The sequence below is a fragment of the Boleophthalmus pectinirostris genome, unplaced genomic scaffold (genome assembly GCF_026225935.1).
Source record: "Boleophthalmus pectinirostris isolate CB_2022bp ecotype Guang Dong unplaced genomic scaffold, ASM2622593v1 HiC_scaffold_18, whole genome shotgun sequence".
NCBI classification, from domain to species: domain Eukaryota; kingdom Metazoa; phylum Chordata; class Actinopteri; order Gobiiformes; family Gobiidae; genus Boleophthalmus; species Boleophthalmus pectinirostris.
The window spans coordinates 30714825-30859003 of record NW_026571133.1 but is presented as its reverse complement, the minus strand read 5'-3'; the positions used below and the strand labels follow the sequence as shown (position 1 = coordinate 30859003).

The following is a 144179-nucleotide window of genomic DNA, read 5'->3' as shown; positions in this document are numbered from 1 at the left end:
CTCAACATTTCATAAGCATACACTGCCATTCCCAATGTGCTACCTGTCCTCCAAGATATTTTTCAGTCAGACAAAAAGTGGAATTGTATCTTTGAAATGCAGGGAGTTTTATTGCACACAAAATGAAGCCCCTGGTGTTGGCCTGGGGTGCTGCAGGCCTTTGGAATAGTTACGACTACTGAGCAGGACCCTCATACTGTTGGACTATGAAGACAAAACAAGAATCCCACTCATGACTGTGGCGGGACTTCACTTTGGAATTTGGTAAACTTGCCTGCTGCATTTGCCGAAAAGTCATGACACCCTAACATTTGTATCAATGCTGCTTGTATGTTTGATTTTTTGTTTTGTTTTGTTTTAATGTTATATTTTAAGCCTACTGCTCAAAATGGCCAACAGTTTTATAAAGGCTTCACGGTTGCACAGGTTCACCTCAAGAGAAGTGTGTGGTTTGTTTTGTGAATGCGTTCCAGTGTGTGACTGAATGTGTGAGTGTGGTGAAGCCCTGAGCAGCTGTGGCTCTAGCAGTCATCCTGACTGACTTTTGAAAAACCTGGAGAGGTAACAAGTGAAGTGAGATCCACAACAAGGTCGAGATTGGTATCAAGCAACAAACATGAAATATGCATCACTTGTCTTAAACTTGATGTTTTTTCTTTTTGTTTGAATATTGCACTGATGACTGTTGTTGAAAAGTTGGCTTTTATGTGTCAACATTTTTATTTTTTCTGAATAGAAAAAACAAACACAACAAGATACTATTGTATGAATATATGCTCCAGGTGATGTTGTCCTAATGTCTGTGTTACTTTGTGGAAAAACATGGTGTTTTTTTAACAAAGAAGTGTGTATTGGGTGTATGTATATATACATATGGATATATATATCGCTGATGATGATATCTTTGGGCACTTTCTTTTTTGAAGTGCTGTCTTCCTATTATTGTTGAAAGGGGAATAATACATTTGATGGTAAGATCATTGATTAAAAATTGCACGGTTGTGTGGTTGTTTGGCTTTTCAGGGTCATAACATTTATGACGTATGAAAAAGCCTACCACCGGATTGGTGTACATGAGTGAGATGACTTTTTTCAAATTTTATTTTTATTTTTGAATGAGAAAAAGTGTGGAGTTTTATTCTTCTGGGACCAAATTGTGTTTCTGGTCTTGCTTCATTTGAAGTGAGAGGAGATCACAACTTGAGCCTTATTTTCTTTTATTTGTTTTTTTATGCTTTTATTTTTGAACGTTTGTAACACTGTGATGATGACGTCATGTCATGTGGAGATGAGTGCTGTATTATTTTTGTACGTTTGTGTACAAGCCAGTAAAGAAATCATTAAACCCATTCTTCAGTCTATGCATGTATTTTTTCACTGACTGTATTTGATTGAATGTACTCATCATTCAGAACCTGGGTATACTTGTTATTCATCTACCGCACTGTTAAGTGATTGGGTCTCTAAGCTGACAGGTGAATCTTTTCAGAAATAGTCTACGTGTCTGTTTCTAAACTAACAAAATAGTCCTTAGCTAAGTTTTTTTTTCCTGGTGGTGCAACTGCCCTCACCCCTCCCCCTCCCTCCTGGTGCATTTTTTCATAGAATAGACTGGTTTGGGAAACACCCCCCTCTTACCCCCCTCTTTGCCTGTCTTCTTCCAAACCAGAGCCCAACCCAGATCCCCATTCTCTCCCTTTGTCATTCATCTGGCCTCATCCTTTCACTGCCGGGATAAAAGAGCGCAGTGCATTCTGGGTAGGCTTGGTTTAAAGAAGCCTCCCTCCCCTCCCCTGTGTGTGTTGCTGGTTTTATGTTACCCCCACAAAAAACGTTCCAACACTCTGCTCTTGTTCTCTCTTCGGAATGATGAAGGCCTAGTCTTTGAACAACTCAGCTCTCCAAAAGCGTCTTTAGATCTAGCACATTTCAATGCTAGAATGGTTTTATTGGACACTTGCACTTGTACCACCACACTGCTTGCTCTATATTTGAGATATTTGCTATTGGTCAGTAACTGCTTTATAGGTTAAAAATACATTGCATTGAAAGTACTTTAAATCCTGCTGCATTTTTTACTGCTACCACTACTTTAAATTATATGCTGTTATTTTTACTGTTCTTGTATTGTCACTTTGCAACAACAACAATTATTACATTTACTACTAATACTGCAATAATAAAAGTACACCTACTCTACAACTATATCACCATAATATGCCTTCAATACTGCCACTTATATGCATTTAGACTTGCTTCAGCTGACAATACTTTGCTGTATTATATACACATTTTCCTTGCAATTAGCAATTCAAAACAAAATATGCTTTTGAACTGAATTAGAGTCCTCCTAATATTGCCTATAAACATAAATCTAAAAGCCATGAATACTGCTACTAATACAACTATTTCTGTCATAACTCTGCTAATTGTAAAACTACTTGAATGAATTGTTTTTCTTAGCCAATAGTTCTAAGGGTTCTTTATTTGGCAATGAGTTGTGTGACCCAACTTGTGAGATGTTTTTCTGCTCTCTTAAGGCCTTTTTGCTGACTAGAAGCCCCCGAGTCTTGGCTCTGCTCCCCTTAATTCCCAGCACCTGTTTTGCGAAAGCTGCCTATGTCCCTGTTTCCTGGAAGTACTGTGTTGCTACTGATATTGCATGAGTGTGGGAGGGTCGTGGGAACGCTGACACAACAATGCATCTTTCTACATGTCCGACCTGTTCATGTTGCAACAGTGGCTGGGTGTAGTACAAGTGTTACACAGTTTAGGTGGAGGTGCCACCTCGACAGTTCTATAAATATCAACTATCAAGACTGTTATGCCACTACTATTTTTACTAGAACTACAATAATCATTACTGCTCCTGCTATTTCTTTTGTGTTGCATTTGCTGTATACTGTGTCATAGTATGAAATATGCATTAAAAATAAGTTGCTTTAAGTAAGTAGCATGAACACTTAAGTAGATTAGTAGATGTGATTGGTGACAGCACCTCACTTACTCAAGTTATCAACATCAACATTATATACTTGTGCACCTGGGCAAGACACTTTACCAGATCAGCTTATGTGAATGCATAATGCATAATAATTATTGATGTTTTAAAAATACTATTTGGGCAACTGTGTACTATTTATTTTTTGTTAAAGGTGGATTTAACTCTTATAGTCTGCTTGTCTCCATAGAGATGTTATTGTACAAGAATGTGCCACAGTATGGCATTAAATATACATATCTGCATGGAAACAAAGTCACAGATCAGATCTGTGGCAAAGCAAGTCCACTCGTTCACAGTGAGAATGTATGTTTTCATGGTACTTTTGAGCAAAGAAAAAAAAAACTTTAAATAAATAAATTCAAGGTAGATAAGTTTAATTCCATATACTGTGAAATATTTCTGGCAAATCAATAGAATAGATCTCTGTGGAGACACATACACATTTTATGTGTTGTTTTGTCAGAGTTGAACTATCACTTATAAATGAATACATGTAATATTTTATTAAATATAAAAAAAAAAAAAACACAAATGTTATCTCTCTACCCTCTCTCTTTTTCTTCTCTCCCCCAGCTCTCTCCCTCCCTCCCTGCCTCTCTCCCTCAGTCTCTCACTTGTGGAGGATGTTTTTGTTGAGTTGTGTTCCCATTGTTCACACACTCAGTTGGCTGGCCTCCCAGGGCTGCTGCTGCTGCCTGCTTGGCCCCTAATAGGTTCTTCATGTGCCTTGGCTTTCCTCGCTCATCTCGCTCTGGAGCTGTGCACCCAGCAACATCAGGCATTTCACGAAGGAATTCTGCTGAGAAGTCACACAGAGACAATCCATTGTAGTATCTGAGAACAGGGTTTTTACCTTCACAAAGACAAGATTATTATAAAATATTCAAAGGCTTCCAATGTTTATTTTCTGTATATATTATGAATTTATATTAAATGTGCACTATAAAATATTTCTGGTGGAGAATCTGCTACCTGCTCAACTTCTTGGAAATGTTATTGCCCTGCCAGGAATGTTCCACATTCAAGATGTTTTTGTTGTTAAAATGTTTATTAATCCTTTCAAGAGCCTGTAACTTCATGATGTGACCTGCTTGTCTCCATGGAGATCGATATGTTTAATGCTGTACTGTGGAGCATTACAGAACCTCTTCTAGTAAAGTTAAGTTGTGCACCTTTAACACTGCAGTAAACTACTACTACTATAAGTGTTGGCGTGTAGTGTAGATCCTGGTATGCTTTGTGAGAAAATGTACTTATGAATTGCATTACTCGTTTTGATTGTCAGTTACTCTAACTTGTTTCTAAAAATAAATGGCTTCACCCAACTGAAAATACCAACAGTATCCGGAGCATGGAAAGTGACAGTTGTTATGCAAAGAGGAACCTTTTCACACTGTGTCAATCTGTTGTATAGTTCAAATAGTCAAGTACATAAACTGTAATATTACTTCATGCATCAGTTCTCGCGTGTTCTGAAAGTGTGTACTCTTGCATTTTATTAACTAAATTTAAATCACTTAAATTTGTGTATATAGCTGTCATGTCCAGGTTTAAAAGATGCATTATGTAGCTTTTCTCAAAGGAGGGTCTGCCACCTGCTTTTCAAATTTGGCATCTAGAAAAGACAAGACCATAACCACGACTAAGAAAAAGTTTGGAGTCAGTAGAGGCTACTCTACTCACCGAGATAAAGCGCCTGTTATTTTGGGGGGTAGACATCTGTATTGAAAAAAAATATCAGAAGGATAACCTTAATGCAAGACAAAGAATGAATATCTCCTTGGAAACAAGCAGGTGTACTATTTGCCAGAAATGTTACCTAGTGCCCTTCAATATTGTGAGTGCAATGATATTGCCTTAAAGGACCTATGTTATTTTCCTATCTACTGTATTTTATAATGTTTCCTCATCAAAAATTTTAAGCTATTATTTATTATCTGTGTTACCTTTTCCTGCTGTTCTGAAATTGTGCGTTGCAACACTGGAATTTCCCCACTGTGGGACTAATAAAGGCATATCTTATCTTATCTTAAAACATACCGGCAGTTGTGTTTTGTTTCATTCACACATGTTTAACATACAAACCCTACATATTTAGGCTGTATTCTTCTCTTAAACTGATAAGACGCTATTCCATCTTGTGATCTCATGTGGTAATACAGGAAGTGCTCCACTGTGTTTTTAAACTCCATTCACCTTCCCTAGAATCAGTTGGAAATTTCAGGGCTGAAGTTATCCCATCTCTACTAAACTAAAGGTAAAAGGTACTTTTAAAATTGAAAACTGCCTATAAATGACATCACAAGGTGGAACAGAGCATTTAAATCCTTGGAGATATAGACAGATTAATAATAATGTGTTACTCAAATGTGTGAATGAAACAAAACACAACTCCATGTATGTTTTTGATGAACAAACAACATTCTAACATGACTGAAAGCTCACAACAGTCAATTTGGAATAATTTAGGACCTTTAAAAGTGGCCTCCATGAGTTGTCTAAGAAAGACAACAATTTAGCATTAATTTATGAACACAATAGCTTATTTTATAATATTTTTTATAACAACAATAATAAAAACAACACTCCAGTTGAGTCTTTACCTTTGCCTGGTGACAGTGAGCTTTAAATCTTGCTGATATTGCACTTTGGGTTTGTCAGCCTCTGAAAACAAAAACATGTCTGTGATTGTCCCCCGCCCCCTGTGGACCCCCGCCTTACCCGTGTATATGTGTGTGTGTGTGTGTGTGTGTGTGTGTATGTGTATGCAGAGGAGTAAAAGTGAGAGACAGGTGGTTGGGCCGGTCCTCTCCTTGCCCTATGCTCCTTTTTGAACTTTTTTTTCTTTCATTCTCCCAGTTCATTCGTTGCTGCTTTTCCATAGCACTAGTGACAAGGCTCTCCATTCACTGGCTCATTCTTCCAGCGGCCCCCTCCCTCACCGCTCTTCCTTTTGTCTCACTCGCAGGGCCTGCTTTTGCTATTCACCAGCCAGACGGACCGCCATTGACTGGATCCCCCCACCAGCAACACCACCCTTAACCCCCCCTCTACCCCATCGCACACATATGCACCAAGCAACCTGGCCAGTCTCCACCCTACACCGCTCTGTATCAGGCAGCTGCTATGCTAATGAGGAGGAAGGCATGGATGGAGCAGGCAGCCTATAGTTGCAGAGTGACCCCATGTCCATGCCAGAGTAGCAGCAGACCTCCTGTTACACAAAGGGATGGCCCCTCCCCCCTGTACTCCTCTGCTAGGGCCTTCTCCTTTCTTATTCAAATCCATTTTATACCCCAGTGGTAAAGGGAGCGCTAAGTGCAGTATGTAAAGTAAGCCTGCTACTGCCCCACGGGCGTAGCCATTCACAGGCCCACAGACAGACACAGCCCTGTGTCCATGGCTTTGGGATCCATGCCTTTACACACGTGACACCTGTGCCAGAGAGTGCTGAGGATATGGCTAAACGATATGCTTTTGGTGTGTGCTTACGCATCACTAAACTTCTATAGGATGGGATTCTATAGGATGATCAAGATCCAAACAAAACATTCATACACCTACATTTAAGTGTTTAGGAATCTCATATTCCTTGATTTTATTGTCCCCCCATTCATTTAAATTCAACTTATAACTCATTGCACTTATAATAAGTTGTGTTTGTTCCTTCTATATTTGTTTGTAATATGTTCTATTTGTTCACAGTATGATACAGTTTGGTTTATATCTATACATCACAGGAATATTGGATCAATGAAGACTTTGCAGGAAACATTCAGGTTTGCATACTGCTGACAAAATCTGATATTTGTGTGATTATTTGTGAATGCACAGTAACACAGCTATGGGAAAGACACATTTTGAAAACTGTTGTTGCAAATCCTGTTAAATATCATCACTCTTTTCTTGTTTCTATACATCTCCACACAGGGCACAAGTGGGATCTCTGGTAATGTTGTCTGCGACAGTGATCATAGGTTCAACCTTCTATCATCTTTTACATACGTAACATAATTTCTGAAATAATCTGCAATTGCTGATGTTTTCATATCAATGAAGCCTACCTGGACAGACTGTTTAGAGGAGCCATTAGTCTTATTATGCCAACAATTGCAGATGTCCTGTATGGTTGAGGAGTGTCTTGTGTTGCCATGTGTTGGTATGTTTGTGTTATGGAGAATGCATCCATGTGTCTCCATGTGTTTTGGGGGAGGTGTTGTTGGCAGGAAGCTCTGTTCTGTTATTTAGCTGTGCTCTGCAGTGTGACCCTGTGCCCCATCAGGGAGGCACGTCCTATTTGACATCTGCCTGTTTGCAGGGGGAGAGGCTTGAGGATACAAGGGGTGGGCTGCCCATATGGACATCCAGCCCCCTGCTTTCATCAGCCCCACCCTGACTCACTGTAGAGCCCCTGCTGCCCACAGTTTTTGTTTCACTCTCTGCCATTCCAGTGCACTATATGGACAGGGATACTTTTCAAAAGTACCAGGGATGATATCAGACTCTTGCTAACATAGCCAGAGGAGACAGGCAAACAGGTTTTATTTTATTCTAAAAGTCAATGAAGTGGGAAAAAAAAATAATTGAAATTGAAATTGAAATTGAATTCATCATTCAAATTACAAATGTACAAATCTGACAAATAGATGATCAACAAGTGAGTAGCCATCAACCATTGTGCATCATAAAATAAATAATGCACATCCCTCGCAGTGCAGACAAGACACAGGTTTGAAAATCTGCCTTGAGCTGAGCAGGGGAATAAGCTGTTTTAAGCAAACCACATCTCATGTATTTCTACAACTTTTTCTTTCTTGTTAATAATGCTGATTTTTTTTAAAAACTGTACTGGGTTAGATAAATGTACTAACTACGTTTAATCATTTTAACTACTGAAATGCCATATGGCTTGTGTGTGAATGGATATATCAAGGATGGTCCATCTGTACTCATAGGCCATGTTGTGGATTAGGCTGTGCTGGTACAATGCTCCAGTGTGCACAGCATATATAGGCTAACGAGGTGAAGCTCTTAGTGAGTAACAGTGAGCACACTGTGGCTGAAACTGCTGTCTGCTCCTCTCTTCTCCATAATGCCACTGTTTAAGGCTTACTGTGAATTAGGTTGTTAACACATATTGTGACACAGCTGTGCAGCTATTTTGTTCGGCTTCAGACCTGAAATTAGGTTTATATGGGATTGTAAATTAATTGTATAAAGTGACAGATTTTCAGTTGAGGTATTTGGACAGCATAACTATATAGGGCATTATTGTATTCAGCTATGACTTGCTGAATGCATTAATTACACTTTTGAAGCAAGCTAAAGCCATCGTTAAAACAATGGTGGACAAACTGATGGCAAAACAATGGCAATGAAATGGTGTCATAATCAGATTTATATGTTGCATCACGTCATATAGCCTGTAAATGACCAGGTCAGCTTATCGGAGTATGTCCTACTGTATATGAGTGTGTATGTACAGACGTGTGTGCATGTATGTCAGGGAGTAATTATGAAGAATAAAGGCCTGGTTGTACACAGTGAAACTATGGGTTTTGAAGTGAGATGGAAGATGCTTTTCTGTTTGGCTGAGCACGCTCAATGGTCCCATTGAGGCAGCCCCTCAGCAGCCATTGTCCCACAGCACTAGCCCTGCGCACACAGCTGTAGGAGTGCATAGAGCCCCGAGCACACTGGGCCTGAATGAGAATCTGAGCTGTGGGGGTGAAGTGAGGAAGAGGAGGTGATCAGTGAAAGAAAACAACCTCAGACTTACCACCAATGTTCTCCATGGCCAAGAGATTTTAAACAGAACTGCCCACCTCATAATAGTCTGAGCAATGAGAAGGCTTTATTCAGATTCTGAGCTGAAGTTATATAGATTGAACATACATTTAAAAATTTTATCTATTTGTAACTACAATGCAACTACAACTTTCAGATCTCTGAAGAGGTATGATACTCATATCAATCATATCGGTTTGATTGATTGATACTCATATGAAGATCAGCAGAGTGGCATGGCTTGTGTTACAGTAGGCTTGTATGTGGGATGATTGCTTTGCTCTTTATAGAAGCATGATCGGTTACAATGGTCCACTTTACTCCTTTCTCCGGTCAGGAAACACATGTTGTGAGCATCTCTAAGTTGCCCTCAGTTAGACCTCTGGTCCAGCGGTTAAACAGCTCCCTGGGAGACAGCACTCTGCTTTGGAGGACACAAAGGCTTGTGTGCTACAAGGAGCTGACACTTGCTGGGGGTCAATGATGGCTGGTCACTGGTGTGAGCCCATTAGGCCATTGATCTGACCCTGGCTTCTGCCACCTGGGGAAAGGAATGTGCCCTCTCCTTTCAGAGGGCCTGTCTGCAAGTGTCACAGAGTACTCGTATGTGCACTGTGTGTCATCCAGAGGTCAATGTGAGCTGTACGCCTGCCACACACTCTGCAGAGCTGCATAATGCCATCATTTAGACATGAGACTCATGTGTGAGCAATCAAGAGAAACAAACTAAAGGCTTTTATTTCATCTAACATCATACACATGTTTGAGTAACGTATGCACATCAACACAATGTTTACATTATTAAGTTGTAGATGACAACATAAACTGAGCCACACAGACAGAGGGAGACTCAGGGTACTGCAGAGCTCAGCACCTTTGGTGACTACGTGAGGTGCATACATAGACTGCACTCACAAAGGGAAGAATGGAGCTACATTCAGCACTTTCCCTTCTTTTCCAGCAGCAATATAGATTCCATGTTAAATTGTTTTTGTTTGTTTTTTAAACTTAATTAAACATAATACATTTGTGACAGAATTGTATGTATGTTACATTTTTGTTTCATTAAGAATAAGTTTGGTATTATCATAATGTTGCTCATACATCTGTTGTATTTCAGAGTCAATGAAAACACTCAGATGACACAGCTGGGCGTAAAGGAAGGGGGGGTGATGGTGGGAGCTGCCAGTTGGTCGGCCATGTAATCAGAGTTGAACTTGGAGAAGGAAAGAAAGTGATGTCCAATACAACATAAGAGAGGGGGTGGGAGACTTTGGGTGGGGGACACTGGGTGCATGCAGGGGGTAGAGAGTGGGGGAGTGGTGGGACAATAGACAGTGGCAGAAGCAGCAGCAGCTGACCAGAGAATCCCTTCTTCTTTTGTCATCTTATACAATGATGTTCCAACCACACACTCTGTTTCCTTTCCTCGAGCACCCTTTAATCCTTATCCCTAAAAATCCAAACCTTTGTATACCTTGTCTTGAATTAAAGGATTCAAAATAGTTTCAACAAATTGTTGAAGGACTAATAAAATAGTTTTTGTGTTAACAATGCGGTTCATTGAAATCACTTTCAGCTTTGGCCTCTAGGCTTGGCTGTTTCTTGCTCAGGAGTTGATTTATGACATTTCATCTATTTCAGGACATAGTCTGTTTTTAGTGAACCACAAAGCATAGTCTCACAAATTCCAATGAGCCCAATACATGTAGCCTTATTTCATCTGAAAATCTTGTTTTGGTCTTTGTTGTTTATTGAGAACAAGTGTAGGAACCACTGTTTTATTGCTGATTCAGTTTGGAACAGTTAGATGGAGTATGCTTTTATCTGATAGGGGGAGCCATGTTGAGCTGTGTTTACCTCGACCTGTCTTCTGAAAAGGTATTGGAAAATTTTGTGCTTTAGCCGCTCAGTTATGGCTTCCTCTGTGTCTTCATGGGAACATGCTCCCAGCTCTCTCTCCCTCCCTCTGTCTGAGGCCGGACCCAGCAGCACCAGGTGATATGGCCCGGTGCGGAAGGTCACCGCTGTGATGTCACTTCTCCTTCCTCTCCGGATATTCCCAGCATTCTCCTGCCAGCCGCCGGGAACTCTGGGAACTAAAAGCAGGAAGCCTGGCTCCTTAGCAAACCAGAGAACATGCATGTCTATTTACTGATTTTTACACTGCTATGTGAGTCATGTTTTTTATGCCCAGAAACAATTGTTTGTGGAAAAGAGAGACAACTAAACTAACTTGCTTTTAAGAACCTATCTTTAAATGCAATTCCCATGTTTGCTTCAACTTCATGGCAGGTAATCCTAGTAATTCTGAGCAACAATGCCCCCTTTTGGCTCTATGTGTGCCTTATACCAGACACTGTTAGTGTAGAAAAATTAGAGTCAACAGTCATATGCAGCTGTGAGGGATCATGATAAACATTATTGTTGATGTTATCTAACAGTGCAACAGAAGAGAACATTTAAAGGGGGCATTTTACACACAATTGACATGTGCTTTTTCCTTGTAGTTGTATTATGACTGATTCCTGTATGTTAGAGTAATCCTGTATTGTCCTGCATACCAGGGATGAGTGAACAATCTCTGTTTTCACCTACCCCATATTTCTTCCCACTGCTCTCGATTATGAAAATAAATTCACGTCCTACATATAGGGTTGAAAAATGTCTTATTTAATTAAAAGCAACTACATGAAAATCTGATGGTTGCCATGGTGAAATATCAGTGTGAAGAATTTGGGCCTATCACTGATGACCCCATTTCTTTTATTAAGCAGTTTTAGATCAACATTGATGTTTATAAGCAACAAAATGTAAAAAAAAAAAAAAGTGCTATGTGTACTATGTATTGTGTATTACAGTGTGGTAATACTTGGAGAAAAAAAACTGCCTTCTTTAAGGTCATTGTTTCTGTAACCAATGTACTAATATTTGAAGCATGTTCTCATGAATACCTACATGTTCGTGCATTGTTGTTCTTATCAGTACCATCTTTCAATAAAAATATCAAGTCATGATGAATGATACCATGTATGTTTAAATTACTGTAACTCTAACCAAATTCACACACATCACTTTCATTTTAGGCAGTGTGAATGAAGTGTCTTGCCTAAGAGCACAATGGCAGTTTTTGGCACTGGCACCCCACTGTGGTACTTATATTCCCAGTGGTCCCCCATTCAAATACTAAGCCCTTTTTACCCTCTGAGATCTGATGAGATAGTATAATTCAGCCAAAGCTAGCTAAAATTGTTGCTATGGGTAAAATGAAAAGATGTTTAAATCTAAATTTCCTTTTACTGTATAACTTTTATTTTATTTATTTTATTTTATTTTATTTTTTTACTGCGAAAGATGGTTATCAGGATTGTTAATCATGCAAATTACTATGCACCAACAAATCCTCTTTTTGTTAAGCTAAAAGTACTTCTGTTTTTTGATCCTGTCCTGAGTACAGCCATAGTGATGTACAAGGCCTATAATCATCTGCTCCCTCCTTGTGTACAAGAGTTATTTGAGCAGAGACAGGGTCAGTATAACCTCAGAAGAACAGGCATCTTTTTAAAAAATGAAGAACTAAGAAAAAAAGTGATTGTATTTCTGTTAGAGGGGATAGTATATGGAACAACATAAGTGAACACTGTAGAAGCCTTTAAAAAAGTATATAAACATTCTGTTTCGAAAAGCTATAAAGCTCTGGAATAAATTAATTATGCATTAAATTTTCTCTTAGGGTCTCTTATATATACCATAAGTTGCAAGTGAAATTGTAAATGCAAACTTGCTGTTCATATGCTGCTTTTCTTTCTTGGAATACTGTCATTGTTTAATAGGGTTAGGCATTATGAGTACTTTTGACTTAAGCCTAAACCCTTAAGGTCATGATCCATAGGGTTGTAGTCTATTTGTTTTGTTTTGTATTGTAGTGTTACAAAATAACCAAATAAACAACTATTACTACTAGATCAAGCTTTGACAAGGTTTGGACATGTTTAAAATGCATTCACAAAGGGACAAAAATCATACAGGCAAGATTTTTCACCCTCTAACCCGAAAGTTGTTGGTTCAATACACATTATCACTATGTCCTTGGACATATATAGGACTGGCAAAATTATGTAAAAAATTTAAATTATCCCCCTACTGATCTATGAATCAGGAGAGATCTTTTAATGGCAATTTGGTGCTTTTTGGTTTGATGAAGTCCCATCCTCAAACTTACAAATATGCATGTCTACTTTTAACAATCCACTACCGGTCAGCCTCTGTCATGCTCTGAGTGACAGGTGGATCTGAGGCAATACAATACAAAGCTTAAGGAAAACTGTGAAATGGGCTTTAAAAATGAAATATGAAATGTTTGTCATTTTGGCTACATCTAGATGACTCATCTTATCTCCAGTGTCGAAACGAAATAACATTATGAAAGTGTTTGTTAATTACACAGATATACCGGGAAAAACACAGTAAACCCACCAGGTCATATTTGCATAACCTAGTGTTTTAAATATTTATTTGACTCTGAAGTTCAGTGTCATGTGCCCACTCTCATTGCTAGGTGTGAGACACAGATATAAAAGTGTGAGAGGAGACTGGGATGGATCAAAGTGTGAGTGGAGACTGTGATGGTAAGCTGCACAATGAAGAAAAGTGTGATCCTACTGAATGTGCTGGTCCTGCTCTGCTCCTGGACTCCACAGGGATTGTCCATTACGGGGGACCAGGTATAAAGAGCTACTAAACTAGCAAAAAAAAAAAAGATTGGATATTCCCAGTTCAATATGTTTTACTTTGACTGAGTGGAGTAAAACTTGAATGAACAAAATCAAAACATCAGAATATGTAGCAAGAGCTTTTATTGTTCAGCAGATGACTTCACTGTAAGATCAAATCCTTTCTGTAAACAGAAAGAGGCTACGACCCATCAACACCATCTTGTATAACTGTTTAGATGTTTTGAGTAGCATTCTTTCCTCCGGCAATTCAGTGAGTGACTTGGTGGGTGTAATTTTCCTGAGTCTACACATATCTATTTGTATTGTTGTTTGTTGTTCAGCTATTCTAGATGTGACCAACACTAACTCAAGATCTGTGGCTGCTCACTGCTCCATGTTGCACTGAAGAAGAAAGTGTCAAATTAAAACAAAAATGTCTCTTCTTCTGTTTGTAAAGACTCCAGACTTCTGTAAGATCATACCAGACTCGGGACCTGGTCCTTTTTGTCTTGCCTACATGCCTCAGTTCTTCTATAACTCCACGTCACAGGAGTGTGAAGAGTTCATTTATGGAGGCTGCGGAGGCAACCAGAACAGGTTTGGTTCAAAAATAAAATGTTTGGAGACTTGCCGGCCCCATTTTCAGAAGGTTAGTGTTATATTGTGCACGTAAATTATTGTCTTCTTATTGTATTTATACATCATATGTCTGTGTCTATGCAAGCTTTTACTGCAGCCGGATCACCTCGCTGAAACCTGTGCATTTAGTCTTGATCCTCCTCACAATCGTTGGGGTAAGATGTTTATTTTCCCTTTTTATGTCGCAGTATGGATGTGTTTTAGTTCACTCCACCCGCCAGTGGGGGGGGTTACTCACTTGACATAAAAGTCTTGTGAGGTTGTTGTCCTTTCGTTGCCTGACCAGTCCCTTCAACATTCTGTTCCAGTCCAGAAGGATCTGGAATCGGACCACAGTGCGTGAAAAAACTAATTCTAAATTGGGACGGTCCAACCACAGCCACAACTCTGTAGCAAATGAGGGAGATATCTCCTCTTGAAAATTTTCTTATCATTCAACAACATATGTTAAATAATAGTTTAGTGCTGTGATTGTTCATTCTGTAGAAGTCCACACTGTTCTTAGCTCTCTGCTGTTGTTTCCCCTTTTCAATGTAAGCAGTCATGTTTTTTTTTTTTCTTTCTTTCTTTTTATTTATTTATTTATTTATTATTTGTCCACACTGACAATGCATCTCTGATTGGTTTTACACTGGTCAATCATTCCCTCTAAAATCAAAGAGAAAGAAAGTATATAGTTCCAGACACACTTGTCTTTACAAAAGTTTGATAAAGCGTGTTGTTCTGGTCAGGTAAGGTCTTTCTCTAGCCTCAGGTCTTACAGATGGTCACATTTTTATATAGTGCTTTTTCTTCTTCAAGGCACTCAACAACTCTAGAGTGTGCAAAGCTTTGTGTGGGTACTATGTGAAAACAGTGCTGTGGGTTATTAAATATTGCAATATTTTTGGAACCACTGCTTCAGTGTCAATGTTCTTACCTGCATGTCGTGTGTGTGGGGACAACATTCACTCAGTGACGTTTAGATCAAGAGAATTAGCTTGGGTTGGTCAAACAACTGAATTAGTAACTCACACTGAACTTTCTTTTGCTTTGCAGGTGCCTGTAACCTACCTCCAGAGACTGGACCCTGCATGGCCTACCTCCCAAGTTATTTCTACAACGCCACCTCTGGGAAATGTGAGATATTCATATATGGAGGCTGTAAAGGCAACCTCAACAGATTTAAATCTTTAACATCTTGCGAGATGTATTGTCGTGCTGTTCATGCACACAATTCAACTGGTGGGTTGTTATTTTTTTACTGTAATACCAGTGAAAATGTGTAGGCATTCACCAGTCTCCTCCTCTGTTCACTTGCAGAGGTGTGTAACCTGCCTCCAGACACAGGAATATGTAAGGCCAGTATGCACAAACTATTCTATAACCCACATTCTCAGAGGTGTGAACCCTTTATTTATGGAGGCTGTGGAGGCAACACTAACCGCTTTGACTCAGCTGAAGACTGTCAACGTGTTTGCCATCCTGGGGGCAGTGATGTGGTAAGACACAAATGAATTGGATATGAGTGTTCTGATCTAAAGCCTATGTTACCTGATTTACCTGTTTTTCTAAATGCAGATAACACCACTTGTAGCCCAAGAAGAGGCAAGAGTCCTATCACTTGATGGTAGGACTTTTATTTTGATACAAGTTTTACTTTTAGGGAGTATATTATATACAAACCCATTTGTTCATCATGACAAGGCAGGCAGACAGAAGATCTGAGGTTGGGGTTGAGAGGACAGGTGATTGACACCTGAGGTCTTTGTCAATAGCTCACCAGGGGATGGAAATATTCACTTTTCAACCACCAGACCATCAGATTACAGCATGCACCAGTGGCTCAGTGGTTAAGCACTTGTCCACCAATTCAAAGATCAGTGGTTAATGCATACTGTTGTTGTGTCCTTGGGGAAGACACCCACCTAGTCTCCTATAAACCTGATAGCAGTCCCTATTGTCTGCAGTAGTAATACTTTTCCTTATCTTTTTGTATTAGTTTGTTCCCTAGCACCAGAGACTGGTCCTTGTCGCATGGCTATACCGCGCTACTTCTACAACTCCACATCCAGGAAATGTGAATTATTCACTTATGGAGGCTGTGAGGGCAATGGGAACAGATTTATTTCACAGAGAGAGTGTCACTTACACTGTCCTAATCGAGGCCATCAGGTAATGACATAATGACTATTATGTTAGCTTTGACATAAGACTGTTGTATTTATCCCCAACAACATACGTTACAAAATGGTCATGAGCCTCTGACAGTGTGTAACTACATACTGCTTGTATTTGTATTTTTATTTTTTTCAGTTATGGCAGGCAGGAGCACCGCGATCTGTAGAAGATGGTAATTGTATTGAATTTCCCAGTGTTTTACATACAATTGACATTCTTTAAAATAATGATTGAATTATTTTTGGAGATTGTAAACTTGTGCTTGCAATGAATGTGTTTTGACCTACTTTGTGAACAAACTTTTGTCTGTCCTTTTGTAGTCTGTCACCTACCATCAGAGAGTGGGCCATGTGAGGCCTACATACCACGCTATTACTACAACCACAAAACACAGAAATGTGAAGAATTTGTTTATGGGGGCTGTCTAGGCAACCAGAATAATTTTATAAATGAAGAGGATTGCATGAAAAAATGCAAAAAGATTTAGAAATAGCAACATTCTATACAATCAAATCTCAATTGACAAATAAAATATGTTCAGTTGCTGTTTGGATTCTGTGTTGTGATGTGTGAAAACAAACTAAAATGCCATGTGAGTTGTTATCCTTAGAGGTATATTACACAAAAGATTTTTTGAGAGCTTCAAGTCATGTTAGAATGTTGTCACCGCCTCAAAAATATACCTGGTGTTGTATTTTATTCACCCATGTTTGCATATCTCCACAGCTCAAAAGTCTCTTTTCCACCTTATCATGTCATTTAGTGGTAGTTTCCAAGTTAATAGCTACCGTTTACCATTAGTTCACTAGAGATTGGCAATTCCAGGGCTGAAATCATCTAAATAATTCTAGTGAGGGTGTATGGAGTTTAAAAACAAAGTGGAGCACTTCCTGTATTACCACATGACATCACAAGGTGGGAGAGAGTCTTTTCTGTTTGAGAAAAGACTACATATGTAGGGTTTGTGTGTTACAACAAATGGCAAGGATTTGATGATGTTGTTATAACCAAATAGATAAATAATTCAACAATTAAACAAGCAAATAGTCCCTGGGCATAAAGATACCATTTACTGACTGTAGGCCTACTATTTGCCAATGGCCTGTCCATTGGTAGATGATCAACAAATGACTCTCTTACTGTACAAAATACTCTTATTAATTCACTTTTCAGTCATATTTGATGGGCAATTGTTTTTTTCCCCGAGACCCATATTTGAATCCAGGCTGTGCCGGAGGACTGGCATGAAGCGATCATTTGTGTAACAAATACTCATGCAAATTTCTTCCACCTGCAGTGTATCATCTGAAGTCCCAGCCTCCAGCCACTGTTCTTATGGCTTTCTTGTTCAGGATTACTACTGTCAAGATTATGTTTAAAAATACAGTGAACTTCAACACTGTCTAGCCTCTTTAGTCTTGACAAACTGAAAATGAGGACTTGTTCACTCCAAGAATTACAGTTTGATTTATTACTTGTTTTCCACAATATATCCATGCTGGCTGCCTATTGTGTAAGTGTTGTATATTCTTTCCTGTGTAACACAAGTCAGTTTGAAGCCCACCTTAGCTTCTCTTTTCAGTTAGCTTTCAGAAGGTCTCCATCTACAAAAAAAATTAAAAATGTTACCAAAGAAAACTGTAATTACATGTCAGTAAATCTAAGGGGTGGGCCTCTCACCATCTCTCACCACCCCGCAGTACTCCTCGCACTCGGCTTTACTGTAGAACTTGTTACCATTGGTTTGACAGAAACCTGTTTTGTATGGGACACACAACCCAACACTGGAGTCAAAGGCCCAGGTGGATGAATGTGCAGTGCAGGGCTCAGCCACCAGGGGCAGACGGCACACAGCTGGATGGAAGCAACAGTGATTAAATAATGTAAATTATGTAAAATTGAATAAAGTCATAAAGGTGTTGACTCATCACTTGCTTACCCAGAGTTGTATTTTAATAATCCTGTATTGCCCTGCACTGGAGTACTCAGAAAATGTCTGTTTTCACCTACCCCCTATCTCCACCTACCTCTTGTACTGACTTGTGAATATTCAAAGGATTCAGACTCTGGGGGCATACATGGAAGGTTTACATGCATAGCACTGTTCCCAAAAATAAAAAATACTTACCTGAAAACCCTCTGCTTACTGTGGTGAAATATTAATATGAAAACTTTCTGTTCTGTGAAGCTGCTTTACTTCAATATAGATGTTTACAACAAACACAATGTAAAATAATGATGACATTCACAATACTCACACAGTAGTCACACGTCTCAAATGGCCTAAATTGTCCAAAAGAATAATCAAAGAAGATCATAATCTTACATAGCTTAATGAAAGTATTAGCCAATTCAAAATAGTGATTCAACTTCTATGGCGTCTGTGTGTGGCTCCTTACATTTAATTAGTACATTTATGCCCTCTAGTGGTGATGTAGTAGCATTTACAGAGATGTGTGTGTGTGTCCTACCCTCAGTGCGACACCTCTGCAGGCAGTCTCTCTCGTTCTCAAAGTTGTTTTGATTGCCCATACAGCCTCCGTACGTGAAGGTCTGACAGGTCATTGACGTGGCGTTGTAGTAGAACCGTGGTTTTATTCCAAAACAGGGCCCAGTGTCTGGAGCTGCCTTACAGGCCTCTGCAGGGCAATTCGCAGTTACACATACATAGTTTATGAGTAGATGTATGAGAAATAAGGGCAGGTTGAGATAGAAAAAGAGTTGTTGACCAAAATGTGGTGGGATATGGAGAGATGGAATAAAGTCAAAGCTTATAACTGCAGAAATACCATATACCACAGATTTTCAGTCATTTTTCAGAGTGCAAAGCATATCATCATGTTTCCTATGTAAATTTCACTGTTTTTTTTTTTTTTTTGTTAAAATTAGAGCTGAATAGGTTAAGGTCAAAGTTTAGGTAGGCAAGTAATGACTATGATTGAGACTTTGGTTAGGATCTCTCTCCGGGAATTGAATGTATCTCAATGTAATGTTCCCTAAAAGCATGAAAATTCTATAAAAATGCGAATGACTATGTACCAGTGTCATTGAAGAGAGCAGTATCATCACCAGAACCTTCTACTTCGGGAAACACAGCTCTCCGCACTCTCTGTGAGTGAAATATGCAGTTAATACAGGTCAAGACAATACTACTAATAAAGTGTCAACAAAAACCGAATTCATAATGAACAAATTAATTCATCTTAACCCTGCTCCTAACCTTACCCCCCTTAAGTAAGTAGTTACAAAGACTGAATCATTCTTAATAAACTATTTGTTCATTATGAATTATGTCTTTGTTGACTGTTTATGAGTCCTGCTAGTTTGTGTCTGCCTTATTAAGACAAATTAAGATATAGTTATTATAAAGTGGTATGAGTGATCTCCTGCTCGTCAGTATGTAAATGAGATGACAGTACCGGAGGCTCTGGCTGAGTGGATGGTGCTATCACCTGCTCCCCAGGAACACAGTCCCCTGCAGAGGACTCAAACTGATAAGATAAAGTCAAAGTAACTCAGAACTTACAAAGACAGAACTGTACTTACCTTTGTTCTGTTTCATAATGATAAACTCATCGCTTATTCCCTGTTCTCTGGCCAGCGTCTTGAAGTCTTCTACAATAGTAGGTCTAATGTCTTTAGAACGACCTGTCATTGAGATGCAATATAACAGTAAAAAAAAGTAAAAAAAATTTAAAATGTTACACAGATTTTGACAGTGTACTTACTGTAAAGTTTAACCGAAACACTACTTCCTGTTGGTTTCTTCTTGTTCATGATTAAAATAGCGTACTCATTGTAGTTTGTGTGGACAACATATGCATCTACATCTGCGTTCCATTCTATAGAAACAAAAAACAACAAATTTTTTTTAACAAGAACCCGTTAAAGTTTGATATTAATAATAACATACTTGCAACATGGTAGAGAAATCTGCCTGCTGTTGAAGTCATCTCATATTCTCCAGTTATCTCCACACAAGTGGTTTGCCTTCACAAAATCATGGACTCACATAAGTTTGTATATACTTCTGTAAACATTTTGCAGGTTATGGGCCTTTTTCAAATAAGACAACTAAGACTATTTTTTTTTTCCATTCAAAAGATATAATTTTTAAAAATAAATTTATTAAACAATTTGTCGCCATGGCAACAGTCCTAAATTTTCATCATTCTGAAACCCAAGGATAATTCCCTAAGGGTTTAGTCATATCTCTTCAAAGGTTATGTATCAGGTACTATGGAATTGACTGTTTTGAAGTACTGACTTGAGCTTGGTGCGTGTCATCTTGAGCTTTTGTCCCGTCCCCCTCTGCAGCACCAGTTTGCCAATAGCAGCGTCTCCTCTGTGGTGCTGCATGTGGGTGCACTTTGTGGCCACAGCCAGATCATACCAGGTCCCCAAAAACTGAGGAGACATATCACAACAATTAAAAAGGATTTTATTTTTTACTTTTACTTTAATGAGCTTTTTAACTTAAGGTTGAGGGTTGAGTGTTTAGAAAATGTGTGTTGTCACCTACCCCCTATCTCCGCCCACTGCTCTATATGATTATACGATTATTCAAAACAATTGGTAAAAAATGTCTTATAACCATTATTCAACAATAAAAATAGATAAATAAAAATATGCCACCTAATATGGTGAAATACTGATTTTGTTTAAGGAACATGTATGTGACCATCAGACCAGGAAGTGACTCTGTTGTCACAAGGAAATGTGCATGCAACTGACCAACCAAAATCACACAACAATACATGTGATAAACCAGGGCCCATATTACACTATTTTAGTTTTGTGTTATACGATGTTGTTTCCTCATCACAAACATACCTGGAGTTGTGTTTTGTTTCATTCATACATGTGTAACACACAAAAAATTGTTATTTAGGCTGAGTTCTCTCAAACTAAAAACATCTTGTGATGTCATGTGGTAATACAGGAAGTGCTCCACTGCGTTTTTAAACTCCATACACATTCACTAGAATCATTTGGATAATGTCAGTCCTGGAATTGCCAATCTAAACAAAAAGTAGCTGTTAACTTGACAAATGCAGCTTCATGACATCACAATGAACAGAGCATTTTGATCTTTAGAGATGTAAACAGACCAATAACTAAGGATTACTCAAGCATGTGAGAATGAAACAAAACACGACTCTAGGTATTTTAAATTCTTAGGTTCTTTTTAAAGACAATGCAGTAAAGTGTATTTACCTTGTTGATGACTCTAGGTATGTTCTGGATGAGATAACAACATTCTAACAAGGCTTAACCCTAACCCTAACCCTCACAAGGGACAATTCTGTGTAATGTATAACAATTAAGCAAATGGAGAAAAAAAAGGCAATTGCATAAATTACAGTGCAATATCCCTCATAAAAATCTATTGACTGGTCTATTGATTCTGTTGTTTACATGATTGTCTAAAAAAAATCTAACTTTTGGTGACTTCATATTTACTCTGCTGTGTAAATGTTGCTGTATAAACATTGTGTCATCTTTTTCATCTTTTATATCTATTTTTCTCAGTATCTCTATTCTCAGTACTTTTTACCAGAATCTATAGAAGTGATGAACAAAACACAAATATTAGGTAAACAGAGGTGTTTACAGTTACATTTAACTTAGCAACTTTTGAAAGAAATTGTATTTCTTGAGTGCGTAAGATACAAAGTTGGCAATATTGCATTTTTTTTGCCCCGCACATTCAGATGTGATTTGTTTATTGCTATTTTTTCTAACTTTGGTGCATCTTTTAAACCACCAGGTGTTTGTATGATTTAAGGTTTTGTCATTTCAAATAAAATAAAGGTGCATTGTGCAACTTTTTGGGTAGAGGGTCCACCACTTGCTTATCCCCATGGAGGTGGTATTACGTCCAAAATGTTTCACAGTGTGGCATTAAACTTATCCATCTTTCATTCATTCAATATTCAGTATCTTGGTCTGGTGGCATCTCCTGCTTGTTTCCATGGAGATAATTAAGTTTAATACCATACTGTGACACATTCCAAGCAAGTAATTACACTGTCATAGGAGACAGACCCTCCACCAGAAAAGCTGCATCGTGCACCTTTAATGAGTAGTGGTTTCCCCAAATATTTTTAAATCCTACTTTAATTTTTGGAGTACTACTTTTTATTATTTTGAGCATTATTTTTACTTCATTAAGTTTTTGCCTGTACACAAATCAGATAATTACTGACCCGGCTGAGATCAAAGTTCTCCTGTGTTGGGTAGAGTGATTCTGTAGCCACTGGGACAGCGTGGAGTCTCCATGTCAACCCCAAAAGCAGCCCACTCAGTAGAATCCTGCTGTACATGATGCCTGCTCCTTTCTCGGACCTGGTGTCTGATACAGATGGGACTCTCGCCTGAGCCAGATACCTTTATCATGTGTGATTTTGCCCCCTCCTGCAGGGGAAAACAAACAGCACGGAGCAAAAGTCCACTCATCTTTTTAGTGGATGTGTGCGTGGTATGCTACCTCAAAATCAATGAAAGTCATCATGAGATTACACAAGGTTGTTTTTTAAATACACTACCAGGCAAAAGTTTAGACTCACCCCTACTTTTTCTGTGTTTGGTTCATATTGACAACATTATGAACAAAATTTTATTTTTAATCACTGTAAAACTATAGATAACAACACTGAAAACAAAACTGAAGTGTCTGACAAAATAATATTGTTAATGAATCGTCTAAATCTGCGACTCATCAAAATAGCCTCCTTTAGCTTTAATAACTGCTTGACAAATTCGAGGCATTCGGTCAATCAGGGACATGAGATAGTCACTTGAAATTTTCCGCCATTCCTCCACCAGCATCTCATAAAGGTTTGCAGCACTTGTGGGTTGCTTGTTCTTGACATTTCTGTCCAGTTCATCCCATGCAAGTTCGATGGAGTTAAGGTCAGGGGATTGAGCTGGCCAAGTCATTACCCTTAGCTTCCCCTCATCTTCTTTCTTGGCCAGATACCTCTGACACAGTTTAGAGGTGTGTTTTGGATCATTGTCTTGTTGTAGTGTAAATGGCTGGCCCACTAAACGCAGCCCAGAGGGAATGGCATGCCTCTGTAAGATACTGTGGTATCCATGCTGATTTAGAATTCCTGTTACTTTGTGCAGATCACCAGTCTGACCCCCTGCAAAACAGCCCCAGACCATGACGCTACCTCCACCATGCTTTACTGTGGGGACAACACATGCAGGATTCAAACGCTCTCCAACCCTACGTCGAACAAACTTGCGCCGCTTTGATCAAAAAATTTCGAACTTTGATTCGTCTGTAAACAGAACTGTTTTCCATTCTTCTACAGTCCAATCCTTATGTTCTCTTGCCCACTGAAGTCTCTTTTTTATGTTCTGCTTTCTTAGGAGTGGTTTTCTGGCTGCTACCCTGCCGTTCAGACCAGATTCTCGCAGTCTACGCCGCACAGTATCCACTGACACATTATTGCTCCTAGTAGAGTTTAGCTGAGCTCTTATCTCTGGGGCTGTCTTTTGTCTATTTCGAAGGCTGGTAACTCTGATGAACTTATCTTCAGCTTTAGATGTGACTCTGCTTCTACCAGAACGAAATCGGTCTTCATGTGAACCTGTTTCTTCATATCTCTTTAATGTTTTTGCAACTCCACTTTGTGAGACTTTAACTTTCTGGGCAATTTGTCTTGTAGAATAGCCTTCTTTTTTCAAAACCTGAATTTCAATCCTTTTTTCTTTACTTATCTGAGGTTTTCTGGCCATTTTCGTACTACTTCAGATTCAGATAATTTTCAAATTAGCTAAACATATGCTTCTTTCTAGAAATTATCAGTCTTTCATATAAACTCAAAAAAGCCACACACAATATTTGTGAGACATGAAACCCTTTAGAAAGATATTTTGAGTGTTTTAACCAAACAAAAGTTAGGGTAATGTTGCTAGCTAAACTTTCCAGAAATGCGTTCATGCATAAATGCTTAGAAATATCCCTACCTGAACATTATACTTGCTTAAATTGTGTTATTAGTATACTTATGAATGTTCTAGCAATAAATGTACATGTAAATAACTAAAGTTAACTCTTAATTGGGCTGTTCTGACACAAATACAGGAAAATTAGGAGCGAGTCCAAACTTTTGCTTGGTAGTGTAGGTTTTAGGTGAAATAGTTAATATTTTGTAAGATACATTATAAAGCAAAAAAATTTTTAAAAAATTTAAAAATGACCATATTCATGTGAAAAGGTAATTCACTGATGGCGCTTGGTGACAAATGTTAAATTTTGACCAATTAGAGTATCCTGTGATTTTGATACAGTATATTGAATTATACGACTAGCCACTAGGGCTAAACAAAAACAAAGCTTGAATTTTGTGGAAAAAAATAGTTTTATTTGTATTTTTTTTAAAGCATATTTTTATTTCCAAATAATACATTTTTCAGAATGACTTGCACTTATTTATTTTAGTTGTGAAAGTGAGTGAACTGTCAAATTCAAGGGTTTACTGCTTATATACTTAAATCTCTATGACATATACAGAAATTTTATGAACACAACTCACTAATAGTAGTAAGCTTTGACAAAAACGGTATATATTTGGTGGTATGACACTTTAATTTTAAATAATATTAAAGAAGGCCTATTGTGCTTATGTCTGCTATATAGCTAGAATCTATAACACCCGTGGATCATTATGGTGACTATGTTGGTTGATTTCTGCATTAAAAAACTGCGGTGTTCAACGGCAGCTGATGTTAACGTAAACATCATAACAAAGAGTCAACACCTCTGATGGATAACTGCAGGTCATACTAATGAGCAGCTAACTTTTTTCCTCCATTTGTACCAAAATGATTATGCAACACTGAGGAATCCTGTGCTCATCACTAATTGAAAAAAAAAAAGTAAATAAATAAAAATTGCAGAATTAAATAAGTAGACAGCAGTGGGCGTATGCTGGTGACAAAGAAAATGGGGATTTACTGGTAATATGGGCTGATTAATGATTGCTCAAACATGAACAAATAATTCCAAATAGAACATACAGTCAGGAAACTGTGACGGTAAACAACTATGACATGGTTAAAACTCTAAAAAGTTGATTTTGCATAGGCCTGCCAGACATATACAGTGACCACACAGTACAAAGCACATGTTCATGAGTTCAAAAATCAAAGGCCATCAAGTGAAAGTAGTAGAAGCAAGTGGTCTCCATCATGTTTTAGCACTGGCCTGACAAGAAAAAAAAAAAAAGTTATGTTAAAATAAATCTGATACTGCGTTTATATTTGATAAGCTGTAATCAATCATGTATTCACCTCTGTCTTGACTCATAATGATTGTTTTATCATTGATCCCCTGTTGTCTCACCAACGTTTTAAAGTTCTCCATCATGGCCTCACTAACCTCTTTACTCCGACCTTACAGCAATACAGTTTTACACAGACTGGTGTTTCTTTTTTGTAAATGATAATGATAAGATAAGGGTTACTTACTATAAAGTTTAAGTATCAGTGATATGTTTCCCTCAGGCTTTTCTGTGCTAAGAAGGACCATCAGTGCATACTCCACATAGTTTGTATCAACCACATACACATCAACATCTGCACTGAACTCTGAGAACAAGATACAACTGTAATACAAAGATACATGTGACTTATTATTAAAGATAATAGTGAACTTTGTATTGTACTGACTGGGAACATGGTAGAAGAACTTCCCTGGAGTGTCAGTCAAACTGTAGTTGGTGAAAGTTGATTTACAAGATTCATTTCTAAAAGACAGACAAAGAGATATGTTTTAAGAATGATAACAAAAAATGGGAGCACTAAAAGTACTAAACAAAAAGATTATTCATTATTATGTCAAGTAAAATTTATACAACGTTCTACTAATTTCACTTTCAATTGTAACATAGACAAATACAAATTTCTACTGCAACCACCTGTACAAATGTTGACTATTGTCAAAATGTATCAAATGAAAGTAAAAATAAAATCAAGTTTAAGCTGAATCCTGAAAATGCTTGTAAATGTGTATAGTTTTCCTCCAGGTCATACCAAAGTTGACTAACCTGAACGTAGTGGCCTCCACTGTGACGTTGCCCTGCGCGTTGTTAAGGTCTAGTTGAACAATAGCAGGGCTTCTCATCTTACGCTGCATGAAGTGTGGACATGTTGAAACGACTGCCACCTCCAACCATCGTCCCAAAAACTGCAGGAAAGTGACAGTTCACATGAAAAGTTATGCAAATGCTGTATTTATTCAAAATCCACACACACTCACGTGATCCAGATTGAAATGGCCCTGTGTGATGAGAGGAGTGTCTTTAAAAGAATCTACATGAGTTAAGCAAGCTCCAAAAACAAGAGAGAAACTAACAAAACTCTTAAGCATTTTGTCATTCAGAAGTAGCTAGTCAGTATTTAGAGAATGTATGCCAAAAGGCCGTGTTTTCCCTTTACTGGACTTTGGTATTCAAGGCTAAATAAACAATCAATGCACTGAATAAACCTTTTACGCTGTCTTTCCTCATTCTGCCACTAAGTGGAGCCAAATTCCGTGTGCAGGCTGACAATGACTGGTCGTCTTCCTCCGTTTGTCCTCTGTTTATGGATATGAATATTAAATATGAATATGAATTACATAATTATTTCACAGTAATGGACCTTGTGAGATGGAATCTGACAGATTTAGTTATCTTAAATAATAACAGACTCACATTTTATTAGTGTATGTTTATTTATTTGACCTGTTTGACAAAAGGTTAATTAAGAACTGGAAAATTTGAGAAATGAACTACTACACAGAAGGCAAAACATAGTTTTATGCATCCAACTTATAGTTAAAGAGACCCAGTTAGTGTCCATTAACTGGACAGTTCTCTGTGGACAAAAGGATAAATAAATAAACATTTAGTTAAAAGGAAAAAAGCTCACATACAATTCCAATAAACTTGAGTTGCAACGTACCAGCTGGAGGAGGAGTCATGATCGAGTCTCTGGGGAGGTGGCGCGACAGGGCAAAGGCTTTGTACTTCTGATACACTTCATTTTTCACTTTCAAACTACGAGCTGAAATAAAGACCAGAATATTACACCTGGTAGGCCTATAACACATGTTCATATTATAGTAAATAAGCATCCTGTTCCGCCTTATTAAATCAAACAAACAAAAACATAACATACATTAAGGCAACCTAAATAAAGTGACATTTTGTACAGCATCACTTTGGTCAGCACACCTGAAATAAAATGCTATTTGATTTTTTGTTTTAAATGATGGTATCCAAAATGTTATTCAATGCTTAACACAAACAACCTGTTTCAACATTTCTAGATTTTCATTTTGTACATTCCTCATAGTGTACAATGTATAGGCCTACATTAACAATGACCATCTCTTCTTCATCTGAGAAAGCCCTGCAAATATACAACCATGCTCTCACCATACAGGGCCACTTGGGTGTACTCCCGATTAAACACTTTATTCTTCAGGACTATGGCATATTCAGTGTAATTAGTGTCCACTACTGTTATATCCTTCACTATATTGTGACCTGGAGAAAAACAAACAAAACACAAACTCATTTTATAAAGGTTGTATATTACGCAAAATTGACACTTGTGAGCTTTCAGCCATGTTGTAATGTTGCTACTGCCTCACAAACATACTTGGAGTTGTGTTTTGTTGCATTCGTGCATTTGAGTAACCCCTTTTTTTTAGTCTGTTTACATATCTGAAACTAAAAATGCTGTGTTCCACCTTGTGATGTCATGTAGTGATAGTTTTTTAGTTGACAGCTTCCTTTTACCTTACCTGGGTAATTTGGTATTGGCAACTCCAGAGCTGTAATTATCCAAATGATTCTATGGAAGGAACACAGTGGAGCACTTCCTGTATTACCACATGACATCACAAGGTGGAACAGAGTGTTTTTTGTTTGAGAGAAGAACCTAAATATGCAGAATTAAAAATGGATGAATTAAACAAAACACAACTCCAAGTATGTTTGTAACGAGGAAACAGCATTATAACAGATCTGAAAATAACCAGAACTTACGTAAGCTGAAGTAACTGAACTGCCCTGGCACGCTGCCCGCTTCATAATGATACATCTTGGTCAAACAGCCAACAGGACTAAAACAGGCAATTATAAAAATGTGATGTTTTTTCCTTGTATTATATATTTGGTTGCTGTTCAAGCACCAACATCCACTCACGTTTGCTCCCACATGGTGAGGTTGACGCTGCCATTGGGCAGTGGGGTGACAATGCCCATAGAAGCGGTCAGCAGAGGTCTGAGAGGGAGGAATGATGGAGAGTCGTAGGCCAGGCCCACTCGGTACCACCTGCCTCCAAACTGCACACAAATAATATTATGTTATGATGGAGGATTGGCCTACGGTGTGCAGTATTATAGATATTCATTTCTTCTCCAGTATCCAGTATACCAAACTATTAAAGACAATTTAATAGAAATCTATGAATGGAAATGGTTAAAAAAAAAAAAGTAAGATCTCTGGAACTGTTCAAATGTTTTTCAATATATGTACTATTCCCTACGTCTCATAACCCTCTTTAGCACCTTTCTTAGTTTTAGGACAGAAAAATAAAACAGGGACGACCACCCTTGGAGAGCCAATCACCTCTCCCAGTGTGTCATACAGTGATGCACAGGGTTCATGGCTTGTTTGCAATAAATAAAATGTTTTATATTTAGATGAAGACCTAGAAAGATTGCAGAAAAACTAGAGGTTACATAATGCAACTTTAACTAAACAGCATCAATTCACATTCCTCATCATTATACTCCAGCAAGTACCAAAATAAAAAGTTGTCACACCTAAGATTGCATGCATGCCTGTTCAAGTTTGCACATGAAGACCTGCTAATGATATCAACTCAAACTTGTCTTATGGAGTGAGCTTTCAAACAGGGAAAATACTGTACATGTGCTGTTTGAGAACATTTTACCCTCTGTGTATTTATAGCACCCACAAACAAGCAAGCGGTGTTATAACCCCATCAGTGGCCTCCACCAGGGTAAGTGTATGTCAAAAACAGAACTCATAACAAACCCGTACACATTATGATGTTTGAAATGAGCTCATTTAATCATTACAAATTAAGATCTTGGGGACATTTTGCTTTATTTTGCATCATGTGTCACATTAATTTGTGCTTTCTTTTCAAAACACAAGGATTTTGTAAAGGCAAATACTGCAAAGTTACTTTAGTATCAACTTTAAAAAGTCATCATTCTTGTGATGAGGAGGATGGATATAATGTAAACTATTAGTAAGTTTGACACTGCAATATTGTTGAGGTACTTACTTGGTCAAATAAAAAGGTAACACTTAAACAAATATGAACTTCACTGGTAAATGTTAAAGATCTAAGATGAGATTCATAAACTGAACAGGAACTGGCACAGTACTAAACCAGGACAGATAAAGGATTTGAATCAAAGCCTTAAAGGCATAAAAAACAGCACCAGATTAAATAAAGAAAGAATGACTTAATTCATAATAAACAAATAGCTTGGAATAGCCTAACTAACACTAACACCTAGTTTTTAAGGGTGAATGATACTTAACAAACAATGTGTTTATAAAGAACTAAGTCTTTATTCGTGCTGTATTAAGGCTTATGAAAGTGTGGTTAGTATAAAGTTGTACCATAACAAATTACAAATATTTACTCAGTATCTTTTACACAGCTTGTAAAGCTTGTTTTTGACTCTGACTCTGTTTACTTTGTACCCAAATTACACACACAAGCTAACACAATGTTCAGAAACTTACCAGGTTGTTCACAAGCGATATTTAGTTACATATATTTTCAGAGACACAAAAAAATACATTACTCTTTGCAAGTTGAAGTCCTTCTGTGGCTTGATGTCCGCATGCACTATCATCATCACCGTCACCATGACAACAGCAACCCCAGTGGACCCCATGTTGAAGCAAAGATGTGAGTGGATTTCAAAAGTGTGCGTGAATCTCGTGACCTGATTCTAAGGCAGAAAGTGTCCACGGTAGGAACTGAGTGGCAAAGCAGTGGCACTGTTTATTTAATCACGACCCACCCCTCAGGAAATTGACCAATCACAGCACAGGAAACCTAGAAGCCAAGCTATGAGCCAAGATGACTTTTGGGGCTAGGTAAATCTAAAATGGCTTGTTTTGTTGGTGTAGACAGAGGTTTGTGGTTGTAGGGATCAACTGATGGATGACGATCATGCAAGTGGTTTCACAAGACTAAGCCACAATGCATGAAGAGGAATATGTTGATAAATCTAAAGAGCCTCAAGTTGTGATGGCTTTATATCATCAGTGCAACAGATGTTTTGAGTGAACATGACTATAATCCTTTGAAAGTGCACTAACTTTTCTGTTGTGGGGTCAGCCAGCCTCCTGCTTGTCTCCATGGAGATGTTGCAGCTTCGCCTGGAAGATTTCATATGTGACATAAAAAAGTTATTTACAAGTGTTTTTATTTCTCTTAAATATATCTTAAAATATTATCAACTTTAGCAGAATAAAAACAACGAGCACTGCCCACGTACTCAACATCAAACCGGTTTATCTATTATATACTATTACGACTATTACAAGTTAGGACAAGACACAGGAATTTAAGTAAATTCACATGTGCCAACACGGTTAAACAGTAGTACTGATTGAAGATTCCTCATTAAACCGCATAAAATGGATAATATTAGAGTTATAATAATGTCTTTTTTCTGTATCCAATGGATACATGTCACAAGTGAAGCTACATGATTTTATGTATGTGTCCAGTTTAAACATTAAATCAGTAAACATAAACCATTAGGCAATAACTATGGAAAAATGGCAATATGATAAAATAATTAGTGCACATTCTTGATATTGTTTACTCACGTTATAGAGCATTCCTTACAACTCAACAGAGGCTAGTTTGATAGTTGAGTTGGAATGAATGTTGAATCCTAAGGTATCCGATAAATCGGTGGATTTGTCATCCTTTACAGAATGGGATATGAGCGCTTTGTCTGGATGTCTTTTTTTTTTTTTTCTTTCTTTAAAAACAAAACAAACATGCATATAATTTCAAATATTGTGCAAAACAGAATAATACTTTGATGGTTCTTTCAAAATGTAAGATTAAGTTTGGCATTAAAAGTTTGCCGACCATTGAAAAGATGAATGTTTTGAATATATTTTGCCAGTACTACTGTTGTGTCCTTGGGCAAGGCACTTTACTCCAGTCTCAACCAAATGATAATATTGTAAGTCAATATCTAACTCTAATTACTAACCTACAGATAAAATGGTTCCTTTATTCCTCAGCCTGACTGACTGCTGACCTGAAGTGATCCCTTTTCATGGGGAAAAGATCGAGGTCAGTGATCAGGATGAAAAAGAAAATGTCAACATTGAGTCAGAGGAAACAATTTAAATAGTTTTATTATTAATCATTTCATTCGCAGCAGTGTTTTTTTATCTTTTTTTTTCAGATGCAGGTTTGTACAGCAACAGCCTTCAGTGGACATCAAGAGGACACCTCACTCTGCACTGGGACTCACTGCAACACAACTTCTCCAAAATAAGATAAAAGAGTTCCACACCACACACGCACATACGCACACACACACACACAGAAATGGTTCTCCTCAAGCACTGTATGATGTTCCTGAGTACCACAATAGGGAAAAGACAAACAAAAAGTGCAAAAATCTTATTTTAAAAAAATATGGAAACTATAAACCAGAATTTGGACAATGTTGAATATATTAATTCCAATAAACGTACACACATTTTAGTAATTTTTAGTGATGATTTGAAGATAATTTTCGGCCTAATGCCTGCTGGCCAGTTGTTTTTCAAAAGCTTTTGACGTTTACTTCAGTTTCAAATGCTGTAGTTGATTGTCATTGACTCAAACATAACTCCCTCATTAACCCAAAATAATAATAATATTAAAAACAAATAGCAATACGAATTTCACACATAAAAATCAAACAGATAAAGCATTAAAACATTCAAAGCATCGACATTTTAAAAAATAATTTAAACTTATTACAAACATGGAAACATCTTTTTTCAGAGTGCTGCAGTGAAGCTGTTTAGTCATGCGCCCCCTGGTGGTCCCAGTTCACTAGTGCAAATCCGGGTCAGAAGCATCATAACAGCTGCGGTATTCCCTTAAATACACACTGTACAACATCGTTAACATTGGTCACTCGTATTCTGTGTGGACATTCATGAGAACATTTCACACTCATCATTAAAAGAATCAAGACAAAAGATCAAATTGCCATCCACTGTGGCACAGGAGGAGGCAAGAATCAAGTCATTTCTGCTAAAACCACTTTAAGGTCCTATTTTGTCTAGGTTTTCCCCAAAGAGGGAAAGGAAGTGACAAGCAACAATGGCCATCACTGTCAACAGCTTGCATCATCAAGATCAACTGTCAGTCAGTGCAAACTCTGAACAAAAAACACAGATTCAGTCAGCATACAAAATATCCTAACTTTGCCCTAATATAGTTCTTTCAGTCTATGATACACAGAGACAGATAGAGATGTTGTATAGATAGTCATAGAAGTAGGAGAATGGAAGGGGGTTGGGGGTAATCACTGAGTCAATGCAATGCAGACAAAGCAGACAGCCAAACCGCTAAAGTATATCAGGCAGACGACAATGTGTAATTCTTTAAAGAGACATGTAGCATGGTTTAGCTGCACCCAAAGTACAACTACCACTTACTCAATTTGAAATTCAAAGAAATTGAGTGTTTAAATATTTTATAATTGCCAAAAAATGTAAACTTTAGGCTCTAGACTACTCATCTCTAGTAGTAAACCAGGCTTGTGCAATACCAGATGACATACAAGTGTCATGCTGCTAAACTTTCAACTGGTTCCAAGCTTCAGCCTCAGGCTCATATTTGTTGCCTAGAAAGCACCTTCAGTCACTAATGTAGATAGGTGCAATTTTAGTTCAATTATACTGAGAAAGAGACAATGGGACAATGCCCAGCTCTCAAATGTACTCTCAAATTTTGTTTACATGATGATGTGCAATGACCCCTTGATGATATCCAAGTTGGTGATTGAGATACAATGAAAATATGTCTAAGTGGCTGTCATTAAGGGAGGATAATGCATTAAAGTACAGTACTATATTTTTACAGTAAGCATGGAGCTGAGCCCGTGGTTCTGGAGCTGAGCTCACAGTAAGGCACAGAGCTCTGTGGCTAATGACGCTCACTCATACTGCTACAGTGTGGGACAAAACTACTCCAAACACCTTACGAAGATCTAGGACTAAAACATCTCTCCTCTCAAAGGTCAAACTGATCAAACTCCAGACTTTCAATCTTTGGATCAAAGGGCTCTCATCAGTTACATTGAACACATCAGGCAAATTGGTGTGGAGGTGCAGTTCACCATTAGGACAAAACCTGCACAACACAAAAACATTTTCAAATTCCCCATCAATTCTTATATAAAGATGAAACTGTGTCTTCATAAACATGAACTTACAACTTAAATATATTTGGTGTTTTAACACACAGTTATATTGTAGATGAGCACAAGCATGGTAAAGCAGTTATTACACTGCACATTAAAGCCCTATTGCACTTGTGATGAACTGCTTTGCAGAAGTCCTTTGTAACCAGAAGTTAAATAGTTGAGATTAACTGTCTTATTAAGTGAAAGAGACAGGAAAAGTGTCCAACCTTTGACAATTCATTTGTAAATTGTGCAGGTTTGGCCAATGGTATTTTAATAAAACACCTTGTTGACTTATTCATGAACATCATGACTAAATCTGTGAGAAAATCTCATTCAAGTTGTCTGAAGTTTCTGAAGCTTGTGTTTTCCAAATGCCCGGTAAGTCCAAACCTTGTTCCCATAAGAGTACGGCTGTCCAATTGTAATGTGGAGCTTGTATGAGGATTCCCTTGGAGGTGCTTTTGTTCGGAGATTGTTGAAAAAATGCTGGGGTCCTGTTTGTTAGGTTTCTACCCCGCTTGGTACAGCTAAGGTATCCAGAGAAATCATATTTGAAAATATGAGGCTGGGCAGGCAAAGCAGCGCCCTGTGTAGTTAAGTTTAATCAAAACTGCAATCACATGTTTGTGTTTGTATGGCTATTTCAGACAGATGCAGAGGATTCTTCATTCCATATCTGTTTTGCTGAACCAAATTGTCAAATTTTTACTTTTTTTCAACAAGTTTCAGTGTGTGCACAGTAGGGCTGTAGTGTAGTCCTTTTTCATCACAATTTTACTTTTCCTGCAATAATGGAGCAGTGCAGCTCTTCATTCAAGGGCACATAGCGCCCTCTACTGGAATCCAGGAAAAAGAGCCTGTCAGATACTGTGCTGGGATCAAAGCCCTCCCGGCGTAGCTCTGTCTTCTGAAACTTGAATGTTCCTGAAGAAATAAATACATTTCATATTCAGTGTCGCAATTTTTCATACAATGTAATAAGATTTATAGTATCATAGTCATATTTACCTGTCTTGTTGACCTCTGGCAAAAAGCGGAGGAAGACAGGGCGTGCATACGGAGGCAGAGCTTTCTCCATGTCCTTCACCAACTGTTCCAGGTCACTGGACTGAGAAGGATCAGCTATAGCTGCCATTCCAGCCTTTCCTTCTGAGCCTGTTGTCAAAGTTAGAGAAAAGGATCATAGATGAAAGCAGTCACAGAATGTTCTAATACAGTAAAACCATTTCTGTGTGGGCAGGGTTGCTAAATGATAAGTCTATGTAGCATGTTGGCTGTTTCAGGTTGCTATTTGGAGGGGACAAAGTGAAGTGCTTTACCTGGCACTTCTACTCCATAAACAACAACATCTTTCATGTCTAGCAGCCGGCTAAGAGTTCCCTCCACTTCTGTGGTAGAGACATTCTCCCCTTTCCAGCGGAACGTGTCTCCTGTCCTGTCCTTGAAATACATGTGGCCATACTTGTCCATGATGAGCACATCACCTACAAAAGAAACAGAATAGTTCAAATACTCCATATTATTTTGACATACTATAGGATAGATGATAATTACCAGAAAGATAGGCACTGTCTCCTTTCTTAAAAACACTATGAGCAACCTTCTTGCTGGTTGCTGATTGGTTGACATAGCCATCAAACCTCCTTAGTGGGTCGTTCTGGATAATTTTTCCAACTAGTTGCCCGGGTTCACCTGTCGAGAGAAAATTTTTTTTTTCACTGTATGCAAGTAGTAATAATAGACCCATTGATATGTGTTCATGGTCAAAGCTGGTACCTTTTTTGTTTGTTTGTGTGTAGTAGCTGGTAGACAATGAGCTCCAGTGTTATTTTGTTGCAATTATATAGGTCAGATTTAGATTTTTCTACAAATATGTTTAGAAATGTCCAATTACTCTCTATACAAGGCACTGCTCTGCTTATGAAAATATGACAGATGTATATTTTCTATTTTTAGATACATGGCCCTGTATCACTGCAAAGCTAAAGGCTGAGTACTCATATTTTGTACAATGATCTAATTTGATGATAATAATGAAAATAATGCAGTACTTGTATTTTATGAGTTAAGGGTTCAGCTCAAGTAAAACATTGGCCTATGTTTCAGCTGTGAAGCCAATAGATGCACAAAAGTGCATCGGTCAACTGATTAGTCTATCTACTGAATGTATATGACAGCAATAAACCTACCCGGTTTACAGGGGATACAGACACCATCAGGCCCTCGAATCAGCTCCATGGTTTCCTCGTCCACCCTCACCAGTCTGATTGGGTAAATGAAAGGTAATATCTGGCTGTTGAAGCCACATGCTCCAACCTACATCAACACAGTGAAACATATAAAGAATAAGCACTAGAGCACATGTTTTGTAATACAACAAGGCTGAAACTGAAAATATCTGAAACTTCTAGTATGATGTAACACATTACGTCACTTTATTACCTTATTATCAAAATTGCCCAGACTACAGTTGCACTCTGTAGCTCCATAAAACTCTGCGATTTGTGGGATGTTGAAGCGGTTCATGAATTCCTCCCAGATGGACTGGCGCAGGCCATTACCTAAAGCCATGCGCACTTTGTGCTGTCGCTCAGTGTCCCGCACTGGCTGGTTCAACAGGTATCTGCAGATCTCACCAATATACTGAACAATCTGCACAGAACACACATAGACTTGAGTCGGTCATCAAGAAGCATGGAGATTCCATTGTAGTATAGATTATTTCAATTTACAAACAAAAGGAACAAAATTATTACTATGAGACTCAGAATACATATATAGATAGTGTGTATAAGAAATGTCTATGCAGCAGTCTGCACTGTACTTACTGTGCAGTTGTATTTGATGCAGTCATCCCAGAAACGTGAGGCAGAAAACTTCTTTCTGATAACCACAGTCATTCCATGTATAATACATTGGCCAACTCCCACAATGTTCCCTATGAATACACAAGGTTCACATAAGGGGTTGCTTGAACAAAGGACACCCTTATGGCACAGACAAATGCTGTCTATTTTTTGTATTACTGCTTCTGACTTTTCATACACACTTACCCGCTGAGTGGTAGAGTGGAAGACAGTCATACAGAACGTCATCTGGTGACATCCTGAAGCCATAATACACCAGTGCAGCCATCCGATAGTACCTTCAGTCAGAACAAGAGTCACTCAAAACCTCCATATGTTACCCCTCTCTATCACAGTTATGACATTCAATGCCAAAGTTCCACAGATCAACAAAAAGAACAGCTGCAGATCCTATGTGTCAGATAGCCACATGACTCCGTCGTACCTGCTGTGCACAACAATAGCAGCTTTAGGCATTCCAGTGGTTCCTGAAGTGTAGATGTAAAACAGGCGATCTGAAGCAGACAATGAAACAACAGTGAGTCTATGCAGCCATAAGCCACACGGTGTAGATTTTATTTATCAGTAATATTGTCTGCTTTATTATTTGATATTTTTATCTGTATTATAGACAGTACTTTTAATCTAGCCTAAAACAATGTGTGCCAACAAAGTCTAGACCATTTCCAACAGTGTTTGATAACATGATACCTAAAACTTACATTTGAAAATATGTTTAAATTTAGATGTATTAATTAAAAATGATGTTACTATGGGACAATACAGATTAATGAACATACAATGTAAATATGCCAGAATTAGCCCAATGGGCTAATTTTTCCATCTGTAGTCCCTGGCAGGCCTGGACAAGAGACATGTTTAATTGTAATATTCTATTCAATTTTATTTGATGAAATAAAAATAATAAATAAATAATGCATATGTTTTGGGGTTTATATTATGCTAATTCCAAGATCTTCTCACCAATAAAGCAGCGCTGGGGCTGTTTGGGCAGGTGGGAGGGGGCACTTTCCAGCAGGGTCTCCAGGCACTCAGTTCCCTCTGGGACTCGTTTGGGGTCCCATTCTCCAGAGCACAGCATCTGTACAGTTTTTCTCATTGAACTGTGGACCTCGGACACAGCTAGAAGAGCAAAGGAGAAATTCATTAGATGCACACACAAACACACACACACACAGAGGTTTTGTTTCCATACTTTGTGGGGACAGTACATGGACATGAACTTACTGGGTTTAACATTTTAACAACAATGACTTAAAGCCCTATCCTAAATGAACCACTATCTTAACTTTAAACCCTATATTGTTGCTGAACCTCACGAGGACCTGACTTAAAAATATAAGCCCCCATATAGTGACCATGAAGAGACTAGTGTACAAGTCCCCAGAATGTTGTTACATCTCTGCCACACACATATATACAATACTGGCAGTAGGATAATTATCACAAAGACTTACATTATACACTGACTGGTACTTGTGCCTTCTTGTACTCTAAGCCTGGCCTGTCATGCTGGCACTGAAGTAACACTGCAGGGTTGTTTTTGCTCTGCTCTGTAGCAAGAGGCTGCAGTTGTAATTACTTAAAGGCATAATGCACATGCTGATCCTAGAGACTATTTGTTACAGCTGGCTTATTCCCTCTTGAGAGTTGTGAAGATTAGCACTTTTATCATAACAGAATACTGTGGAATATTGTCCACATTGTAAACATGACAAATATTTCACAGTTTATCATGTGGGGATGTCATGGTGTGTTGACAAGATAAGTGGTGCATTGTGTAGTTGGACAAATGGTTTGAGCATAGCTACTATTAATAATATAAGATTTCTTCAAGAAGGTTAAAAATGTGAAAATAATACAATAATACAATAAACAATATAATACATAAATCAAATAGTACTTGCTAATCTTCAATCAGATTAAATCTGCTGAAATGTCTGTTTTTGTTATCTAGCTTTATCATTAACTTTGACCTCATATAGTGATAGGGAAAAGATAAAAGATCTTCCACAGATCTTCCAATGATGATAAATTAGGGCTATTACCATTAATTTAACAACTGAAAACTAAATATTGTGTACAAAATATCTTTTGAACAGGAAAGTCTTCAAAGTGCATAATAACATGAAAAGAAGCTAAATTCCATTCCATTCTGCTTCAAATTCAAATTGCTATTTAACACAGAATGACATTTTTGTACAAAATTAAGCCTTAAATTTTAGTCTAAAACATTTATCTGTCTGTCTGGTTTATATTCTCTACATTTCACATGAAACAAAACAGATAAGAAACTGTGTTTTAAGTGCTATCTTGAGAACTTTAAGATTTCAATTGCCAACTGATCCTGCTCCTATTTTTTATTACTCTGAAACTCATGGCTACACAGAGAGGTGTAAAAGAACAATATTCTTAAAAAACGAACCTTGAACTTTGAGCCCTCAATAATACTTGTTGTAATATTGACCATCAGCACTTTGGCCAACTGTAAAGTTTCTTAAAGTGCTTTATAAATAAAGTTGGTATGGTATGGTATTGCCTTGTCGTCATCTTACCCTCAGTCAGTTCAGACCCAAATACAACAGCCTTGGCGTTGGAGATAGTGACACAATGAACCAGCGCCTCTAGTCTTAAGTTGAAATTGATGAGCGCAGCCTCCACTCCAATCTTAGCCATTCCAAGCCACAAGCCCACGTACTGTGACCTGTTCTCCATGAACAGAGCCACCACGTCCCCCTCCTACAAAACACATCATTTATCACATTGTGTTCATTACTAGTGATGATGTGTAACCTCATTTTGAACATACCTTGAAACCTCGTTGTAGTAGTAGGTTTGCAACTCGATTGGAATATACATCAAGTTGTCTAAAGGTCCATCTTTCTCCAGTGCCTTCAAAGATGAGAGCTGTTTTGTCGCCATAACGCTGGACGGTTTCTGCAAAGATCTTAGGGATGGTGTTCTTCTCCCGCAAGTGACGTTTCACATTCAGCTTCACCCGTAATAACACATAGGCTGCACTAAAGATAAATGAAAATAAAATATTTGAATTAGACAAACAAAAAAATGTATATATGTATATGGATATTATATTGTAATATGTATTGAAAACTGAATTGCAAATTAAAAGCACAATTTGCACTGTGAACTGAATCTTGATTTGAGATATAAACATATAAATTGCAAATCTAATATTCACTTGATCTATTTCTAAAAAACATGCGGCCCTAAAAGAAAGTTTTGATAAATTCTCAATATACAGTCCAAAACATGGTCTTATGCATCTCCTTTGTCCCATTTAAAGGGACAAAGGTAATAAAAGGTGCATTTTGTTACATGCAGTTTTCCAGGTACAAAGTGCAAAGTTTGTCCTAACAAGGGAACAATTGAGATGTTTTTGCAAGATTGATGGTGCAATGGTTCTGAGTGGAATAAATAAAAGAATCCGATTACTTATATGACTATAATTACCTTAAGTCATACACTCAAATGGATTAGATACACACAAGACTTTAATTGATGTTGAGAGCTGCATTATGATAACCTCTTTGTGATGCAGGTTTAAGGCTAATATAACAAATGGATCCACTAATGCAAAGATATTAGTTCATACTCACTATAATGTACTTTTTGTTTTATTTAATTATTTTAGCAATATTTCACACCTTGCATAATTGTAGGGATTTATGTTGCAGTATATGCATATCAGATGTTTTTTGAGTAAATCTTAAATCAAAAAGGTTGACTATTATATCAGTTACCATGGTAACCAACAGTAAATATTAACTTAAGGTAGTAGTGGGACAATGCAATACCCTCCCCCGTCTCATTCTTTGTCCTCAAGTAGCCTATGTCAAGAACCCTGCTCAACCACAGAATTTCGAAACAGGACTTTAAAGAAAAGGCATGTTAGAGGTTTACATTCTCACAGTGACATCCTGTTGGGTGCTAGTAGACTGGTGAAGTTGAATAAGTCAGCTTCCTAATGTGGTGTCTATTCACCATACCTGAGTTAGGCATACTGTAACTGACTTTACATTAATTTGTTTAAATTCATTTGAATTAAGATACTGAAATTCACAAGGTAGAAAAAAATAAATCACTATTTGATTGGACGTTATTAAGAATAGTTCTTAAAGGAACTCAATTTTAGATTTCATAAACTGGACCTAATATTGGTCAGATTATAATTTGGTGTTTTGGTTCTCAAGACAACCAATGAGCCTTACATATCTGATGAGTCTCTCATTTGGGTTACTAGTATCACTGCTGAAATTCAATTGGTTTCAACTAAAAGAACTCCTAAACCTAAATCCCAGCACCTACAGGCAATAATTAATTGCTAGTGCAGCCTCTGCAGCCCTGAGTGAATTCTGGAGATTCTGAGCTTTTGAAAAAATTGTGTGTCCTCTATATGCAGATTTAGGAACTGGCAATCAGTTGTAATTGGAGTACAATAAACACTAAGATTACACACAGTTCCTTTAAAATGCATAAATTACATTTTGTTATCTATACACTTTTCTGTTCACTTTCGCTCAAATACTGCTTTATAACCAGCAATCACTCATACAGTATGCATTATTCATTGAATACAACAAGTGACTTGTAACTTGTTACTCAATTATAATTTTTCATGACAGCTACTCAATTCATGGTGTACATAAAACATACTTACTGTAGGTCTCTGCTAACAGTTTTGGCAAATATTTGTAGAAAGCTCCATCCTCCACTGCCCAAGTAGAAGATGAGAATGGCCGGGACAACCTGGTACCAGGGCAGGCCCACCAACAGCCTCAGCACAAACAGCAGTGCTGTGCAACATGCCAAACGCATCATCCTGAAAGTATGAACATAGATGTAAAGAAGTGAGAGAAGGTTGAGTCTATGACAACAACAAATGCACCGAAACAGGCCAAACAACCTGTCACAGCCACAATGGTGAAACCAAAATGAATAGGCCAAGGGGAAGACATTTCTTTGTGGTCCACACTCAAAAATGTCTTGACATTCCACGTTTTAGTGGGTGTCCATGTATATAGGATAATATAGGAGGCATTATAAACAATAAATATGGCAATAATTGCTGAAACTGCAAGTTCTGACCAGATAACCGACATGGGTCAGTGATTGATGTCATTCATGCAATATTCTGTTCACTAACCAACACAACATCATGTGAACTCTGTATTAGTCAAGTAATTTTATTTATATAGCACATTTAAAACAATCATAACACGTTGCACCAAAGTGCTTTATGGCAAGAGGCACAACATTGGAAAACCATAACACAAATATAAAATATATAAACTATTACATAAAACATTGGTTTAATACACATAGATAATAGCCTGAAGTAGATCTCATGGGCTGATGAATGCCATCTTGGAAAAATGTGTTTATAGAAGGGATTTAAAGCGAGTTAGGGAGAAGCAAGATCTCAGATGAAGAAGGAGGGCATTCCAAAGCTTAGTGGCCACAACAAAAAAAGCTCAGCATCCCCTGGTTTTGAGGAAGGATGGTGGGATGGACAGTAGATTGAGATAGTTTGATCTGAGAGACCAAGGGGCAGTGTGTGGGGTTAAAAGATCAGTGTTGTACTGTGGCGTGAGTTAGTTGAGTGATTTAAAAACAAATAATAACATTTTAAAATAAATTCTGTATTTAACAGTTGACCAGTGGAGTTGGGCTAAGATGGGTGCAATATGGTCTCTCTTTTTGGACCCGATGAGCAGTCTGGCAGCAAAAAATTGGACTAACTGTAACCTATTGAAGAACGATTGTGGGCGGCCTGAATATGCAGTAGTTCAGTCTATTTGATACAAAAGCGTATATGATTGTTTCAAAGTTATTGCATGTTTGGATTGGTTCTAATTTGGCAATTTGTCTTAGTTGACAAGAGAGTCCATAAAAACACTAAGGTTCTTTGCAGAACTGTGGGAATTTGTAGCAAGAGGCCTAAGATCAAATGTGAGGGTTTCAGTGTAGGGTCCAAATAGAATAACTTCAGTCGTATTTTCATTTAGCCATTTGGAGAAAATTAAAGGATATCCCTTTTTTTCCCCCGCAAATCAGACATGGAGAGTGGCAAAGGATGAGCTATTTTTGGGGAGAAGGGAAGATAAAGCTGGGTGTCATCAGCATGGAGTGGTACTTGACCTGATGTTTCTCTAGAATTAAATCCAGGGGGAGCATGTATAAAGAAAAACACATAAGTTAAATTGTTTAGAGTGAATAAAGTTGGAGACTAGGGTACCTTGGGGACACACTGACTTAAAGCCAGGAGTCCATAGTGACAGCCCAGAGAAGCATGTGTTGACACTGTCAGTGGTGTTCATTGCTACCTGATAGCTAGAAGGATGCTGCCAAAGAAGCAACGATAGGTTTACATACCACTTATTACCTATTTATTAGTTTGGTTAGGCCTAGTGGCGTTTAGGCAACGACACTTGCATTGTTGATGTGTAATAGCACCGATACCCATTTACAGAAGGGTTGAAATGCTGACAAGGCCAACCTGCAATGTGCTTTTAAGGAGATCTTTTGCATTCAGTTAGTGGCCTATGATTAAAAAAGGCCTAATGGATGACTCTATGAGCATACAGTAGTAGCAAATGAATACGAGCGGATTTGACAGGACAGTGCAGTAGCACAGAAAGCAGCTTCATCATCTGCTCCTGCTATACCCGGAAATATCAGAAGCGCGTAACGGCTACATCATATTGCGGTAGCAAAACGAGGCTCAACCCACAGTTGCCAACAACACTCTGTAGTCTTGCCATGTGCTTTTATAGCATGTTTTATAATAGTAGAATTCGGGGAAGCGGTAGGCTGATGTAAGGTATTGTGCGCGCAACGCGCCTGGGAATCTGAATACGCTTCAGCTTGAAGCAGGGCTGACAGTTGTGGGAGGCTTTGATGGAGGAGCTGACATTTTAAATACGTATTTTAGAGCATAGTACTAAGACTAAGAGTAAAGAATGAAGAAAAAGGTAGCCCTTCATTGCGAATGGTTCGAAAGGTTTGTGCGCGCACAAGGTTGGTAGAGGACAAGAGATCCACCGCCCGGCTCCTTGTCTTCCCCTGAAGCACAACCCCCATTCACTCATAAACTAGTAATGAAAAACGCGCTACATACCTTTCAACTATATCCCTCAGCTACAACATGAAGGTTCACAGAGAAATCCTATGTGAAGCTCGCAGTGTGCGCTTCCACCTTGATCGGCTTAAAGGCCAGCCTGGTCGCCCCCTCCGTTCCTCGCGGCTCGCCTGGCTTGTCACAGAGGCTCACTGAAATGCGCAGACACACGCACCGGGATACCCTCTCTCGCTAGTAATAACACCAGGGGAAGATGCGCTTCGTGTCAGCCGCGAGCCGAGGCCACAGTGTAACTCATCTGACTGCACGCGTCGACTTTGACCCTGCATTCATCGTTCGCTCTCTGTGGCAGCCATTCATATAATTTCTTCAGTTCATTGTAGCCGAAACGCTCGCTAGCCAGCGTAATTCAAATGACCTTATAATTTCCTTAGCTGTGCCCGCCCACCACCGTCAGCATCCCATCAGCGCATCAGGAATAAGAATTGACGGACGGGCGCCTCAACCAGTCAGCGCTTCAGATTTCGTTTACATACACCCCATCAGACAGGGGCGGGGTCTGCGGCATGGCCGAGGAGTGTGAAATGCAGTAGGCCGGGGCGCATACGCACTGTACACATACCCGGCAGGCGGCAGCAGGCCCTAGTGCGCACGGCAGCGTGGCGGACGTGGGTCCGGCTTGTTACTTCCATTCATCACTGAGCATGAACTGCGCAGGGTTTGGAGGGCGTATGTCGATCAGGGGCCACCGAAAGGACTATAAAATGAGTAACCAGCAGATAATTCCAGAAGGTCAACAGCTCATAGTCAAGTCAAAAGCAAACTGATCATAATATAGTCTACTACTTAAAGAGTTAATAGTAGGCTATGTTATAAGGTTGTTTCCTCAACAACAACAACAAAAAAGTTGTGTTTGTTTCATTCACCCATGTTTAACACACAAACCTGCATATTTAAACTAAGGTGTTCTCTCAAACAGAAAACCACCAAATCTGTTCCACCTTGTGATGTCATGTGGTAATACAGGAAATGTTCAACTGTGATTTTAAACTCTGTACACTTTCACTAGAATCATTTAGATAATTTCAGTCCTGAAATTGCCCATCTCCAACTAAAGGTAAAAGGTACTGTTCCAGAGCATTTTGACCTTTGTAGATGTAGACAGACCCATAATAAGGGGTTAGTGAAATGTGTGAATGAAACAAAACACAACTCCAGATATGTTTTAAGCAGGTAACAACATTATAACAAGGCTTAAAGCCTAATTCTGTGTAATATAGGACCTTTATTGCAAAAATGTGCTATTTTCCTGGAGTCCAGTCAATATCCAACTGACCCCATCAACTTGCAGAAACACCAGGATGGGAGAAATTAAGCTACTACATGTACTGTACTACATGGGTCCAATCACTCCAATGTTTACCAAAAGCTGTTTATTAATTATAAAGATTTTAAAGATGATAAAAATGTGTGTGTGTATGTGTGTATATATATATATATATATATATATATATATATATATATATATATATATATATATATATATATATATATATATATATATATATAATACTGCATATATATTGATTTATATATTATATTATAATATAAATTATAATATAATGATAAAATGTAAAGTGCAATCGAAATAAAGTCTATTATTATTATTTTAAATGTAATTTTGAAATAGTGACAGTGCTGAATAAGACAGGAGTCACAGATTCCTCAAAATAAATTATCCAATAAGTTCACTGTCCAAAAGTAGTGTCCTCATATTCTTTGTATGCTCTGACACATTATAGAACATATTTCTTAATCAACTGAAATTACAACATAGCGATGAGTTACAAAGGGTTACTTCCACCACATAATGAAGTCACAAGAACAGAATTATTTTCTTTCTAACACGAGATGATTTGTCAACACTATGCAAATGGTTAGATCAGCACTTGACATGCATACATGGTCTTATTAATGCTCCATTGACCTCCATTTATGTGATGTCTAAAAGATAAGTTAGAAATGATGGATAATGTAAAGATAAACAGAGCAGGATGAGCTTTAACCTGCAAACTGCACATCTTTCAGAACATGCTTTTTCTTATTTTTACATTCTCCAGATAGACGCCGTCTCAAAAGAACCAACAGATAGTGTCAGGGCTGTAAAGTGCCTTATCTTGGACAGATAAGGGCACACCCAAAAATACTATGGCTTAGGCGCTGCTGGTTTCTTGTGTTAAAGTCACTGGTAAACTAAAGACAGGAAGTACGCAACCAACAATGAAATCAACAATGAAATTCAAAAACATTCAGATGGAAAACAACAACAAAACCCTTTTACAGTTGTTTTACATACTTTTAATGATTCACTTGTTTTGGCGACACAAACTGACCTGACCCTTTGCTATACTGACATAATAAATAGACATAGATATATAATCCATAACAATTAGAGAACAGGACATTTAATAAAACAAACATTTGTAAACATTGAACTATTGAGTCAACATGAACATGATATGTAGTGTAAAATTCCACATTAGCTGGTGTTGGCTCGATAACACTGTTAGGTCAAACTAAACATTTTCAATAACAAAACATGTAAAATGTATAAGACATACAGTACATATAATACATTCATGGTCTCAATCCATAGAATGACAAAAGTGAATCCACTTTTGTCAGTCATCTAAATCCAGGCCAAAGTGAGTGTAGAGGTCCCGAGTGGTAGTTCCCCTCAAAGCAGCTACAAACAAAAGGAAAGCAATGGAAAGGTTACAATAGTTTGTAGTTTATGGAGCAGTGTTAGTAACATACAAAATGGAGGAAAGAGGAATATCACATATTATATGGAGGAACATTGATGGGAAGTTTACAATAATTTTAAACTAAATTCAGCAATAGAAGGAGTTACTAAAATTAATAACTTTAACTTGAATTCACTTTTAACTTAAACTATATTTGACTTTTTAAAATACAAATAAAATGGCATTTAATACAAATTTCCTGAACAAAATGCAAAAACTGTTAATTTCTTAAAAGCATGAACTCTGCTCCAAGCTACAAGCTTTACTGACAGAAATGGCTGTGGACCTCTTGATTAAAAAGGCACAAGCATGTCAATGACAACAAGAAATGACTGCATCTCACTCTTGATTAAAAAAATAGTTGAATTGCCCCAAATGTAATACACACTATGTATGATCAAATATAGCATAAAAGATTATTTAAAAATGGATTTGTTGAGGTCTCTAACCCTGGAAGTGACAGACAAAGCTACTCACTTCTGGGGGGAACTAAGGGGCCTGTCTTCTGCTGAGAGCAATGGCCTGCCCACAATCTCTCAGACTAACATAGAGTTTAAGCGTCATAAAAGTGTGTCTGTGTTTGAGAGGGCAAGGAAGGGGAAATAAGAGGAAGAGCGAGTTTGTATTTGACTCTGTGTATGGGTCACTGTAAGTATGCATCTGTACAGCAGACAGATGCAGGGATTGTGCTGGTGTAACTGAATGACGGCTATTGTGTTAGAGGGAAATGCCATCTCCATTCACTGTCTTCATTGCGTCATTTTACCATGAATTTGGGACAGATGTGAAGCTAATAAAGGACACGAATCCTAAATGACTAAATACATAGATTTATTTATTGTCATTGTATGAAATACAACAAAACTTTCACAGAGCAAATCTGTAGCAGTAAAAATGAATAAATATAGACACATCCTCACATCCATACCAATAAAAAACATTTAATAAATAAAATAAATAAATAAATAAAGTATTGCACTGAGTCCCTTCAGGCCTTTTATCTAAGCCTGTGCTCCTGGAGCATGTCTACTGCTCGTGGATAGAAGCTAAATATAATAAAAGTACAAAATAAACTATTCATCTTAACATAAAGCACATAATCCTACACTGAGAAACATATAGAACAGAAAATGGTATGACATAAAAGTTCCATTCCATTTTAGATACAAATCACTCACAATTTCTAGAAATTACAACCGTAATAATATAATATTTTATATTAGATCACTATGCATTTCCCTCTAGTGATTATTGTGTAGAGACATTTGAAGTGCACCAAAGAAATTTACAGCATGTTTTCAATTTTCAATTAGTCATAGTTTAAGCCAACATTTTGCACTCTAGCTTTTGATCATATGTTAAGCACAGGGAGACAGATGCTTTACTACTCCGAGGTTTGGGTATTAAAATTGGGTATTGCCTTACTTCAGTGGCCCAGGCAAAAGTTGTAACTAACTGTATGTATTGAATTGTAGCAGGCATAAGAAACAGAGGTTTGAAAACCACAGGCGGTGTCCCACCACCTTACCTATGCGACCGAGAAGCAACTGTCCAGTGTCTTTGATATCGTTGTATTCATGCAGCTTGTCTATATGTTGCTCCAGCTCTTCAACATTGCACCCTCTGCAAAAAAAACAACAAATAATCAGAATTTTACTTCCAGTTGAGAGGTTTAGTATACTGGTGGTAAATATTTATCAAAGTGTTACATCAGTTAAATGGCACTTGGTGGAAAAAAATGTGGTGAGTTTTAAAACAGAATACCTCCATTTATGTCATCAACTCAAAAAATTACATCCAAAACTGAGATCAAGTTCTTTCAAGGAAAACATTTTGCTGACAGTTTAAACCTTAATTGATCAGAATAAAGATGTAGTCATTTGTTTTATTTGTAAAATAATCAATATTGTGCAAATAAGATGAGCTTTGGCCCTTGTGAACAGTATGAGTATGTTTGGTATAGGTAACAGCTATGGAATTGCCTCTACGTTTATGTCATATTTTTATGAAACAGAAAACTAGGCACAATTGCACAACATCTTTAATGTAACAACTGTAACTAAGTTTTAATGGGAAGTTTAGTCTAACCTGTCATGTGCACTTTAAAGACAAAACGAAATCCCCATGTGCTTATTTTCTGGTGCCTATTCTTACAGCACAAAGTCAACAGACCAGCCACCAACCTCACTGACCTTTCCCCTCATCTCTGAAGGCCTTCATTTTTAATTGGACCCAAGACAAAAATACAGGCAGAATAAACAGACACAGCTGCACTCACTCAGCCTCCAGCAGGGCTATCTCAGAGTCCAGCTGCTCCCTTCTCCTCTGCAGCTCGGACACCTCCTCTTCAGGGCTCACTTTTGCACTCCGTGGTACTTGAAGCTATGAGTTGAAGACACACAATCACCAATCCAGCAAGAAGGGATGCTATGTATATAGAATAAGATATTTTTTTATTAAAATTAGGGTACTTACTGGTGATTTAAAATTTGAGTGGACTTTCTTGAACTTGGAGCAAGGTGTTCTAAAATAAAATGTATGTATTTTACATGAATATTCAACTTATGATCTATTATAATATCTAGACACAAACAGCAATAATTACTTTAATTTACTTCACGTTTATTACTTTAAAAGAATGTATTATCTAAAAAAAAAAAAAATACAAAAGGCCCAATTATGAAAGTATTAGTGGGGAAATTATAATTCAGAAGCTCAGCTCCCTATTACTCTGCAGTCGGCACGTGCACGTCCGAGTGGGGAAATGTTATTGCTTTGCTTAGAATATTCCACAGTATAGCATTAAACTTATCTTCATGGAGAAGGAGACACCACCAGGCCAAGTTAAATCAGATCTGGGGTTCAAAACGCATGTGAATGAACAAATGCAAGATATAGATAGGTTAAAAGTCATACTGTGCACATTCCAATCAAAGCAATGACATCTCCATGTGGCAAGCAAGTGATGGAAACTCTACCAGAGAAGTCTTATAGTGCAACTTGACAACTTGAACATGATCTATTTTAAAGCATGCTGAGTTGCCTACCGTCCTTGGACTTCTTTTCTCAACTCATTCCCCTTTGGTGTCGAACTGTGAGTTTTAGTAATACTTGAATGATTTTCTGTGGATTGACCTGTATCCATTTTGTCTTTAAACTAAAAAAAAAAAAGTTAAAATGCGTTGAAATTAATAGTAAGGAGGTTTTCAAAGTGGATAAATAATCCACTACACTATACAGGAAGTGTTCAACATTTCGCGGTTTACGTCAGAAAACATTTCATTGGTTGTTTAGCGGAAGTTGTTGCCTAAGTTCAACGATCTATCTTAAGTTCATTCAACTTTTATATCTCATGGATATCTTGCTTACCTTACTCATATGTTTACGTTTATGACAATCCCTAAAAATATGATTTCCTCTGTTGTGAAAAACTGTCTGGCATATTTAGTGTATTTTTACCCACTTTAGTTTTATGTCCTTTCTGTAGCCTACTATAAGTGTAGGCTATGTCATGAATTAACTATAGGCAATAGGCTGGATTAAGATTTATTGTCCTACCTATCTTTTATTTTTTAAACGGGAGCGCCACTGAAAATAATTCTGTGTCACTGTTCCTAACCACAAGGTGACAGCAAAGTATCAGAATACTTTTTGCTATTAAAGTTTGTGACGTCATTTTACAGCGCTGTTCCATTACTTTAAATTATATTTGAATATGTTTACACATAATGTGCTTGTAGAGAGTTTTTAGAGGTAGACTGAAGGCCATATTAAAATAAGTAAGCTGGACGAATTAGTCCGTAGATTGTCCCCAACATAAAATATTGGCTAGAACTGCAGAGCACCGGCCAAACTGAGATTTAATTAGGCCTAATGCTTTTCTCAATAAAATGTCAACCCTGCATCCATGCAAATCCAAAAAATCACTTTGACTCTACAATAATATTATTGCATTACCTTAGATCCTTGTGAACATTTATTTGTATTATTACAATTTATAGTTTTTCTCTTTGTTACCATAATATAATATGTGAGCTACTATGTCCAAGTAATGTCACTTATGGATCAATAAAATCTGTCTAAGTGGTGTAGCCTATACATAACTGGTGTAACTGGTGTAGCATATACATATTTATATTTAGGAATATGGCTTTTCTTTTCTTTTTTTCTTTTTTTTTTTTACTCAGCTTGACCTTAAGTCTGTACTTACATTTTTTTTTTTCTTTCTTTCTTTCTTTCTTTCTTTCGAACACCGGCCTTGGCCTAAGTTACAGAGGTCTGAAGCTCTTTCCCAAGGGCATAAAGAGTGCTGCAGAAAAAAAAAAAAAAAAAACAAAAAAAAAAAAACAATAGGCTATAGCTCTAAAACAAAGTCAGCTTTAGGTCCCGATTTATAAGAGCCTCAAGTAGATATGCAGAGCCATTTATAATGGAAGACCAGCCCTCTTTGGTTCAGTGGGCAGTGGGCACATAGCCAAGCAAAGACAGTGCAGCAGAGAAAGGATCTCTCTTAAAAACAGGAGTACAAAACAATAAAGGGAGGAGGTGAGCAAGGCAGGTAACCATGTATTCAGTGTGTGTCAGTATCCAAAACAATAGTTTGGCTTATCGAATGGCAAGAAATTAGGTACTTACTGATCAGATGCCTGGGTCGTAACTGAATATTCAGACAGACATGGTCCTTTCTTGGTCTCATATTGTGCTGAATAAATATCATTACTTCATTACAATTAATTTGTTTTGATGGAGAATTGTGTTGAGAGAAATATGCTATGTATATTCTGCAAGGCTTTGGAGTTTGCCCTGATGAAGGCCGAAGGGCCGAAAAGCGTTGGCGTATTTTAACTTTATCTGCCATGTGGTATTAAAGGCTTTTAATTATTTTGTACTTTTTGAGTGCCTCAGTTTTTTTCCCACTATGCTATGTATATTACCTATATAAGCCTACAACCACATAAGGGCAAAGTGAACAAGAAATCCAAGAGAATGGAGGACACAGCAGATAGAGGGGGGGTCGGCCTATGCCGTACAGTGCAGGGCCCACCGGCCTGGGCAATGATTCAATGTCATAACACACCACCTCCAAAGGCCATGCTACCAGCACTGCTTACTCTAAATAATTCACACCACTCTGAGTTAGACAGTAACACCCCATCAAGTCATGAAAATGAAGGCTGCTGTTTGCTACACACAATTAAGCAGCCAAGTAATGTGTAAAATCACTGAGAAGCGGCTTATATTGAGTTAATATGTTGAATGCCCTATACATTCTTATTTATATGCATGGTTATTAAAGTGCTTTCGAGTGAGCTGTTAGTTGCAGATTGATTTAGCAGGTTGTTTGCCAGATGCCTTTCCAGATGCATACCTTATTTTCACTGGCATTGCAATTAAACTGATGATTTGTTTAAGCCCAAACTACATCTCCCAAAATCCACATGATCAACTGGGAAGAACACCTTCTTGAGTTGTGTTCATAGGTGAGGTGACTATTTTTCATGTGTGCGTTAATCTAGTACTTAACACTTTAAACCATCTATTTGTAAAGTCCAAAACTTGAGTAAAGGCCTGTTGAAGTCAGATGTCATAGTGCAATTCATGTTCTCAACTCTAGACTAAACCCGTCTCATTTATTTTTATTTGAAGGTTATTTGAGCAAGATCCACTCACAGCTGCAATCAACCAGACAGTGCATGTGGTTGGAGGAGTTCATCTGTGTTAACTGTCAAAGCCATTAATCATGGGGATACTGGAATTACTGTATGTATTTACTTTAACATTTAATTCACGAAAGCACTAGGCCTGTGTCAATATACTGAAAGATTAAAAAACACACCATGGACTTTTATAATGTTTTATTAGCAACAATGTGTTTGTTAGTTATACATTAAAAACAATGACAGAAACATTTCTGCTGCACTGAGACTGGAAACCATTTGGATAATAAAGAAGTGATCTCAGATATAAGCAGTTCTGCATTTGAATACATGTATCATAATAATCATATTTAAACTCTCATAGTTAATTATGGCACTATATTTCCTGTGCAACGGTCACATTGTTTAATAAGGAAAGCATAGCATATAAGAACTACTGTATATGTGGTGTGTTGTACTGTATGTGCCAATGTGTTTGCAGGAAAGCACATATCACAAGAAAAGAAACTCAACAATAAACACCTGAAAATGAATTGCTAATGGCTAATAATATAGATATATTTATAAAAATAATGGTATAAAATTCAGAAACAAAAGGAGCATTAATATGAACAACATACCAACTTCAAAATAAGAAGTAAAACTATCATTATATCATATCTCATTCAAATCCAATGTCCATTATCAGTCTGTCCTGGCTGTAAGAGTACTTGAAAATAAGTTGATGAAATCCATAATAAAAATTGAGCTTTAGAGAGAATTTCTGCTGTTGAAAAACAAGCAATACATTGGTCTGGTAGTGTGTGTATATGTTGAATAGAATATAAATAAATGCTATAAAACAGGGTACAACACAAGCCAAAGCATCTGAAGGTGAAACTCTTATCAGCAGTAAGTTGGTGTAGTGGTGATAGAAAATGTGAAGAACTTTAAAAGACATAACAGAACATAGAGGTATAAAGGTGACAAAAACAAACAGGCTTAGATTGAGTTTTGCTCATTGCTTTCCAACTTTAATATGGCATTATACCACTGGATGGAGTCAAGAGCAATGGTAACATTCACACACATTCTTCTCACCTCATGATATTTGACTTCATTGGCCTAAAATTACTAAAGGGGATTTAAAGACAAAACATAAAAAAATATCATTAGTATGTGTTGTCATTATATTACCACATATTCAGAATATCCACAAAATAAAACTCCATTAAAAATAAAGTTACTAAACCTTCATTATCTTGTAAATAATTTACATGAATGGATCTTGTCTATGGCCATGATGAAATATGATTTGAACAGCCTCTCATTTAAAACTATAGATTATTGCAACCCGCCACAGGTTTAAAAACTGATAGAAGAAAAAATTTGTACTGCTAAAAAACAAACAAACACAGATACATGCATGCACACAAAACAAACAAGTGAGGCCTTTTGGCAGCAAGCCTCCTCCCTCCATGACAGGCAAGCCTTTGTCTGCTCCGTAGCACTCTGTGGCATTACATTAGCTTCAGAAAGAGTGCTTGAAAATGATGTGGAAAACAAGCAGGGAGTTTCATCTTCAGCAAGCCCTTCATGTCTTAAGCATTATTGTATGGCATTGGTTTAAAACGGTCATCCGGCTTTCCCACCCCATTGTTTTTTAATCTGCCAATAGATCATCCAGCACACAGGAGGTTAACAGCACACCAGTCCGAATCAGATTTTAGCAGCTATAGCACAGAGAAATCCCTGCTGATGTTGTTTTGACAAAGTGGCAATCAATCGTCTATGGGTCCAAGAAAGTAGAATTAAGATTTAAGACAGATACATTTTTTTAAAAAAAGAAGAAAAATGGAAATTTATCATAAAATTATTTTAACTTAAAATGAGTTTAAGGTCCGGGACCAGCGCATAGTACCATAGAATCCAGTCCTGAGAGCCCTCTGTGTCCTCCATTGTGAGGGCAGACCAGTGGACACTATATTACATGAGAGAAGACTGTGGTCAGTCCCTGGCTTCACAGCTCCATGTCAGCACACACCGTCCATACAGCTAGACATCAGTGCTGATGCTACAGCTGCGCTGGAACATGTCTCTCATGGTGACGGAGCGGGCCAGCTGGGGCTTGCGGTAGTTTGTGATGTTCACAGGCACAGGCAGGTCCAGCTCTTGCTGCTGGACGCTGCGGTAGCTGATGCGCTCCCCTCCATTCCTCAGCCCGTCTGGCTGGTGGTGCAACTGGGGGGGCGGAGGCTGAGACTGTGGGGGCTGGAGGTAAAAGGGCAGCTCATAGTGTGTACATGAGGGACAGAAGGTCTGTGAGCGCGTCAGTTTCCTGGCCAGAGGGGGGGTGGAGAAAAGGGCGGGGCCATTGGGGATGGCCGAGGCGGCAGCGGTGGCCGCCACAATGTTGTGGTTCGAGTGGACGGGAGGGAGGCGGGAAGTGACAGCAAAGTCTGGCTCCTCCTCCTCCGACTCGGATTCCTCCTTCTTACAACAATAATACTGTTAGAATGAGAAAGAAGCAGTCAGTGCCATGTGCCATGTAAACACTTATATAAACACTTATGTACAATGAGCAACTTGCTATACATAGAGATTGATTACACTATTATTGCTGTTGTTTGCCAATGTTTTTGGTCTTGTTGGAGGAAATATTGGATGATTTAGGTAATGTATGCTGAATTGTCAGTTAAAGCTTGAGAAGAATAAAGATCTTAAAAGTGAAACAGTTGAAAAATGTAGTAATTTGAATGCAATAAATGCAACACAGTGGGTTAGAGGTAGAATCCATACTCCATTACAGATAGACAAACTCAGTTCTCTGTATGTACTGAAAAGTACCCTTTCTCTTTTGCCATATCTAATAAGTTTTCAAATAGCGCCCCCTCATCATGCAACAGTAAAAACAAAATACATTACATTACTCTCTTGCCCCAGACACTATAAATGTACAGTAGTAAGACAGTAATAGCAGTATGCATGTCTGTACATTGTATAACAATGAACATAATAACTTGCAAAATTCCATTCAGATGCTTCTTCATTCGTATTAGTGACAGTGTACACATGACACGTGTTTAAAAATGACACCAGAAGATCTTCATAAATTTAAGACCCTCCCATAGGATCTGGCACTTTGACATTTTCTGCAGTCTAATGCATTGGACCTAAAATCTTCATGCTGTCCAACAGCATATCTTGGCCATGGGAAGAAGCACAGATTAACTCATGTATTTCATTGAATAACTACATATTTACTCACATCCTAACAAGCAGTGTGTTCTTCCCTTCCCCCATTTGTCACATGGCAAATTTTTCAGTGTGAATGTAATAAAGACCCAATGCCTTTGTCATTGGGGGATTTTGTATTCTCTGCACACATGGTAAGCAATGTCTCTGTTTGTAGATAACCCAGACTATGTCCTGCTTTCGTATGATATGATAATACAGCCCAATGTCATGGATCCCATACACTGATGAGAAATACTTCTTTCACAACTCCAGGGCAGCAATATTTTTTTTTAACACTTGTAATGGAGAATCTGTTTGTTTAAGTGACAGATGGCTAAATTAATTATTATTTATTGACAATCTTACCAAATTATCTAGAATGTATATAGCAGTCCCACAGTTATTTCTGATAGCAAAGAGTGAGTCATAATTCATCCTGGCACCAAATGAAATTAGACATGGTGCTACATGCTGTTCAGAAAACCTGCAACACTAATTAAGCCATAGAGGAAAGACTGCATAACCATTTTAAGATCCAAGTCGCTTAGCTGTTCTTCCTCTGCAGAGAAAGATGTATTTATAAGAAGTAACACTGAGCTCTGAGTTTTGTTCCATCTGTTTAGAAGTCTGTTGATGTTAATAGATTCAGTAATGATATTATTTTAATTTCTTGATTCTTCAAATGACATAAGTTATATATTTCAGTCATTCAGTGCATGAAATAAGTAGAGGTAGTGGAGGACACATAATGAAACTGAAAGAGATTATTATAGTGAATTAGCCTAATTTTAATGTAGCTCAGTGCTCAAACAGATGCCTTGTGTACACGTCCTATTGGTTAGCCTACATGCTCTGACAATCTACAATCTCTCTCTATCTCTATCTCTCTCTTTCTCTCTCTCTCACAAAAAAAATTGCATCACAAACTTGATTTTTTTTTAAAATGTGTTATCCTCTCATCAAAAACATACCTTGGGTTGTATTTAGCTTCAGTCACACTTGATTCATTAATCCATTACTCCAAAATCGTCTTCTCTGCTAACTCAGAAATGCTCTATTTTCCTTTTGCCTGGATTGTTGCATCATAGGTCAAAATTCTGACTTCTTGCACAGTGTTTATGTGCATAGACCATTACCGGACTTAGTAAAAATCATGATGTTATGTTTTTTGGTATATTACCTGTCCCTACAGTGGCACTAGAACCAATCAGTGTGTTTCTTACCTGCAGCCTACAGTAGCACAGTACAGCGATGATAAGGAGTAGTATTACTGTTGCTAGGATTCCACCAGTGATGACCACTGTCCCGGCTGTCATTCGAAACGCTCTCCATCAACACCCTGCACACACAAACACACACACAAACACCCACACACATACACACATGATGGTTAGAAAAGGCCAGAAGGAAAAAGACAGGAGCAGAGAAGAGGTATAGGCGATATGAAGGGGAGAGTGAGACACACATTTCATCAGTACAGTGGGGTCATTAAATAGATTATAAAAGTGTGTCATCTCCACCGTGCTTATTGAATTATCCACTAGTTATGAGAGGTGTAATAGAATCAACACTGAATGGTGCTCAGATACGCAGACAGGAAGTCAAATCTATAAGAAGACAAGCTGAGACAACAGGGACACATGTCGACAATGAAAAATTATATTAATAATTAATTGGAAATATTGATTAATTTCCCTTTTAATTAAGTAGATGGACCGCCATATAAAGAATAATTCCTAGAAGGTGTGAGAGATTCCTGTCCAAAGATGTCAGTCCAATCATATCTCAAATGTTTTTGCTCCTGGGATTGTTTGCAATGTGCACTATGAACAGAATCCTACTTTTAAAACTAAACGTAGAATTCACAATTGCAAAATCAGAAATGTCAGAAAATGTGCATGTTTTTTCTTAATATACGCAATTGAGATATGGTGATTACAAGCCCATAGAGCCATGGCGAACAGTAAAAAGCTGTGAGTGCCCATCACAGACAGCAGGAAGACAGGATGAACAGCAGGGGATGATAGAGAGGATGAAGATGGATTTGGGAGATAAACTGATAAAGAGCGACCACACAAGTATAAGGAGAGGTACATGAGGTTCTTCTTAACACCAAATCACTTCTTTTGTGTGAAGCCACTCAAATCCAAATAACAGAAAGAAAAACACTTTAGGACAATTTGAGACAATGAGCAATCAGTTCTTTTTTTATTATTATATTCATTTTTAATAGAAATCCTGCATTTGTGAATATTTGGACAAACTACCTTGATTGAACTACTGTTGTGCATTGGTTCTTACAGGTGAATTTAAAAAAAAAATCCAAACAGCTCTTTATCTTTTCAATATAGTTAAGTATCTTGCCCAAGGGCACAACAACAGCATTCACCTGTGGCTCAGTGGATTTGACCACTCAACCAATGATGTTTTTGTTGAGGGCGAGATTTGAACTGCCAACCTTTAGATCACTGGATGAACACTCTTCCAAACTGAAAATATATTGTCTGATTTAGATATTAATATAAGCAGACAGTACATTTAAAAATGCATGGATTCTGGTATTTCCAAAAAAAAAAAAATAAATAATAATAATAATAGACAAATTACAAAAATGTCATATCTTAATCATGTAATATTGTCAACACAAAGCCTTTGTCACTTGTAATCATAACAAAAACATCTACACCATTAAGAGTGTACTCTCAAGTAGAAGTAATAGTATGGTGTCAAAGGGTTACTCAAATAAATGTAACCAAGCACTACCAACCTCTGAGGTAAGGTCATAAGTTAACAGCAATGAAGTGTGCTCACATCTCGCTACCTGCTTAATCATGCATCACTTGAAAAGGGCCTTTTCAAAACCTCTCCAAGATCACGGCAGAAGGACAGGGAAGGACATTTGAGATTGTATTGTATTTCATTTGAGATTTGGTAAGCTCAGCATCATTATCAGTTATTTCGCATGCTAGAGGACTGATGAACCTTTGAACTTTGACACGACTGGGGTCAGGGTGTGTGCAAATGCAGACAATGATATGATGGAATTGTAGGCTTGTCAAAAAAACAAAATTTGATGTGAGATACTGATGAAAAAATTATGGGAACTAATTTATGCCACTGACATAATAACCCTAAAGCAGGATTATCCCCCAAAAACCTACAATATTGTTAAAATTTTTTAAATTGCAATAGATTAATAGCAGAATGGAACATTTAGTACTTAGTTTGTATCTGTAATGACAATTATAATGAATTAGTCAACCTTTTATGGCTTAAATGTTATTGTATAGCCAAAAAACAACCAGAAATTTCCCCGTAGTGCAAATAAAATATATTTTTGGCAAATGCTGACCCCATCAAAAATATTGTTCCAGCTTTCATATATTGAATGTTAAATGGATATAGTAATTATCATGACAGGCCTATGCTAATACTACTGTTGGGTCCTGCGCTCCTGACCAGATTGTGCCCAGTCATAGCAGTCTCCCTCCACCACATGTCATACTACAGTCAATACTTCAGAATATCCACAGCCGTGTGAGTGACTTGAAACTCAGCTGACCCCATTCTCAATTTATTAGATCAATGTGTTGCTTTAATTCTATCTTTTCAGGCTGCAGCAGCCGGATTATGAATAGAGCCTTTCAACATTAGTTTTATCCCTCACATGTGCTGCACATTAATCACAAACTGTAATGCCATTCAAAATGTCCAAAATAATTCTCATTGTTCAATTTTCTCATCTCTGTGTGGAAGATGTTTATTGAGCTTTCACGATTTGTGCCAGCTCCCAAACCCATTGAAGCCAGCACATTGATAAATATGTTAGTAATAGTGATGGAGTTTTCATGTTCTATAGACTTTCCTTAAACTTGCTGTAAAACATGCAATAAACTGATCCCTAAGCTATATCACATTCTAGCAGTACACTAGACACTGTGACTGAAAATGTATTTACTGATTTATTGTTTATTAGTTTATACACAAATACAAGCCTATAGATTAACACTGCAAACTGATGGAAATGAACAGAATCAAATATTCAAGCGATTTATGATGGCGATGATGCTGGCCAACAGACACTTGTAATATCTGTTTCAAAATGACATTTCTATACATAACATACATAACATTATTATGTGCATTTGCTCACTTTACTCTCATCTGTAAAGTCTGTCTTTACAGCAGGGAATTGTCATATATATGGATTGATTGGTGACATCCTTTAGCACAGTTGCTCCTTCTGATCTAAGATGACTAACTTGTTTTAGACTCTGGATGAGCCCTGCAGATCTTTGACAGATGTGGGCACTGGGCAGACATCCTCTTTCCTTCATTACATCCACAATGTGGAAGTGTCATAGGACTACAGTGCATTGTGGATAATTGCCTGGGACCAAAAATAGGCCAGCAGGCTTGTTGCTAAGCTATGACTCAATGGTGAAAGCCATTATCAGCAGCAAGCACACAGCAGCGTAGGCCTGCTTGTCAAGATCCAACTCAACTTTATGACACAGACACACCCTCTAGTAAAAATAGAGAAAAATAAGAACCCATAGTTATTATACAAGAGAGACACATGCAGTAATTATACATGAGCAGCCCATCCGGGGCAAACTGTTAGGCCTGAGTGCTTTTGCACAATGCCATTTGCATTGATGTTTGGCTCACTAATACTTTCTCAACCAGTAAAAATCTGTCTGTGTCAAAATCCATCAACCCAGCCTGTACTGTGGGGTGAGTGGGCACTATTAACCATCTGAATGACAACTCTGACCTTTTTACCCTGCAGCATCTAACATGGGCTAAATTCCTCTGTGGGCAGCTTGCCTCTTCTATATTACACTTTATTGTGAAGTGTCTCTCCAGAGACATTTCTGAGTTTAAGCATGGACACAAATACAAGCGATGCTCTCCCTTCAGGCTGGACACCAGCTGGATTGTAATCCAATCTGCAGGCCAGTGTCTACCAGCACAATCAATACAACTGACAACCACAAAGAGCTGGGCTGTGTGTGGCTGTGGGTTAACATTATATATATATATATATATATATATATATATATATAGAGAGAGAGAGAGAGAGAGAGAGAGAGAGAGAGAGAGAGAGAGAGAGAGAGAGAGAGAGAGAGAGAGAGAGAGAGAGAGAGAGAGAGAGAGAGAGAGAGAGAGAGAGAGAGAGAGAGAGAGAGAGAGAGAGAGAGAGAGAGAGAGAGAGAGAGAAGAGAGAGAGAGAGAGAGAGAGAGAGAGAGAGAGAGAGAGAGAGAGAGAGAGAGAGAGAGAGAGAGAGAGAGAGAGAGAGAGAGAGAGAGAGTTAGTATGCTATGTGTGTGTAAATGAAGGTGTCATTTTCAGCTAAATTTGTTTGTATCGGAATATAGCTAATTTCAGATAATTTCACAAATTATTATTATTAAATTACAACAGTGCTGTGACTATCTTCTAAATGAGTCCAGTGATTAACCTACAAGCAGGAGAGCTCTCGGACATGATCTCACTTACACATTGTGCATATTAAATACCTCATTCATGAAACATTTACATAGCACATGACCATACACACTAAATGCCTCCACTCATAGCACTGTCCTTTGTAGCTCTCCGGGCCAAAGATGAACACATTAGTGAAAACCCCTACACAGCATTAGTCACTGCACAGGGCATAGAGAAAGGCCAGACGAGCATATCTCCTGGGGCCTCCTTAATCAGATCACCCTGTGAAAGATGTTTTGCAGCAAATTTGTTAATTATTTAGCTACACATGCACAAACATAGGCTACGACTCTTGTCCAGTCAGCTGTTTTTATCTGTTACCAAACCTTAGGCCCACAAGAGCTATGGTGGCATGTAGACGTAGATGTACTAGCATGCAATAATTGGAGTACAAGCTAACATGGCCAGACAGTTGGATAAATTGTCCCACTTTGATGGGACATGGCAGAGATGGCAGCAGAGGGCTTGCTGGGCATAATGGGTGTTGACAGGCTCGGAGTGGAATGGAGGCGAGGAGCACGGTAGGTGGTAGATCAGAATCATACGAGTGAGACAATAACACGCTTAAGAGAACAAACGTTATGAGCTTGCTTACTGGTGTAGCTGTCAAAGTTGAATGCTTATAAATACAGACATTTGCAGGGAAATTACCCATGGCAAACATGATTTCAGATTCAAAGTTAGAGTAGAAGTTTCCTGTCAAAATGTGAAGACGATTTATTAGCTGCTGTCACTTTTAACCGCTGGTGTTAAAATGTCTATCCAAGGCTGTCATTCTTAAAACTAACACAGAGGCTTCTTGGGTGCTTTATTTTATGCATTTAAGTTGTACAAACAACATATATCTGATAGAGGCCTGCGTATACTATGGGTTAATATGATGCAAATTTTGAGCATTTGGAAGAAACTGCAAGTATGAAAAGAACATGAAAACTCCACCAAGAAAAATAAACATGAACCTTTTACCTATGTGTGCTTAAAGAGACTATATATGACCAATCATTAGCCTCACTAGTAGCCATACTGCTTCTGTTTACTTTTGGGATCAATGTGTAGTAGAAATATGTCAGACATGTTGACAGCCTGGTCATTACACCTGTCTTCAGTTTGTATTCACACTGTGAGGCCACAGCGGAAAATAGTAGTGAGTGAAGCCAGCTGACTCTCTCAAAGTAAGGTAAGCAGGCAATAACAATTGTACTTTTTGAAGTGAAGTATTTTGGCCTTTTAATTCCCCAAGTTGATCTCATATGAAACAGATTTATATTTATTATGGAAACAAGCAGGTGGTGCACCCGTTTTCTTACTATTAATGGACAATCATACACATATTACAGCTAGATGAGCTCTGTTTTTCAGACACTACTTTACTGCTTTGGGTAAAACTGAAGCTGGCAGGTTTCTAAATCTAAAAACCTAACCTAAAAAAGGTAATTTCAGAGGATCAGAGTGCAGTGGCCATTTTGAAATCCAAAGTATTTTCACCTCTAAAACAGTGCCATCTTCTCTCTTTCATCTTACAAATCCCACTTTAAGCTCCGTCACTATACTTTCAGTGTGGCAGGCCTGACTGCAGCAGAACCAAAACTATCACCTCCGCGCCCCCTCACACCAGTGACCGGCTCTCCCCTATCCAGCGTGACATTTCAAGCTGCACACAATGAAATCCATTTGCCACCATTTTCTCATGTCCCTACACCCACCAGTTGTGTCCGAGAAGAATAATGACAACAGAGAGCTGCCTCGGGTTTAGCTCAGCCCCTGCCTTGACCTTGAAACCCTGAATCATGGAGCCAGAAAGAGCCACAGGCACTCTGCACTGGGAGAGGGGAGAAGGCTCCAGCAAAGTGGGGACATAATAGGTTCAAAATAAGTATCGCTATTCAACATATTTCACTGGATAAACACTGCCCACCTATTTGAATATAATGTTGTTTTGTCTCCAGTTCTGCTACCTGATGTCCAGATAGATCAGACAGATTGTTTTGTTGTTTTTTTTTAAGGTGCTAAATTACACAAAATTGACTCTTGTGGACTTTATGCCATGTTAAAATGTTGTTACCTCATCAAAAACATACCCCAAGTTGTGTTTAGATTCATTCACACATCTGAGTAATGCTGAATTATTAGACTGTCTGCATCCTCAAAGTTCAAAATGCTCTGTTCCACCATGAGATATCATGAAATGGTAGTTTTCAAGTTAACAACTACCTTTTATCTTTTGTTCAGTAGAGATGGTTAATTCCAGATTGAAATTAACCATATGATTTTAGTGAAGGTGGATGGATTAAAAAAAAAAATGCAGTGAGTACTTAGTGTATGCAGGGTTTGTGTGTTCGAACATGTTTGAATGAAACAAAACAAAACCTCAGATGTTTTTGATGAGGAAATGAAACAACATTATAAAATAGATTTGAAAAAAGTATAATATGGGCCCTTTAAGATGAAAAAAATTAAAGGTGCACTCTGTTGAACTATGCACTATGCACATATGCTAGTCTCTTTAGGGATGTTGTTGCTTGGCTAGAATGTTTCACAGTATGACTTTAAACTTATCTATGAAGACAAGCAGGTGAGGCTAGCAGACTAAGTTACTGGTCATATTTGTGGATGGACAATGCCTCTCATTGTGTGCATGCTTATTTATGCTTAGACAATAAAAACTGAAATGAAATTAATGTAATATTCCAGACAAAAACTGTAACATTGCAGTGGAGATAAGTATTGGCATACCTCATTACCAAAAACAAGTATACTGCACCTTTAAATAAGAGCACCCAGTCACAGAAAGAGGACATGCATGCACAGAGAGCAGTCTACATCATCATTCTATCATCTGTTTCATCTTCAATAATTTGTCAGTTCTTAAAAACAGCTTAAGTGAAGATTAATGACAACCAAATTGGAAAGTGACCACACAAATCAGTTTACTTCCCAAATGGAGTCCAAAAATATTCTTTATCGCTCTCCAGTTTCAGCTGTGTTATCTGAGCAGCATTTGTGTTAAGAGTGCACCCTTGTGATCGTGCCATCACATATAATGGCTTTTGTGAAGATGAGAACTGCACATGGAGGGCATTTGAGATAAAAAATAAAACTTTACTGACCTGGGGGCTCTCTTTATTTAATTACACAGCTCACTAAATGTCTCATCCATCTGAATGACCTTGCTTAGTTCTCTCAGTTCAAATTGCAAATGCTGATGTAAGATGTCCACTGTAACTTTAACCGTGGTGCACAGAGCATGCTTCCCATTTTAAACAGCATCCGGCACCCTAATATGTCTTTTAAAGGAACTGTAGGTATGTAAGATTAAATTCCATTAACATGACCTACTAGTATGTTCAAAAAGATATGAGGTAGGCATGTTCAAATGAAAATTATATTGCTTTTACTGATATCACTTGTAATGTTGATTTATTAATTACAGAAACAATGGATATGACAGCCAAGTTGTTTGTGTTATAATTTGATGTTTTGGTTCACAAGACAATTATCCAATCAGAAAGCAGAATGAGCCTCACATGAGCCACTCATTTGGGTTGCCATTATCAATGCTGAAATCCAGTTAGTTTAATCCTAAAATGCCTTTCTCTGATCTGAATCCTCACTACCTAAACCCCAGTACCTCTAGACAATAATTAATGAGTTCATTCTGGAGGTTCTGAGCTTTCACGTGTGACAAAAACTTGCAGATGTCCTCTATGCACATGGCAATCCGGGTTCAATTGTGATTATAATACCTGTTTTAAACAAGGGCACAGGCTCCAGTTCCTTTTAGTGTTTCTCTATTTAGTTTGGATCAATTCAGAATGTATTTGTAGGAAAAATCTTTGTGCTTGATGTGCAAGGCTAAAAGTCTGTCAAGTCTGTCAAGTTTTGAAGCACCCCTAGTATGTGCCGTCTCATCTCTGGACTCACAGTAAATCTGGTTCATGACCTGAGTACCTTAGCATGCGCGATCAATAGTGGATTTACCGAGGCCTTGCTAATCTGGCTCCATAGATACAGCACAGGAATGAACAAAGTAACCAGCCATATCAGATAATAAGACATCTGCTGAGGAAACCACTGATCTACTAATGAAAGAAAAACATGATAGTGTAAAAAAAAAAGATTTCAAACACATCTCTGTAATAATGGGGACCTGCTCAGTTGGCTGTAAGAAGCAGGTTGTATGATTCTGGAAAAGTATTTTGATTGTAATAAGATTTGTGACAAAAACAGGATTTTGTTCAGACTTCATACTGTAAGCAACTCCAGGAGCACTAACATTTAATAGAAGACTGAAATCTGAACTAATTAACAAATACAAGAATCACATGCTAAATACAACATTTTTCTATAAAAAAGACTGCATATTTTGTTGTTTGCAGAGATTATATTATCTAAATAATTGCAGCGTTTGCAGTTGGATAACTGCACCAACTCATAGTGCAATTTCAATTTGCTGTGATATAATGGGTAGCCCTAAAAGGAAATCAGTAGAAAATAGAAAATATTGGACCATAACAGTATGAACAAATAATCACATAAGAAATGCTTTCCCAAGCGTTCAGCCTGGGTCACATACACATAAGAGTTGGTGTTTTGCCAATGAACAAATCTCTTTGGAAATAAGCACTGGTGTGACATATTTAGGATGCTGCTTTAATGTGCATGAATGGTGTGCTGTATGATAGTCTAATGCATGGTTCTCAGTTTACTCTGGTGGACTTTTCTTTAGTTATGCACATGGCCTACACCTTTGGATTATTTATTTAGAACTTTAGCTGAACTGTACCAATGGTCCTATGTTAAACCAATTTTAGCCCTTATTTAGACCAGGCAGGTCCTGGTTTAGATTTGTGGATACTTGGAAAGCCAAATATTTTCTAAGGTTACTTGGTGTTGAAAGTTTGCAAGTCACTGTTCTACTGCTGTAGACTGCAGCACATACACCAGGCTCTGTGCTGGCCGCTCTAACACAGGGAGAGCGAGTCACAGTTCTGATAATTTGTTGAATGTCTCTTCCCACTCTTCAGCTGCATTTCAAGCGTAAAATGTGACTTGTCCAATAAAGCCATCCAATAAAAATAAAAATAAAAATATTTCCTTTATCTCGATCACATCTAAACATTTTCTCAAAAATAATTTAAACTGTTCATATTCTTAATATGTTCCTTTGATGAATTGTCATAGAAAGTGATCCCTCTCTTTGAAATGATGTCTAAATAGCAACAAATAATTATATGCTGTGGTTTGTGTCATAATGTCCTGCTCCTCCTCTGTGCCTCACACAGCCCACTCTGTGCTAATAACACCACTCGTGTGCATGTGGCAGGGTATAATCTCCACAGGAGCCTGAGCCAAACTTAGCACAGACATTCAATCCCTTCATCTTGAATCAATTCAATTTCGACTGTTTTGGCTCACTTTATGATCACTAACAGTTATAAGACTGTTACTAAACTGTGCCAAACAGACAAATGGGTCAGATCATCTCCAAAACACCAACTCAGTGTCAATATTTAAAAGGAAAATGCTGTAGTACTAGTTAGCTGTGTAAGAGCGTACTCATTTGTTATTAAGAAAAAGTTACTATTTCTAAACTGATTTGGGTTGAAACATAACACCTCCATCTCCTTTTCTGTAGAACTATTTCACACCAGACATAGTTAAGTGGTGCTTAATACCACTTGAGATTTAACAATGATCTTTTGGAATTATTCAAAGGAAATTCAGCACAGTGCAGGGCTGACTTGGTCAGACCGGTGGCAGCAGACAGTGGCACACTCACTGGTGAAGCCACAGCTATCAGCCAATCACAGATGCTCCATAATGACCCTGGGCCTGAGACAGATGACTGGCAGCACTGGGTCTCAAGGCCACATGATAAACATGTCCCAACAAAAGGACAGTTGCTAGCACAAGTTAGCATACATCTGATAACCTATCTGATAATCTAGATTTGCTTGTGTCTGAGAGTGTGAGATATCAGCATGCGGCAGTTGTCTTTTGCATCTTTGTCATGTTTTATGAATTGAGCGGGTTGTGTTGCTTGCCTTGGCCCAGCAACAGGGGACTAAGAATGGAAATTAGCTTTGGCTACAATCCTGCATATTTACAGTTATCTGTTGTTGTTTTTTTTGTTTTTGTTTGTTTGTTTGTTTTTTTCATTGTCCCTTTAATAAATAAGTAAATATAAAATACAATTGTATTTGTGCCTATCCAACTACCACCAATCATTCAAATATAAGCAAGGTGAAAGTGTCTTGTCTAAGGACACGCTTACAGGACAGTAAGCACTAGGGCCATCATACCAGTACTAATCAGGCCCAACTCTGCTTAACTGTGGAGATGAGACAAGAGGTGTGTTCAAGGTAAAGGTCAGTACAACTATGACCTTTACTCTACATACAGGTGCATATTATTAGAAGGATCAATGATGCTGTAGCAATACTGCAACAAGGAAAATCTCAAAACATGCCTGAAGTCTGTCATTGTCTAGCTTTCTGTCAGGCCTTCTTGTTATAATATAAATGCACCACCCACTATATAATGAAGACATGACCTTTTCAGTGCTAACTATAGGACAAACTACTGACACACATATGTATTGTCAAAGTTCAATATTTCTCAATATTTCAGACCAAAAGATCCAGTATTCTGGTGTCTTTAAGTGTATGTGAACACACCATGCCAATGGTTCTTCTCTGAGTGATAGAGCATTGTCTGATAACTGTAACTATATGAGACACTGCTAAATTAGCTTGCTGGCACTAGACTGAGATACTGAGATACTTTCAAAATTAAACTTTTCAGAAGTCCCATTACCCCAAAGCAATATCATTATGTGTGTAATTTCAACTCTCCTGCAAAACCTGCCAAAATTATTACAAGTATAGAATAAAACAAAATAAACTGTAACATTTAAAATCATAGAGTAATGACGGCCGTTGGATGGAAGTATGACATTGCTGGTGTAAATTGTCTGACAAGTTGAAATGGAAAGCATTACGTGCACGTATGCTGTGTGCACTTACGAGCTATTACTGCTTTGGTGAAATTGAGGGTAAGACTTCGAGTCAAAAATTTCACATGAAATAGCTTTAGGGCAGGGAGTATAACAATTGATTACATTTTTACTGAAATTGGAGTTCGTATGTGCAAATGGGAGCCATTTGTATAGATGCAAAATGCAATCAATTTTGTGCAGTTTTTGCAAGATGTAAGATGTGTGCCAAAAATTTTGATAACTTTTGATGCCCCAACCTTTAAGATAATGTGTACCAAATTTGAGTCCATTTGGGTGAATGGCCTACGAGGAGTTCATAAAAAAAAAGGGTTTACAGAAAATACTTTGCAAAGTTTAATACAATATGGCTGATCCCTGGAGCAGACAGTGTTGGAGTAAATTTTGTGTCAAATTTCATGATTCTATGAGCATTTTATTTTATTTTTTTTGCCATTGTTCCTACACCCTAATGCAATTTGTGTGTGCTGATGTGCCATTTTATTGATTTTTGGAAATTGGAAATGGCCAAAATGTTGAAAAGCATAAGTTTTAATGTTTGGCAAATTTTCCTGAGTTTTCGCTATGGTTCACTGGGTGAAAAATGGATGGGTTGGTTAGGAGAAAAAGTTTCTGAAACGAGAACAATGTTCCACTTTTTTCTACATATTAAACTATACAGAAGGCTCTGGCACATTCCTGCATCATGGTGATGGTCCTTGGTCATTATGAGCAACTCACTTCATGTCAGATCACTTCCTGGCTATCACATCGGTTCACGATACTAACAGGCCCTTCGCCAGCTTCTGGCGCTTGAGCCTAAATATGTCATGCCTTGTATATGTAACACTAATTTACCTCCAGATTCTGGGAGAAGGACCACACCTAAAGGACCACAGGGCTGCGGTAGGAGGAGGGAGGCTGAATGCAGACAGTGTAGATGGTCCCTGTCAAGGACATGTGACCTAATCATTCATAATGCTCCATACGGCGTAATGGATATTTCATCTGACATGTCGTAAGCATTACAATGCAGTAGCCTTTGGAGACACACAGTTGAGCACATACACCTGGCCTGATGCCAGGGTAAATGTAGTGCAACAAGAGGTGCTGTCCTGAAGGTTAACTCATATTATGACATTGTAACCTGGTTATCCCAGCTCTCGCCTCTACGTGAGGCCAGCTGCTGCTGCTGGTGCTGATGTGCACATATGACAGACATATGGCCGCTGCCTGGGCCAGAGCACTCCATAAATCATGTCCACAGTCTGCCCAGAGGAGCAGCTGTGCGGGGAGGCTCCAAGTTCCCTTCATCTCCCTATATGTCTTTGTGCTCTCGGCACACAGCCAGTTCCTATATGCACAGTCTTTTTCTTATCTTCCTACTTTTCTTTAGAGCCTCTTTTCTACGTGTTCTGTCTCCTCCACTGCCCTCTGCATAGCACTGGCTGTTGTCTGTGTCTGTGTCTCTGTCTCTGTCTCTGTCTCTGCCTGGGTGCTCTGGGGGCCCTCTCTGAATCGCTGTATGGAGCATGGGCTGGCTCACCCAAACAGCACCCTAACAGCACCACCACAGCTCTGCAAAGCTCCTCTGACAGCACACAGACATGCACGGCTCATGTACATTCAAAGTTCACTCACGAGATATTTAAGGATTACACAACTGTCACTACACAGTCTGAGTAGTGTCACGGGAGAGAGAGGAGCTACTATCAACCACAGGCAGTGACGAAGACTCTACAGCTGAGAACTGCTCACTCATCTCTGCACTGCACAAGACATTTTTTCTACATGAGCCTTACATTGCTTACATTCCCTTGCACATTTAGTCTCTTTTAACCAACCATACATCATCAACTTTTGATACAATATCTATTATCTACTAGTGTTGTCATGATGCTAAAATTTTTAACTTGATTCTGATAGTAAGGAATAGATTTGATGCTCAATACTGGTTCCGATACTATGATGAAAATAAATAAAATCCTCAACATTAAATAATAGTATTTTCTTTTACATTACCATGTAACCTTATATCTGTGTAATCCCTCAGGTAGACTCCATAGTGGCCCATGGCCGTATACTAGTGTGCAGTGTTATACTTGTTTTGATACAGCTCATTTTAAACTATAAGGGTTCATTTGTGTACTGTGAATGTGACTTTTAAACTTTGGTACCTGCTCAAATCAGTATCTACTTTAATCAATATTAGTTTTAGGGTCAGTTAGTATCAGACTTTTTATACTTTTACCAACCGTATTATCACAGAATCTGTATATCTTAGTTGTGGAAAACAATAATTCTAGAAAATCTTGTCAGCACAGTATACTGTTAAACCAAAATAACTTGAGATGCAACTATTCAAGTTGACACCCTGATCCGAATCCACTGTGCAAAACCCATTCTCAGAAACCCATGTCGATAAAGGCATAAAGAACACTGTTTTTCAGCGAGGTGTGACGAATACAGAGGAAAGACGGTGATAAACATGGTGTTACTGGAGAATAGAAATATGAGAGGGAGATGTGCTGAGCTATTAGAACATGTACCTAAAGAAATTGTTCTGAAAGGTTGATCTTCATGGACTTAAGCGTTAATGGTCACTGCAAAAGGAAGAAATTTATGTGGTTACCATGGCAACGGGACAATTTAAGATCAATGTTCTACCGTTACTGAGGCTTTTCATTTGGTAAGGTTATAAAATAGAGGGTTTTGCATGTTATAACTGTTCTGTTTGTAACTTCAATATGCAAAACCAATTTTCACTATTGGGATGGCCTGTTACTATTAGCACATTAGGTATCACGTTATAATAACTACACCTTAATTATGCTTAATAAGGCATGAACAAAAACTTAATTCATAATGAATAGTAGTCAGACTTTGTACAATTTAAAGGTACAGTATGTAACTTTTTCGGAGATAGATTAGTTTTATGCGATATTATAGCCAAAGTGACAACATTTCCATGGAAACAAGCAGGAGGAGGCCCTCCTCCAGGCCAAATAAGCATCAGGTTTGAGGAGATAACCCGCTCTTAGTAAGGACACAAGCTTTTTATGGTTAAAAACATACTGTGACATACTGTGGTTTTAATGAAGAGGATATGACTAGAAGTTAGTTGTGTTAAATAGTTACTAGGCCTGAATCATTCTTTGTTGTCTTTTTTATTAAAGTACCCTGACGGGAACCAGAGAAAAAGTACAAATGAGTCAGTTTATTGAGAGAAAATCAGATCTGACGTGTGAAGCCTATCACTAGACCCATGTGCTATGAAAACACATGGACAAATCAGCAAGTGCCTCCCGACCGTCCAGCCTCACATTTTACAATCACTCAGTGTAATGGGGGTGGTGGTGGGGTAGCTGTGGGGGGGGAGGGGCCAAGCGGGTGGTGACTGTTTAACATGATCACTGGAGGCAGCCATTTTTCCCTTCCCCCTCCCCGGATGCTTTCCTCCCGCCAATCCGTCATGATTCCCGACAGAGCATTTTAGAAGTAATTAAGGTGATGTGTAAGCACAACGAAGAGCAAAGAAAAGATTTTGTCAGTTAATTTTAACAGTCTCGTGCTGACAAATTGTTCAATTAGCTCTAATTTGCATTTTTGTGACAGAAAAAGATGCTTGATGGGTGGCGGTACAGTGCTTGTATGACTGATCTCCCGTGGGGCCAAGGTTGTTGCGAGGGTCACAGTGGGAGTCGCCATAGGAACACAAGCCCCTCCTTGTCTTCCATTGTTGTGGGTAATCATAAAAACCACAATGAATGAATACGTGCAGGCAGATCTGTTTTCAAGGTTAGCTTTCAATACTGCTTCCTTCTTGAGACCTCAGCATGTTCATCGTCATTGATGTGTGCAGTGATGACTCAAGAGAACAACCACAAATGGAAGAATATTGAATAATAGTACGTGTCAAATACAACATGTTAGGGTTCTTGTGATGTCTGTCAGTTGATATAAAGTGTTTTCATTATTATTTTATAGGCAGATTAAAGTAATTGAAGATGGAAAATATTGTCTTTTGTATTTCAGCTTACCCTCTTACAATTTACACTTCTAGATTTTGAGTTGTTAATCTAAAATTTAACAAAGAAACTGAAGTCAGCATATTTTTCTATCCACCCCAGTGCTGGTGAAATGTGTTTCCAACTATCAAATTTCATTTAGCAAGGGTTAGGTTATACTCAAACTACAATGGCAAAGGCTAAACAAGAATACAGTTGATGGATGGATGAATGAATGGAAGAATACTGTTTTAATTAAAATGTGTGTGTGTTTTTTTTTTTTTTTGTTTGTTTGTTTTTTTGTTTTTGCAGTGATGTGATATAACAGTTTAGCTTTATCCAACAACAGGAAATGAGTTGAAATGTGTTGACTCTATATCCAAATGTATAGTCTAATGCAGTCATTCCAATATTTTGCCTTCTGCACAGCTTTAATGGTGCCTTGGATGCATTTTCACCCTTCCTAAAAATATCAGAGTGAGCAGTTTGGATATGACCATGGCTAACAGTTGGTGACAGTAGCTGTAGCGCACAAGCCATGCTGTTTTGTCAGCATGTGGCGCGCAGACCAGCCAGCCGAGCCAGTCTGCCATACAAAGCTCCTCTTTAGACTTCACACAACCTTTTCATCAACTATATACCTCCAAGCCTTTCATTGACTGTCAGCTCTTTCTAGCCCCTTGTACCTGTGCTTCAAGATAGGTCTACTACTCTTGTGCTGAATGTTCACTATATGGACTGCAATCAATTATAAATGTTGAGAGTGGAATGGGGAGAAGACAAGCACATTTCGACTTCAAAGCAATACAAAGAAAGAGCTGTGGTGCTGTCCAGAGTGCTGAAATCTAACCACATTTGAGTGACTTTATAATGCAAGTCAAACGCAGTTCCCATTTGACTACTGGGTCATTAGAATAAGATTAACACAGAGCCTACTATTCTGTTTAGTCTACCCTGTTTAGTCAACATTGTGTTCCTGAAATTCACTGCATAATTCTAACAAATTATGATGTAAAATGCAATGATTTAATTAAAAAGGAGGCTAGAGCAAGCAAAGTGCAAAAACAATAGTTAATTTTAAATGTTTCTGTATCCAGTGTATCTGTGTTTAAGTTATTCATTATGGCCACTAATAAGTATAAGTCGCATGAGTTGATTTTTCTAATTAATACGTCTTCTTCTACACACTAAATAACATGTGTAACCTAACTTAGAGCTCATTATACCATGGTTTAGGATGTAACAGAAGCAAATTAACTGAAGGTTGAAAAGGTAAACTTACCTAATCAAGCTTAAACCTATAAGATACATGATACAGATTACTCATCGTAAATTAAGCTTCATGTTGTCCTTACCTTCAGAGACAAAAGGAAACCAGCTGGCCACATACAGTATTGGTGACTCCAGGGAGATCTCGACTCCACTATAATTCGGTTTCTTTCGACTTCAGTCAGAAAATACGCAACCAAAAACTCGGAAATACACACACAAGAAAAAAAACAAAAAACAAAAAAAAAAAAAAACTGCCCAGCACCGACACGCAAACAGTGGCTGAAGTTGAATTGCCGGCCCGACTCTTCCTTCAGCTGTAGCAAATCAAATCTACACTGTACTTTGTTTCCATAGCCCACATTCTTTGTAGTCCAACACAAGTCTCCACAACGTACTTTTGAGCGCACTCAGTCGTATAGTTAGATCCACAGTGCTTGTCTGGAGTTGTTTGAACGGTAGATGATGGTAAACCAACACCACAGCCCGCGAAATAAAGCACTCCTACGCAAATCTCATCACCATCCAAGGCAGTGTGCGCGAGGGAAGGAAGAAACAAGCGAATCTCGGCATCTCAATTTAAACAACAGTTTCCCTTCTTGTGATTAGGCTGAGGTCAAATATTAGTCCGCACGATCCGTAGCTTGGCATTCCCTCGTTCAATCCATTAACCTATTCGTTGTGCTCCAGTGCGTAACGATCATCCGCACGCTGCTGCTACGTCCGCATTGAGCTCTGTCAACTGTGCCGTCGCCTTGTCTCGGCCAAAACTGTACAAGGCTGTGAATATTTGATTGACTGTCGCTGGATCTACGTGCAGGCTCTGATTCGTGGTGTAGAGAGACGCAGGGATGGGAAGAAACGTGGCTCCCAGTGGTCGCGTAGTGCCGGTGATTCAAACGTAGCTGCCTGAGGTGAGCGTCCAGGGAGAGGGCGCTTTAGTCACGGGTAGAGATGAGCAAGAGGTCCACACTACTTGTACTTGTAGCATGCTGTTGAATGCCTGCCACTGTGCCACGGCCTATGTGCTTTAGGGAATTACAGCACTGATGGTTTATTGCTTAGGATTAGTATCGACACAGGATGCCAAATCGGGCTGGTAAACTAGAAAACTAGAGCCTGTTTCCCTCAATGTAGGTTATCAAAAATGCCTTTTACTAGAACAACCAGAGATAGACTATTTGTTTAGTTTTTAAAGGGCCTATATTACACAATTTTCTGATCTATGTTACAATGTTGTTTCTTCATCAAGAACATATGAATAGTTGTGTTTTGTTTCATTCAGACATGTTTAACACACAAATTCTGCATATTTAAGCTTAGTTCCTCTAAAAAAGGTAAACACCCTATTCTACCTTATGATGTCATGTGGTAATACAGGAAGTGTTCCATTGTGTTTTTAAACTCCATATGCTTTCACTGCAATCATTCTGATAATTTCAGCCCTGGAATAACCATTGTCTATTGAACAAAAGGTAAAAGCTGTTAAATTGAGATGTAGACAGACCAAGATTAAAGGGTTACTCAGACATGTGTGAATGAAACAAAACACAACTCCAGGTATGTTTTTGCTGAGGTAACAATATTTAACATGGCTTAAAGCTCACAAAAATACATTTTGCGTAATATAGGACCTTTAAACAGTAGAAGTCCTTTGCAGCAAAATAAAACAATAGTTAGCAATCTATTACATTTTACAGTAAGAAACATGAAGAAAGAGTGTCAGGTATAAAAAAAAGGTATAACATCATAACCATTTTGTTGTAATAAAACTTCTGAAATGTGCGATCATTCAGTAACATACATTTTTAAGTCTCCGAAAATTCAATTAGTAACACAAATCAGTATGACAAAGTTCAACAGAGACACTGGAAGATTCATTGGCTATAAAATTGAAATAATAAGTTTCATTTACACATATCCAGTAAAAATGGCTTCTGTGAATTCAGAAATGTGCATGTGGCTTTTCTTGCTAATAAAATGCTGACTTGTTGATAACTTACAGACGCACTGTTTTAAATCATACAAGACAGGTATTTCATTGTTATCAGTGGAGGTGCACCTACACTTTAAGTCAACACAAAACCCATGCGGATACACAGATGCCCCTTTATCTTTGTCTTTTCCGCAAATTCTGGCGTGACATCTTCTCAGTGATGATACAGCATTTATCTGACACCTCACCTTTAACCTTTGTCACGGGATCTGACTATCCTCCATTCCCTTATCGCTGCATATCTGTGAGTCCTGCCTATAACAGCCCAAACCGCCCCTTCATCTGCTCAGTCTCTTGGCTCAGATCAGATAAGGCCAGTTGGAGGCGATGCTTAGAGTGGCAGTGTGTGTTTTAAAGCATTTTTTATTCAGAGTTGCTCAACTCAAGTGAAGATTAGTGCTCTGTGAAAGTATAAATATTGAGGCTATCTGAGATGGAATAAGATGATGGCTTTTGTTATGTGATGAAACCTACTTTTATCCGGTAGAGGTTTTCCTTTGTAAGATTTCAAAGCACATTTGTGTTATGATATCCAAATTTCACACTCAGTTTTGAAACTAAGGAATACACTTGATAATCAATACTGATTCTGATACCATGATGATAAAAAACATTCTTTATTTAGACAATAGAATGTAATTTTCAACATTACATTGCAGTACTTTGTATTATATTATCATGTGGCCTTATATCTTTGTAATTCCTTGGTCGTCCAGGTAGGTTCCATAGTGGTCCATGGGCATATACTATACTATTCTAAAGCTATTCCTGAAAGGTTCATTTCTGTCCTGTGAATGTGATGTTTTTGGTATTGATACTACTTTTTTTATTGATTAGATGAGTATCAATACTTTTGACAACCCTAAAGCACATACACAACCTTTACAAAACACAATTCATACTCTGGTGATGGTGATTTAGATTTAAAATTGGATACATGATTTACATAGTGTTATCACTGAATATTCAGTACTTCTTATAAGGGTTGGGCCTTACCATATCCCTCATGAACATATTTTCTTGCTTTGGGTGCTATATATATATATATTCATATTTATTATGTCAAATCCATACAAACCATGCAAAAGTCTTATTCACACAAGTCTATATATTTGCTAGGGGAAATCTCTTATATTTACCTTTACATAATGCAGCAGTATTGTCCCTCGGGAAATTCAACTGTGTCCTTTCTTTAAATTTATTGACTGAAGCTTTATCTGCTATAGGTGAATTGATTGTACCATCTTGCTGAGTCCAGACTATGGTCTCAGTTGCCTGGTATCCACCCCTTTGTTAAAGAATAGTTGTTTTCTGCTGAACAACCAGCTCTCTCTTCAGTCATTAACAAAATTGTGTAAAATACCACTTCATAATATTGTTGATTTTAGTGAATTTTGTTGTACATATGATTTTTTATTTATTTATTTTTTGCCTCATCACTGACAACTCTTTTCCATTCTGATATAATTCATGCCATGCTGTGCAATAGTTTAGAACCTTGCCCGAGCCCATAGCAATTAACAATTCAAAACTAAATTATGTCTTTTGAATGAAAAAACAAAATAAGCTTAAGCGGACAGCCATGAATGCAGTCTTTGCCTGTAAATGTTACAAGTCCATACTAAATTGAAAGCATTGCATGATGGGTATAGGTTATATGGCTATATCTAGAGGGGTAATGTCAGATAGGGCTGCAGGCTCTTTGCATAAACACACAGCATAGGCAATTACACTCCCCCTCCCCTTCACACATACACACAAATAAACACACACTCACACACACATACGTACAGAACACACCATCCCTCTCCTCCCTCCACTCCTCTGCTCAGCTCCTCACGCTTTACTGCCCACTTTACGGCATCTCATCTCCTCCCTGTTTGCTGACACATCAACAGCAGCTGCAGAAATATTAGCGTGCATGTACGAACTATGGCCACGCAACAAGGCCAGGAAACCCAATCTGGTGCAAATGGTCCACAGTGAGAGAGAGGAAAGAGATCAGCAATGCTTTATTTTAGGGTATGCATATTAAAATTTAACTAGCTGCTATTTTACATATTTATAAGTGGTTAATTTTATGCTAATGAGGATTGATTCAACTCTTATTAATGACTGTATAACTTTATTCCACTGCCAATTAGACATTGACTTTTCTTATGTGGTACTAGCCCTTAGCAACAGCCTTATCAATATCATAATTCATGTACAAAAATGACTAACATTATACTAAAATGTAGTTATTTTATTAGGAAATATGTATTAACATCAAACAAATCAGAACATGCAAATCAGCAGCTAGTAAAATGTCTCTCATCTTATTAGAATAATGTGGACCATTACTAGTTACAGTTTTTACAGCATTGTTTGGTGGATATGAGTCATTTATTTGAAATGTGTTGCTTATGAAATGTTAACTAATGCTAAAATCTTGTCCGTATGTATACCCTTTTGTGGTTTATTTATAAGTTTATTTGTATAGTTATATTAATTGACTAATACTTGTCTGTTAATACAAGTGGACAGTATGTCAGATTTGGTTTTCATAGTCAAAACTGATTTGAAATGATAATAATGGAGGATAGATGATTTTTCAGATTACTTAAAACCTATTCACATAAATAAAAACAGACACATCCTCATTAACGTTTTACATGCCGTTTTACTGAGGCTGAGCGGGAAATAATAATTTGTACAGTAATAGCAATGCGCAACTAGTTTAAATAAAACTGAAATGAAAACCTTGGATGTAGAAGCAGTGGCAGTAGCTGTCTTGGTAGTAGTAATGTCATCATACACACAATAGAGACTGCTATGAAAGACAGGATTAAGCTACAAAAGAGTGAAACACAAATTGCAGTGCTGTAAAGGAGGAGAAGGTTAATGAGGCTGGTGCAGTGAGACAGATCACAGGGACACAGACCTAAGCCGCAGGGGCTATCTCACTTTATTACATTAGCCAACATGAGAGCAGTTAGCCTCTCTATGTCTGCTCTCTTTGTAGCCCAAACCTTCTCGCTTACACCAGCAACAGTCAGTGCTGGAAACATTCAGTCATCCGACGCAAAAGAAATCTACTTCACTATGCACGAGTTTGCGTTTGAGTCATGAAAAGAGCTTAAGTCAATTCACACAGGATTTCACTTTCAGGCAATCAGTAAAGATTATGTGATTATTGTGTTTGAGACTTGGGTGGATAAATGTCTTTCCAACCTAGATAGGCTACACAAAACATATGATGGACACAATCAGTGGTGGAAGAAGTACTCAATTGTGTCTTGTAAGTAAAAGTAGATACCAGAGCAAAAAAAAAAACCCAAAAAAACTCAAGTAAAAGTATCACTTCACAAATCTATCTATTAAAGTACCCATTTAAAACTGTTCTTAAAGAGTAAAAAGTATTTTGCACAGATTTTGAGATTCAATAAAGCTTCAAATGTATTGATTTTGATACAAATTTATGCTGTATTTTTTAGAAACAATTTAATTTTCCTAACTGTTTTATTTGTATATTTTTATTTGGTCAGAATATGAACATGTTAAAAATAACGCCCTCAGCCTTTTCAGCAGGTTTCAGACAATAATAAAAATATTTTAACATTTTTCATATTTTTATATTTTCAGTCTATTTAAAAAAAAAAAAAAGAAGTGGAGTAGAAAGTACAGATAAAGTAAAAATTATCCACTTTACCTAAAATTTTGTACAGTACTCCTACTTTTACTTTGTTATGTTCCACCACTGGACACAATGTATAAGCTCTTCATCTTGCCCACTGCACTTTGACTACAACTACTGCACCAACTAACTACTACTACTACCCTTTAACACAACAAATCACTTGACATATCATGTCAGCTCTTCCACTTACTCAACTGACCTACATCCCTGCTTAAATCATGTCTCCCCACACATTCTCTAGGCCTAACAGCCATAATACACTCCTCAATGTCCACGGGCATGGTCCCACCACCACTCTTAACTGTTACACTAGTTACACCTTTAATCAAGAAACCTGGTTTGGTCTCCAAAGATTTCAAAAACTACCATCCCATTTCCAATTTCCTTTCACTGCCAAGTTAGTCACATGCACAGTTGCAGCTCAGCTCCAGGACTTCTTCAACACAATAATCAGTTTGAGCCCTTTTTATTAAGTATTGAAACTGCACTGGTCAAAATAACCAACGATCACATAGGAAGAGTCTCATGGCACCTCCTATCTCATGGACAGAAACAAGTGTAAACAGGTCAAAACATTATATCAACATTATCAACATTGGAGTTCCCCAAAGTTCCGTCCTAGGTCCACTTCTGTTTCTTATTTACGCCAAAGCAATTCTGTCCAAGTCCCTACTCCTCACTACTTGTCGGCTGTCTGGTTCCATCTCCTTACCAGCCAAACTCTTAGGTGTCATGCTGGACTCTACTCTTTCATTTACCTCAAACATCAGTAACACTATCCTTTTTCAACATACATAAAAACTCCACACGTCTGTCACTCAACATTTCCTTCACATCTGAACATCATAGTGCTCTCTGTGGACTCCCTCAAAAACTCATTCCACTGACTTCAGAATGTTCATATTGTCGAGCTGTCAGGATCATCACTCGTATGAAATCATAATGTTACTTTGTATTGATAAAAGCAGAAAAGTAAATGTGCCTCTGCATTTGGTTTATAAAGCTGTATCTGAAAAGTGAAATACCATCACTCAGTCATTCAGACACACCTATATTAGTCAAATAAATCTGTCCAAGTCAGAAAAGCAGTCGGCATTAAATCTCACCAGGCCTTTTATTGTTGTGCAGTTTTTTGAACATCACTTTCAAATTTGTACTCAGGGTATAGAAAATACCCTATTGTGATTACACCCAAAGAAAAATATATAGTTAATGGATTTATCTGTTTTAACTATGTGGTCTTTATCAGGGCTTCGCACAACGTAAATGAGTTGTGTCCTCTATGTGCTCTTTCGCTTCATCAATGCATTATTTATAAATAATGTATTATTATTTATGATTATTATTCTATCAAAAAATAAATAAAAATTTACAACATTAACTACCAAATAAACTCTTTCATTTGTATGTAGTCATACACCTAATCTAATTGCCAACTGATCTGAAACACTGAGGTCAATATTCAAAAACATGTATACTTCTATACTTTTATCTACTTCTATAATGAATCTATAAAGTTTAAAAGTCAGACTAAAATGGGGGAGTAGCTACTTTAAAGTGCTGGTGTGCTAATTATGGAGACTGGAGAGCAGTCCTGCCCTGCCCCCCCGCCAGACCTTTAAGGCTGAAGTATAGTTCTGTGTTGTCGGCGTTCTGCGTTACAGTGTAAACATTTTAACAGGTCCATCTTGACAGTAATTCAACAGGTACATCAACAGGTAAGTCAACAAGTAGCAGCAGCAAACAAACCACAGCAACTAAAGAGCAACCAACCCACATATTATATATAAACGTACATATTATATTATATACTCTGGAAAGGTTTTTTACTCCTGATGGTTTGATTTTTTTGTTGATAATGTTTGAGCAAAGATGCCTCTTTGTACCCACTTGTACAAATATCCTCCATTCACGTTCGACACACCCCTTTCCAGGCATATACGTACCCAACCCCCTGCACCTGTTCTATATTGCACTCTGATGAAGGACTTGTAGTCCGAAACATTGTGCTAATAAATTTCACACTGGGAGCTTTGAAACAGTGTGCAGACTTTTATTATTTCTGTTTCAACCAGCCAAGCAACCACAGCAACCAAAGAGTAAGAGAACACAAGCTGGTGCAGCTACCAGGTTTCACTATATTCCATTTAATTTTTTTTACCCTTGTGTAATGATGACATTTTAATTTTTTATTTATTTTTTTACTGAAATTAATATATGTTACATATTTAAAGGCAGCACTTTTTTATGGGAGTGAGCATTTGGATAATGTCTCCCTGCTGGTTGAGCATGCAGAATGTCGAAAGGATTCACAGGCAGAACAGCTATTAGTAACATGATATTAACCTGCGTTTCCCTGGTTTCCCAGAATGGTTAAGAATGGTCCACCCACAGTGTAACTGAAACACAAAATATTATACATATGAGACACAGAAAATATCAACAGTGTATTTCAGTTATATTTTAAAGCTTCTGGATACAATTGAACATTGGATTTTTATTATGTTTCTTTATCCAATCCAATGGCTATAGTTGAGACATGCACAATACCCTTTTCTAACCTTTGCAACTCAGTGGTGTCTGTCTTCCTTTTGAGGGCCATAATTGACACCTTGATTAGGTCTTTCTCAGCCTGGGGCACTGGTGTAAAACAGACCCAATGCATTAAGTGCATTTCCACCTGTTGACTGGACGAAATGTAGCTCTTCCAAAAGTCAGATGACAATATATGAAACTTACTCTTACACAAAAACACTCAGGAAGCAGACTGCATTGTTAAGATGGTGGAAACTGATGTCCCTGATAATGTACATGGTCAGACTTGGATCAATTAAGGCATGGCAGATGTGCAGAATCATGACTGGCCCTAGGGCTTAAAGAATACAATCCAATTTTCCTCAACAAATGTAATAGTATTAGAGCTGGATATAAACGGACAGGGAGGAGTCTTTTAAAAGATTGGACAAGTTGGATACTGCGTAGACGGTTGGTGTACAGAGTAGAAGAAACTGATGGAGACAAATATTTGTCTGTGGATTTAGAACTAATTCCTCAGAAAAACAGACTACTTATATAACTCCTATAGGCCGAGCTTTGCACATAAAGGCGACTCCCAAACTCAAGCAACAATGAGAATTTTCAGCAGGGACTTTCGACTCCAAGATATCGCCGTCATGTACTTCACAGCTTTGGCCACTCTCATGATCATCCTTGTGGCTTCTTACCAGGCACCCACTTCTGCAGTAGATATCTCCAGTCTCCAGTCTGACCACGTCCTCCCTCCTCTGCCCATGCCCTTCAGAGTGCTCCTGGATCCCAAGGGAGAGCTGCAGCTGGCATGGAATATCAGCTATGCCAACCAGGAGGTGTATATGCAGCTCAGGGTGGCCAAGGTGCGGCATGGGGTTGTACTGGGCATGTCCGACAGAGGCGAGCTGACCAACGCGGATCTGGTGGTGCTCTGGGAGAGTGGAACGGGAAGCTACTTTGGGGTAAGTGCATATGGAATCAACTAGCTTGTATTTTTGAACACAAATCTGGCTAGGAATTGTTTAATACTGACAAAATAGTAAATAAAAGGCTCTCGTACACCCCGTGATGTCACGAAGTGGTATTTTTTCAAGTTAACAGCTACCTTTTACCTTTTGTTCAGTAGAAATTGGCAATCCCAGGTCTGAAATTATCCAAATGATTCCCGCAAAGTTGTAGTGTAAAACCAAGTGGAGTACTTTCTGTATTCCCACATAACATCACAAGGAGGAACAGAGAGGAAAATTCTGCCTAAATATGGAGGAGTTGTGTTTTAAACATGTGTGAATGAAACAAATAAACCAAAAAAAAAAAAACTCTTGGTGTGGCTGTGATGAGGAAACAATATTGCAATATTGATCAGAAAGTAACCTAATATGGACCCTTTAACATGAAGTACAGAAGTGGAATTTTATCAGATTGTTAGTGCATATATTCATGCATTTCAGACAAATTATTTTTTTCATTTTTTAAGGATTTTATGAGGAAGTTCCCTATTCAAAATACATCAGATTTGAATTCCATTATTGCCAAATCATTCAAATCTGATAGGAATCTTCATGCTTGAAACCCAAATATTTTAGTTGCAACATCTAATTTCTTGAATAAATTATGGTATAACTACTACTGTTTGTAAACCCTCTAGATATTTAGAATTTTTAGTATTTATTTGTTTATTTATTGGTTGTTATTATGTATTTCTTATTGTTCCTAATTTCAGGACAGAATTGATAAACCTGAAAGAGAAATCAGTGCTGGGGTGTGTTCGTAATCCCTGATGCGTATGATTGCTGTGTTTTGCTCTAAGTGGCAGGCAGCTTGTTTATGATGGCTTAGTCACAAGGGATTATTCTATCAACTGCTGCTAATGAGAGCATATTTACACCACCCTAGCAGCTCAGGTTCATCAGGGATTCATTAGAGGATATTAGCATGTTAAAACTGCCCCAAACACGTCATGCCACAAATGTATAATACATTTGCTCTTATTACTAGGTCCTTACTACCAATATAATAAAGCTCTGAAGGAGGTCCAACTCATACATAAAAAATAACATCATATTTTAGTATAATTTAGTTTAGTTTTTCTTTGGTCAATTAAGATAAACATTGATCATATTACAGTGATTTAACACAAAAATTATGCATTATGCAGTTATTCTACAGACCGAATGGGTTTAGGCTGAAGTTTTAACACTTATTTTGCCAAACCCTATTAACATATAGAACAGGATACAAGACAGCAGAACTATTTACAGAAAACAGAACAAAACTCATCTTTTATGAGTGCAGGAAAGAATAACTACTTAATTCTTTTGGTATACACACATACACAATATAGACACACAAATCAATACACATCGATGTTCATACACACACACACACATGCACACGCACACATACTGACCCATGTACACGTTAGTATTCATCGCTATTGTTATATAAATACACATACACAGACACTTCGTATAATTGAGGGTTATAGTTAATCTGTAAATTCCATGGCGTAAAATATGATTTATTGTATTTCTCCATATTTTGCTATAATTCTGGTCTTTATACATTTTATTTTATACACTTATACGCATCAACTTATGGCTAGTCCTTGCATATGCTTTCTGAAAGAGGCCAGATCCTCTCAGATTGTACTCACTCTCTCTGGGCTTGAACATCTCTTGGATACTCTGAAGGAACATAACATTATGTGCCTTAAACATCACAATAGCAGTATTGAGCTCAACGAGATCATGTAATTTTAATGTATTTAATTTAATAAAAAAAGAGCATTTGTTGGGGCATAGTAATCTGCATTATTGACAATTATAATAGCATTCTTTCGCAATAAGAAAATGGAATTGGAATTTGTTTTATAATTATTCCCCCATATTTCCACACAATAGTTAAGGTATGGAAGGATGAGAGCGTTATATAATACAGTAGTTTGAGCACATTTTGATTTACAAAGTTTTTAATTTTACATAATGTAGCAATGTTTTAGAAATCTTTGTCTTCAGTATATTTATGTGCAATTTCCAGTTTAATTTATCATCTATATTTATTTCCAAGAATTTTGTATGCCCTCTCGATCTCTGTACTACCAATTTTTATGCGGCTGTTTATTTTTTTATTTCCAAAAATAATGTAGTTGGTTTTATTCAAATTAATGGACAGTTTATTCATATCAAACCATTTCTTTAAAGTTGTCCATAGCAATAAAAGTACATTTTTTAAGACCTTACCAATATTGTTAATGTACATTATGAATAATCTGGGTCCCGGTACAGATCCTTGGGGAACTCTTGTTGTCTGAGTTTACATTACACATTTATTTGAACATATTGATCTTATTCTGTGTCATTATATAGTGCCTCTCAATTGTTCATAAAAAATTTGACTATGAACTTAATTTTGATAAAAAAAATTCTTTGGCATAGTAGCTCATAATTACAATCTAACACCAGTGTTAAAGGTGCATGACCTTTGTTTCCACTAGCGCCTTATCTCCATGGAGATGCTGTTGCTTTTGCCAGTAATATTGCACTGTATGGCAAATAACATACTGATTGAGCATTTATAAAGTTGGAGGTGTTTAATTGCTTAAAAATACCTCAAATAGAATGCATTCCAGAGATCTGAGCTGTAACTTGGTCCTGGTGGTGTCACCTGTGTGTCCAGGATGCGTGGAGTGACAGTACTGGCCGTGTCTCCCTGGACCCTCATCAGGATTATGACCTGATCAGAGCTGAGCAGAGGGCAGATGGGTTCTACCTCCTTTTCAAGCGATCCTTTGCCACGTGTGACCCCAGAGACTACCTTATAGAGGTGGGAGAAGTAACTCATACTGTTGCATGCCAAATATATTGAATGAAGTTGCTCTGTGCTGAAAGGGAGGAAAGCATCTTTTAACTGCATGGCATATGTACAATGCATGCCAAAAAAAAAAACTTATTTTGACTTGGTTTATGTTTTCAGAAGTCACCTGTTATGGAAGTTTTAAAAAAGTCTAACAGGCTTGATTCCTGAAAAACAAACATGAAGTGAAAAGGACATTACAATCTGTCTGTCAAATGTAGAACAGCTGCTTTATCAATGTTCATTTCCTGTATTTAAACCCTTTCTTCAAACACAGTTTTATGTTTGGTTAACTCAGTTCGAGATGAGACTTTTACCGTTTTGCTCTTCCTATATTTTATGTTTAGTTGTTTTGTCTTTTCTTCTGTTAATAATGCTTTAGTTTAAGTCCTCTAAGCCTAAAGTTGGATTACATTTAAATCTACAGCTATTCTTCATAATTATTTACTGAGGATTTTAATAATTTCGAGAGATTAGCTATTATTTGTTCTAGCTGACAAATGACAAAGAGCCTGTTCTGTATCTGTGTGAGGAGATTAAGGCTAAGTGAGAACTGATAAGGCTGTTTAGGGGGAACTGGCAATCACTAATGAATTATGATTTAAGTCCTGGTTTTGTATAAGGTATTAACAGCATATTTACTTTTCCTCTTGTGTTCAGTGATTTGCTTGAAATAAATAAGTTAAGGAATAGTTTTCAAATGAAACGGACAATAACTACAAGATCTTTTGATTTAAAAAAATAAAATAAAATTCAGCCCATATGTTAAATTGGTAATGAAATTGTGTAAGTATAATGTATTTAATATCATGTGTATGTCCCTGGGGTGTGCAGTTTTCTGTTTTTATTGCAGTGCTGGAACAAATGGCACTGGAACTGATCACATTTTCATGGTTTTATGGGTGAATCTAAAGTACTTACAATATTGGAGTGTTCAGCACAATTTCTACCCAGCCATTCATTATTGTGATTATGGTTTCTATGGGAGCATCCTTTCAGTGGACAAAAAAGCACAATGTATCACTATGGCAACAAACTGAAAACTTGTCCTGGCTATCTCAAAAACATATGATTATAATAATTTCCATGTTATTTAATCAGGATGGGACAGTGCACTTTATCTATGGGTTCCTGGACAAACCACTGATGTCTCTGGAGATGTTGAACCTGTCCCAGATAGAGACTGGACTGCAGAGGGTGGTGGTGCTGCGCCCAGACATCCCACCCCCCACCCTGCCTCCTGATGTCAGCACCCTGGATGTACGGTCCCCCAATGTCATCATCCCCAGTCAGGAGACCACCTACTGGTGTTTTATACAGAAGCTGCCTGAAAACATGCCCAAGAACCACATTGTGATGGTAAAACATACTACATGAAATAAATACTCAACATAAACACCCACATCACTTTGATTTGTGCAATTCAGCATCCTGTTACAGGTAAAATGTTTTAAATTGTTAATTGATATGGCAACAGTTTGCCTTCTCCATTCTGAAACCCATGCATTATGTAGGTAATAACCTATATTAGGAGTAGGAAACACAGTGTGATTAAAGAGGAGGTATTATTCAAAAGCTTTTAACTATGTGATCACATTGTCCCCTTATCAAAAACATGTCTGAAATATTTTTATATATCACCCATGCATGTCTGAGTAATTTAGTGATCTCTCCCAAGCCTTATCAGAACCTCCGGTTAGCTGTAAGATTTGTCCAATGCTCCGCCCACAAGCCTATATTATCCATGCTCCCACACACCAGTTCTCTCTCTCTCTCTCTCTCTCATTATATATATATATATATATATATATATATATATATATATATATATATATATATATATATATATATATATATATATATATATATATATATATATATACACAAAAGCATGATACAAAAGAATACACTACAGCTTTACAAACCTGGTGCAGAACGCATGCCGATTGTGATGCCAATAGCAATGCAAAGGGAGAGAGATTTTTAACACAGTGTAAACAATTTCACTGAAAATGTGAATATGTTGTTTTTGGCTAATTTACAATTTTCTAAACAATAAAAGATAACATGGTGATCTAAATATGTTATGTTTTAGCAGTTAACAATCCATAAAAGTAAAATTCTCCCTCTTTAATAATTATATTGTTAGAGACATCATTTTAGTTATGTATTTTTTTAGCATACTTGTCTGAAATTGTAGTACTGTAGTGTATTTTTTAGTACTGCTACTTCTTCATATCATATGTAAAATTATTTATAATTCTAGGGATTTCCATCTCAGCCTATATTCTCATAATTTCCCTTAATCATACTGACTGAGCATTTTCACTCTCTCTATATTTACCTGTATATTTTGTATCATACAGTATTTCAAAGCATGCACACATTCTACACCAAGCAATTCTACAAAAAAAACACAGTTACACCTGCTGGAATAAAAATCTTCATAAAACATCTAATTGATTATTTTGATTTCCTGCTGTCTTGTTTTTGTCAGTACGAGTCTGTGATCACCCCGGGAAACGAAGCCATAGTTCATCACATTGAGGTGTTTGAATGTGCTCCAGAGGTACGCGAGGTCCCTGACTACAGCGGCTCCTGCGATGACAAGATGAAGCCCAGAAAACTCAACTCCTGCCGACATGTGCTGGCTGCGTGGGCCATGGGAGCAGAGGTACCACCCACTCATCCAATCACAGACTACACAGCTAAATATGGACACTCCCCCTGGCTCTATCAAAACTTCTTGAAAACACTCAGTCACAGGGGGCAAAAGAAAATTATGTTTAAAAAGCTCAAAGGACCTTCTAAGTTACAGATCAGATCTAGAGAGGTGACCCCACTCACAGTAAGAATGCATGTTTTTGTGAGCAATATAAAGATCTGTAATGAAACAATATTACAAACAAACAATACTAAATAGATAGGTTTAATGTCATACTGCGGAACATTCCTGACAAAGCAGTTTTCATGGAGATAAGCGGATGATTTACCCACCACTTGAAAAGTTACATAGTTCACTTTCAAAGTCCTCTTTAACATGCAAGTTGTCAGAAGTTTTCTTATGACATAATAAAAGGAAAAATCATTATCATTTGAAAATCAAGTTGATATTATGCCAAGACAGTATAGTCCTTCATTTGTGAAAACATTGCTTTTCCCATCCTATTCACGAGATATTATATGCTATTAAAATAAAAGATTAGATGTAGTTGTATATGTCATGTAAATATTCATAAAATGCCATCCAGACTGTAGTGTTATTAAAGGTAAAGGATTTCTCACATAATACTTGCATTTACAGCTCATAAATTAGATAACGGACATTCATGTGTCTAATTGAAAGAGGCTTTTAGTTCAGTCCCTGTATTAGGGCTATTAAAAGACATCAACAAAACTCCTACTCCAATAATAAGCAGCAGCTCAGCGAAAACCTTGTAAAAGTCCAGCCCACACAACAGGTCTATTAAGAGCTCAGACTTTGAATGTGGGATGCACTTCAGCCAATACATAAAAAGTTATATAAAAGCCCCACATACACTTATAAGCATGACAAGAATTAAAGTATAGAACTCAGTTGGTGTGTAGGAGGGCATGATAGCATAGTGCTTACCAGTATGGCCCTGAGATCTGTTGAATGATTGATTTATACATTTTCTACAACTTGAAGACATGAAACTGCAATAAAAGCTCCAAAGTTTGACAATTACCAGTAAATTAGTTATGTATACTAAATATAATATGGTAAATAGTCCAACAGACAGAAAAGTCAGACAGAAAAAGTTTAGGTAGATTAGATAGACAATAAATTAAAGACATTATGAATTATGTAACTTTTTCTTGCATATGGTCCACCACCTACTTGTCTCCATGGAGACATTTGGATGTTTCAGATATTGCATTAAAGGGACAGTTTGGAATTTTGGACATAGGGCCTCATTTCCTAGTGAGCAGGAGTGCTGTAGATGTGTGGAAACACTTTTTGAACTAATCCATCCAGTCCTTGTATTTGCAGAGGTCGCTGGTGCTAGGCTAGCGCAAGTCAATGGCCACTGTTAGCCTGCCACTAAAAACACCCTCTTACCCTCTTCACAAAGCACCCAAAGCAAAACTATTATTACGCCAGACTGGCGATGTAAATGTCTGTGTGGATAGAATAATTTTAGAAGTAAAACTAACCATTGTATTGCATGAATCCGGCCATAACTGGAACAGGCTTCTTCCTGTGCTCTATGTGTCGCTATGGTAGCTGCAGGTAAACAAACTATTACAAAGCCAGTAAGATAGGTGCCAGGTGATATCAGTCCACTGCTGCCAAGCTTTCTATCAGGAAGTACAACTCACTGCTGCTGCTCAGACATAAATCCTTCAAATGCAAGGTTGGTTTTACTTCTAAAATTATTCTATCGGCACGGACATTTACATCAACAGTCTGGTGTAATAATAGATTCGCTTCAGGTGCACTGTGGAGTGGGTAAGAGGCTAACAGTGGCCATTGTCATGTGCTAGCCTAGCACCAGCAACCTCTCCAAATACAAGGACTGGATGGAATATTTCAAAAAGTGTCTTCACACTTCTGCAGTGCTCTGGCTCACTAGGAAATGAGGCCCTATCCAAAATTTCTAACTGTTCCTTTAACTTATCCTATCTCCATGGAGTCACAAAAAAACCCACTCATACACACCCACACTTTTTTATTTATTTATTTTTTTAGATATTATTGAGCTATAAACAATGAACAAATGCAAAATATATAATGCCACAATGTGAGAACAGTTACATGGTGCACTTTTAATGAGACGGATGTTTTGTATTTGTCCAACCAAAGTCTCCAGGTTGCAGTGACCATCATAGAAAATAAACAAGCATAAAAAATGGGACTAGCCTACTCTACACCCTTAATAGTGCCCATAGGCTAGTTTGGGGCACAAACACTCTCTGTGCCCCATACCATGCAGTGTGCTATAGGAATGAGGGACAATGCTTCTGTCACCATATTTCTTCACTGCGCTCCCTGCTGTATCACAGATAGACTCCTCACACAGGATTATATGCCAAGCAAACAAAAAAACAAGCAGGGAGCCTTCTGTGCACCATGAGCAGCAAAGACAAGATTAGGTGGGAAATATTCAGTCCTCTCTCATCACCTCTTAATAATGTTGTTTTTTAGAGCATGGCACTGTATCAAAATGTACGAACAAGGCCAGGGAGAAGATGCAAAAAGAAGAAAAGAATATCAATAATGCATAACACAGTCAGTATGTAAGGGGAAAGGTGTGAAGATTTAGATTGAGCACACATGGGCAACAGTTGTGATTGTTCACTTTTAAAGCTCTGCTGTTGTCATGACAATATATAATGCTATACCAAGATGTAGATAGATGGTAGGGGTGCATGATTTGGGGGAAAATGAATAAAAATATCCCTGTTACATTGTATTGCTACATACATTGCTTTAGATTTGTGATACATGTTTAAAAACGTAGGATTCTGTTCAGAGTGCACATTTGAGAGAAGACTGAAATATGAACTGATAAACCAATACAACTGAATTTTAAATATGTTTGTAGAGAGATAAACAACATTGTTATATGAAAAGGCAGAATATTTTCATCATTGCAGAGGGCTTTACATCTGAAAAATTGCATCACCTCAAATTGTAATTTCAATTCAACAGCGATTCATTGTTCAGCCCTAGTCGATGGACAACGAATTCAAACTTAATACTATGACGAACAACCTGCAACACTAAAAGAATCTCCCCAAATCAATAGGAGGTGTAGAAAATCCAATTATGGCAAACTATTTCACAGCCAGGTAAGATAACCAATATAGATCGTGTACTGTGGAGTCAAAACATATATATGTGTCAATACAAACAGTTCTAGCATTGGATATAGGGGACCATCAATGTGAAAAACAACTGTAAAGAAAAAATCTTTCTCCTCGGTATGGGCCCAATCAATAGATATGTTCCAAGCCAGCCCCTGGATGCCTGAAGACTTAAAAATACATTTTAAGGCTTATACAACAACATTGATGTTGTTGTCTCTATGTGAGAGCCATGTACAAGTTGCTGTTTGCTGTAATAATCTTTTTTCAGTTTCACAGTTCTCGGCTCTGTGGGTGGTAGAGAGTTTGCTAGTAGACTTTCCTTTATTTTTAGAATCCAATCGTCCAAAACTCCAGAGTGCAGCCATGAAGCACAAGGCTACCAGTCTCCTGTGCTGAGTACACGGCTTCAATTGGGTTATGGGCTTGCATCGACAATAATGAAGAAGATTTGTTATACCTTAAAATGGCTTGAAGCATGTTATAAAGGGAACACAGGTTCTTTTACGTTGGCACTATTTACTTTCTTCCTCCTTAGCTTCTTAAAATGAGACTAAACACCCAAACTCCGCCCACAACCACACTTCAGATAGAGCAGCTAAACTGGGCAATGTCTGTGCCTGCTAAAGAAGAGTGAGGGTCATCTTCCTGGTTTGTGATGTAAGCGTGAATAGTCTATTGGTCTAATGGGTGTCCACATTTCAATCTCCGCCCCTGCTGCCAGATATTTGTAATGTGTGTAAATACCTGGCTGTAATCAGGGCAGTCTTTTGTGATGTCATCAACTACTGGAAATGACAGACGTCACTGACAGCAGCGTACACTTAAGAGTTAGGCATTTTTGACCAGAAAGCTGCAAATTTACCTAGTTTGCACTAAAACTGCCACACAAAAAAACGCACAGATAATGCAATTGCAACAGTATAATAGCAAAAAAAGTGTATTTAACCATTCAAAATCATGTGAGCTGCCTCCAGTGGTCATGGCCACAGTGTTCTGTGACATCACACTGTACTTTTGGTTACAAATACCTGGCTGCAGGGGTGGAGTGTGCAGTGTGGATACCTGTTAGACGAATCACACTGTTCCTTCTACCTCCAGACCCTCCACTCCTCTATCACTCTTCCCTTTAGTGCCCCAGGCACTGCTCAGTTTACACTTTGAAATGTGGTTATAAGCAGAGTTTATGTGTTTAATCTCACTTTTAGTTCTAAAGTTCTGAAAAAGAAGCTCACAAGAAGATAAAGGCTAACTGCAGGGATAGCTTTGATTCTTCAAAAGCATTTCAAAAATACAACATACAACAAAACCAAGACATAAAGAATATAAAATCAGATGACACCAATTATGTGTCTCCACAGGCTTTCTACTACCCCCCAGACGCAGGTTTGCCCATTGGTGGACCTGAGGGTTCCATGTTTCTCCGCCTTGAAGTCCACTACCACAATCCTCTCATCATCTCTGGTACATACAATCACACACAAGCAGCCATGCTTCAAGTTAACTGCCCTCCGAACACACAGCAGGGTTTTTAACTCCCATTGAGATGCCTCGAGTGTCAAACTTCACAAGATTATTTTAGTAGTTAGTAGTTCAATAGTTTTTCATCACCATTTTACAAAGTTGGCTTATCCTGAATTGACCCAAACAAAGAGTTTCTTTTTACCAGCCGTTTACATGAAGGAATAGTAACTCAAATATATGGATTTAAATGAGCAATATTTCTGTGCTTTATGGTTCCAGTATTCTAGTAGGCTACTGCACAAGCCTCAACTATACTATAATAATATTGTCTAGAGTGTGCAATCAATAAAAAACAATTAGTAAAATAATAAAATGTTGCTGTCCAGTGCTAAATATTTTATGTCTATTAAAGCCCATGTGTTCAATACTCAGAGATCTCTATTTCTATGGTGCTTTTCAACCATCACTGGCACCGAAGGCACTTTACATTCACCCATTCACACATTTATGGATTGTAGTTCCTACTTGCCTAACTTACTGTATTATGTGAGTATGTGTATACAGCTTTTAGTCCCCATAGTGCCATAAATGCCCAACTATATACACATACTGATATGCTAGTGTACACATACTCTGGAGGAAGGATTGATTAGGTGTCTTGCTCAAGGACACAACAGTTTGCATTAGTAGGAGCTTCGATTGAACCACAAACGTTTGGGTCAGTGGGCAAACGATCTGCCGCCTGAGCTACTGTCTTCCATTAACATAAAACCAGTAAAAAAAGAACATTATGATTGGACTTGGACAGGTCGCAAAGACAATTCAGGAATCAGACTGCACTTCACTCCCAGTCTGAGGAGATACGACGCAGGGATCATGGAGCTGGGGCTGGTCTACACCCCCATCATGGCTGTTCCCCCCAGACAGCAAGCCTTTGACCTGAGCGGCTACTGCACCTCCAAATGCACCCAGACAGTGAGTTCTCCATTACAATGTCTATGAGCTGAGATGTTTAAATATTCAGCAGTGTGGTTATGTCTTTTTTGTGTCCAGGCTTTACCTCAACAAGGGATCTTCGTGTTTGCCTCTCAGTTGCACACGCACTTAGCGGGGCGTGCAGTCAGGACTGCGGTGATTCGAGGAGGCAGGGAGGTGGAGGTGCTCTCACAGGATCCTCACTTCAGTGCACATTATCAGGTGACTATTGGAAGCTCTATACTACATACCCGGATTTTCCACCTTCCCCTATAGCTGGGTTTCAGATTGATGAAATTTTTAAATCGTTGCCATAGAGATTAACAATTCATTTTACACTAAATATTATATCCACTGAAGGGGGAAAAAATACATGTAACAGGAAACTAAAACCCATGAGCAGGGAATGTGAGGTAAAGATTAAATAAGTTAGTATTTTTGTTAATTTTGGATAATATTAGTAGGATAACAAGACCATATATGCATGTTAAAACAAACTATAGGTACACTGGAATCCAAGTTGGCACCACTTCAGCTAGTTATCCAGCTCACTGAGAAAACTGAAATACAAAAAGCTTTGAAAATAAAACCTCCCTAATTCAAACAATTAGAAGACTACATAATTATACTTGATCAGCATTCAAAATCAGTTTTTTTTAAACAAACTGTTAATGGTAATTGCTAATTAAAACCACAAACACCACCAAATTGCCTAGCAGAACACTTCATCCTTCACCTTGCAACAATACTGCCTCAAAGTCACTTACAAACTTAATCATAGACATAAGTAATACACCACCGCACTAAGCTGTTTTGCATGATGTCAACACTGCACATACTAGTACTGTCAGGAGCCACATGCAGCAGTTGTACCATCAGCAGCACCACAACAAATCTCCCTGTCGACCCCGGATCAAAACTGACAAGTGTCGTAATGTTGTTTAGGGGCCGCATCAAACATCTGCTATGTTTTATTTATGCACAATCACTAGAGGCTGAACTACATGCTCACAAACACGCACACACATGCATGCACACACACCCCCATACACATATACACACACATACACACACGCGCACACTTACACAACTGAGAGAGACATCTGTCCTGCTGGCTGATACAATCTGTGCCACTATTGATGGCTCTCTAATGTAAGCGTACCTGGGTGGTGTGTAGCTCGCAGTCTCATCGGGCGTATAAAGATGTTATCAGCACCATCCCCCAATCCTATTAGGGCCAGTCAATAATTATGGAAGCGCCTCTGGGAAAAGGCTGTTTTGTTTGGTGAAATAAACTGCAAATAATAGTATCAGTATCAGGAATAAAACATGGCAAAATGAAGCCATCATGGATTGAAATTTGCTTTTTTAATTGTATTTTTAGGAGTTTGATTTATTTTCCATCCATCCATCCATTTTCGTCCGCTTATCCGGGGCCGGGTCGCGGGGGGAGCAGCCTAAGCAGGGACTCCCAGACTTCCTTCACCCCAGACACGTCCTCCAGCTCCTCCGGGGATTTATTTTTTATTTTTTATATATATTTGACAGTAAAGTCAGACAGGAAGTTGTTTGGCCATGTGCCATGTGTTCAATAGAATGGTAATGTTTAAGATGCCAGCACAGAGGTTGCCATTTTCATTTAGTTACATGCATGTGAGTTGTGTTTAAGTAATTCCATTTCTATGCTGTACTGAAGGCTCTCACTACCAGTTCAGTTACTTACTACTTTACTATGTTCTTGGGCCTCTGTTGGCACATAAGGCAGAGAGTGTACTCTCCAGTGGACCCAGTCCTTGGCACTAGTCTCCAGCTGTTCCATAATCATCCCCCAGGCCTGTGTATCCCGTCTCATTGTTCTTTGGGCCTTCCTTTACGTCTTCTATTTGTCATGACCTTCTCCAGGCTTATAGGGGGATCCTGTAGTTTTGCATCCTCATTATACATCCCCAATATGACAATCTTCTTTCACTATTTCTAAGATGGGTTTCATTTATTTGCTCAGTACAGCACAGAAATATAATTTCTCTAACAAGAAAATAGGATGTAAAGTGGACTTAAAGATGCACTATGGAACTGAGGGTGCAAAATGCATGTTCTTACTTACAGTAAGCGGGGTCGCCTTTCTACAGATCTGACCTGTAACTTGGTCTGGTGGCACTACCTGCTTGTCTATAAGGCGATAGATAGTTCAGTGCCATACTGTGTATTTTTTCAGACAAAGGAACAAAATCCCCATGAGGGCAAGTAAGTAGTGCATCTTTAACATTTGCTACCCTAATATGTACCAATGTGCTATCTGTTTACCAGATGATCCGCAGTTTGAGGAAGATAGTACATGTTTTACCAGTAAGTAACAACTTTAGATTTGTCTGTTTAACAAAATTAAAGTAACTGTGTTTTTTAGACTTTGGGAGGAGAAACAGCTAACAGCTCCAGAGCACTTGGTCTGAGTGCTTAAATTGAGTGGAAATAGGGACAGGCTGTAAACTCAATAGTGTGATAGGGCAGTCCCGGGAGAAAGCGCAGATGTGCCCTATTAAGACGAGCAATGGCAATCTGAAAAGGTTCATTCATCTCTGAAAACATGTCCAAAATAGTGCCACTAACAGCTGTGATCCTTTTGTACCTTTAGTGTAGCCCCATTATGGTTTGATCTTGAATTGTAGAAACTGTATTTTAACTGCACAAAAATGTTAATTTCTATTGACTCAAAGAAACCTTCACATCTGTTCTTTTTTCATCTGTTGTCTGGTTTTATCAATAGGGAGACGTCCTCATTACTAAGTGCACTTATAACACAGAAGATAGGACCAAGCCTACAGTGGTGAGTCTCATATATACATATTTATTTTACATGAAACAGACAATTATAATATTTCTTCAACAACCCAATTTCTGAGGAAAATATTTAAAGGTGCATTGTGTAAATTTTCTGATGAGGAGTCCCTCACCCACTTGTTTCTATGGAAATATCATTGCTCTGCCTAGATTGTTCCACATTATGACATTAAACAGCTCTACCTTACATTTATTCAATTACAGGTGGTTTTGTAGCTCAAAACACCTAGAAACACATTCTGAGTGTGAGCAGGGTTGACCCTCCACAGATCTGATTTGTAACCATGACGATCAAAAGGTTTAATACCATGTTGTGAATCATTCCAGACAAAACAATAACATCTACATGGAGAAACGCAGCTGATGGACCCTCCACAAGAAAAGTTATACAGTGCAACCTTTAAAACTCACTAATACAGCTGTTCTTGTGTGATATTGTGTGTATTAATATTTAGAATCATTCAAACCTGTGCACTACTAAAGACTCAACATTTTGTCTCTTGAATTTTATCCAAATGAAACAGTGAAAAAGTTAACTCCCTAACTTTAAGTAATTACATTATTTGAAAAGTGCTAAAGGTAGTCTGAGAACCAACATATGTCCTGAACAGTTTACTAAGCATTTCATTTTGTGAGGTAGTTGTTATAACATCAAAAATTGATTGCTGAAAGTGTCTAGCAGACTTTTTACTCCCACAAGTTACAAATTGGAATACAAATACAAATACAGAAGAGTTAAATTCAACTACACTTGCATATTACTCGAGAATGCTTTGAAGTCCATTAACATAACTAGCCAGTTGTTCTAGTATTCTGTTTTATAAGCAACTTTATTTTGACTTTGCTTATAGTACAGTGAGTAGACTGATCAAGAAATGCTGATATGCATGTTCTACCTTGCACCACTGTCAATTTCTGACATGCTTGTGCAATAAACATGCAATTACAATATTAGACATGTGATGGCCTTAGCAATAAATGTCCTCTGGCCGTGTTCTGTTGTGTTAGCCAGTTCTGTCTTATTTTGTTTTTAATAATATGCATTATTTTAAGTTAAAGCCTACAGTGAAATTGGGTTTGGACCATGCAATTTAAAGGTGCATTGTGTATCTTTTCTGGTGGAAGGTTTGCCACCTGCTTTTCTCCACGGAGATGTTATTGTTTTGTCTGAAATGTTTCACAGTATGGCATTAAACCTTTCTATTATCATGTAGACCAATCCAGGCCAAATTACTGGTCAGATCTGTGGAGAGGCAAGCCCGCTCACAGTCATGTTTTTCTATGCATATTTGAGCAATAAAGCTGCCTGTAATTGAGTAAATGTAAGGTAGATCATATTGTCATAATGTCATATTGTGGAACATTTGAAGCAGTGACAGCACGCAATGATGTATCCATCAAAACAAGGTGGTGATGGGCCTTCAACCAAAAACTTTGCTAGTGCACCTTTAACTGCATTGAGGCATCATTCTAGTTATATCTTGCTGTATATATTTGCTTCTTTAGGGAGGATTTGGTATCATGGAGGAGATGTGCGTTGACTACATCCACTACTATCCTCGAACTCAGCTGGAACTGTGTAAAACCCATGTGGACCCCGGGTATCTGCAAAAGTACTTCAGTTTCATCAACAGGTGGTTCCCTCTATCAGAACAATTATTCACAAATGTTTCTCTAGGCCAAGCATATGCCCATTTTGCCCTTCACGCTCATTTAACTCACAAGTCTGTTGCTTGCAAACAGTGACTAAGCTTATTCAGTTGTATGCATTCAGCACTGCATTTCCTAGAAACCTAAGCTCATAAGCTCTCAAGGACATAAAGTGTTCTTCAAATGGTTGTACTCATACACACAAAAAAGTACTTAATTGGCTAGACAAAAGTAAAAAGCTAAGCAGGTATATTTTTTCTCTCTGAGCCAATGTTAATGTGGTGATAACGGCACACTCCACTTAAAAAATGAGAATAAACTTGACATAAACCTGGACTAGAAAAGGACCAAACAGGACCATTACTGTGTTCAACCCCTGAGATAAAATACTTTTTTAATTTTTTCAATTAGGTGCCTAATATTTGTTTCCTTCTTTGAAATGTATCCTTTTTCACAGGCACCATTGCTAATTTCATCTATTGGACATTTTTGTGTTTGTGGGCATTTTTACATTCACATTTCATTTTTACATTGTTGAACTGTCAAACCTGGCTCCCATCTCTGCCCGCAGGTTCCATGGTGATGACCATTGCATGTGCGGGAATGGTGGTGTGACAGAACAATATGAGCAGTTGAAGTGGGATGCATTCAGTGGAGAGGTGCTGGACTCCTTGTACAACACAGCACCCATCTCAATGCACTGCAACCAGTCCTCTGCGCAGCTCTTTCCAGTGAGTTTTTAAAGCATGCATTGGCTGATAAAATGGCTGAAAACTCAGATCTCATGCAGTGACAATAAAAGGCTTTTAAGAAGTTTCTTTTATTCTTTGTTTAAGATGGAGCAGTCAGTAGAGTATTTACCTTGACAATAGACTTAACATGTTTCTGACTAGTGTAAACCAGTGTCTTCAAAAGAACACAGATCACATGCCAAACCTATGCTTCATGTAAAAGAAGCTACAGGTTATGACCTTTATGAACAAATACATCTCTCGAGCTGTTTATTTTGTTTGCTGTGACATTCCAATATGTCAAATACAAGTCAAATGTCTCAACTTATATCAACTGCATATTAGACACTCACTTTGACATGACCATTAGCAGTACTCACAGCTGCAATTCACACAATTATTCATAATCACAATTTAAACTGTGCAAATTCAACTTAAGTAAATGAGAGCCTGATTTATGCAACGAGATCAGAGCCAACATGGAAATATTTTGGCAGCATTGTCTTGGATTATGTAAAAACTCAATGTAACTATATGCATAATGGAGTACTGAATACAGGCCATAAAAGATGAGACATTTGCGAAAAATCTAGCTTCTGCTTGAAGTTTAACAAAAAATATTTTAAATTAGTTCCTTTAGTTAGATTAAATTAATTAGATATTTGCTTTTCAATGAGACATATCAAAATACCAGACAATACTGGTGGTACTCAGCATAACTTAGTCCAAATTAGACTAGCCCTGGTAGCACTTAGGAAGCCAAATATTGTATCTATAGTGATATTCAATGTGAAAACTTTGAGAGCGGTTCCAAGACCTCTCAAATAAAATGTCAAAGCTATCAAGTTAATTCTGATGCTAATAACTTCAGAAAAAAAACTTGCCATTTTAGCTCCAGTTATTTAGTCTGTTTATGCATGTATTCCAGGGAGACTGGGAGAGGCAGCCTTTACCGGTTGTAACATCTGTCCTTCAAAAGCCTCACTACCCCTGTGAGGGTCCAGCTCAGCCAACCCCTGCACCCTGAGAAAAGCACCCGGGGATGATGGGAAATCTCCACCAGAAGTCATGACCTGAAGGAGACTGTATTTAGGACTACAAGAATGTGCTTTTGCTTTACTAGACAGTAGATTCTACATATATATGAAACTGTCATATACAAACGGCAAACTATCTTTCATAAATGCTGAAACTAAAATAGTAATGGCACAAAAAAGTATTACCAAGAAATCATTATCCATTAAAATACCGTGACTACATAATAACAAAAAACTTGTAGTAAATTTAATATTCCATACTAGTGCTTTATAGATGCTTTTCTTCACTCTGTAGTTGCGTACGAAAAAAAGAAATCATTTTAGAAAGCTTGCGGATTAAATTTATTAATAAAAAGGAACATTGGGTTGGCAAAATAAATAAATGTACGGTTACTTTTTGGCTGATTGTTTTCTGCTTTCCATCAAAGAAAAATTAACATTAAAAATTACAAATGTTCTCACCCCACATGGTATTCCCCAGCACCAGCATATGGATTACGGTTCACATCAGTCACACTTCTTTAAGACTTACAGCACATTATTCCAGACAAATTACTCATAAACAACACTTGTACTGTATCGTAATGTCTTAGTAAACAAATTAAAATGGGGACAAAATGAGAATACATACACACCCTGAAGATATGCAACCCTACACATTTTTTAATAAGTTTTATCATTTATGGATTTAAGACTTCACTCCTTGAAAAAACAGAAAACCCTATGTTGTGTAAGGCCAGTGGTGTTAGTATTTTACCTATGTGTGCGTGTGTGCTTCTGATATCCATCTTTTTCAACTAAAGCTACTCAGGAGAACTACAATTTGTATGATTTACGGTTTAGGGGAAAATCCATGAATCATTTCAAATTAGTAAACATTTTGTGCTGAACACGCAGCAGCAGCTAACGTCATGGAGGGTAGAAGTGGCAGAATACAAATGGCTCCCATCGACAGACACTTTTTTGGCAAGTGGTCCGCAGCAGTTTGTATTGGGCATAAACGGTCTTCCACTAAACGTAATTAAGATTAGGTGTCAAATATATTAAGCACTTCGTAATATTAATTTCCTCCTAGGTTGTAAACAATCATGTAAACATAATTATGTTGAAGGTAAATTAAAATAAGAATAACAAAGCAAGATGGTTTCAGATATGCTGGCTAAAGTAGAAGAGCATTGACTGGCTAATCTGGATATAAGAACGCATGGGATACTGAGAGATCTTTACATATATCTTTAGATTTGATAGAAAAAAGTTAATTCCAGTTGTATTATTTAGTATTGACAATCTATAGCATAAATGGCTGCTGGTTGTGTGCTCTTTACAATGTTGAGGTAAATGTGTTAAGTGCCTGCACTGTCCTTACTTCACAGTAAACTCATGGAACTTTAGAATGGTAAGGTTTACTAGATGTGGTTCCACTGACTCAAAATGAATAGGGAGTAGTAGAGTAAAAGAGTATGACATGTGCATAAGTGCTGTCATCAGGAGACCATCACTGCAGCACGTTGGCAGGGGCACACAGAGCAGTGGTTTTCTGATAACTCTTGTCTTTGTATGCAATTCCTCCTCACAGCGTTTTGTCCTGGGCTCCTGTTCAGAGCCTCAGGGTATTTTGCTCTCTAAACTCTGTGTGTTTGAGATCTAGATAGCACAGATAGTAGAAGTCTGTTTTTAGTTTTATCAGTATAAATCAGCCACTGTAATAGGACTTCCAAATGCCTGCAAGCTCAGGACACAACTTTACTCCATTTTCACAGACATAGTGGAACTACAGAGGTTATATCTATTATGCACTATAAAGGTTTTTAGAATAAAAGACACTTTGATTTTGCATTTCCTTCAAACTAATACAGTCCTATGTAGACTGCGAATATTATATTTGAAAGCATTTGCATAGCTTTCACTTGAAATAACAGCAAATAAACATATTTCAGTAAAGATAAATACTTAAAAAGAAACAGATCTTAATGCATTAAATTTTAACATTTAGAGTTTATCTGAGATATTTTAGTGTCATTATTCTTTAGTTAATTTATAGTCACAAGGCTGCCAGGTGAAACTATTAAAAATCTTGTTATTCAAGATTTTTAATAATTTAATGGTCATTTCCTGGATTATGCACAGTTTACTATGTGTTTCTCACTCATCCAAATGAAATGAGTCATGCATGTTTGTGAGAATGATAAAACCAGAATTGACAGTCTTATTTTCAGATGACTTATTTAAAATGCTTGGCCACACTGATGTGAACAGCAGAAAGGGGGATTTAAGGCAACATGCACAGTCTATAATGCATTTCTTTAACAACATCAGCCGCCCACATAACTTATTTAGATACAGCAGACACTGAGCTCCAGTCTAAATAGCTTGAGGTGAGCAACATAATCTGAAATTAAGTAGTTGGTAAGGAAGCCTCATTGTTTGAGTTCTAAAATCAAATGTACTGAAAAGTGTATGTACATTTTCAGAACATTTGATTTGTATTTTAATGTTTCTGTTGTACAGTTCTGTTTTGGCTCCGAGTCTTGAACTTGAGTCTACACATTGTAAGAATATTCATTGTGTTAATAACTTAAAATGTGTTAATATGTAAAAATGGTAATAACAGATGTGAAAGCCCTTCAATCCGAATAATGTAGACTTGACACGTTATTGTATGTGTTAAAATGAACATCAGTGGTCAATGTAACAGATAAGCTACAGTGGGCCAACATCACTTACAAACCATGCTCTCAAATGAGTTACTATGACAACAAAGGGATCAATTTGCTGAGTGTGCACACTTGTAAATCCAGTTAATTCATGTAAGAGGAATCTTTTTTTTTAAATTTGACTCAAGTGTGGTCCTTGTTCAATCATAAATACCCTTGACGCGTTTATTCTCGGGGTCAAACGGAGTCTTGATGTGGGCCTTGGCCTTGTACGTCACTCCCATCCTCTCCAGAGTGAACTCTCCACTCTTTATGAAATCAGCATTCACCTGAAATAAACAAGATACATAGTAGAGCATATCATGATGACCAGCTATATGGCCAGGTGATATGACTAAAAGTGCATCATCATACATGGACATTTTGTCCATAACCTTTTCCCCAAATGACCTAACCCTTCAGAACAGACAATTTGGCAGAGTTCATATTTGACAGCAGGGAACATTAGAGTGAAGTGGGAGTTATAAAAGGCTGACAGCTATTCTTTGGCTCATGACTCAATGTCAGCTCCAGAAACAGAAGGAGCTAATTTCCTCCGACTATGTTCCTGCCTTCAGCCCCTGCACCGTTCTGCCAGTCTCTTCAACTCTGCTAAACAAAGCTCAGTGTGATCAATGTTTTTACAATACAATATCTCAAACGAAACATTTGAGATTTTGTATTGTTTTACTTAATGTGCATTATTGCAGTGTGGATTATTGCACACTAGCACTAATGAGTTCTCTTCACAAAACAACTTCTAATTTGGACGGTTTTAAGCTTTTATTTTATTGTTAGCTACAGATGTGCACCCAAAAAAGTCATTTCTAAAAAAAAAAACAAAACAAAAAAAACACTTATTCCACACTACTTAGCCAGAGAGAAAATGAAAATGAAGATAATAGTCGATTTTACCCTGCAGGACAGAAGTGAAGGAGTGATGCAGTGATGCTTTCTATGATATGTTAAAATTATAAAATAATCCAGTGTGAAAGAGCAACATACAATCAGGATGTAGTATTATTTCACCATTTATTCTTAATGATATTAAATTGGTATGTGACAAAAACAATGACGATTTTTATATCTCACAACAGTAAAAAAAATATTACCCTGTCATTACACAAAGCCTACAAAAGAATGAAACAACATGTGAAACAGTTTGTGATAAATAGTGTGTGTTCTTACCACTCCTCCATCAGGGTTGCGGATGTATCCATAACCAATAGTTCTGTCGATAAAGAAGCCGTATTCAGAACGTCTTAGGTGACCCACAGGGACGCCATTTCTGAAGATGGCCTCTAGACCAAACATGGGCACTTTCCTGTTTCAAAAGCAATGTGAGAATTCAAATTATTATAGGATACTGCAAACAAGCATTATTTCTTCCACATACTCATCAATGGTAAAGCAAACAATTTTCCTCTTCAGGCCCTCTTTCTTCTGCTTTTCCAGAATATCCCGTCCCTGGAATGGGATGGAGCTCTTGAGTTTGCAGGTGAAAGCTAGACCTGCCTCTAAAGGGGTGTCATCTGGACGGAGGTCAGCATGCCAGTGTCTATACCCTAAAAGACACAGGGATTAATGCAAAAAAAAAACCCAAAAAACACTTCTTGTCTGACAATAACTATCTTACATCTGTTACATTAAGTGCAAGATATTTAAATAGAATGATAAAATATATAACATTTACAGCATAAAAAATACACATTTGATTTGTTTTAACCTTAAATTATAATTTGAAAAAAGTATTGAGAATTAGTCATTGTTGGTTGTGCATGCTATGCTATATTAGGGTTGGGCAATTAATCAAATGTTAATCAAATTTATGTTTATTTATTTCGGACAGTAATACATAGAACATAAATTAAAAAACAAAAACAAAAAACTAATTTAATTTAAGTTTCAGTTACGTCTAAACATTAATGATATGTTTAGCTTTGGTCTATTTATGTTTACAGCCAATCCTCTTTAGTAAAAGCATATCATTTGGAGCAGAGTTCAGATTTTGGAGATTTTTTTTTTTTTTTTCAGATTTTGGGCTATTTTTTATTAAATGTTCATGACATCAATACTGACATCCTTTTTTTTGGTTTGGCCATAACACCAAGCCCTAATAAGCGCACTGTTGAAAATAATTACCTTTCTCTATGCTCAGGGAATCAATGGCTCGATAGCCTGAGTTGATGATGCCGTGTTTGGCCCCGGCGGCCATGACAGCTTTGTAGACTGGAATACAAGAGTCTTTGGGAATGTGCAGCTCCCAGCCCATCTCACCCACAAACGACAGGCGCATGGCTCTCACCTGCCGACAGCAGAGGGTTACAGATAAGAGGACATGGAGGACCAAGCTTTGGATCTCCTTTTGAGCCCATATCACACAAATACTTTATCCTCAAGGACTCACTGTACTTGTCGTGAATCCTAATGCTCTAATGCTGTTCGCTTTGGTGTGCAGCTAGTGTGCAAGCCTGTGTGCAGTTACGAATAACAATGCAAGAGATGCAAGAGCCAGATAAAGTGTACAAAAGAGAAACATGAAAATGCAATCTAGTCCTAGAAATCTACTCTGAAAGGTAAGAGGAGGAAGGGGACAAAGGAATGGTAATATAAGACTTTTCATTAATAGTATAAAGTAGCAAAAAGAGTGTACCATTTACTTGAATAAGATTTAAGAGTTTATTCAGCTTCCTCTTCTCTGGGTGGATGATTGCTGGTGATTTTTATGTATTTGGACAGAGGAACATTAAATTAATTTGTAATTTTGTTTATATTTGTTTTTATAATTTGACAGTTTTTGAGTGCTTCCCGTTTGGAAATGACTTCAGAACACAGGCCATGTAATTATGAGCTTTAACAAAAAGTCCACAGAAAAATCCTGAAGTAAACATGCTCTCCACCAGCGGGAGTTTCGCGTGTGGAGAGCCATCCTGCCAGGCCTGGTTCACTCCAGGCCTTGTGTTAATGCCAACTAACAGTGGCAGTGCATACGGGCTTATGGTTATTCACAACACTCACTTGAACAAAGAACACAAATTCAAGGAGACGTGACAGAGACAAGTAAGCAGAGAAATACATAAACACAGACACTCATAACCAAGCAAAAATGGCACCAACAATTGTTCCTAGTTTGAAACATGTGGAACCGAAGAAGAGCGGGGCTAATGAGCTGTGAGGAGAGTCAGGGGCAGGGAGACGGAGGGGGCGCTCTGTTCTCGCAGCGGTGCAGCCATTAAAATGTCACCCAGACAAGGCCAGCAAGCCAGCAGGAATACAGCCGCGCAAACACAATCCAAAGATACGCTCCACAATCACCACACTGCTGCATAATTCATGCAACAGTGACTAAGAAGGAACAAGTGTGCGTGTGGACATATGTGTCTCTGCATGCGCTTGGACATAGAGGACAACATGCATGCTTTGATGTACAGCCAAGAGCAGTGTGAAGGTCAGGGGCTGCTACAACAAACATTGACTTTGGCTGAGGCTGTGAGCTCATGATAAACCTCAGTTAAACCCAAACTGTTACAAAAACATACTAGATTTTAAATGAGTCATAAAACAACAAATATCAAATATCGAAAGCAGTTCTGTTTCTTTCAATGGTTCATCTATCTCAAAAATTATACTCACAAACAGGTGAAGTCAAACTGGGCCTACACCTGTGTACTAGTCTATTTAATTTTGCTGTCCATTCATTTATTTCGTGCAAAATGTGGAAAATCTATTCATTTCATCAACACCTACAATGTGGTATTAAACTCAGGTTGATCTCAATTTCAACACTGTTTATGAAACATACCATTAGTAAGTACAGTGTTACCTCACCTGATGCCCCGCTGCATTGACTACTTTATGAGAAGAGAAAGGGAAGGCTTCATTGCTAAGGTCTGTGTCCAACACCTCTTGAAGCACAGCTCGACTGCAAGCAAAACAAATGATGGCATTAACATTAAATAGTGTGCAATACTGCAATGGATGTGAATGTGTACTTTTATAAAACACATAGAACTATAAAGCAGGATTCTCTGGTCCAGTCACCATCATTACATAATGATGAGTCAAAATAGGCCTATGTATAGCACCATTATCTACCGTCTGTGAGTGAGCAGGGATTACAATGCCTGATGTCTTTCATGGGATATTTTTTCACATCCCAAAGCCAAACATGGGTGTATTTGAAGAAAGGTACAAGTTATGCTTTGACTAAAGCCTCCAAATGTCTGTGTAGGTGTTAAATCAATAGGAAAGTAGGAACAATAAGATGTTAATGCTATCAAAAGGTTAACTATAACATTATAATATTATTTTGTTGCTGTCCAATTTTAAGAAAAATATTATTAGGTATCAGATTTTCACATGGAGTAAAATGAGAACTGTGGGTGAGGGTACACCATGAAATTATTCATCTACTCTCTCATAAATTAAATTAATGTATCAATTTTCTTATCAATGATTGTAATTATTATAATTTTCTTACTTTGTGTTTTCAAGCTTTATAATAAAAAAAAGAATGTATAAAAGTCCACAAGTCAATGTTTTTCTCCAGACTGTCTGCCAATTTCCGCCTCTCCACTGTTTTGTTTGCTCAACTCAAAAGCCTGAAAGCAAGGCCAATTAGCTAAATATAATCAGGGAACAGCACTGGACTGTGTATACACTCTGCCTGCATGTGAGTCTGTGGTGAGGGGCTTGCAACCGGCAATTTGTTTTTCTAACATGCCACTTAGCGAAGGTTCTCATCTCTACGCATGCACGCTCAAGAGGGGCTTGCTCAGAATATATCACACAGTTTCATGTTTTATAAATAAGGTTTGTAATTAAAACGCAGACAGCTCTCAACCAACTCAAGTGACTGGCAAGCTTAGTATGCGACTAAGTGCCAGATCTAGTGTCTCAGGAGAATTTGAATGAGACATATCTGCAAGGGAAAAACAGACAGATCAGATTTTTCATAAACATGGTAATTTCTGCTGTGCTTGAGCTCGAAGGAGATTAAATTACTTTAGGAAAACATACCAATAATGCTAACTTGACTTAGTGTAATCCTCAGAGATGACAGAGACCAAATTGTGATGTTCAAACCAATATTTAAAAGGCATATCAGCTAAAAGAAACGCAATGCAAAAGAGGTTATCATATTCAGGGCTGCCCATTGCGAATGTATCAATACTGTAGTATAATCAAACACTACTAGTATATTGATTAAAAACACATCGTAATAGCATTAATGATTTTTCTATTTTCTGGAGAAGCATGTGAATATAGTGCATGAGTATATAAAGTTTTAGGAAGTTTACCCAAATTGATTAAAAGAAATATTTAAAGAATAAAACCTATTTTACCACTTCACTACCATTCTAGGTTCACCTGTTATAATGTAATTACAATTTTCAATGTCATCATTTTTCTCAGTAAGCAACATGCTCTATAGTTAATCTTTGCAGGGTAAGGTTATAGTATAATACAATCTATACACGTATGTTCCACTTAGTAACACATTGATTTTAACTTTGACGTAAGCAGCCTTATGAAAAAAAAAATCCTGATAAATCCAAAAAAGGAAAGAGTGCATGAGCTAGAGATTGTAGAAAGGAAGGAGTGGGGAGAAGGAACTCAATAGTACGAACACAGAAGTTGAGAAGAGTCCGGAAGGAGCAGATATCGACCCAGCCCACACAGAGAGGAGATTGGCCTAACCCTGGTACTGCTGAGGGGGAGAACAAAGACAGAGGAGGCGATGGAGAAGGACAGGAGGTGAAAGGGGAGGAACAGAGAGGGATGAGGATTGTACAAGCCGATGGGTGCCAGGTAAAGGTGGTCTGCACTGTGCTTCACGGAAAGAACAAAAGAAATAGTGTAAGAGGGGGAAAGAAAGCGACAAGCACTGAATACCTCTGCTACTCTTACTCTAGCTAAAGGAACAGGTATTTCCACAGCCTCAGAAAACTGCAGCTTGGACATTTATTAACAGATAAGTAAACATTTAATCCATCATTTTACTATTTATTTAGTTTTTCCATCAATGTTTACTGTACTTAACTATAATATGGTATACAAGTTAAATCAAACTATACATATTTTCCAATCCCCAGTCCAAATCCAGATAATAATTACCTGAATGTGAACTGTGTGCATGCCATTAAATCAAAACTATGATGGTACGTTCTGTCAGGCAGGTACAAGGTGTAAGGTTAACATTTAAAAGCTTAATTAAAATGTATGCAGCATATTTTTTTGTCACGCTTTTCTCTTTGTAAGTCTGCTTTTAAACTGTTTTTGGTTCTGAGTCAGAGGAATGTGTCAGAATTAGAATTGTATCAGTAATAATGGCAACAACAATATATTCTATCCTCCCCTCAGACTGTCTAGCATACAGTCACCAGGTCTATAAGAAAACACTTTTTTATCTCAGTGTCACATTATTGATTAGCTTTATATATTTCATGTGTAATTTAGGCCCTGTTACACCTCTACCTTTTGGGTCCCTGTATACTGATCATGCCCATGTCTTCAGAGTGGTCTGTGAGCTGGCAGCGAAATCCTTGGTCTTGGAGAACTGTGGAGATATGGTTCCAGTTGTGTTCCGCCACACCGCCTCCAATTGCGAGGTAGTAAGCATCACCTAGAATGCCAACAATTTTATTCCAAGTAGACTGTGTAAAGAATAACAACACAATACAATACAATAATACAATTCTTAAATTACATGAGATTTGCTATTTTGTTGTGCTAAAAAGAGTATTGGACGCCTCAGTATGAATAATTTTTACACATACATATTATACACAAATCTGGACAAAAACTACTAGTGTTTCTCACCATTGGATGCAGGTGCCAGAGGCAAGTTGGCAGCACCAGGCTCCAGTCTGCTCACAGTCAGGTCAGCCTCAGATCCTCCTCTCTTGTTCAGCATACAGGTGTACACAGTGGATCCTGAAGTACACACAGGCCATTAATGCTGCGGCATCTTAAGTAATTACGTGTGTTGGGTGTATAGTCCCTAAATCCAAACTAAAATTAACTCTGACAACAAACAAGAATATTTTGATTTAGTGCCTGTGTTACTTGGATTGTGTGAGAATGCAACTGCGAATGTAGTCCTACATTCTAATTAGGTGCACTATATAATTTACGGTTATTGCTTTGCCAGGCATATTCCACAGTATAGCAATATAGTTGTCAATCTTAACACAAGTATATTTTAGCATGCTCGCCTCTACATGTCAACTTAGTCTGCCTGGTGGCATCATCTGCAAGTCTCCATAGAGATGTATCATTTTAATGCCATTCTGTAAAAAAATTGAGGCAAAGTAAAAACATATCCAAGGCGATAAGCAGTTGAGAAGCAAGCAGACCCTCTACCAGAAAAGTTGCATTAGTGCATTTTTACTGAAAATGCTTTTAAATGTGTGTTCATATGGACAATGAAGTAAGGAGAGAGCAGCGGGTATATACCTGTGGTGGTGAAAACAGGGATTAATCTGCAATATGGTGCTCAAACATAGATAAAAGCTCAAAAAAGTTAATTTTGCACAATAGGTGTGCTTTAATCATAACTGTTAATCAAAGTTCAGCAATGAAAGTTAACATTCATTTTGCAAAAGTGACCCTTGATATTATAGCTGCAAGACTGGATTCAGTACCAGGTTAATAGTTCAGGATTTAAATGATACTTGCTGAATGAACAATTGCACTTAAATAAGCCAGAGGACTTAAAAAAAAACAGATTTGTTTCTGTCTGAAAGAGTAAAGAGGAGAAGTCATTCAAGTCATAGCTAGAGTTGGTCCCTACAGTACTGCAGTCTGATTCAGTTCACACTCCTACTGCCTCAATTCCTGCCAACTCAGGTGAGACTGCCAATCATCGCCCGGAGTGGGTCTGGCTGTCAATATCACGGTACAGCAGTGGTTCACAAGGTAAGCATTGTAGAGTAAGAAATGTTACATGTTCATGGCTTCAGAGTGCACTCCACCTGTTTATCTTTCCTTGACAAAGTTTTCAGGCTGCAACCGGACCTACCTGGCTTTTTGTTGACATCAGCAGTGAATAACCAATCAGCTGCTTTTTTGGCATCTGGCCCAGTGAGATAGAACTTCCCGAAATAGGACATGTTGAACACAGCTACACCATTTCTGCATGTAAGGCACTCGCTTTTAATCTAAAAATTTAAAAAAATTATGATTACACCTTTTTTATACACACATTTTCATACCATACTCTATATTACGGTACAACAGCTCACCCTTATGTAATAGATAACCCTATGTCCTGTCAATCATCATATCATCCTTGTACTGTTTCTCCGTTTGACCTCTTGTATATTGCTGAGATATTTTTATACTTTATTTCTATATTTTATTTTATTCTGCTACATATTTAGAATGTATTATTACCATTTATATTTTTTTCTTAGTTATTATATTATATTGTGTGAGCTACTGTGTCCAAGTAATTTAATTTGTGAATCAAAAGACTTTGTCTAAGTCTATGTTTATAAAGGTGACTCAAGTCAAATGATTACTTTTTTTTTTTTCCCTTTATCTTACCACGTCATGGTGTGGGGGGAAGTCAAAGGTGTATTCTTTTCCAAGTAGTTCATTGTATTTGTAGTTCACATTTGTTGGAGTGTCATATGCACCATAGTAATCATAGTCTTTAACCTTTGCAAACAGAGAAGATAACATGTATTAGAACATTCTGCAACATGTTACAGAGATTTAAATCATAATCTTATATTCATACATCAAGTGTAGATTTAGTGGCTTACTGGATGTGTATATGATATAACTTACAGGTGCAGGTCCATCTTTGTTGAACCAGCCTGGTCTCTCCCAGCCATGCCTCTCCTGGAATACACAGCCCTGCTCCGTCAGCACCTGCAAATGAGGCAAATAACACAGTTTAAACTTTTACCTTAACAACGTCATAACATTAAACAGTGCATCATGATCTGCAACAGGAAAATATGATTAAAGGTGCACTATGTAATATTTATGGTAGAGGGTCCACCACCTGTTGTTTCCATAGATACAGTATGTTACTGATTAGCAGTGAATTCCACAGTATGGCATTCAACTTTTTATTCAGTTAGTGTTTTTCATAGCTCAAGAATACTTTGGAAAATGTGCATTCTCATGGAGACATAGTGGCTGTGCACCTCCACTAGAAAATGTATATAACTGAATACATTAAAACAACATATTTCCATCATTCCTTAAGCTATAAATCATTCACAACTCGTGTTAGATAGTTCACTGCTTGACTTGTACTTCTGTAGGCTTTGGTAAATACTAAAAAACATATTCTGAAACAAAATTAGGTATTATACTACCATTGTATGCATTCTCTGATACTGTCAGGCACATTATTTTATGATTGGCCCTAATAAAAAGATTCTTCAAAAAGCTCTCTCTACAGGGAGAGTACTGAGGATACTCAATACAATCTCTTGGGTAAAAAAAGGACCAGTGTAGCGTGAACATTCTCTGCGGTCTAGTAGTCAATACAATCATTTCAATTTGATTTGAAGCTAATAGAATTGCATTGATTGGAGCAGATTAAACACTTCAAATTAACAAGCCTGATACAACAAGATGAAAAGAACTGTCCACTCAATGACAACAGTGAAATTTAGCATGTAATGCATTATAATAAATATAATGCACTGTATTTTAGTCTTGGCACTGGTTCTTGCTAAATTGACAGACGCCCACAGTTGGTAGGTATGCTAGGCTCCGCTATGTACCGATCTGGCTCTATGTCTCCTGCCAGAACTTCCCACACAAACTATATTTACGCCCGGTGGTGCTGAGGTAGAGAAGGAGTTAGCTGCAATGTCAGAGATGCCCCAGTGGTCTTCTGAAATAAACACACAGGACATGCATGCCTTGTTAAGTGTAGGCCTCCTCATTATTTGTACAGAGATTTGCTTCCTCTGTGGATTAGGGCACTTATGAGCAGCACTCAGCTATAATACATGCTGTAATGATTAAGGGCATTCTGCTGAACAAAAGCCTAGTTAGGACAAGAAAAAGTATTTTGGTCTTCACATTTAGCTCTGGTAATATAATGTAGTTCAGGCAATTGCACTATATAAAATACAAGATGGTCATGTCAACATGCAGGCATCATGCCTGTTTATGTGGCCATTACTTTTGGAGCAACAATTACTCTTGACTTTGATTTTGAGTTACTATCTAGTTTAGGAGTAACTGCTCAATTGATGCTGTATGCCACAAAGATATTAGACATCTTCACATTACTCAGTTCAACCTATTATGTTTTGAAGCCTGGCAGTTGAGGCTGTAAAAATCCAGTAATCTTACACCAACCACCCAGAATATATAAATATAAATGGTCACATTTTTATATAGCACATTTCAACATTTGAGGCACTAAAAGCACTTTACAGCAAGGAAACATTCACCTACTCACACACATATTCATACTGCCAACCACTGGATCAGTGGACACTGTACCAACTGCGCTACTGTTGCCCTATATATTGAAAAATGTATAACATCACAATGAGATAAGATAAATTCAAATGTAACTTATGTTTTTTAAAACTAATGTTTTATTGCAAAACTATTAAATGACATCAAAAAGAGCTAATTGACACATAACCGCCAAAAATATCAAAATATTTCATTTTTTCCAAAAGCAACATCTCTTGTTGCGAATACCTTTAGAAACAGACTTTTCAATGACAAATGTTCATTTGGGTAAAATCTCTTTTTTTTTTTTTTTTTTTTTTTACACACAGGACTTCTTTTAACCCATTTCAATCATTTGAAGGTTTTTAAAAGAAGGACATCTATGCTTGCCTATTTGCAACAAAATATTAAAATTATCTTGTGTTCATCCTCTTCACATTTTGACCATTCCTAAACAGATAAAAAAAATGTTATTCTGTCATTTTGATTTATTGTGAAGGCAATTTTGTATAAATCCAACAGGCCAGTGAGTCCTTGGAGGAGGACACATCATTTTGTAAAGCCCATTTCCAATATTCCACAAATTCTCAAACCTGGTTTTCCACTCTAACTAAATAGATTCAAGTCACAAACATTTGCCTCATTTACGTCACGCTTTTGACAGTTTGCTCAATACAAAATCAGGAAAAAGACCCTGAGAGGAAACTGATTAATTATGCATGAGAGGTGTCACTGAAACTAAATAAAAGAAGCTCTGGGGGAAGATATGCTCTACAAAACATACTGACGATCACTAACGTAACTAATGTGTGATGGTAATGCGTTTGGAAAGAACAGCCACATGCATATGTGTATAGAAAGAAAAAATATTTAAAGGTAAATGAGAGACTGGAAACCAAGGCTAAGTGGATCATTAATGTGTAAAATATGGTGGCAGGGCCCATTAGGATTTAGAGCCAACTGAAAGACATCTAGGGCCAAAGCAACTAGCGCTAAGTGTATCATTTGTAGTGATGTTGGCTGGGCTTGCATTAATAAGGTAACTGCCTGATACACGCCAAGGAGCCAACAGTTCACCTTAATCAGCTGTTTACTCATGGAGCGGGCAGAGGATACTTGGACAGGGTGAGGAGTTACATGTTAAATCAGATTCATTAAGCATTTTTTGACATTTATGTTAATTTTTGATTGCATTATTAATTCACTCCCCATATTTGGTGGAGGTGAGCTTGTATTTCAGAGGTAGGCAGATTAATGACAAACAGGTAATATCATAATGTTGTTTTAAAGATATACAAAATTAAAAAGTTAATTTGTTGTGATGTCGCCTTCAACTAAGCATATTAAATGAACTTTCTGCAGTTATGTGGGTAATTTCATAGTAATAGTGTCTAAATACCGGTATCGTATACACCCAAAAAATCTTGAGACATTCAGTGTTGTCAATATCCTCTGGTCCTACATTAACCAATACTGCCGTACTCATGGGCACTACAACTACTTCTTCGACCACCATAGGTCACACACCATATTGACAAATAGTCAAAGTGGGTAAAGTGCGTTACTGTGAAGTTTCAAGGCCTCAACAACAATATACAGTCCGTCCCTCGCTATATTGCAGTTCACCTTTCACAGTCTCACTGACTTTTTTTTGTGCAATTTTGTATGCTTTTTGTTTTTACAGTGTATGAACACGTATTGCGTTCCTCCCGCTGCGTCCTGACTGGCTAAGGGACTCCTGTCTCCTGTACAGCACAGTACAGAATGTGTTCAGCTGCCGAATTTACATAAATGTTGGATCTCTGGCAGTGTGAATCTGGGGTGCTGTATGTTTGCAAGTTTTCTCCCCGCCAAAACCCACAATGTCGGCAAAACGTTCTGCACCAACAAAGGCTCCTGCTGTCGCACCCAAAAGGCAGAGGAAGATGTTAACCATCCCACAAAAAGTTGGACTTCTGGACACGCTGAAAAAAGGTAGAAGTTACACGCTGTACCAGAGTCTTGCACCAGGGTCGGGTACCCATAAATAGTTGCTGAAACCAGGACCACGAGCCCGCTTAGCACGGTGTCCGTAAAGCACGACTACGGCCACACTTACCTTGGTGAGGTGCGGAAGTGAGCCGGTCCTTTCTCCTGCGGTCACCTTCAAGCCCATCCCAACAATGAGTCCTCTTTCATTTTAGGTTTAGTCCTGGTTTACTGCTGTTTTAGTCCTGGAATCAGTCCGAGGTTAGTCCTGGTTTAGTCTTGGTTCAGTCCGTGGAATATGCTGCGCAAAAGGTTGATATAACCTTGGTTTAAGGGGCAGGTGTGGTGCTGTACTGCACAGTGCAGGACTCTGCGCTGTTGAGCTCCATTACGGAACAAATGAATCTTCGGTTTGTTACATAAAGAAGGAGGAAAATAACTTTAGGATGACAGCAGCAATAAGTTTTAAGAAGGATGCAAAAAGGGTTAACTGTCCTGTCTGAGAAACGTGTATAAAGTATGTGGTGAGGTTTTACAGCCTTAAAACAGATATAATAATTGTAAAATATAAAGTTGACTACTTCGCGGATTTTACCTATCGTGGGTTATTTTTAGAATATAACCCCCGCGATAAACAGGGGACCATTGTATACACAAAAAGCATATATATGTACCAGATATAATAACTGTAGTATCAAATAGCATGCAGCAATCTTGCAGTAAAATGAGATATTTAACATAATATGGTTACAAATATATGGTAATGTCACCATTTTCCAGGGATATGTTACACTTTATGAACCCATTTTCATTATCTGTGAGCAGTTTTGAGAAGTCACAAGTTACAAAGTAGGGGGGTACAGTTTAGTAACAAAGTAACTAGTTAATCGAAAATTGAGTAATTAGATTACAGTTACTAGTTACTAGGGCTAGTAATTTTCAGTTACTTTTTCCCTGACAAAAATGTGTGTCATCCATTAGAACTGTGTCATAAAACAGTAAAAGATAAACAGGTAGCACAGGATGCCCTCTTCTGGTGTCAGAGGCAGAACAGCTCTGAACCAAAACAGCACAAATACTGCTTTAAGGAGGACTGTGTGTATCGTCTCTTGACATTAGGCTCTATAACAGAAAGTCTCATTTAGAGTGAAGAATTCATGCTGGTAATTATTTTTTAGAAGCAATCAGTATTCAGTAGTCAGTAATCCAGTTACTTCTGCAAAATAACTTGACCAACACTGATTATGAGTACTGAAATCTAACAGGGAAACTTTGGACCTTTGGCAGGAATTGACGAAAGCACAATTTCAGGTATACATGTTTTTACACAGAGTTTAGGTGTGCTTCCAGTGTTACTGTCCAAGGACATGAAAAGATAGCCTGCCAAAAAATTAAAAGTAAAAGATGAATGATCCAAACATACTGTATATTTAAATGTCATCATGACCAGACCTAGTCCGTAAGCAGAAATGCCCCTTTTTACATCCTCACATTGCTCTCTGAAATATGAGGTGTGGATTGAGCAACAAAGTGTACTATCAACCCAGCAGAGGTGAGATGAAAGGGACATTAGAAGGAAATTGGTGAAATGTGGTGAAAATAATGTTGTTGATGATGATGCCAGGGACAGAGAATGAGTCACAACAGAATTATAATGAAAAAAAAAAAAAAAAAATGAGTCACACAGGTCTGAGTGTACAGCCGTTCAAGCTCAGAAAAGTGAGAATAAATGGCACATAAATATAATATTCCAGGAAAGCATCTAGAGAGGACCTCGGGCAGTTCCTGATTGTAAACTATGAATCACAACTGAACTTCAAACATGTATTCATTTTAATTATTGTAAATAATATAAAAATAATATAGAGAAATTAAAGGTTATGCGTTTGTGAATGTCTTCCTTTGTAAAAGATGATTTGACCATCCAGAATGTAGGGCTGCTTGATTATGGAAAAATGAATTACTTTAATTACTTTAATCATAACTGAAATGAGGATTATTCAAACTATTATTTGCACAGACAGAAGGCAGTGTATGAGCATGTATAAATTTAAGAGAAGGAACACATTAAATGAAAGATGAAAGTATTTCACAAGTAAAAAGCTCCAACCCACTGCAACTTTTTCACTCACTAATACCACTAACCTAGAAGACCAATAGGAAAAAACAGTCTCTTTGACCCCCTAGGAGACACTGTGATCCCTGCTGTGCCTGTGTCTTGTTTACCTGATGGAAAGGGTCTCTCCTCATGTTGCGACTAGCCAGCGGCTCATCAAAGGGGAACACCACAGAGTAGTTTTTGGCATAGGACTCATGGCTGCGCTCTCGAATCCACCGGTTGTTATCAGTCAGAGAGTGATGGAAACGTCTGCAAAACAGAAGGAGATTCATTGTAACAGCAACTGAATGTTTACTAACATTATATTCAGCATAATTTTGCAAATGTTCTGAGATTTAAACCACAATTCCAACTCCACGTTGTTTATTGTTTTGATATTGTACATTAGAGGAGACTAACCTGATGTCATATCCGTACATGTCCTTCTCTGGGCGCCCGTGAATGATCCAGTGAGCCAACTCTCTTCCACAGCCACCACCCAGCATCATACCTGCAATAAAAATATATGTATAATTAAAAAAGGTTATAATAGTAAAAAAACACAAATGAACATAAAAAATACAGGAAAATTACTAGACAAAACCAATTCTGAAGTTGGGAAAATGCATAAAATGAATGTTTGGTAATTCTTAGAAAAAATACATATATTAGATGTTGAAATTATAGAATTAACAAGTTTATTATATTTGGTGAGGCAGCAAAAAGTGGCAATAAACTGGATTTTTACTCTGTAGTTTTTGGAATAAATGTTTTTGGGACAGGTGGAAATGAGATGATAATACATTTTTCCACACCTTTACAATGAATGTGTAAAAATGTTGTGAGATTTACTGACTAGGCAGAATTTTAAAACAAGAGTGTTCTTCTGCCCCATCCAGGGTAAGTAATATTCTGTTCTATTTCTGCCACTGTATGTCACTGAATGTACACATGAGTGCTTTGACCCTTGTTCCATCATGTGACCATAATTTACAGCTGCCCTTGAGGAAGATGACCTCATCCATGGCAATTTAACCCTTATTTATTCCATACACATTCTCACAAGGCTTGGCTACTCCATTTTACACAACCATTTTCTTATGTTGTAATGCAAACAATTTTTTTTTCTTTTTTGCATTTTCCCTATATGAGCAGAAACAACCAGATTATTCTAGAGTTAAGAGCAGAATACCATTATTGACAGACATGACAGTTGTGTCCTTGCATTCATTTTTCTTATCCATCCACCTCAGCTCACTTCACTTGTGCCAGAGAGGACATTTAAATGCTGTATGGCCTGACAGTGGGATGGAGGTGGGCTGGGGAAAACAGGCTATAGAGAAGGTGGGAGGGGGTGATGGAATTGTCCTGAGACGCAGTGAAGACACTCGGTGAGGCAGAGGTGGCACTGATAAATGTCAGGGGAGATAGCGGCTGGGATGTAGGAGTGCAGATGCGCGTGTGAACCTCCTGTTTCATCTTGTCACTCTTCTTGTACAGGTTGTGTAAATACTGCTCTATTGTGGTTGGTTTATGCTCGGCAAACACTTGGATCACCCCAGCAACAATCCATCACATTTACACTGGCACAACAAGCTGTAATGGATATTAATTTAAGGTCCATACACATACCGGAATGGGATTTGTCGGCAGAATTGCAAAAACAGTACATCCAAAGTGTGCACAAAACAAACTGTTATGATTCAATCTGAAATAGTCGCCATGCTAGGCTATCAAGTTGAAGGCCATCAGTTCGAACCCCACTTGAATGTGTACTGTCCTTGTGTCCTTGGACAAGACACCTCGCTGACATTGCCTAGTATGAATGAGGTATGTGTGTGGGGAATTGGTGGCTGGAGGGCCTGTGGTAAAGATTGGCAGTCAGTCGACAATATATTAGACACTGTACAACTGTATTTTTATTATGATAGCTCTTTCTAACTTTCATTTGCTAAATTGATAAATTTAACTGAAAATATTTTATAAGCGGTATTAACACTACACACTTAAAGTCAACTGTTAATTGCCACAGTCACAAGTGATGGATGATTCAGCAGAATTACAGTTTGTGATGTACTTTAATAATGCAGACATACAGCCACTATTTTAAATAGTTCACTCTCAACTTTACCAATTATTTTTGTCCCACTGGCTTTAATGAGAAAAAAACTTTTAATAGCTTGAGTGAATTAATAGTCTTTAAAAAACCCTCCTTACCAAAGTCCATGTAAAGTTGAACTTAAATAAATAATTGAAGTTTCTTTCCCATGGAGAAGTACTTACACATAATAGATACTGTACAAATCATGAAGCTGACATAAGGTGCAGATGTTAAGTGTAATTAGAGAATTATCAAAATACATAAATAACTACACTTCAGCAGTTGCTAGGCTACAGACATCTGGTTGTGTCTATGCTTGGCAACTCAAATGAAAGACCAAAAAGCAAAATGAGTTTGCATACCCAAACCTTAATTACAAATACATTTTTATATATGCCAGGAATCATTATGCACATCTGAAAGTCATTCAATATATATTTTGAATCTTGAACGATACCATTGATATTCTAATATATTTTATCAAGGCTATGCTGTTAAAATCTCAGTAAGCATGCCGTCTCTAAATATAAAAGTATGCTATCCGTGAAGAAAAATAAGAGCAGGGTATAACTGCAGACATTTTTTTGATTGCATAACATGAAAGACTTGACTAGGCTGTTGGACAATAGGTCTGTCGACTGGCCTTTGACACACTTACAATAACAGATAAATGGAGGGAGACATAAAATGGGAGGACCTGTGCTGAAGAGAAATCATTAGCACTGCAGCCCTCGGTGCCACTGAGACTCCACATATAACACTTAAACCTGACCTTCAAGTCTATATACAGTTCTTGAGTTGAAATCCCACAACTATCCATTAACATCCATTTACTTTGCCATTTATGCCACCACTCTGCCCCTGTGGACCTTGGAGATAATCACCTTTTCACTATGTAACGTTAACAGTGACAGTTTACAGTTGTCTGTACATGTCTGTTCTCTATGGAGTAAAATGAGGAGTAGTCCATTATTTACTGTGCCTCCAGAGAGAAGGCAGAGCAGTGAAGACAAACACCCTTGAAATGTCACTAAGGACTTGTTCTGCACCTCCATTCTTTTTCTTATAAAAACTGCATCCAGCCTTTTGACTGAATCCTCAGTTTTCCTCCAGGATCCAATACTTTGCAGTGTGTACAAGTAAGCAGTTGTATTGCTGTGTTACAAATGGAAGGATCTGGCATTAGGTCCACAGTTGACACTTTTTCTATCACTGTATTGAACTTACCTGCACTGTTGAAACCGCAACCCAAGAAGTACCCTCTGACCTCTGGAGCCTCTCCCATTAAAGGCTTGTGGTCAGCCGTGAAGGACTCTGCCAAACAAGCAGGAAGTATGTGATTAATACAACTGGCAGCAAACAGCCTTTCTTGGCACATAAATGCTACTACCTGCATCTCTCCGTATTCAGATGTTGGTAAACAACATTTGGTTGCTTTGAATACATTTTATACCAACCAATCATCTACGATTTCTTGTGTGCTCATATTATGTCTTCCTCTATCAAACCAAAATACTATAATCAAAATATTAAATAATCAGCTTGCACATAGCAACAACACTAAAATAGAAATTCAGCAACCTGCCAAGTCTCCTGAAGCTTAACATTTCATTATGTCTGCATCCTTTTTGAATTATGGGGCACATGAACTAACCATACACTACCCAGTATGCTGCAAAATATTTCTGTTTAGTTTTTTAAAGTTTCACTATCTAATGCTTTTCAGTTTTATTATTGGTGTAGATTATGCAGATATTGAGTGTCGGTTGATTGCAGTAGGATTTAAACAATATAGTACATATTTGATTTATATTTCCCATTTTTCCACAAATGATTGTATATGGTGAACATTTCATGTACACACATTTGATTTTCTCTGTGAACATCCACCCCTCTGTGTGATGATGAATAAGGCCAATATGATTTTGTAACTTGTCCATCTACAGCTGACCAATTTGCTGCTATCATTTTCCTCTGTAAATATAGGATCCTAGTTTATGTATTCATGTGAGCATGTGCAATAGCTTAGACTGATTCATATTACTTTTAGATTAAATATTGTGGGTTGCTTAGTGTAATCCATGAAAAAATGGTATGCAATAGTCCCCATCCTATCTAATGTGGTGCTATGTGACTGTGTGTGTACCTGGTCCGCACACTGTGGACTTGATACCAGTCTGCTCCAGAACAGGAACTCTGTTGATTGCTCCCTCAATATGTTGCATAAAGACATCCCAGTCCAGGTCAAATAAACTGAAGGCAAATTTATCGGAAACCTACAAAATGTAAAACATATAGAACATGCATGACTAACAACCCTTTTCCAAATGTTGCTGGTATCTGAAAAAAATATTGTTTGGGGAGATACTGACCAATGTAAACTGAAAACACCTAACTAGAGGTTTAGAGATGATCTGACTCCATTCCTCACAATTGAGCCTTGCTATATTTACACGAAATGACAACAAATCATTTCATGTACGAAATGACAACAAATCATTCACTTAGTTATCAGTAATCAATAATCCTGTTATGCTATTGAGGTATTTTTCAATATGTAGATGATAACCTATGAGCTTCTACTACTGATGTGTTATTACTCCCCAATACTAATTCAAACTAAAAGGAAATTATCTCAATAATTATGACAAGAACATGATGGCTGTGACTAAAAATGGGTCTTAAAACACAAGTGAGGAGAAATGCTGGTACAATCCAATAGCAGCTGCCGAATGGCCCCTCGTTCACTGGGGAATAAACATCTGTCAAAGCGGGCCAGCCCTCTCTGTTCCGTGTCCAGGCTTTAATTTGCTCCCATCTGGACTGCTTCCTGGTCAGCTGGGCCAAAATGCAGTCTTTAGCTCCTCCATCTCCTGCTGTGGAGCGTGGACCGCCTTGCTCTAAAGCACTCTCCTCCTCCTACACTAATCTAAGTGACTCAGCGGGCTCAGATTATCCTCCGCTCACCACCTTGTGCTCTTTGCAGGATTTGGTAAGTCACGTACTTCTTCCATTCTTGGCAGCGCTATGGTCGCTGCTCCTCTTGACACCCTCCTCCTGCCCGGCTCCTACGTTTTTCTTTTCTTTAAAGAGGTGCCTTTCTGAGTCATGCCATACCTAAGCATCCACTGCCTGCCAACTTGGTGGTTAAAAATACTTGCAATATACAAAGTTCACTTCTTTATTTATGAAAACCACTGATGGCAATACACATGAAACACTGAGGCTATGTGCTAACAGCATGATTCAAATAGTAAATGTTACCATGCGAGATTTTATGAACACATGTTTAACAAGAATGGAAAATAAATTATTGTTCAGCACTGCTATTTCTTTGCATTCAGAGAAGTGTGAACTGATGACAGCCCATTACCTCCTCCAACGTGTGTTATATAATCATAAGACTTCAATAAAAGGCAGCTGTATTTTGACAATAAAATAACTGTTGAATACTTGTCCAACACTCCACATGCACATCAATGCACAGCTATCATCAGCACTTATTCTTACCCATTAACATCTTCTGCTCTTTTATTCTCTCTGAGCTAATACTCTTTTCAGTATCTCCTGTCTTTTGCACCACATTCACTTGGGGACATCAAAGCAACACTCAGCTGCAGTACAAGAACAAAAGACACTGCCTCCACACAAAGAACTATGGAACATTCACCAAAGAATATGAAGACCAACAGCAAGAGGAAAGAGACAGGTGAGAGCCAATGACTCAAACCTTGTGTCTCCAATTTGGGTCATGACAGAGATTATTCAGCATTATTCAGTGTTAGATTATCTCAAACAAAAAATGTTTAGGGCTGGAGACTGAATACATTATACAGTATACAGTCAAAAGAAAGAGCTAAATATAGAGTTTTTGTTCACACAGACCTCTGGCAACAGTCAAAATGAACTTTAGCATTAAACCATACCTGAAAAGGTGCAGGCAGAAAACTTCTGTCCTACAACCAACAGCCAAAATAGAATCTGGCTCTACAATTATAAATCATAACTGTAAATCATTACCTAAAGTAATCTAGTATGTAAATTCAAATACAAACACCACTGACCTTGTGTTCTAATTCAACACATGAGAAATCTGACTCAAAGATACAAAAATAATTTCAGACTTTTACAGACTAGTAACTGTCAATGTTCTCTTACCTCTTCCCAGAAAATTGGGTTTTGCTCATAGCCTCCCACAGACAGGGCATCACCTTGGAGACGGAGATACACTGATGCATCATGGTCTCTGACATTTGGCATGTTCTGCAAGTAAAGGGTGCATACATTACCTGAAAATATGTAGTAAACTGGGTATAATTCTATGTCCTATGTGAGGACAGAACTACTACAACTGTGTAGTAGTTCTGTTGGGAACTACAACTGTGGGGCTGGGAATGTTACGCAAACTTCTTGCTTGGAAAACCTTACATGACAGTATGCAACTCAGGCCATAGGTAGAATGACAGCATAATGGCCCATCTGTATGTAAGGTTTAATATGCATACAATTTATTTTGTAGAAGGATAACACATCTTAGGAGATAATATAATTTACATATAATTTATACATTTTGTTCAACTATTTTTCTTATTTGAACCTGCAGTTCTCTCAGGGCTCAAAAGCAAGTAGCATAGATTAGACTGACATTTAAAATGTACTTGCTATACAATAAATTAATTTCTTGTACCCAGTGCTTTCTACAAACTATAGTATTCCAAATGACTGTCATTCACTCACTCTTACAGATGAGAAGACACGCCAAATAATACTATTTGGAATCTTGGACATTTCAATATGTTTTTCACCACTACTGGGCTGCAATCTAGCATTCAGTGACTGAGCTAGCCAGGCTAGAAACAAAGCAAAAGGCACAGCATCCTGTGTTTTGACCACTTGTAGCAACATTACAGGCTAATGCCTAAACCTCAATAACAAAAAAGGTCTGATTGCAAAAGACAGCACTGATGTCACATCAGTACTGTCTAGGGCTGTCTAGGAACAGGATTCACATTTTCTTCTAGTGTGAGTTTGTGTCTGTATAAATGATGTAGTAGCAAACCTTGTTAAGTTGCTCTTAAACTGACAGCACAGCTCTGGTGATGCAGCTAAACTGCTTTTCTCTACAGGATGACAACTGTTATGCAAGAGTACACAAACTACATCCTTCATGCATAGAAGTGCTAAGAACCTAACACATATAATTCACTATAAAAGGTTCAAGAGGAGGCAATTCAGTGAGTGTTTGCTGATACTGCCATCTGTTGGTTATATAACATAGTACAGACAAGGAAAACTGCTGTGTGCAAGAAATGGTAAATGTATGTGGTTACAAAATGTACCTTAAACAGCACTATTTTAGTGCGCAAGCACTTCTTAAATGATATGAACAGTGTAATCACTGTACCCCCTTTGACAAAAACATAAACAAGGATATATAAATCAAATAATATTACAAATAATATTAATAACTTTACTAGACTTACTTGAATTCCTTCTATTCTCTCCGTCACCACATAAGCATGATGCATCGCAATAAGTGGCACCTTCACCCCAGCCATTTCTCCAAGCTTAGTAGCCCATACACCTGAATATAAAATGATAGTTAGAGAAGCAGGGAAAGCTCAAATTTTGTTGCAATTTGAACAATTAGTTGTACCTGCACAATTTACAACACATGGAGTTTCGATGTTTCCATGAGCAGTCTCCACAGCTTTCACTCTCTGCACTCCAAGATCATCAGTCTTGACTTGGATACCAGTTACAGGGCAGTTTTCAATCACCTATAAATATTACAACAGATTATCAAAAACAAATGTGGCTTCTTGACAATCATAAATTGTATTATAGGTGTCAGCTTCCCGTTATAGGGAACATTTTGAGTACTTTTCACTATTCAAGTTTTGTTTTAATTTTTAAATGCTATGAAATCGATCCTGATTTTCATAATTCTGAAACCCATGGATAATTAAGAACAAAACCCAACATAATAAAAAACATGTAATTTTAAATCTGCATTCAAAAAAACAATATTGTAATTAGGGCTGGGCGATATGGATCAAAAAATATATCTCGATATATTTTGCTATATCTCAATATACGATATATATCTCGATATATGTTCAAGAAAAAATAACCCCCTAAAACTGAAAACTGCAAAAACAAATCTGCCAAATTCCACAAGGTCTTTTTTTTATTGAAGTGTAAGAGGTCGGCAGTTCATATAGGAACATTTAAGATTACAAAAAACCCTAATTACATAAATAATAATTTAACTGTAAAATAAAAGAAATAATACATATTTCCTTCTTTTCATTCATAGATAAAACATCTCAACACAAGCTCATCTTTGCATTAACTCTGTTATCCATACCAGAACCAGAACCATGAGCTCATTTAGCAGAGGAAGCTCAAGATGTTCCTTATTTTAATAGATCCATATCCAGCAGTAAGGAGCTCTGAGGTTTAATCCCACAATCCACTGCAGATCAAACCCAATGTTTCCAAACACTATTGTACAAGTGACACTGCAGCAGATTATTCATTAAAATATTCTGCATAAATAAATTTTACATTACTAAACTTTACAAGAAAAGGATAACGACTATAGAGCCACATCAGCCCGTTTGCAATAATAATGTGTTTAATGCAGTTTTGCGCACGTGTGTTTACATTTTACAGAAACGAAACTTAAGCGCACTTCTCATGCAGCTCAGCTCGTTTAGCTTCTTTCGGGCTAAAGGACGCGACTCAGTGGAATATGAGGATGTGCTGCTGATGGTTTTGTCTGTAAATGGTGTAAAAGGTTCGTGGTGCTTGAAGCTTTTACTTTCTTCGTTCAGGGCGGTAGTGAGGAGTGAAGGAGACACGAGCGAACAAAATCAGGGAGGCGGGAGCGCGCGGAGGCGACGAGAGAGAAGGTAAACAAGCGAAGTGGCGAAATCAGAATTGAATATAAGCATATATCGATATATACGATATGTCAGAATTCATATCGAGTTTTAAAAATCTCGATATATTTAAAATATTGATATATCGCCCACCCCTAATTGTAATGTTTCATCTATCAATACAGTGAAGAAGACAATGTGTATTTATTGTATCTGTATTGTATTCTTACAGATTCAGAAAACAGAAATATTTTAAGACATCAGTATATGGTAGGTCATAAAAATCCCAGATCAATACCTGTCCCATTAGAACTGAACCATCAGAAACTCAGTTACCGTTGCGCCCCGGGCTGAGGCAGCCCTGGTCAGGGTGGTACAGGTGCCTGCAGGGTCCATGGTTCCATCTTTGGGTACATACAAAGTTCCATACAGATCGTCCACATTCATGAGAGGGTACAGGTCCTTCGTCTCAGCAGGTGACAGAACATGAGACTCAATGCCATAAACTTTGCCCAGCTACAAAAGAGAGGAAAGCAAATGTGTTTAAAAGGGTCTTTAATAGTTTGCTTTTGAGGCTTAAATTGTATTTCAAGTTCATTTTATAGTTGCACATTTGTTGTATAAAGATAAAATACAAGGTTTTTCAAAAACAATTGGTTTGAAGACATACATTTGTCTAACCCTCAGTAACCTCTACATTTTATCAGGTTAGGACCACCATAGTACCATGTAGCCAACTGATGATATTAAGTCAACTAATCTAAGCAATTTCGAAAAAAACAAACAAACAAACTATGCTTAATCCTCACCGACATGAGCCGCTTGTATTCATCCAGCCTCTGTTTATTAGAGGCAATAAATAGGCCTCCATTTTGGATCCAGCCAGTGTGGAGGCCAGTCTCTTCCTCCAGGTCTCTGCTTATGACATTTCTAGTGTGTGCCAGGAGCTCAACTTCAACATCACTGGGGCGAAGCTGCCATAGTAGACCTTAAACAGGACAAGTATTATCAACTGGATTGTTTGAATATTATAATATTCTGTTGCAGCAACCATATGCTGGTGACTAGTAAACAATTTTAGATTTATTTCTTTTTAACTTCATAATAGCAGCAAATTCAAATCACAAAGAAATTATAAGGATAGTGGATTGCTTTAAACAATGTTGTATAGTCCAAAAATACTGACAAATACTGGCAAACTGCGTAATAACTAATTACTTCTTATAATATTGAAGCAAACCTGCTTAAACAGATCTGTTCATTACCTGCAGTGTGCCACGTAGTACCAGCGGTTAGTCTGTCCCTCTCCAGCAAAACAACATTGGTCATGCCCATTTTAGTCAGGTGGTAGATGGTTTGACAGCCCAGACTTCCTCCTCCAATTACTACTGCATCTGCCGACCTTCAGCAGTGAGGTGATGAGCAAAAAGCAGAAGATTTGGGGGTTTTGAAGTTTTGTAAGTACCACAGAGTCATGCTTTATTGTAGATATTAATTATCATAAAAATCTAGTATGATGATCTGTGACCAAAGGAGATATAGTGGGTTGATTATCAGTAGAGGCTCACCTGGGCAGTGGTTTGGTGGGTCCGGAGGAGGCCCCATCCTCCTGTTTAAGGGTTGTCTCGTAGGGAACACTTTTTTCTTTGGTGGGTTCTGAGCTGTAGGCCCGGGACGTAGTCCGACACAGGGAAGAAACTGGTGGCCGGAGTGATGGTATTCGACGAATTGCACTCCCTATAAAGGCCATGGACTGGATGGACAATTAGAAAATAAATATTGGTAAATACATGATGTCATTTAGTATTTACTATGATGTAATTACAGGGGGAAAATAATAATATTATAAATATAATATTATATTATAAATTGCATTGTGCACTATGAAATGTAAGGCAATCTGACCCTCTGGTCAAAGTAGAGACAATGTTGCAATGTTGCTCTATCAACATGGGGTCAGGAAAGTTGCACAGCTGACATTAGAGCTACTCATGTTATCTAAGGATAATGGTGATAATAGCATTAAATAGTCAACTGTGATTTTGTGCTTCTTTAAGTTTGTGCTTCTGAAAATATCAATTCCACAAACAACTTGTTTGCATTTTTCATGAGTGTTGGACCTCTATTTCTAAGAAAACGTGTGATTCGAATTAAAGCAGTTCTAAAAATTAACAGCAGTAGGCTACTAAAAGTGATATGATTTGGTGTTTCAATGGTATCATTTCACTTAAGCTGGAAAGTGAATGAAGTCAAGTGTTTGATAAACCACATCAGCGGCTTTTTTTTTGTCTATGATGTGTAAAATACTTACGTAACCAACACGCCACGACTTCAGTTTCACTAAAAAAAATGAATGCATGGGTTTGCATGGAGTGTCACAGTGTATAGGCTAAATATACGTAGACCGTAGCAAAACACGCACGATGGAAAACTTAGCAGCACGTGCAGCACGTTTCTCGCGATTGTGCAGTGTTTTTGCGCATACCTACGGTTGATCCAATCGATTTGATCCCAAAAACAAGTGTCTAATGAAATGGAAGCGTTGTTTTTCGGAGCTCAAAGTGTCCCCAAAAGTGAGGCTCGACTGGAACAGCAGCACGACTGTCAGAGGAGCCGAGTTCCTCTGCCGTTTGGCCCTCCCACTACTACTACAACTAGGCTACCTTCAACATACATTACATATGTGTAAGTTACATCAGAGGGCGGGAGAATTATATCAATCTATATATGTATGTCAGCAGTATCATTGGGCTTTAGAAAACTTTGTCTACTAAAACTGCATTGTTTCCGTTTTGTCCCCCAGTAAAACTGAGTACATTATATGCTAAATATTATGGCATGATTATGCTATTTTGAATGCAAAGTGGAAGTGTTCAGAAATGAGAACAGACAGCTGCAGCAGATGTCTGCAGGCCTATGTCAAATCATGCAAAAGTAGTGCAGCTCGCGCTTTACGCACAGAAGGTACTAAGTACAAGTACGGTACCTGTCTGTGTATGCAGTTCCTGCTTTGCCAAGTTCACCTCAGATATCCCCACCTCTAGTAACAGCCACTCACAGGCCGAGTTAGGTCTCCTCCGGTGAAAAGGAGTTCGCTCCGGCTCGTACTGCCCTGGCAAAAAGGAGAGTTGGAGCAGAGCCCGTTTACACGTGTAGAACGAAAAACAAAAATTACGTATACCTATCTACTGACACACAACGAGGAAGTATGTCTTGCTGAACATATTGTAATTGACTAGAGCGACATTTGAAATAGTTTACGATTAAAACATAACTTGGCTTCAAATCAGCTATTTGCTGTAATTTTCATTTTATAGCTTTGGTGATTGCGTTAATCCTGTGGCTCCTCCCTGTGGTGGATGGTTGAAACTACAATTGGTATTGCACAAGCAAAGCATGGGTTTAACACTTTTTATAAGCACATTATATATATATGTAGGCCGACACAGGCTTTGGTTTTAAAAAAAAAAAAAATGTCGTCTGCAACCAAAATATACCATTAATAAATTAGGCAGAGTTCCATACACAAAGCACATCATGAAATACAAAAGTGTTGTTGTTGTTGTTTCACCCATTCATAATTTGGCAACTTGCATACACTGTAGACCTTTAAAAAGTACAAATGTGTTTACAATTTTTAGAAAATCATACATGCACAATCTTGAATGAATGATCTGTCAACCAGTGTCTTTGCAGTATTTAGCCTTTTTAGCAGGCTATCGAAAAAATGCAAGAGAAGAAAACATCAAACATTTTAAATTACATGAGATATGTGCACAACTAGTATTACTGTGCAAATGGATCAAGTCCTCTCACAAGAAAAATATAAAACACCCTATATACACAATGTAGGGGTGCATAAGGGTGAATTGTTCTTAGACTGTGCAAGTTCCTCTCAAAAGAATGTCCTTAATTATATTGGAAAAATCTGTTGTTGTTTTTTTTGTTTTGTTTTGTTTTTTTTCCAAAAGAACAAACCACTTTTCCATGCTTCATCGATGTCCAGTTGTAAAGGCTATGTGCAAACAAGTTTTGTCTTTCCTCTTTAGTCTTTGCAGCCCACTGCCTTTTAGACTCATATACTCTTCACAGCATTTGAGTTTTTCTCTAAAGTTCGTCCCTGTAGGCACTGGACAGCATCTCTGGAGGTGATGATCCTTTGAGTATCTTGTGCGAGCCTCTCCAATCGGTGCGCACTGAATCATCATCCCAGATAGTGGACGTCTCCGTGTCACTCACCCACTCAGGATCGCCTGCGTATTTACTTGGCTCAACCAATAGGGGGCGTGTGCTGAAGGCTTGTAAATTTCTATTGAGGAAATGGGATTTGTAATCCTCACTGCAAAAAGATAAGTAAATAAAGTTTAAACACAGTTGAAATAGTCTCTATGAAATAAGACAAAATAAGGCTGTGATTTTTTTTTCTGTTACTGTAATTTTGAATGTGAGGAACAACAGCAGGTCCAATGTGCCTTGTTCAGTTGCCCATTCTTACCAAACCAGTGAAGCATATCAAATGAGACTCAAAGAGGTGCAGCAAAGAAGGAAAGTGGGCTGGCTCTGAGGCCTTAGCCCATGCATGAACACACATGCACTGCCAAGTTTTCTGATTTGTAGATTTGTGTATTTCATCTGCTTTGACTCCTGTGTTACTATAGCCTAACTATTCTGCTGGAGGTCCTCCTCATGCTTGTCTCTATGGAGATGTTACTCCTTTGTCCTGATGTTCCACATAATGGCATTAAACATGTACATCTACTATTTCTTACATTATAGGTGTTTTATTGCCCCAAAGCACAATGAAATGTGTTTTTACTGTGCCTTTCTACAGATATCACCTGCAACATGGCCTGGTGGTGCCACCTGCTAGTTAAATGTTGGATGGTGAAACATTCTAAGCAAAGCAGTAACAGTTCCATGGAGACAAGAAACATCCAACAGAAAAGCTACACAATTCATCTTAAAGCTGTAGAAAATGATTATTGTTATATTAAACAAAGCTGAGTGGTTCGTCATAGAAGTACAACAGTTGTTTTGTTTTTTATACTGTGGTCCAAAGCAAGAAAAATATCTGAAGAAGGCTTTTTTTTTTTTTTTTTTTTGCTGAAACGTTATTTAAAAATAAGAAAAGCTTTTAGACATCAACCATCTGAGTTTGCTTATGCATTTTTTCACAAGTACAACAGAACAGCTAAAGAAGACCATTTTCATTTTTCCCATAGACATTTCAAATTATTTCAAATATTAAGAGTTCCAAGATATCGTGGAGGCCAACGAGCTTTTTTTTCCCCAGAATATTTATGGGAAAAAATCATGAGAAATTTACTCCAAAAAGGAAGAATTTTGCCCCAAGTTATCTATACATATGTGGATAGTGCCATTGCCACAGTTGCCAAACAGCAGAGCTATAAGAAGAAGCCTTAAGAGATGGCTTGTGCTAAATGAAGCCATTTTATGCACTATGTACCCCTGAAAGAGAATATCTGAAGGAAAAGGCACAGGACAAAGTGTGCATTTAAATGTGAACAAGATCTAAACTATCAAGGGTTGTCAACCTGCTATTTTAATTCAGGCAACATGAAATCTAATTAGGCTTTCCATTTTAAGAACAACACACTAAGCCACAAGTCTAAATTGTCTATTTAGCAAGTCTGCACTATTTGGCCTCTATAAAACAAATATATTTAGCTTTAATTTATCATTTTAGCAGCATCAGTCTGGCACTTAACACAGCTTGTGGTGGATATAACTGAAAGTATATATCAGGATGCTTTGAGATATATACGTACTTGGGATGCTTGTCGTACATGATGGGAAGAAATTCATCAACTGGCAGCATTTTGGAAAGCGGTTCAGCATTGAGCAGTTTCTGTGCTCCTTGTAAAGAGATGGCATAAGACAGAGTCCAGAAAGAGTAGTCTGCCCACACCAAGTTATGGATGTTATCTACAGGCTCCTCTTCTCCAGGGATCACCTTCTTTCTGCCCAAGTATCTGTAAGAAACAAGGTGAAGATACAGAAAGGTTGAAAAGCAAAACTGTAATTGTCAACAGTAATAGGATGTTCTGCATAATTATTTTGATACAAATAATTTTAAATGTTGGTAACTGTGAAAGGTACTTCACAATATCTGCCTGTAGAAACTTGCAACAAATATAAACCATGTGTTCCTACATGATATCCCAGTCCAGCTCTGCCTGTTCCACCTCCTCCATCAGTCTGAGCACTCTGCGTTTGAAGTTAGCTTGGAATCGGATGTCATCTTCAAAGATCAGAGCTTTGTCCATTTGAACATCCACAATCTGGAGGGAATTGCATGCACCAAAAAACAATCAGCTACATATACATTTTTGTCGATTATTCTCTTCAATTAGAAGTACAATTTGCAAAAAAAAAAAAAAACATTAATACCATTACTAGATTTGACATAAACTATGGATCCTTGTTGTTAGTTTTGCTCTCTGAGAGTTGTGAAAAGAGCTTATAAACGCATACAGTTTGAAATTCATAAGAGTGAGGAATAATTTGAGCCAGTTTGTTTGCCTAAAATAATCAGGTACCATACACTGAAGAACATATTCTTGTTTACAATAAGAACACAGGGTAATTGCATTTGCTGTAAGTTTAGTCTGTGAAATTTTCCTGGAGCTATTTTCCTCTTTATATGTTATGTACATATCCTTTCATTATCCATAAGCATCTCATTTCTAGCACCACTCCCAATTACATGTTAGACAGCAGTTAAAATAGATTATAACTTGTGCACATGCTCATACCTCCTTCCAGATGAAGAAATGGCTCAGAAAGCAGCCCACTTCACCTTTGGTCAGAGTGCGTCCAGAGAATGGGTCATGATAACCAGGCAGGAGGTCCACCCCCAGAATCTTTATATCACTACTGTTCAAGGCACTAAAATTATATAAAGACGCAGATGTTTTATTTCATTGTTTGTAAAAGAACTCTGAATACATCATCTTTGTTTTCATACAACATGACAGATAAAGCCATCACTCACTTTCCATCCACAGCAGGCACCACCTTCACATCAATTTCCAGCTCATTCAGAGAATATAACATCCTGTCTCTGCGGTCAGGGCGACGCTGGAGATTTATGAGAAATATCTGGAGTAGAAATATGAATTATGTTACAGCATTAAAAAATGTTAATCAAAATTCTACCCAACAACAGAAATGTGTTTCTCACTTCATCAAATCCCATGAGGTCTCTCTGTTTGGGTTCCATGTGGACATGACGAGATGGTAACATGGGTGGACCATCAACTGAAATAGAGATGTAGTGAAGTAGCTAGTACTAACAGAAGCGTATGCATTTATTTTATGTGTGTGTAACATGTAAAAAAATGAAATGTAACACTCACTCATAGATTCTAAATGGAGATGAACAAAGTTGAGCCGGTCATCTTCCAGAGTCTGGTGAGGTTTAGGTGGCACGTTCAGATAACCATAGCGCTCCTTATTGCACAAATACATCTGGATTTCTATAAAGCAAAATAAACCAAAGAACATAGAAATGGTAAACTACATTTTTGTACGTAATGCTTTGTAGTAAGCTCATTATATTATGTTTGGGGATAATGAGATAGAAAAACACCTAAAGCGTCGACGAACCTGCTGCCCGACAAGAGAAGGCAAAAACTATAATGTCATCGTAAGGCCAGGAGTAGTCTTTGTGTGGGGGGAAGAAGGCCAGTTTCTTCATGCCCTCCTTCCTCAGATCCAGCAGCATTGTGGAGTGGACCATGGGCACTGGGAAGCAGCCAACTTTATTGCGGTGTCGGGTGGGGAAATACTCTGCAGTTCGGCGATAGTACCCCTAAAATAAAGTTTAGACAGAATATAATAGTGCCATTTTTATCTTAAGGGTCCTGTAATTTGCAATATTAACTTTTTTTTTGAGCCGGAGTTGTGGTTTGTGTCTTTAATTAAACCTGCAAAGTTAGTTTGTTGTCCCCCACAATTATGCATAATTTCTGTGCTAAAACTGCCTTCACTAAGCAGATTAGTGACTTTGACATAAGCTGCCACTGTGTCCAATTTAATGGTAACTAAGTTTGGGAGGTATTTTTCTGTAGTTACCGGTAAGGCCAAAGTTTTGTTGTCGAAAGTATCTTAAAAAGCCTGAATAATGTGTAAGTTACAGTGTGACAGGTTGGGTTAATTTAGTTAGTTTGTTTTTATTTACCTGTGGAGTAATGCCACACCAGAAGTTGGAGTACGCTCCCTGTGAGTCCAGCATAGGGGCGATAACGGACTTGTTCTCAGCTATCATCAAGTTGAGTATCTCTGGGTTGGTGAGGATATTGTCTGTGTCAGCATACTGAAGAGAATTTATAAAGAGAAAATGTTAAACAATGTCACTAGGTAGATGGATATGATCCTGCTGATAGAAATGTGGCACTGTTACCAATATGTAGTCAGCCCAGTGTTTCCTCGCAAAGTTCAGTGCCGCCTGCTTCAGTTTCATCACATACTCATATCTGGTGTTTGGCCAGTGTTTCGGACCCAATTCACCTGCATAAGACCTGGAGAAGAAATCAAGACTCTTGTATTAACTAACAACATCTTGATACTATTTGATAATGTCAATAAAGTATAAACTAAATCCTTATATTAATAAGCTTATACTAAACTTTACTAGGAAATGCAATATAGATCAATGTATTTTTTTACACATGCCACTCTATGATCCAATCTCTTAGTTATGCCATACCAAGTCAATATAAAGGTATTTAGTATGATATAATTTTAAGTGTCACTGACATACTTTACACTTGATGATGTGCACATTTAACTTACGTCGGCTGGTCCATCGGTCTCCATTCAACATAATGGTAATACTTCTGCATAATAGTCAGCCATTCTTTAAGTATAGCTGTGGTGTTGTCGGAGTTGTGGTCTGTGGCTGCCCTGTTAAATAAATAAAAGATAATGCAGACAATATTAGGATCATATTTTAACAGTGTTGGGAAGTAACTCAATACATGTACCGACAATAAGTATTCTTTTGAGTAACTCTATTCTGGTACAGTTACTTTTTCATTTGGCGGTATTCAGAAAACAGTCACTTTTTAAAAACAAGGGAATACATTATGGTAGTTGATCATTTAATTTCAGCTTTAAACTGCACACAATCAATGAGAAAAATGTACAACTCTTTCCTTGTGCATGTGTGATTTTTCCATCTCCAATTAGTGATAGAAAATGCTTTAAACACAGCAAAGCAAGCATAAAGCTGTTTTTAATCCTATGTTGCATCTTTATATTATAATTTCAATGTACCTTGGTGCATAGAGAAAAATCCCACACACCGTCTTACTTGCAAATTGTGAGATTTATTAGGACAAACTACTTTGACTAACTTTGTCCTAATAAATTTTACAATTTGCAGCATTTTTCTCTATGTTCTTGGGCTGCTCTTTCTCCTCCAGTGCACCCATCTCAAGTAATTAATGTGCTAAGTTCTCATTCTTTTCTAATGTACCTTGGAGCAAAAGTATTCTAAGTATTCAGAATACAGTACTCTGATTGGACCATATATCAGAATATGTTACAAAATACATTTGTATCCAGGTATTCTGTATTCTGTAACTAAATACATTTTCAAAGTATTCTTCCCATCACTGTATTTCAATAGACATAAAATATGTATATCATGTTGGCAAGTAGCAAGTAGTAGAACCTTTATATTTGGTTTTGTTACATTTAGGCTATATTTCCATAATACAGTCAAATCTATATCACCATGAGACATACAACTTGTACAATGTTATTTCAGTTGCGTTAAATTAATGGCAGTGAACTTTGGCCTGAGACTTAGAGAAAAGGCACAAATGTTACAATACTCGCCCAGGAACAGAAGGGAGGCTGCTAAATTGTCTAACTGTAAGACCCCAGACAAAAACTCACATTTATCTACTATTACAGTGCGTAGATCCCTCCAATGTCAACAAGTCTAATGAATATAAAGAATCGTAGCCCTAACTTCAGCCCTCAATAGGAAGTGACTGGGGTGCGTGAAAGGCTGAGAGGGAGCAGCTGGGGAGGGCTGGAGCCGTATTCACAAACTCATTTAAATGCCATTGACCTTTTGAACGGCTACTAAAGTCGGATGAAAAGAAGACCCCTCCACTCCCATATAAACAGAAAGAAACGGGCTATGGTGCATGCAGCTACCCACCATATTGAGATGCGTTCTTTAGGGTAGGTCAGTCTTTCCAGAGCCCCGAGGTAGTAAGGCAGTGAGTGAGCAGCGTTTCGGGCTATGATAGCGATGACCACGGTAGGAGGCTGCATTTTGGACTCCTCTGGGTATTTTTCCTCCGAGAAGTAGCCATGACTTTGGGCCAAAAGTGTCCAGATCAACAGACAGTGAAGTAGCATGGCGAAAGTAGACCCACGAAGCTTGAGAGTCTATTGCACGTTCCCCTGTACGCGTCAGCACTTGAAGAAGGGCTTTCCCAAAACTTCGACCCCCCCTTTTAGCGTTCTGCCTACACCGAAAAGTCATCCGAAATCTGGAGCTTCAACTTCCGCTCTTAGAAAAGTTACGCGTTAAAGTATCCATAAAACGAGATCCATTAAATCTCTTAAGCCTCCATGATCCCACTGGCTGAAAAATGCTAACTATGACGTTTACGACGGTGAAAGCCATCTAAAGGACATCCTACTTTCAGTGCTACGTTTTGAGAAGTTAGGCCTACAGCTCAGTACCATTTATATGCGTAAAGTTGGTGCGTAATAGCAGGATTAGGATACAGCATTGGGAGAACAATTACCACATAATTATTATTTATTTTTGTGAGCAAATGTAACAATAAAAAATAAATAAAATCTAAAAACTAGCTAAAGCTATCATCCAAACTCCGGTGTCAGTCACTGCATCTCACACCATGTATTTGTATGTAATGGCGCATTGTATCCAGCAGGGGGAGAATTTGATCTAAAGAGATCAGCTGTTTCAGAGATGTGCCTCAGAAACTAATGAATGAACTAAAATAGTTGTACACAACTTACTTTGATGCAAAAATATGAATTAAATTAGTTTTTTTAAAAACATCTTATGATGGCGATGATGATGTAAACCACTTTTATATGGACTGTGATGCCAATGAATGTTTAAAAAAAAAAAAAATCATTTCAATTCAATCAATTACTTTTAAGTGTACCCATATGAGACTAGTTTATTCGCTATTTTATTAGTTTATTATTTATCTAATCTAAAATGATACAGAAAGACTCTAAGACACTAAAATTGATTCTTTGCTCACTCACATTATGTCATCTTTAAAAAAATGTCCATACAAACTTTGTTAGCAACTGCAAATGAACAATGGGCTCCTTTACGCAGTATCAGAGTGCTCTCATGAGGCTTTTTGTGTTCTATCTATTATGCATCTTTATTCTGCTTTAACAGTCCCATTATAGGACACTGGCAAATGTAGCTGTTTGTTTATGGCCTACACTATGTGGTAAACACACTTTATGACTGCATAGTGTCCTTGTGTGAAAGTTATTGTATACGTTTTATCCTTTTCAATACAGGAGGTTCAACAACACACTAGTATACCAGCTGTACATCCTGCATAATTCTACTGCTACTGCTACTACAACCACTACTGCTATCTAACTATAACTAATACCAAGCCTATAGCTATAGATGATTCACAACCATAAGACCTTGATTTAGATTAAAATATGTGTAATATATGTTATAAAACAAAAACCTCTTTCCATTTTTTCCATATTAACTTACTGTCTGCTGTGGTGTGGACCATTTTTGAGATCTTTTAGATTTTTGTTTCATATTCAAATCAGTAATAGGCAACAATTTGTTTCTGCATTCAGTTATCTTTAGTTGTTATTTACATAATTCTTTATATTGAACATCAGATACAGATAGGGTTAGTCAATGATGAGAACTTGAGCATCTCAGAGGTGGTCCAGCAGATGTAGCACTAACTGCAGAAGTGGTGACTGTGGGAGATAAGCAGAAATAAAGCCTGGCATATCTGTAGGCGTAAAATAATACGCAAATGACCTAAAATAAAATTCAACTGTTTTGGCGGGCTCCATGAATAAGCCGGGGGAGTCATGGCTGACAATGGCCACGTCAGGTTAAAGGGGTCATTTCTGTGGACAGGTCAAAGGTCGAGGGTCAGATCTGGCCTATTCATGTCTCCCAAAGTGTCGCCACAGCCACACAAATATATACGCTGGCTGGCAAACTTATTAATATGTAAGGGTCACTTTCCCAGCATTTGTGGCTGCAGGGTTCAACCTCGGGTGCACTAACTTTTCACAGAGAGGTCAAGGGTGGGGCTGGCGTCTGTGTGCGAGGGTGTGTGAACGAATGGCAGCGGGACAGACGGAGGGACGGAGATGAAGATGGGTGATATCCAAAAGAGGGGCTCCAGAGGGTAAATGGATCAACTCTTGAGTATATGTTGAGAGGTTAGATGTTGTCCAGTGCTCTTAACTGGGCACTTGGTGAAACTCGAACTGCAATTGTCAACTACAAGGTCAAGAGAGTGATATATTGTTGTGATGCTCTCTTACAGGCTGCATTTTGGATGTCAGAGATTTTACAAGAATGAAAATATAGTTCATTCATTTTTGATAAGAAAACACAGAATTGACTTGTGCATATTCTTGATCCCAGGCAAGAATTGACAGCAATGGGGTAGCCGAAAAAAATATATCTATAGCCTATATCACTGCATTTACGCCAGAATCCTACATTACAGTAGTGTACCTCTTAAAGAGGACATATTGCCAGCCTCAAAGCATAACTACTTCAGTAATTTTTTGTCCAAATTGAGTTTTGCGTCTCAGTCTCCAGACCTTGTTGAATCTGTCAGTCTCTTTGGCTCAGTCCTCGACCTCGATCGAAAAAAACACAAATTGCCTAAGTCATCTTCTTGATTTGGATAGTTCTTTTGTCTGTTTTTTCGAAAAAATTACATAGGCAATAATTGTGCTTGGAGGCTAATAATATTATGCTTTTTGGAATTTTGTATTACTTGGATCTGATATTGCTTTTTCATTCTTTTTTTTTTTTTTTTTTCTTTTTTTATAATGGCAAGTAAGTACAGATAAGGAGATAGGAGTGCTTTCAAGCCAGTTCAAGACAATACAGAACTACCCAAACATGTACGAATCAGTTGTAATAAGATAATGATGAGAATACACTGTAATAGTTTAAAGTTCATAAGTCTATTTACATAATATGTCCAGTTAAAACCATCTTATATCATTCATTATGCAAGCTATTAGGCATACAGAAAAGCGATGGGGACCAACCATGTGCAGTTTGTGTGTTCTTACAAACATGTTGCCAGATAAAAAAGTCAAACGTAAGCAAATAAGCATACAAGAACCGCATGGAGAATCTATTGGAGGGGCCTCTATCTTTGCCCTGCCTAGTTTTCTCTTTCATCTTCAGTCAGTGAGAGAATGCCTGTCTATTGGTCTCAATGTATCACCCTCACAATGTTTCTGCCTTTGTGTTTATTTGCTAGGCATTTTTAAACGCAGTGGAGAGTCGTGACATTCTCTTGAGCTTCCGGGACCTTTATTGCCGTGGCGATAATCAATAGCCTTCCCACAGAGACATCTTTTGGCTGAGAGGGTCAATACCTGTCACTCAGGGTCTGGGCAGCACCCTCTTACTCAGCACCTACTCAGTGAGCTCTGTCTGCATGTGCTGCTCCTGTGTGGGCCTCTGGGGCATAGGCTGATTTTAGCCTCCATCTCACTACAATGTGGGGTTTAGTGTTATTTCAGGGCACAGAGGAAAATACAAAAAATAAGAGCAACTATTCTGAATATTGTGCTTAGAATGTGAATATGATTTCCATTCACCAGACTGAAATGTTGTAAAATTGTTCCCATCAATAATTGTGTAAATACATTAAAACTTAAAAATCTTACACATACATTAAAACTTATAAATAACAAAATATAATAATAAAAAAATTATAAAATCAATAAATACATACATACATACATACATAAATGAAATAAATAAATAAAACTATGTAATTAACTATGTCTATGTAATTAATAATTATATTTTGGGGCTATATTAAAATAAGTCATACTTCATCATGTGCATTTGTGTGGCCATAGACAAGAAAAAATAAGTCATGATATAACATTTTATTTTCAAATTCTTATTTTAGATCGTATGTTAAAAAAAGGCACCATATTAAATGACTTATTGCAAACTAAAATGGGTTTTCTAGCATCATTTTAGAGACACAGTCAAGCAGTATGCATAAGATAGATTTTGTTTTCTATTGTTCAAGCTCCTTCAATCTACAAATACTTGTTGGAAAAATCATGCACCTTTTAAAGTGCCATAAATGAAGCACAGATTCTAATAAACAGCCCTGTAATGTGCCCTATGCTGTGGTGTGTCTCTTATACCCAGGTGGCCAATCTGGGAGCAGCACTCAGATAGGATTGCTTCAGTAAAAACAGGTCGTTCACTTGACTGTAGTTTCTTAGTCAGCACAGTGGGCCGATCCTGGGCTAACTACTCTGCCAATGCCACATGTAATCTGATTATGAGCTCCGAGATAGCACTATGATTGCATTATCACATCTCATGAATATTATATGGACCAGTCTTTAAGCGTTCAAGATTGGAGATGGGTTCCTAAATGTTTCTGTTCAAATTCACTTTGTCTGGTAAAATATTACATAATGTGGCTATGGTGATTATGATGCAAAAATGAGTCTGGATTCATTATACAGTATTACTATGTTTAAACCACAATAAGGAAACAATCTGGCAATCGGTCTTATCAACTTGAAGCATTACATCCATTAGAAAGGTTGGAGACCCTGGACAGTGATGCACACAGACAGCCCTGGTTTTAATTGACAGTTGAAATGTCAGGTGGGCCAGATAAAGCAGGGAAAGTGAAAGGCCGGGATTGTGTGACGTGATCGAGAATAAGAATCGTGAGAATATTTGAGGAATGATGATAATACTTGAACCTGTACAGATGTGCTGCCATCAGTCTGTGTTGAGATGTAAGTATCAATTTATTCATTGCATGTTTGTGTGAAATGTGTGCACAGACAATGATTCCTGGAGCAGGGATTTCCGGTGCAGATTGAGGTGTCAGACCTCTTGTAAATCTGTAGATAATACACATTCAGTAATATTACTTGCATTACAAGTAATGTCTATAATAAACAAAATCTGTGAAAAATGTTTCTCTCTTTTGCCCTACCTATACTAAAATACAATGTGTTATTTTCAAGTGAGTTAATATTTTATAATGATACTTTTAAACTATAAAACATGAAGAAGAAAACTTAATTCACAATGAACAAATTATGATGAGTAAATAATATTTTATTTCATTCTGTCCACTTTTGTCTTATTTAATTATTTGGTATTTGGATATTCCAATGGTAAATTGATTTTACAAGTTGTAAGATGCCTTACCATTTGCATAGAAAGTGTTAAACCCTATCTGTCTGTAGTCACAGATATGATCTGAGCGCTCATTGAGCCTTGTTTGTGTCATTTGCGTGCGATGCGTTCAAAGTGAGTGCAGATTATGGAGACTCCTCTGCCTCATCTTCTCACTGCTCCCTGGATGACGCTGTCCGTCGGCCCGTTGCCAGGCAACAGTGCAGCCACTCTCAAAGAATTCTGGGGGATGTTTAGGCAGGAGCAGGGCTCGGGGAGGGGGGGGACTGTGTGAGTGTGTGTGGCAGAGAGACCAGAGGAAACACTTAGTTCTGCGTTTAGGGGAGATTCCTCTTTTAATCTTTTAATCCCCACTATTATACTGGTGCGCTTTATCACTATGGGGCTCAGGAGCTGGCATTTGAGCTGCAGCCAAAGCAAACTTCTGATCAATGATAGGGCAACTTTCATTTCACTTGTGGAAATTTAAATACAGTGTGTTGGCAGGGCCTGGACAGTGAGACTTCTTGTTTTAATTGACAAAGTAAATGTCAGGAGACGACTGTGAATCAAAATGACTCCAATGATATGCAATTGTTAGTCATGTCTGGAAAAGGAAAGATGACTGAAATCTGCACTATATGAGCTCTCAATGCTCACCATACTGTTAGATTGTAACTTTGGCACTATCTCTGCTACTTTTTATTGTGTACTTTGGCACCATCTCTGCTACTTTTTATTGTGTGTTTATTTTGGAACAACCTCTTTTACTACTAGCTCTTCAGAAATAATTTCACTCTCTTGTAGACACATCGCTGTAATAAGGTGGTCATCTCTGGCAGTGGCTTCAAACTTGGAGGTGTCAGTGGAACAAATGAGAATCATGTGCACAGGAATATTAAGTGTGCTCTTAATAGACTGTAGGCAAAGACAAGAATTGTAATAAAAGCTAAAAAAGTGTCTGTGCTGTCATGGCCTTAACACTGGTGCAGACAGTGCAGTGGTTGTGGGCACTCTGCTCTGTAATTGGTTCCTTCCATTCTCTGCTGTCTGCTCCAATGCTGCTGCTAGTGCATCATGGCTCACTTCTATCACTGATGTTCATTCTAAATATTACAGGCTCTCACAGAAATGAACCAGGTCTATTTTACAAGCGGACTTACCCAGTGTGATCAAGTTTATTTATTTTTTTCTCTATTAGGTCTACGTAATATTTAAACAGTTGTGGTAAGGTTTTCTCACAAAGAACTTACTGAAGATTACTGTAACTATGACACTATTTTTTTCTTAAAGATTTTGAAATGGAAAATGAAATATGATTTGAGACTATTTTTAAATATTGTCTGAATTATGTTTGGATGTGGTGACTGGACCTTGTTGCTGTTTTCACCTGAACTCAGATTAAATAAATATATAAATTTTAATTTCTATAGAATCTTCTTGAACTGTCCACATCTACTGAGCAAAAGGTGAAAGATAACTTATAACTTGAACACTACCGCTTCATGACATCACAAGGTGGAACAGAGCATTTTGAGCTTTGGAGATGTAGACAGACTAATAATAAATGATGATGAAGTAACAACATTCTAACATATCTTAAAATTTGCAAGAGTCAGTGTTGCGTAGTATAGGATATTTAATCGTTTATACATTTAGAACATTCTTTAACCCTGGACATTTTCTCAAAGAACCTTGTATTTGTCTCCTCTCAGATCTTCTACCCCTTCTCCTTCTCCTTCTTCTACTCAATAACACACACTTTCCTTCACCTCTGTTCTTTGCCCCACATCTCAGCAGGAGGACATGCCTGCACCTCTGCATGCTCGTAGGATTCCCCGGCTCCTTTTGTCCTGGCTCTCCTGTGCTGCAGCTTTGGATGGGACAGCGCCATGCAAGACCCACCCCTCCATCCAAGCCTTCTCTCTCCCCCCTTTCACTCTCCCCTCTCCCCCGCCAGGCCCTTTTAGCAAACGGGTTAAACATTGATTTGTGAATGGGGAGAACCACAGTGGCCCCTGCTGTGTCTGTGTGTCCACTCTCCCCCCCTCAGCTATACACCACCAAGAGCTGCAGCCAACATGAAAGCCACGCCGCTAAGAAGGCTGCAAGGGCCCAAATGGAGATATTGTTTGTGATGGTTTGAAAATGTGCCCATGTTTACTTTGAGCTCCACAGGCCCAAATGAGGCCAATGACAATGAAGTATGATATAAGGAGGAGTAATTTGAATCTCATATATAGCTACTTCCTGCTTGTTTCTTATTCAAAGCAGGCACAATTTAGCTTGTGTAATGCAACTGGGAGCTGTCCGAGTTTGTATGAGTTGTAGTTCAGTCTGGTACAGTTAGAATACAGTTAGAATACATGATAAGATACGTTGATTTACACAATTCATTTTAAAACAAACAGTGAATGTGTTTGTGCTTTTCTTAACTTGATCATGATTCTTCTTTTCAATCCTAACCACTAAATGAACTGGTAACGTACTAATGCTACCAGTAACATAGTAATGTTACCAGTCATGTACAATACAAAATGCAAAAACATGTTCTAACAGAGTAATGAAGCATATATAAAAAACAGACCCGAGGCCAATACAAAAAAACACACACACACACACACAAGTAGAATGATGCTAAAATAGAAAGAGAGAGAGGGGGAAAAAAAAACAAAAAAAACTTTTTTTCTGATGGGGGTCCCCCATCTCAGAGGTTTCATTACTTTGCCAGGAATGTTTCTTGAACATTCT

General features: G+C 37.8%; 11 protein-coding genes across 14 annotated transcripts in view; 3 read left to right on the top strand and 8 right to left on the bottom strand.

The window, feature by feature from the left end:
- nrarpa (NOTCH regulated ankyrin repeat protein a) overlaps window positions 1-1361 on the top strand; it is a 3592-nt gene extending 2231 nt beyond the window's left edge. For both annotated transcript variants that reach the window (XM_055154193.1, XM_020940253.2), the window contains exon 2: window positions 1-1361. This exon is cut by the window's left edge and continues 1891 nt beyond it. The gene's annotated coding sequence lies outside the window, so the exon portion shown is untranslated.
- A 12035-nt stretch (window positions 1362-13396) lies between these two features.
- On the top strand, window positions 13397-16792 carry LOC110174182 (actinia tenebrosa protease inhibitors-like). The gene is made up of 9 exons (XM_020940244.2): window positions 13397-13515; window positions 13964-14155; window positions 14231-14300; window positions 15184-15369; window positions 15448-15626; window positions 15706-15754; window positions 16127-16299; window positions 16441-16477; window positions 16626-16792. Exons 1-9 carry the CDS (start codon window positions 13417-13419, stop codon window positions 16790-16792), a joined length of 1152 nt encoding a protein of 383 aa, XP_020795903.1. The 5' UTR covers window positions 13397-13416.
- A 414-nt stretch (window positions 16793-17206) lies between these two features.
- LOC110174143 (protein AMBP) lies at window positions 17207-22692 on the bottom strand. Its single transcript, XM_020940199.2, has 10 exons — window positions 22515-22692; window positions 20573-20712; window positions 20219-20295; window positions 20034-20147; window positions 19852-19953; window positions 19725-19780; window positions 19345-19414; window positions 18777-18944; window positions 17986-18159; window positions 17207-17909 (listed from the first exon to the last, which is right to left on the bottom strand). Exons 1-10 carry the CDS (start codon window positions 22629-22631, stop codon window positions 17884-17886), a joined length of 1044 nt encoding a protein of 347 aa, XP_020795858.1. The 5' UTR covers window positions 22632-22692; the 3' UTR covers window positions 17207-17883.
- Window positions 22693-24728: 2036 nt separating this feature from the next.
- LOC110174144 (protein AMBP-like) lies at window positions 24729-26777 on the bottom strand. The gene is made up of 6 exons (XM_020940200.2): window positions 26579-26777; window positions 26367-26506; window positions 25990-26066; window positions 25789-25908; window positions 25612-25713; window positions 24729-25525 (listed from the first exon to the last, which is right to left on the bottom strand). Exons 1-6 carry the CDS (start codon window positions 26687-26689, stop codon window positions 25515-25517), a joined length of 561 nt encoding a protein of 186 aa, XP_020795859.1. The 5' UTR covers window positions 26690-26777; the 3' UTR covers window positions 24729-25514.
- A 236-nt stretch (window positions 26778-27013) lies between these two features.
- On the bottom strand, window positions 27014-30351 carry ptgdsa (prostaglandin D2 synthase a). The gene is made up of 6 exons (XM_020940201.2): window positions 30162-30351; window positions 28516-28655; window positions 28356-28432; window positions 27741-27851; window positions 27265-27366; window positions 27014-27177 (listed from the first exon to the last, which is right to left on the bottom strand). The coding sequence occupies exons 1-6, from the start codon at window positions 30252-30254 to the stop codon at window positions 27152-27154; spliced, it is 549 nt and encodes a 182-aa protein (XP_020795860.1). The 5' UTR covers window positions 30255-30351; the 3' UTR covers window positions 27014-27151.
- A 1377-nt stretch (window positions 30352-31728) lies between these two features.
- On the bottom strand, window positions 31729-44201 carry slc27a4 (solute carrier family 27 member 4). Its single transcript, XM_020940192.2, has 14 exons — window positions 43806-44201; window positions 41346-41507; window positions 39477-39687; window positions 39223-39406; window positions 37631-37789; window positions 37092-37161; window positions 36854-36945; window positions 36629-36738; window positions 36243-36452; window positions 35990-36116; window positions 35355-35492; window positions 35120-35284; window positions 34809-34955; window positions 31729-34724 (listed from the first exon to the last, which is right to left on the bottom strand). Exons 2-14 carry the CDS (start codon window positions 41504-41506, stop codon window positions 34567-34569), a joined length of 1932 nt encoding a protein of 643 aa, XP_020795851.1. The 5' UTR covers window position 41507; window positions 43806-44201; the 3' UTR covers window positions 31729-34566.
- A 1900-nt stretch (window positions 44202-46101) lies between these two features.
- Window positions 46102-49828, bottom strand: swi5 (SWI5 homologous recombination repair protein). The gene is made up of 5 exons (XM_020940220.2): window positions 49621-49828; window positions 49049-49097; window positions 48852-48955; window positions 48102-48196; window positions 46102-46512 (listed from the first exon to the last, which is right to left on the bottom strand). The coding sequence occupies exons 1-5, from the start codon at window positions 49716-49718 to the stop codon at window positions 46448-46450; spliced, it is 411 nt and encodes a 136-aa protein (XP_020795879.1). The 5' UTR covers window positions 49719-49828; the 3' UTR covers window positions 46102-46447.
- Window positions 49829-53317: 3489 nt separating this feature from the next.
- On the bottom strand, window positions 53318-56762 carry fam163ba (family with sequence similarity 163 member B, genome duplicate a). Its single transcript, XM_020940179.2, has 2 exons — window positions 56670-56762; window positions 53318-54717 (listed from the first exon to the last, which is right to left on the bottom strand). The coding sequence occupies exons 1-2, from the start codon at window positions 56760-56762 to the stop codon at window positions 54265-54267; spliced, it is 546 nt and encodes a 181-aa protein (XP_020795838.1). The 3' UTR covers window positions 53318-54264.
- A 25251-nt stretch (window positions 56763-82013) lies between these two features.
- Window positions 82014-99834, top strand: dbh (dopamine beta-hydroxylase (dopamine beta-monooxygenase)). The gene is made up of 12 exons (XM_020940221.2): window positions 82014-82376; window positions 85090-85236; window positions 86368-86625; window positions 87764-87940; window positions 92460-92562; window positions 93371-93537; window positions 93616-93759; window positions 95845-95883; window positions 96302-96361; window positions 97882-98009; window positions 98597-98756; window positions 99685-99834. Exons 1-12 carry the CDS (start codon window positions 82014-82016, stop codon window positions 99781-99783), a joined length of 1845 nt encoding a protein of 614 aa, XP_020795880.1. The 3' UTR covers window positions 99784-99834.
- A 277-nt stretch (window positions 99835-100111) lies between these two features.
- sardh (sarcosine dehydrogenase) lies at window positions 100112-129243 on the bottom strand. 3 transcript variants are annotated; one of them, XM_055153872.1, is made up of 23 exons: window positions 128466-128627; window positions 128292-128320; window positions 127549-127733; window positions 127246-127382; window positions 126790-126968; window positions 126317-126496; window positions 124750-124873; window positions 124577-124677; window positions 123252-123356; window positions 121240-121369; window positions 120321-120407; window positions 117413-117503; window positions 117121-117262; window positions 111283-111366; window positions 111037-111150; window positions 110510-110648; window positions 109309-109422; window positions 108964-109111; window positions 106315-106408; window positions 104629-104791; window positions 103883-104051; window positions 103675-103810; window positions 100112-102776 (listed from the first exon to the last, which is right to left on the bottom strand). In XM_055153872.1, exons 3-23 carry the CDS (start codon window positions 127728-127730, stop codon window positions 102648-102650), a joined length of 2748 nt encoding a protein of 915 aa, XP_055009847.1. In that variant the 5' UTR covers window positions 127731-127733; window positions 128292-128320; window positions 128466-128627; the 3' UTR covers window positions 100112-102647. The 3 variants fall into 3 exon arrangements, with proteins under 3 accessions (XP_055009847.1, XP_055009846.1, XP_055009845.1); XM_055153871.1 differs by lacking the exons at window positions 128292-128320; window positions 128466-128627 and adding an exon at window positions 128967-129243; XM_055153870.1 differs by lacking the exon at window positions 128292-128320.
- A 156-nt stretch (window positions 129244-129399) lies between these two features.
- On the bottom strand, window positions 129400-136592 carry cercam (cerebral endothelial cell adhesion molecule). Its single transcript, XM_020940240.2, has 12 exons — window positions 136179-136592; window positions 134798-134908; window positions 134406-134523; window positions 134184-134318; window positions 133610-133814; window positions 133360-133479; window positions 133185-133261; window positions 132996-133102; window positions 132757-132889; window positions 132155-132282; window positions 131770-131973; window positions 129400-130319 (listed from the first exon to the last, which is right to left on the bottom strand). Exons 1-12 carry the CDS (start codon window positions 136379-136381, stop codon window positions 130088-130090), a joined length of 1773 nt encoding a protein of 590 aa, XP_020795899.2. The 5' UTR covers window positions 136382-136592; the 3' UTR covers window positions 129400-130087.
- Window positions 136593-144179: the final 7587 nt, after the last annotated feature.

Coding starts and splice junctions, on each gene's coding strand:
- LOC110174182 (XM_020940244.2), top strand. CDS start 13,417: ATGGTAAGCTGCACAATGAAGAAAAGTGTGATCCTACTGAATGTGCTG. Junction 14,156..14,230: donor GCCGGCCCCATTTTCAGAAG/GTTAGTGTTATA, acceptor TGTCTATGCAAG/CTTTTACTGCAGCCGGATCA. Junction 16,300..16,440: donor GTCCTAATCGAGGCCATCAG/GTAATGACATAA, acceptor TATTTTTTTCAG/TTATGGCAGGCAGGAGCACC.
- LOC110174143 (XM_020940199.2), bottom strand. CDS start 22,631: ATGTACAGCAGGATTCTACTGAGTGGGCTGCTTTTGGGGTTGACATGG. Junction 20,296..20,572: donor ATGACACGCACCAAGCTCAA/GTCAGTACTTCA, acceptor GATTTTGTGAAG/GCAAACCACTTGTGTGGAGA. Junction 19,781..19,851: donor CATTATGAAACAGAACAAAG/GTAAGTACAGTT, acceptor AGTCCTCTGCAG/GGGACTGTGTTCCTGGGGAG.
- LOC110174144 (XM_020940200.2), bottom strand. CDS start 26,689: ATGCTTAAGAGTTTTGTTAGTTTCTCTCTTGTTTTTGGAGCTTGCTTA. Junction 26,067..26,366: donor GTGGAGGCCACTACGTTCAG/GTTAGTCAACTT, acceptor TCTGTCTTTTAG/AAATGAATCTTGTAAATCAA. Junction 25,714..25,788: donor ACTGATACTTAAACTTTATA/GTAAGTAACCCT, acceptor TATTGCTGTAAG/GTCGGAGTAAAGAGGTTAGT.
- ptgdsa (XM_020940201.2), bottom strand. CDS start 30,254: ATGGGGTCCACTGGGGTTGCTGTTGTCATGGTGACGGTGATGATGATA. Junction 27,367..27,740: donor CACCCAAGTGGCCCTGTATG/GTGAGAGCATGG, acceptor TCTTTATTTCAG/CTCGTAGTTTGAAAGTGAAA. Junction 27,178..27,264: donor CATGACTCCTCCTCCAGCTG/GTACGTTGCAAC, acceptor TTTTGTCCACAG/AGAACTGTCCAGTTAATGGA.
- slc27a4 (XM_020940192.2), bottom strand. CDS start 41,506: ATGATGCGTTTGGCATGTTGCACAGCACTGCTGTTTGTGCTGAGGCTG. Junction 37,162..37,630: donor GCCCCAGCGCTGCTTTATTG/GTGAGAAGATCT, acceptor TGTCTGCTTCAG/ATCGCCTGTTTTACATCTAC. Junction 36,117..36,242: donor TGGGCAATTTTGATAATAAG/GTAATAAAGTGA, acceptor GTGTTGATGTAG/GTTGGAGCATGTGGCTTCAA.
- swi5 (XM_020940220.2), bottom strand. CDS start 49,718: ATGGATACAGGTCAATCCACAGAAAATCATTCAAGTATTACTAAAACT. Junction 48,956..49,048: donor ACTCAAATTTTAAATCACCA/GTAAGTACCCTA, acceptor TTCAACTCATAG/CTTCAAGTACCACGGAGTGC. Junction 48,197..48,851: donor ATAGCCCTGCTGGAGGCTGA/GTGAGTGCAGCT, acceptor TTTTTTTTGCAG/AGGGTGCAATGTTGAAGAGC.
- fam163ba (XM_020940179.2), bottom strand. CDS start 56,762: ATGACAGCCGGGACAGTGGTCATCACTGGTGGAATCCTAGCAACAGTA. Junction 54,718..56,669: donor TGTGCTACTGTAGGCTGCAG/GTAAGAAACACA, acceptor TCATTCTAACAG/TATTATTGTTGTAAGAAGGA.
- dbh (XM_020940221.2), top strand. CDS start 82,014: ATGAGAATTTTCAGCAGGGACTTTCGACTCCAAGATATCGCCGTCATG. Junction 85,237..86,367: donor CCAGAGACTACCTTATAGAG/GTGGGAGAAGTA, acceptor TTATTTAATCAG/GATGGGACAGTGCACTTTAT. Junction 93,538..93,615: donor CCTCCAAATGCACCCAGACA/GTGAGTTCTCCA, acceptor TTTTGTGTCCAG/GCTTTACCTCAACAAGGGAT.
- sardh (XM_055153871.1), bottom strand. CDS start 127,730: ATGGCCTTTATAGGGAGTGCAATTCGTCGAATACCATCACTCCGGCCA. Junction 121,370..123,251: donor ACCCAATTTTCTGGGAAGAG/GTAAGAGAACAT, acceptor TACATTTTGTAG/GTTTCCGATAAATTTGCCTT. Junction 102,777..103,674: donor GCAACCCTGATGGAGGAGTG/GTAAGAACACAC, acceptor TGTTTATTTCAG/GTGAATGCTGATTTCATAAA.
- cercam (XM_020940240.2), bottom strand. CDS start 136,381: ATGCTACTTCACTGTCTGTTGATCTGGACACTTTTGGCCCAAAGTCAT. Junction 134,909..136,178: donor AAAGAACGCATCTCAATATG/GTGGGTAGCTGC, acceptor TTTATTTAACAG/GGCAGCCACAGACCACAACT. Junction 134,524..134,797: donor AGACCGATGGACCAGCCGAC/GTAAGTTAAATG, acceptor TTTCTTCTCCAG/GTCTTATGCAGGTGAATTGG.